Below are 116,990 nucleotides of genomic sequence, written 5' to 3' on the forward strand. Positions count from 1 at the left end.
GAAGCCCATGTATTTTGGGGAAAACTGACCCACCCCTGTTTCAAGAAGAAGGGCTTAGGCTCAAGCTTAAACTAATCAGCATAATCCCACCTCCTGGCCACAGTTATTGGTTCAAGGACAGGCATGTGACAATATATGGACCAATGAGAAGCAAGGAGAGGTTTGCTAAGAGTTTCAGGGAAAGAATTTCCTGAATTTAATGAGAAAGTATCTGGAAAGAAATGTCTCCCACCAGATGTGAGGGGAATGGATACAACTTCCTTTTTACAACTATGTAGCAAACCAGCCTTAGAACAAAGATGACAAAGCGGATGGCAAACACGGTCTTTGGTAACATTACTAAAGTAGTAGATCAACTATTTCTGAAGCCCAATACACCTCTAGACTTCGCAGTTTCATAAGCCATGAGCTATCTTGGTATACTTCATGGCAAGTAATAGAAAACAACTCAAATTAGCATAGACATTAAAAGGCTTCCTGTTACTTGCCTGTTTGCCATGGAGTCTACTAAGGTAACTGAAGGAATGGAAGGAACAGCTGTAGAAACAAGGACTTCAGGGACTGGAATTCAGATCTCTGCAGGCATCAGGACTTTCCCTCTGCATCTTGTACTTTAATTGTCTCATTCTTTTCTGCTGAAGACATGCCTGTTCCACTATGTGGCAAGTAAATGATCACCTGCCACCTCAGGGTATCAGAGAGAGTGCTGACAGGAAAGAGAGGCCTTTCAGACTGAGTAATCCGAGGAGTACAAAGAGATTACGTACAAAGATATGGGTAGAAATACCACAAAGGATAATGTAATGCCCCAGGGCTAGAAACTGCCTGGTGGAGATCTCTTACCTCTCCAAAGCCTGAAGGGATGAGGGGAGGTAGCAGTTACTGGAATCAGAGACCAAAAAGCTGTGTGAAGAGGGTCATCTGACAGCAGTTGTGCCAAAGGATAAGTCAGATTGCGTCCCAACCTAAATCTCCTCCTTCCTCTAGTTATCTGCTGGTGTTCTCCATTGGCCGAACAGACTGGAAACAGACAAGAGGGAAGCCTGTGGATGAACTCCATACAGGTCAACCCCCTGAGGCAGAGTGGGCTGTAGAAGGGTGGAGGATAGATTTAGAGGGGCATATGGAAGACATCCAGTACACTAACGACAGCAGCCTCTGCAGAATGAGAGCATTTCTTTTTCACGTCATCTGAACGTCAACATATAAGTAATCCCTTACTCCCAAGAAATACTCTATAAAGAGTATACTGGGGAGAGGTTTATTATAAAACATAAGTATCACCGTGAGTGGGCAGAGTATTTAGATCCTACTTGGTTTTCCACTGACCTGTTTAATTTATGACATTAAATACAAGGCTAGGGGTATCATAAAGCAACTCAGATCAATGTAACAGTGTTACGATGGCAATCACATTACTTAGTAGTAGTACTACTAGATTAGAGCATTATTTTTATTACTGTTAAAACCATGTATTACTATTACTAAATTATAGCTTAATGGTTAGAAGTAGGACCTTTACTCATAACAGCAAAACTGAAAACTGTAAGGTCGGATCTTAACAAACGGCACCATGAAACAGTGGAAAGCTTCAAGTGAGCTTTATTAGGGAGCGCTGCCGGGAGAGGTTCACTGGTCCGAGACAAAGGGGGCCAGAGAAGTCGCGCCCGGGCGAGGGTTGGGCAACATTTTATAGGGGAAGAAGGGAAAGGGGTGTGGTGAATCTGGGAGGGCGCAGGGTATTCCTTATTTGGTGGTCTTTTCGGGTATCCTGGGGGACCGTTAGTCCCGCCCCTCGAAAGGCAGGAAGGCTGGGCTAGTTTCAAAGTCCCCAGGTCGGTTCCTGGAACTGGGTGGTCTGAAATGTCTCCAGGGCAGTTTCTGGAACTGGGTGGTCTGAAATGCCTCCAGGGCAGTTTCTGGAACTGGGTGGTCTGGAATGTCGCCAGGGCAGTTTCTGGAACTGGGTGGTCCGGAGAATTTCGTTCTGATGCAACCTGTGAATCTGATTGTGTTCCCCTGCCTTGGGCCAGTTGGCCTTACAAAAACAACCCAAATTTTCTTGTTATGTTCTCACAGTGGAGTATTAATCAGGAATGAAAATAAAGTGACAACAAAACTTTAGTAACACAGAAAATCCTAGAAGATAACATAGATTATTAAAATCTTTTTATAAGAATAAAAAATAAGTAAAACAAACAATGTATGTGATGAAACACTCCTTCCCCTAAAGTAATGATAGAAACAAAATTCAAGAGGGTGGGTGTCTAAGGGGGAAGAAAGGGGATGGGATAGGAATGGAGAACACAGGAAGATGTAAGTTATTTGTTGTTACCTTAGGTGGTAGATTCACGGATTTATTTTATTATTTTATTATTATTTTATTAGTACAGATAAATAAATGAAAATAAATAAATGAATAATAGGGCTCTGCACTGGACCAGTGATGACATACTGGGGATCATGTTTAATCCAACACTCTCTTCACCAAGAATAATGTTCATAACAGCTTTATTTGTAATAAAGAAAACCTGAAAATAAACCAAACTTCCAACCCAAATAACACCAAGTAAAGTGGTGAGTGACAGGGACTTCCCTGGTGGTGCAGTGTTTGGGAGTCTGCCTGCCAATGCAGGGGACACAGGTTCGAGCCCTGGTCCGGGAGGATCCCACATGCCATGGAGCAACTAAGCCCGTGTGCCACAACTACTGAGCCTGTGCTCTAGGGCCCGCGAGCCACAACTACTGAGACCGTGTGCCACAACTACTGAAGCCCAAGTGCCTAGAGCCCATGCTCCTCAAAAAGAGAAGAAGCCACCATGATGAGAAGCCCACTTGCCACAATGAAGAGTAGCCCCCACTCACTGCAACTAGAGAAAGCCTGTGCGCAGCAACAAAGACCAAACGCAGCCAAAAAAAAAAAAAAGAACAAAAAGTGGTGAATGGTTAAATAAAATCTGGTACATCCACACACTGGAATACTACTCAGCAAAAAAAGGGGCAAAAACTAGTGGTAAACACAATAACCTGGATGGATATCAAGGGCATTGTGCTTAGTGATAAAAGTTAATTTCAAAAGGCTATTTACTGCATGACTCCATTTAATAACATTCTCGAAATGACAAAATTATAGACATGGAGAACAAAGTGGTTGCCAGAAGCATGACAAGGTGGGGATAGGAATATTAATGGGTAGCATTAGGGAGTTTCTTTGTAGTCATGAACAGTTCTGTATCTTGAATGTGGTGATGGTTACACAAATATACATATGGGATAAAATTGCACAGAACTACACACACACACAAATGGCATATTATAAAGATACAGTATTCCAAGCATGTTGGTACAGACACATGAATGGAAATAAAAGATCAATGGAATGGAAAAGAGAGATCAGTTATGGATCCAAAATATAGAAATATATGTTTTCTATAGATATTTCAAATCAGTGACAAAAAGATGGATTATTTAATAAAAATTGTCCTAAACAGATCAAAGATATATATAAGTAGGAAAAAAAAAGCAAAATAATTGAATTGCAAGGAGGAAGTATGAGATAATTTTTCTTTTCTTTTTTTTTTAATTAATAAATTTATTTTTGGCTGTGTTGGGTCTTCATTGCGGTGTGCGGGCTTCTCATTGCAGTAGCTTCTCTGGTTGTGGAGCACCAGCTTTAGGCACGTGGGCTTCAGTAGTTGTGGCACACGGGCTCAGTAGTTGTGGCTCGTGGGCTCTAGAGCACAAGCTCAGTAGTTGTGGCTCATGGGCTTAGTTGCTCCGTGGCATGTGGGATCTTCCTGGACCAGGGCTCGAACCTATGTCCCCTGCATTGGCAGGCGGATTCTTAACCTCTGCACCACCAGGGAAGTCCCAGTATGAGATAATTTTTCTTAAATAATCAAGGAGAAACTCCAAAAATATGAAGTAAAATATTTACATAGATGACTACATAAAAATTAAAAATAACACACAGTAAATAATACAATAAACAAAGTCAAAAGATAAATGATAAGCTGGAAAAAATGTTTGTAAGACATATGACAAACAGAAAATTGATTTTCTTGATATATAAAAAGAGCTCTTGCAATAAGAGACAACGAATATAAAAACAGGAAAAGACAAACAGAAGTTAACGACAATAAGCTAAAAAATGTCTGCAGTATATACATAATATGATGTGCAATCTCATTCATAATTTTAAAGATATAAAATAAAAGACTTTTAAAAAGTTTGATAATAAATTGTATTGGCCAAGGTTTAAGGAGAGAAAAGTGAACTGACATCTTGAAGGCCAGAAACCCTAAACCTTACAGGTAATTATCATTTCATTCATATGTTTATTCATTCAACAACTCACAATACTTAGCATCTACATGTGCCAGACATTTCTTGTACTGAATATGCAGCAGTGAATAAAATAGATAAAACCTGCTGCCCTCATGAAGCTCACATTCATTTTGGGAAGGAATGAACAGGCATGCTGGGAGCAAGTTTTGTGGAAAGAGAGGAGGCAAGATGGGAGAGACATGGGTAAACTTTACCTATTTTTACATCTCTATATATGACTCTCTTTTCTCTCAATTGTCTGGCAATATCCCACGTATCAACTTCAGGGTTCATCTCTAATGAATCCTACTGCCTTCCTGACTACTTCCCACCCACCCCACATTGTAAAAAAATATTTTTTAAAATTATAAAACAGTATATAATATACTGTTATTTTTTACATTTCCTGCAATGTGTACAATTGTGCCATGGACATATCAGATGTTGGGTAAATGAATAAATGAATTTTTGTCAGAGCCAGCATGTGAATAGGTAAGCAGTAGAGCTGTTATGAGAGAAAGCAGATGGCTTGCAGAGAGGGGGCAGGAGAACAGATGACCAGGTTGCTGCTCCTAGATGCAAAATACACCTCATATTAACTGTGTAATAAATGTGAATCATCAGTACTGTGTCAGCAAATATGACATCATTTTTAGTAGGTCATAGTGTAGATAAAAGAAGTAATTAAATACAGTAAAGGCAGTCTAACATGCACATGCATTTTTTTTTTCTTTTTTCACTATATTTCTTTTTTCTTTTTTTTTTTAATTGAAGTATAGTTGATTTACAATGTTGTGTTAGTTTCAGGTGTACGGCAAAGAGATTCAGTTATGCATATATCTATCTACCTATTCTTTTTCAGATTCTTTTCCATTATATGTTATTACAAGATATTGAATATAGTTCCCTGTGCTATACAGTAGGTCCTTGTGTTTTATCTATTTTATATACAGTAGTTTGTATCTGTTAATCCCAAACTCCTAATTTATCCCTCTGCCCCTTCCCCTTTGGTAACCATAAATTTGTCTTCTATGTCTGTGAGTCTATTTCTGTTTTGTAAATCAGTTCATTTGTATCATTTTTTATTTCTTATTTTTTCCTTTTTTAAGTTGAAGTATAGTTTGTACCATTTTTTCAGATTCCACATATAAGTGTTATCATATGATATGTGTCTTTTTCTATCTGACTTAGTTCACTTAGTGTGATAATCTCTAGGTCCACCCATGTTGCTGCAAATGGCATTATTTCATTCTTTTTTATGGCTGAGTAATATTCCATTTCATATATATATATATATATATATATATATATATATATATATATATATATATATATACACACCACATCTTCTTTATCCATTCATCTGTCAATGAACATTTAGGTTGCTTCCATGTCTTGGCTATTGTAAGTAGTCTGCTATGAACACTGAGGTGCATGTATCTTTTCAAATCAGAGTTTTCATCTTTTCCAGATATATGCCCAAGAGTGGGATTGCTGGACCATACAGTTTTTTAAGGAACATCCATACTGTTCTCCATAGTGGCTTTACCAATTTACATTCCCATCAACAGTGTAGGAGGGTTCCCTTTTCTCTACACCCTCTCCAGCATTTATTTGTATACTTCTTTATAATGACCATTCTGACCAGTGTGAGGTGATACCTCACTGAAGTTTCAATATGCATTTCTCCAATAATTAGTGATGCTAACATCTTTTCAGCACATGCATTTTTGTTTGTCTATTTGCAAACAAAAGTACTAATAGGTAAGGCTATAAACACAATGAAAATATATTTAATTAATAGCTAAATTAAACTAGTATTGGGTCAAAGAGTTACTTTTTAGGCTCTTCACCACCCTAACTTTAATTAACTAAAAGTCTTTTGAAGTAGAGCCTATTCAGTCTTTAGCATGTCATAAAACACAACATCCTTGCCTTAGCATGTCATAAAAGCCTTTTTTGTGTGTATACTTATAATTCAACATGCAGTAAAGAGAGATTGCAGAACATTCAGGAGTAAAAACTGAGAACAAGTGGAAAAAAAACATAATAAAAAGCCAGGATTGTAATGCTCAAATGACATGGTACTGGGAGCCTTAATGAATGCACTTTTCAAAGGTTAGACACCACCAAACTCCCTCTTCACCAACAGGAGGTCAGGGAAATAGAGGAAGTAACACAAAAGGCAGACTTTAGAATAAAGACGTGATATAATTCAAGTCAGTGATTCATTATGGAAGAATTCCTGAGGGTCAAATGACTCATCATCGGTTTTAAGCAGTAAAATATTCCAATTCTTATTTTGGGCAACAAGTGCTTGCTCTACCCCTACTTGGAATCAGTACTGTAACAAAAAGTAGTAAGTAAAAAAATATTTTTAAAATATAAAAAGTTTTAAAATAAAACACGAGGGAGGGATTCTGCATCTGTGTTGGGTAGAAACCAGAATCAATTCTGAAACTGTCCCCATTGCCACTGAAGCCCAAGAGGTGGCTGTGCCCACGGCCGAAATGGACAGAATGCACTGCCAAGAATGGCATCCTGTGTGAGGACCAGCCTTTACCAATGTGTACCAAATTAGGCCAGGTCCAACTTGGGAACAACAGCCCTCTTCTAAGTTAGTCTCATCTTGTCTGTTGCCGGTACCTATTCCCAGGGTCGCGGAAGGGGACAATGTTCCCCAACACACCTTGGCTGCTCCATGAGTTGGGGACTTGCTAGTTTCCACACTTTGGAGAGGATCTGTCAAGGCCTGCTGTTGCTGCTCTGTCATCAAGTCCCTTCCCCTGAGGGCACCTCAGCAAGATAGCATCAAGCTGGTTGTATTCTTCTACTCAAGATATCTTGATAACAGGGGGCGGAGTTGGGGGAAAGGATTTTTACTTAGCTATTAAATGGATATATTTTCTTTGTGTTAGTTGCCTGGTTGATGGACTGGGTGGATCAGGCATTCATACTCTCGGGTGGATTAAGGCACAAAATCTGTGGCAGGAGACAGCAGGGGACACTGTGGCTACACAAAACTTTTCTGCCCCACTGGCCTCTAGGTTTTCCATGTCTTACTCAAGTACTCTGCATTGTAATATTACTCAGCGTCATGCCTGTCTGCCCTATAATATAAAATGCTCAGCAGAGTGACATCCACATAGCCCCCAGCTCTTATTGTTCCCTGATCTAAATCCATGTTTCTACACCTATCCCAACTCTTCCTCCCACTCAGTCCAACAGTCAAAACAATCTTTCTTCCCCCTGAGCTCTCCAGTTGTCATGGTAACCAAAAGACAAGTGCAAAGAAAGAATCATGTAGCAAGGCTAGATGCAAAATTTGAGCTATTCCGAGGTGACTTGCTAAGACCACTTCATTTCTTTTCATCTTGAATGCATGTAATAAATAAACTACAGTCTGTGTGGTTAGTTTTAACTGTTTAACTTGATTAGTTAAAGAAAGGAGGTGGGGGGGACTGGTTCAACTTGTTTTAAAGAGGCATGTTGCCAACCTTTAAGGCAACTTGCTTTAATTGCTTCAGGTTTTTAAGGACCTCATGAAAAAAAACTTCAAATGGGACTCACCAATGAAATTAATGAAATTCCAGTCCAGACAAATAATATTCCATCTCTTGATGATAAAGACTGATTTAAGTAAAAGCAGGTAGTCCACAGCACTCCATCCTTGCTTACTTTGCTTTGATTAAGATCAAACATAGAAACAATTTCTCCAAGAATTCCATAACTACATATCATAGGGAGAAAGGACTGCTCTTGGGACAGAACTTATGCCAAATATTTGAAAAAGTATTTCATGAGGTCAATTATTATTTCCTCTAATGTAAAAGTCCATACACTAAAAAATAAGAATTGAGCACATGCTAATCTCTGCATTAACTTGTCTCTCTCTCTTGAGGTCCCTGTGGAAGATGTATGATGTTTTGATGCCCTCCCCGGGAAATTTTTTTTTTTTTTTTTGCGGTACACGGGCCTCTCACTGTCGTGGCCTCTCCCGTTGCGGAGCACAGGCTCCAGACGCGCAGGCTCAGCGGCCATGGCTCACGGGCCTAGCCGCTCCGCGGCATGTGGGATCCTCCCGGACCCGGGCACGAACCCGTGTCCCCTGCATCGGCAGGACGACTCTCAACCACTGCGCCACCAGGGAAGCCCTCCCTGGGAAATTTTGATGCTACTGTGCATTCAAGAGCTTAGGATAGTGTGGCCTCTGTCTCTTGCTCTCTCTTTTGGTGTCTCTGTTTCTGTCTCTCTCTCCTTGTTGTTACTTTTCCTGTCTTTAGCAGATATTGTTGGAGCCACTTCTTCCTTTTCTCATGCTGGTAGACCTCCACTTTTGAGTAGATTCCACCTTTCTGCCCAAGACTCTTCAGCTCCTGCACGCTCCAGGAGGGAATGATGGCTGATCTAAAACACTCATGTGGTCTCATTCTCCTTGCCAGGGATTGATTAGGCATGTATCTAATTTGGGCAATTAGATATGAGTAGAAAGCTGCCAAGGACCTCTGGAAAAGGTTTCTCAGGCTAATAAAAAGAGATACACAGTCCTTAACTGCTCTCAGACATTATTGGATCCAGATGTGATGACTGGAAATGAAGCAGTCCCTTACAACTATGAGGACAGGAGTGACATACTGAGGATGGCACAGTTCTGAGCCATTGAATGAATAAACCCTGCCGTGGTCCCAATGTAGAACTTCTAGTTATGGGAAACAGTACATTCCCCTAAGGTCATAACCAGTTGAGTTAAGGTTTCTTATTACTTGCAGCTGAAACATTCTAACAAAATTTCTCACAAGTTTCTCATGGATAGCTAAGAAATGAACACACACTATCAAATTCTATCCAATTTGTAATAACCATTAGTATTAGAAATAATTGGGAGGGAGACATAAGAGGGAGTAGATATGGGGATATATGTACATGTATAGCTGATTCACTTTGTTATAAAGCAGAAACTAACACACCATTGTAAAGCAATTATACTCCAATAAAGATGTTAAAAAAAATAATTAACACCAGAATAAAACTGACAATGGCTAAAATTACATACAGTAAAATTTGTTGTTTTCAGAGAATCAAATCTTCAAAGGATTTATCTATTCCCATTTTTAATTGTGGAAAAATTCAAGATAATTCAAAAGAATAGAAACTAGTATAATGAAGTCCCATGTACCTATCACTTAGCTTCAACAACTGTCAACTCAAGGTCAACTCTGTTTCATCTGTACTCCCACCTACTCTCTCCATTTCTAGAATATTTTGAAGCAAATCTGGAGACCTCATATTATTTCATCAGGAAATACCTCTAGGATTAGCAAGTATCTCCAAGATATAAGGACTTGTAAATATATAACTAAAATAGCATTATCATACCTAAAATGAATAATAACTCATTATTAACATTAAATACCTATCAATATTCAAATCTCCCAAGCTGCTTCATAATTTTGATGGTCAATTTGTTCAAATCAGATCAAACAAGGTGTGCAGATTAAATGTGATTCACATGTTTCTTAAGTCTGTTTTAATCTACAATTTTCCCTCTCTCTATTTTTCCTTATAATTTATTTGTTTCTCAAAAAATACATTTAAAATAGCTACTCCAGAAAAATTAGATTTTGTGGAAATAATGGCCACAAAAGAAAATTCAAAAAGGCAGAGGTTATGGAAACATTTGATATGGATGAAAACTGATCAATGAATCAAATCTTTGCTGTAAAATGTAAAGGAAGAAGAATTTATTTAAAAACAATTTTAGGAAAAATAAAAATGAGAGGAAAACTGGGAAGAAATAGTATAAAATATAAAATTTATCATGGCATTAAACTAGTGTGGTATAATTTACCCCATAAAATAGTTTCTTAATGAAAATTCATCAATATTGACCTAATTCTGATGAGATTCTTTACTCTTAAAATGTCCTCATGGTTGAAATAGTGGTGTTAAAATAGTATTAAAATAATGGAATCAGAATACTTAATACTTGTCTATGAGATATCCAAGTGGAAATATTTGATGCGGTTGGGAGGCCAGAAGAGAGACAAAGGCTGCTGTCATTGATTTGAGAAACATGATAAATTAATTCATGACTGAAGCCACAGGAACACACAAAAAAATCATCCAGGAAAAATGTGAAAATTAAGAAAAGGGCTTCAAAAAGAACCCCAAAGAATATGCATTTAAATAATGGGCTATTAAAAGCCAGCAATGAAGATAGCAAAGAATGCCATAAATTGTGGTGTTTCGAATGCTGTGGCAGCCTAGAGAATGCACCTCCATACTTCAAACTATAGGGAAGGTAACTGACCGGGGCTCCCATTACTGGACTCTGAAATCTGCTGCTGTGTTTGCCACAGAACCATGCTAGGCATTGATCTAGATGTTGTATAAATGATGCTGATATGCTCATTAACTTTCCAGGAAACATGTTATAGTTTCTAAAGAGGTTAAGATGTACCCAGATCTTGAGCCATACCTTCTTTCCTCTATTTGTCACTTGTGGCAGCACTGCTAAATACCTACTGAATCTCATTTTTCTTTTTCCTTACCATTAGAAATTTGATTTCCTAGGAGTGGCTGTATAACATACTTCTAGCCAATGAGATGTAAGGGAAAGTCTACTGAAAGGAGCTCATGGGAAAGCAATTGCTTTTCCTGTATTAAAAAAAGATGGGTGGGCAAACTTCTCTAACAAATACCTTTAGTCCTTCACTTTTCACTCTTCTTCTTATCTAGAATTCAGATACAATGATAAGGTGGTTTAGTGATCTTTTAAAAATAGTCTTTTTTTTTTTAAGAGCAATTTTAGGTTCACAGTAAAATTCAGTGGAAGGTACGGAGATTCCCCAAATACCCCTGCCTCCACACATGCATAGCCGGCCTCTCTTACTATCAACATCCCCCACCAGAGTAGTAATTTGTTACAACTGATGAACTTAATCGCCCAAAGTCCATAGTTTACATTACCTTTCACTCTTGGTGTTGTATGTTCTATGAGTTTGGACAAACGTATAATGACACGTATCCATGGTTACAGTATTTTATGCAAGAGTTTCACTGCACTATAAACCCTTGTGCTCTCATCCTTCTCTCCCCACTAACTCCTAGCAAACCACAGTCTCTTTACTGTCTCCATAGTTTTGCCTTTTCCAGAATGTCATACAGTTGGAATCATACTGGCTTTTCAGACTGGCTTCTTTTCACACTGGCTTCTCTTACTTAGTAATATGCACTTAAGTTTCCTCCATGTCTTTTCATGGCTTGATAGCTCATTTTTTAGCAGTGAATAATAGAGTTGACCCTTGGACAACACAGATTTGAATTGTGAGGGTACATTTATACATGGATTTTTTTCCAGAAAATACACACAGTACTATATGATACATGGTTAAATCTGGGATGTGGAACCACAGATACACAGGGCCAACTATGGGGCTCAAGCATCTGTGGATTTTAGTAACTGGGGCAAGTCCTGGAACCAATCCCCTGTGGATATCATGGGACAACTGTACTACATGGTCTGAATGTACCACAGTGTTTTTATCCATTCACCTACTGAAGGACATCTTGGTTGCTTCCAAGGTCTGGCAATTATGAATAAAGCTGCTATAAACATCCATGTGCAGGTTTTTGTGTGGGCATTAGTTTTCACCTCCTTTGGGTAAATACCAAGGAGCATGATTGCTGGATTTGATAGTAAGCATATGTTTAGTTTCATAAGAAACTGCCAAACTAGGGCCTTCCCTGGTGGTGCAGTGGTTACGAATCTGCCTGCCAATGCAAGGGACATGGGTTCGAGCCCTGGCTCCGGGAAGATCCCACGTGCCGCAGAGCAACTAAGCCCTTGCGCCACAACTACTGAGCCTGAGCTCTAGAGCCCGCAAGCCACAACTACTGAGCCCATGTGCCACAACTACTGAAGCCTGCACGCCTAGAGCCTGTGCTCCACAAGAGAAGCCACTGCAATGAGAAGCCCGCGCACCGCAACGAAGAGTAGCCCACGCTCACCGCAACTAGAGAAAGCCCGTACACAGCAACGAAGACCCAACACAGCCAAAAATTAATTAATTAATTAATTAAAAAATAGAAACTGCCAAACTATCTTCCAAAGCAGCTGTACTATTTTGCATTCCTACCAGCAATGAATGAGAGTTCCTGTTGCTCCACATCCTTGTCAGAATTTGGTATTGTCAGTGTTCTGAATTTTGGCCACTCTACTATGTATGTAGTGGTATCTCATTGTATTTTAATTTGCATTTTCACGATGACATATTATGTGGAGCACCTTTTCATATGCTTGTGTATCTTCTTTGGTGAGGTGTCTTTTAAGGTCTTTGGTCCATTTTTTAAAACAGATCGTTCATTTTCTTACTGTTGAGTTTTAAGAATGTGTTGTATATTTTGGATAACAGTCCTTTATCAGTATGTCTTTTGCAAATATTTTCTCCCAGTCTGTGTGTTGTCTTTTTATTCTCTTAACAGTGTCTTTCACAGAGTAGAAATTTTTAATTTTAATGAAGTCCAGCTTACCAATTCTTTCCTTCATGGATTGTGCCTTTGGTGTTGTATCTAAAAAGTTATCACCAAACTAAGGTCATTTGTGGTGGTAAGGTTTCGGGGGAGAGGAAGTGCCTGTAGTCCTAAGATTAGGTATCAGTCTTTTAATGTGCCTGTGCCTCTGGAGTCTGAACTTGACAAGTACTTCTTAGTCCACCCCCAACCCTTAGGTGGGACAGGATGGCTAGAGTAGGCTGGAGTTGGGTATTTCCCTTTCCCCAGGTCAGTTAGGCTCTGATAAAAGCCCAGCAGATTAGACTCTGGTTAAATAGTTTCTCCTGAGGGCAGACCTTGTTAAGAAGAGATGCTCTGGCATATTCAAAATGGCTACTTTCCCCCTTGCCCTGCCAGAAGCACAAGGGTTTTTCTCCAGTATTCACTGTGAGAACCTGGTCAAGCGCCTGGAGGTGAAACTGACAAAAGTGTAGGACCCCGCCCCCCCCCCCCCCATATAACTGGGTCCCCCTTGAAGTTTTTGACTCACAAACTTGTCCACAGTAAGCCTCTCTCAAGCAATTCATCAATTACAGTTTAGGTTTTCCGACCCTTGCACTGGCTCCTGAGGTTTCTGCTTGTGGGTTTCTGCTCCAGTAAGTTTGTGATTCTTTTTATAGGCCTGTGTCTTCGGGCAGCAGTTTGCACTGTGACTTCACTTCTCTGATGGATCCAAGAAGAGTTGTTGATCTTTTTTCAATTTGTTCAGCTTTTTACTTGTTATTAGGATACAGTGGTGATTTCCAAGCTCCTTACATGCCAGACCAGAAACTGGAAGTCAATAGTCATCTTTTGACCATGAAAATGTGGGCCACATGTTATGCATGACAGAGAAGGAGATAAAAGGAGGCTGGTCATTAACGATGTCTTTGACTTACTGCACTTGGATTTCCTTCCTAGGTGCTTCTTGTTATTTGGAAAATAAAAGTACACCTCTCTTTGGTTAAGCCACTGTAGTGTGGTTTTCATTACAGGTAGCTGAATACAATCATAACTGATACATTTTTTGGCCATTTCACTCCTCACTGATATTCCTAACTAAAGAGTGGGCAGAAAAATTAAATATCATATATGATATATAACTTGTTCCAACTTGTAACTCATATAGAATTTTTTAAAACAATGACTCCACAGAAAATAATATCTTTTAGTCTTCCCTTTACCAAACAATTGGGTTTTTTTCCCCTCTGTTGCTCTGAGTCCAGAATGTGTCATTTTCTTCTAATCCTAGAAATTTCTAGGATATTTCAGGCTGAGGACATCACATCATCATAAAATCATAGCTTCTCTTCCAGAGTCCAGAGCTGACTACAACTAATTCAATTTCCCTTTGTCTACAATATACCATACTGTCTGCATATCACAATATAAGGTAGATCTTGGATTTCATCAGGAAATGAAACAAAGTTAAGTATAGAAAATTGACTACTGGCTACCAGTTCTTTCACTGAATAAACAGAACACCAAAAAAATATATTTATAGGAAAACAAGTTACCATACATTTTATAATCATCTACATGCACTTTATAGCATCCACAGCACACTTTTTATAAAATAGAAAACAACATATTATTTCAAAATGAGCTATTGGGTATGCAGAAAATGAAATGAACACAAACTGGGGAAATAAAGGTTTAGAACTGAAATAAATATAAGATACTTCATAATTTTTGAAGCTTAGAATGACCCATTAAGTGGCTCTCGGTAAAGAATACTACAACATCACTAAAAGTGGAAGGTTATTTTTGACCTTTCAAAATGTTAACATTCTTCTTTCAAGAGGAAAAAAAAATTTCTTTCCTGTTGGTCTTTGGATATGCTGCAATGTGAAGCTGGCAAATACTTGCTTATAAAAGAGGAAGTCATTCATGTCACAGGAGTACAGGGACTTTGACTTATTCACCACACTCTCTCTCCAATGCCTGGAAGAGTACATGGCACAATAGAGGTGCACGATATAACACTGCTGAATAAATAAATCAAAATTAGGATATTTCAGAAAGAACTGAGAAAGGTGACTGATAGATGGTAAAGAACTTGTTTAAAAAAAGGAAGAGAAAATGAATCAATTTGAAGGCTTTTTTGTTGTTGTTCTGTTTAGGTTCTCCTTTCCCCTTCTTCCAGTAACAGAACCCTGCCCTTCCTTCGAGGAGCTGTTCCTCCTTCATTATCCATTTTATGTGATTCTTCTGGAGTGATCAATCATATTACCCTATGGCCATAGGGGTGGTGGGCGCAGAACACAATCTGGGCCAATTATTTCCAGAAACTTATATCTACTGAAGCAGAGAAATAAATCCTCTCTTTCCTTTTGGGGTTGCTAGCTGGGATGACATTTGCCAGAAGCTGTGTGTAGCCATACTGTCTTCTTCTGAAGCGTTAAGTAGGAGAGCCTGGGGTACGGGTCAGGGGGCAGAGGGTAAAGCTGAAAAATGGAGACAGAGTCTTCGTGTCAGGATCCAGGGGTGCTTGAAACTAGCTCCACTCCTGCCTTTCTCAGGTACATAAGCTGATAAGTTCCATTTTTTTTCATTGTGGTAAAATATAAATAACATAAAATTTACTATTTTAACCATATTTAGGTATACAGTTCAGTGGCATTATGTACTTTCACACTGTTGTGCAAAAATTGTTTTCTACTTGAACTATATTAAGGTTGTTTTTGTCCTCTGTAATCAAAAGACATGGTTTTTCCCCCTCTTTTTATTATTCTATTTTAAGAGTTCTCTATATAGTCTCGATATCAGTTCTTTATCAGATACATATTTTGAGAACATTTTCTCCCAGTCTGTAGCTTACCTAATTATTTTCTTAAGGCTGTCTTTGGATAAGCAGATGTTTTCATTTTGATGACAACTAATTTATCAATTTTATCTTTTTCTGATTAATGCTTTCTCTATCCTAAGAAACCTTTTCCTATTCCCAAGTTGCAAAGATATTCTACTTTGTTTTCTTCTAGAAGCTTTATAGCTTTAGTTTTTTGTTTAGGTTTATAATCTATCTAAAATTAATTTGGTGTGAGATAGAGGTCGAGGTTGACTTTTTTTTTTTTCCAGATGGATATTTAGTTGTTTCAACATAATATTTTGAAGAAACTTTTTTTTCTCATTTGCTTGTTTTAGTGCTTTTGTTGAAAATCAAGTGACTCAGAGTCTGTTTCTGGTCTCTTGAGTCAGTTACATTGATGTATTTGTCCCTCAGAATGCTGGTACCACACACTCTTTTGGTTGCTATAGCTTTATAGTAAGTCTTGAAAGCAGAAAGTGTAAGTTCTCCAAATTATTCCTTCTCCAAAAGAGTTTAAACTAACTCTTCAACTTATTAGATATTATTTTTCTATTGTTAGATAATAATTTCCACCTAATAAACATTATTAGATATTATTATTAGGTATATAGCTGCAGACCCTGGAATTCAAAAAGAATATGTCTTCTTTGTTGTGCTTGTTACTTACTTCAGAGATATTTATTCCATGTCAGTATGATAAAAGAGGCTTGATATTTGTCATTTTGAGCTTTCAACATCCAAATATTCTTCTTACTTTGTTAATTTTGCCTAAAATGTCATATCCCCTTTCCCTAACTCCTATTTATTCTTCAGTTCCAAGCTATGCTATAAAATGAAACCATTTACACTTGCTTAAAAAATAAAATATTTAGGAATATATTTAAGACTTATAAGACCTCTACACTGAAAACTATATAACATTGCTGAGAGAAATTAAAGAAACCCTTAAAAATAAAGAGATACACCATTTTCATGGATTGGAAAATTCAATATTGTTAAAATGTCAGTTATCCCCAAACTGATGTAGAGATTTAACACAATTCCAATCACAGTCTCAGTAGGCTTTTTTTTTTTTCTTGGTAGAAATTCACAAGCTTATTCTAAAATTTACATGGAAATGCAAGGGAAAATTCAATGAACATTGAAAAATAAGGACAAAGTTGGAGAATTTAGGCTACCTGATTTCAAGACTTACTATGCATAGCTATTCCTTCCCCTAGGATACCTTCCATGGCCCTTCCAGTCTGGGTTAAGTGCCTCTCTTCTGCACTCCCTCAGTATTCTGAACTACAGTCATCAAAGCACTTACCACAGTGCATTTCAATGATGTGTTATTTGTCTGTGCTCCCCACCTTAGATTTCATAAGGGCATGGACGAAGATCTATCTGGTTTACCACTGAATCTGCACCACCTAGAAGGGTGCCCGCTCACTACAGACATGCAAGTATTTGCTGCATTAAGTTGAACTTCAATAATTTTTGTAAAAAATGTTAATATTTTAAAAGAAAATTCATAAAGGTCATCTTTTGCCTGAGAACTATTTACACAGGTGGCCAGGACTTGTTTACCTGACTTGGTTTTAAAAGATATTAATATCACCATGACAAAATTAAATAGATTAAGATCATGCAATTCAATTCATAAAAAATTCAATCAACCCTTTGGAAATCAAATGTCCTAAACATTTATAGTATATTGCCCAGTAATTGTACTCCCAAGAAGTTAGATGTATGGAATAATGCAGAAGGCAAAAACAGCTTTATGCACAAAAATGTTCATTGTTATTGTTATTTATTAAAGAAAAATGGAGATAAGCTAAGAGTCATACAAAATGAGATTCATTTAAAAAATAACATGGTATGGGCTTCCCTGGTGGCTCAGTGGTTGAGAGTCCGCCTGCCGATGCAGGGGACACAGGTTCGTGCCCCGGTCCGGGAAGATCCCACATGCCGTGGAGCGGCTGGGCCCGTGAGCCATGGCCGCTGAGTCTACGCGTCTGGAGCCTGTGCTCCGCAACGGGAGAGGCCACAACAGTGAGAGGCTCACATACCGCAAAAAAAATAAAGAAAGAAATAAAGAAATAAAAAATAACATGGTAGATCAACTTGATGTAATATTTTACAGCCAAAAGATGATTATCAAAATAATATAGTATTTCTTAAAATTGCAGACTAGGGTTTTTTTTAAAATTAATCTTCCTGCTATAACTAAATAACAAAGCTCAGTTAATAGTTTTTCACCTTCTTTTAAATCACGGAAGAAACGTGACAAGCCAACAAGAAATTACTAGGCCAAAAGTGAAGGGAAAAGGTCATCCCAGAGAGGTAACTGGAAATGTGGTTTTTTCCCTGAAAGCATTTGTCAATCCTTAAAATTCTGTACCTTAAATTAAAAACTCTTTCGGGCAAGAAAGGCAGAAAGTAAAGCCCAGGGTCTGCAAAAGATTGAGAGTCTCATAGAAGGAACTTCTCACAGTATGTTGGAACTTTACACCCAGAGTGAGGATAAACTAGGAGAGAAATATCTTATACAGAATTACACTTTATGTAGGGTCATAAGAGCACCAGAGAATTATAAGCCTTAAAGTAGCTGAACTCCAAGGAACTTAGCAGAAGCAAGTGCAAATCCTTTCTAGATAAAAGTACTTTCCTTGCAAGTCTAAATTTATTCTCACAAATAATTGATCGAATATAATGTCCAACACAAACACAAGGCTCACAAAGAAACTAGAGTCTATGAGCAAGAACTAGCAAAAACAATAGACAAGAGAAACAGATCCACAAAGATTTCAGATATTGAAAAACTATGCTGATTATAGATAAGGAAAAAAACAAGTTTGAAGATCTCTATAGAGAATAGAAACCATAAAAAGTGCTATAATAAAGTTGCAAAAGAATCTAAAAGAATTCTAGAAATAAAAAATACAGTAACTGAAATTAAAACCCCAAAGCTGTTGGTGAACACATCCAGGTGCTAGGATGGTGATGGTGGCACACCCTGGGAGGGAATGGAAGCTCCACGCCACCCCCTCTCCCCATACTTAGGCCTATGTATCTCTTCCATTTGGCTGTTCCTGAGCTGGAGGAGGAGAAGGCCATGTGAAGACAGGTGCAGAGGTTGGAGTAATGCAGCCATAAGCTAAGGAACACTTAGCGCCACCAGAAGCTGAAAGTGGCAAGGAAGCATTCTCCCCTAGAGCCTTCAGAGACAGCATCGCCTTACTGACACTTCAGTTTGGACTTCTGGCTTTCAAACTCTAATAAATTTCTGTTGTTTCAAGTCAAACACACACACACACACACACACACACACACACCACACACACACACACACACACACACATCCCAAAGGTCAAATCCCTGCTCTGAAAAGATCGCTCTTGGCCTTGGCTACACATTTGAAACACTGGGAGAGCTTAAAACAAAAAACAAGCAAGCAAAAAACCACTAATTGGGCTTCCCTGGTGGCGCAGTGGTTGAGGGTCCGCCTGCCGATGCGGGGTGACGCGGGTTCGTGCCCCGGTCCGGGAGGATCCCGCATGCCGCGGAGCGGATGGGCCTGTGAGCCATAGCCGCTGGGCCTGCACGTCTGGAGCCTGTGCTCCGCAATGGGAGGGACCACAGCAGTGAGAGGCCCGCATACCGAAAAAAAAACAAAAACAAAACAAAACAAAAAAACCCCACTAATTACAATGCTCCAACCCAGATCAGTTGAATTAGAATCTTAGGGAGTAAGACACAGGAGTCGGTTCCTTAAAATGCTATGCATCCAGGGTTTGGATCCATTACTCTGGATCAGCAATGGGCAAACGGTGGCTCAGAGGCCAAATCCGGTCTGCCACATGTTTTTGTAAATAAAGTTTTATTGGAATACATGCATATACACAAAACCCAAGGCCCATCCAGTTTAGAAGATTGCATTCTGATGAAAAGAAAATTAGGAAATTAGAAAAAGAAAAATAATAAAGATTAGAGTGGAAATTAATGAAATAATGAATAGAAGAGCAATAGAGAAAATCAACGAAACTAGAAGTTAGTTCTTTGAAAACAGCAACAAAATTGACAAACCTTTAGTTAGACGGACGGGGCGGGGGGGGTTGTGGGGGGGTGGCGGGGAAACAGACTTTAAGTACTAGAATCAGAAATAAAAGAAGGGACATTATCACTGACCTTACAGAAAATAAATAAACAGGATTATAAAGGAGTACTATAAACAATTTTATGCCTACAAATTAGATAACCTTGGTAAAATGGACAAATTCCTACAATGACACAAACTACTGAAATAGACTCAAGAAGAAATAGATAAATGAATAGACCTATAACAAGTGGAGAGATTGAGTCAATAATTAGAAAAGTACCCACAAACTCCAGACCCAGATGGCTTCACCACTGAATTCTACTAAAAGTTTAAAGAATTAATGCCAATTCTTCACAAACTCTTCCAAAAATTAGAAGAGGACAGAACACTTCTCATTTCATTTTACTACGCCAGTATTACTCTGATACCAAAACCAGAAAAACACATCACGAGAAAACTATAGACCAATATCTATTATGAATATGGTCAAATTAATCCTCAACAAATACTAGCAAACCAAATGCAGCAACATATAAAAACAATGATATACCGTGACCAAGCAAGATGCAAGTTTGGTCCAACTTCCCAAAATCAATTAATGTAATACTTCATATCAATATAATAAAAAACCAAAACTTACATGAACATCTCAATAGATACAGAAGAGTGACAAAATTCAACACTCTTTCATGATAAAAAACACTCAACAAACTAGAAACAGAAGGGAACTTCGCCAATATGATAAAGAATATCCACACAATAAAACTCCAGAGTTAACATTATACTTACTGATGAGAGACTGAATGTTTTCCCCCTAAGGTCAGGAAGGAGACAAGGATGTCTGCTCTTGCCACTTCTATTCAGCCTTGTACTGGAGGTTCTAGGCAGGGCAAATAGGCAAGAAAAAGAAATAAAAGTCATTCAGATTGGAAAGGAAGAAGTAAAATTATCTATTCACAGATGACATGCTAGTGTATATGGAAAATCCTAGGAAATTCACTAAAAAATGATTAGAACTAATAAAAAGTTCAGCAAGTTTTCAAGATACAATAAGTATACAAAAACCAATTGTATTTCTATACATTTGCATGAACTACTGAAAAATGAAATTAAGAAAACAATTCCATTTACAATTGCATCCAAAAGAATAAAGTATTTAGGAATAAATTTAATGAAAAAAGTGCAAAAATTATACTCTGAAAGCCACAAAACACTGTTGAAAGATATTAGAGAAGATCTATAATTGGAAAAATACCACATGTTCATGGATCAGAAGACTTAACCTTGTTAAGACAAGGATATTCCCCAGTCTGATCTACAGATTCAACGCAATCCCAATCCCAATTCCAGCTGGCTTCTTTGTAGAAATTGACAAAATCCTTGTAAAATTTATATAGAATTGTAAGGGACCTAGAATAGCCAAAATAGTCTTGAGAAAGAAGAACAAAGTGGGAGTCATACTTCCTGATTTCAAATCTTTTTTCTTTTTTAATATTGGAGCATAGTTGATTTACAATGTTGTGTTAGTTTCAGGTGTACAGCAAATTGATTCAGCTATACATATACATGTATCTATTCTTTTTCAGATTCTTTTCCCATGTAAGTTATTACAGAATATTGAGCAGAGTTCCCTGTGCTATACAGTAGGTCCTTGTTGATTATCTATTTTATATATAGTAGTGTGTATGTGTTAATCCCAACCTCCTAATTTATCCCTCCTGATTTCAAATCTTGATACAAAGTAACAGTAATCTAGGGACTTCCCTGGTGGTCCAGTGATTAAGACTCCGAGCTTCCAATGCAGGGGGTGCGGGTTCAATCCCTGGTCGGGGAACTAAGATCCCACATGCCACATTGTGTGGCCAAAAAAAAAAAAGTAATAGTAATCTAGACAATGTGGTACTAGCATAAGGATAGACATATAGATCAATGGACTAGAATTGAGAGTCCAGAAATAAACCCATATGTCTATAGCCAACTAATTTTCAACAAGAATGCCAAAACCATCCAATAAGGAAAGAATAGAACAAATGGTCCTGGGACAATTGAATAGCCATATGCAGAAGAATGAGGTTAGATCCCTTCCTAACATCATATATGAAAATTAACTCAAAAGGTATCAAGGACCTAAATGTAAGAGCTAGAACTATAAAAACTCTTAGAAGAAAATAAAGGGAAAATCTCTACAACCTAAGATTTGGCAGAGGATTCTTAGATATGACACCAAAATTATCAGCAACAACAACAAAAATAAACCAGACTTCCTCAAAACAAAAAACGTTTGTTCTTCAAAGGACACTGAAAAGAATATGGGGAATTCCCTGGCAGTTCAGTGGTTAGGACTCAGCACTCTCACTGCCGAAGGCCCAGGCTCAATCCCTGTCAGGGAACTAAGATCCCACAACCCACGTGGCCAAAAAAAACCCCCAGAGAAATAGAGATACTTAAAAAAAAAAAAAAAAAAGAATATGAAAAGACAACGCACAGAATGAAGGGGTATATTTGTAAATCATATATCTGAATTGTTTCAGGGCTTATGTCCAGAAATATAAAGAAATCTTACAACTCAATAACTTAAAAACATTTTTTTAAATGGGCAAAGGATCTGAATAGACATTTCTCCCAAGAAGATATACAAATGACCAATAAGTACATGAAAAGATTCTCAACATTATTAGTCTTTAGGGAAATGCAAATCAAAACCACAATGAGATACCACTTCACACTCACTAAAATGGCTAGAATCAAACAGTGAGATAATAACAAGTGTTGGAAAATCTGTGGAGAAATTGGAACCTGGATACACTGCTGGTGTGAATGTAAATGGTGCAGCTGCTGTGGAAAATAGTCTGGCTGTTTCTCAAATGATTAAACATATAAGTTACCACATGATCCAGGAAATCCACTCTTAGGTATATATGTAAGGGAAACGAAAACATATTCTACACAAAACTGTACGTGAATGTTTATAGCAGCATTATTCATAATAGCCAAAGGCAGAAACAACCCAAATGTCCACCAATGGACAAACAGATCAACAAAATGTTGTAAACCTACATATTGGAATATTATTCAATTATAGAAAGGAATGAAAGACTGATACATCTACAACATGAATGAACTTTGAAAACACTATGATAAGTGAAAGAAGTTAGTCACAAAAGACCCCATATTATTTGATTCTATTTATATGAAATGTTCAGAACAGGGAAATCTATAGAGATAGAAGGTAGATTAGTGATTGCTTAGGCCTGGGAGTGGGAGATAGGGCGACAGGGGTCTGATAGCTAAAGGGCGTAAGATTTCTTTTTGAGGTGATGAAAATGTTCTAAAATTGACTGTGGTGATGTTTGTACATATCTGTGAACATAACAAAAAAACAGTAAATTGTATACATTAAACGGGTAAATTGTTTGGTATGTGAATTATATCTCAATAAAGCTGTTTTTACCTTGCTTCACCCTAATCCCAGGTGTGCTCTGCATCTTTTCCCTCTTACACAAAGAAAACCACTTTTTATTTGTTGCTGTTGTATCCCCTGTCTCAGCAGAGGGTTTTTGTTGTTGTTTTTTTTAAATTCATTAATTTACTTATTTGGCCATACCAGGTCTTAGTTGCTGCACACGGGATCTTTGTTGCCACGTGCAGGATCTTTAGTTGTGGCATGCGGGCTCTAGTTCCCTGACCAGGGAACGAACCCAGGCCCCCTGCACTGGGAACGTGGAGTCTCAACCACGGGACCACCAGGGAAGTCCCTCAGTGGATATTTTAAGTAAGGGAGCTAAAAGTAGAAAGTTGCTTGCAAGATACTCATTTCCTTTCCTGACCTTTTTTTTTTTTTAATACAGCATTCATTAGAGTTTATGACAAGCATCTTTAGGAACAACAAGAAGAGAAAATACGTCTCTTTTCAGAGTGATCATAAGCAAAATGATAGAATGACAGATTTACTCAAATTTTAAAGTTTTAAAATAGGAAGGTGACGAGACCTGAGCTCTGCTTGGTGCAGCATTTCAAGGAACTGGCAGAATTTTAGAGGAGATGGCCATGTGCCTAGACAGAGGCTTTGGAGTTCATAGCCTCAGCCAACTTTCCTGGCCATACCTGAATGGTATGCAAGGAGAAAGCTGTCAGAGTTCCAGAGACCACTATGACCCTGGACAATACAGATGTTAGCAGAAACCTTGATGAACTAGAGCTATCTGCTCTCTTTCCCTAGTATCGTTTAAAGCCTGGGCTGGAGATGAGAATCCCTGATATTGATGAAAATTTAATTTCTTGCTACCTTAACAGAATGAGAAGTTTGAGTATCTTAATTCAATTTTTTTTTTTTTTTTTTGCGGTATGCGGGCCTCTCACTGTTGTGGCCTTTCCCGTTGCGGAGCACAGGCTCCGGACGTGCAGGCTCAGCGGCCACGGCTCACGGGCCCAGCCGCTCTGCGGCATGTGGGATCCTCCCGGACGAGGGCACAAACCCGCGTCCCCTGCATCGGCAGGTGGACTCTCAACCACTGCACCACCAGGGAAGCCCCTTAATTCAATTTTTAAAGACAATAAATAAAAGGTATATATTAGGATCAAGAGAGCTATTCTCTTTCATAACCGCAGTTAGGGTTGCCAGATTTAGCAAATAAAAATGCAGGACACCCTGGGCAAATTCCAACAGAAATGAAAGCTTCTGAGCTTCCCTGACTAGGAAAACTATTATACTCCCTCTTCTGGACATACTTAGATACCATTCTTGTATTTGATGAGTTCTGGGTCCTCTTGGTTACCCTTCAATTCCTAAGCAACAAGCTGGAGATGCTGGGCAGTTTCTGGTAACCAGTTTATGTCCGTCATGATCTTGCTGATAAAATTGAAGGCTGGTTGACTCTGGTATTGAATTAGAACTTGTATTTCTCCCATCTTTTATACTTGCCCTATATAGTTATATCTCTTGAAAGTTCTGTTGACTTAGTAGTGTTTCTCAGAATAGAAATAGAATTGTCTTATAAAAACCACTGCTTAATCAAATTTAATATGTATATAAATCATCACTGGATCTTGTTAAAATTCAGATTCTGATTCAGTAGATTGGGATGGGGCCTGAAATTTTATATTTCTAAATAAGCTCCCAGAGGATTAACAGACTGGTCCTCCTATCACACTTCGAGTAGCCACCTATGTCACAATCAATAGATATCTGTTAAATATGTACGTACCTAGGCCCTATCCCCATCCCAATGCACTGATTCAGAATTTCTGGGGCAGTGTCCAGGAATATATATATATTTTTTTTTTTTTTTTTTTTTGCGGTATGTGGGCCTCTCACTGTTGTGGCCTCTCCCGTTGCGGAGCACAGGCTCCGGACGCGCAGGCTCAGCAGCCATGGCTCACGGGCCTAGCCACTCCGCGGCATGTGGGATCTTCCCAGACTGGGGCACGAACCTGTGTCCCCTGCATCGGCAGGCGGACTCTCAACCACTGCGCCACCAGGGAAGCCCCCAGGGATATATATTTTAAACATACTCCTAGGGAGACCAATGGTCTATGGGTTTAAAATGCCCTCTACCTTTTTCTCTAGTTATTAATTTTTTATCCTTCAAAGCTCATTGCTGGTCCCTTCTGTCACTTGTTGCTCTTATCGACTATCTCACACTCTAAATCCTTAACAGTTGTCTGCAACAAGCACTTACTGTTTATCATGGGCTATCTTTTCTTGCATACATCCTGTCTGCCCAGACAGATTTTATTTCTTGAAATGAACAATTGCATACTTTCTTGTAGCCTCAGCCCCTGGCATAACACTTAGCATAGAGTACATGTTTAATTAACGTTCATCGCAGACAATAATGCTGATGATAGTGAATGATGAATTTCTCTCCAGGACTCATGGCTATTTCCCAGGACTTGTGTGATTAAAACAACCCGCTGACTCCATAAAGGAAACACCCAACTGATTAGCAAAAACTGTAATTCCCAACCACAGCACGTTATTTTTCAGGGATTGGTGCTACAATCCCTTTGTACCCTGGTAGCTGGGATTTTATTATGGTAAGTGGCATTTTTAAAGGAAAGAAAGTAATACTTTGAATTTATTATGTCTTTTATCTGTGAACCTCAAAGCATTTTAAAGCCATTCATTAAGTTACTGTAGCCAAGGTGTAAATATTATTACACTCTCCTTGCAAAAATGCTGACCAGAGAAAGAGTTACAAGATACTCGATCAAAATCATGGAGCCATTGTAAGGCTACACCAAGAAACTCAGGAGCAGCTGTGTCTGACAGGTAAGCACTTCTCAGCATCTCCCACACCTAAAGTCGTGTGACTTGAAAGGTGAGCATTCTTGTAGAAGAGAGGAGGCCAAAATAAGGAGAAATTTAAGACTATTTCAATAATCTTTCTTCTTCCTCTGTATTCCTACTGCCATTGATTTTTGCACTCTCTTATTCATTCTTACTTATGTTATGGTTAAATGCTGACACATCTTCTCTCTTTCACAACTTGATTTTTGTTTTTCCCCAGTCAGCTTGTTCTTCCTGCCTCCCAGTCCACTGTAGCAGCAGAGCAAAAAGAACTGCCATCTGAGATCTGAAATGAGGTTGGAACCCTTGTTCCATCACGAATTCCGCCTCTTTGAAAAAGTCGGTTCACTCAGAGGCAGTTTCCTCTTTGTGTGTAAAATGGGGATGGATCACGTCCATTTACTCTGTCACACGACGGTTGCAACGACAAAACGCGATTCGTAAACTGTAAAGCACTTAATGGGTATCAGCTGTCCCCTTACTGTACCAGTCCTTGTTTAATTTAATTGAAGCCCAGAGCCACAAACCGCAGCGAACCTAACACGGACAGGGCGTGTCTGTAGGGAACAGCCTAGAGGTAGATCTTTTTTCCTTTGAGAAAACGCAGGGCGCGGAGCTGCCGGGAGTTGTAGTCTTTGCGGCGGCCTCCACATACCTCGAGGAAAGAAAAGAACTACAACTCCCGTGACGCCGTGCGGGGACAGCCCCGCGCACCCTCCCGCCGGCGGGCGCCCCAAGACCAAACGGGAGGGGGCCTACGCGCGCGACGGAGATTCACAAAGCGAGCCCTGAGGCGGAGCGCGTTGTGGTGGCCGTAGCGGCTAATCCAGAAAATGAGACGCGTGGGAGTGTGTGGGGGTTGTAACAAGGATAAAACACGTGGAAAAAGGCAAATTAAAAAATAAAAAGGGCTGTGCCCCGATTCCTCACCACCCCGCGGGTCCTAACTTGCGCATTCCCGGCTCGCGCCTCGGGTCTCGGAAGCTTAAGTCAGCGGGGTTGGGAAGGGGCGGGGCCAGCGGCGCGGGGGGCGGGGCCTAGAGTGGCGAGTGCTGCGGCCGCGGCGGGGCCACGACCCAGACATCTAGGACTGTTGTTGTTCTCTCGCGGTGGGATCGCCTCAGTCTGGTCGCCCAGAGAGACCAGGAGCTGGTCTAGTTGGGAGCGGGGCGGCCGCGTCCCCCCTCTCTCCTGCTTCCCCAAAGCTGCGGCAGGAGCTGGCACAAACATCCTGCAGTTGGTCTCCGATGCCCTTCAGTGAGGAGGGGGCGTCGGGATCCTGGTGAGCGCACGTCAAGCCCCTCCAGCTACGTGTCTTTGCCGGCACCCCAGGCCCGCACACCCAAGTCTGGCTGCCATGGCTGAAAACGCAGAGGGGGACCTGAACTCCAACCTACTCCACGCCCCCTATCACACCGGGGACCCTCAGCTAGACACGGCCATCGGGCAGTGGCTCCGTTGGGATAAGGTGGGTATCTGGTCAGCCCGGCATCCGCCCCCTATCACTCCGGGGACCCTCAGCTACACACGGCCATTGGGAGTGGCTCCCTTGGGATAAGGTGGGTACCTGGTCAGCCCGGCATCCGCCCCCTACCCAGTGTACGCCCTTTCCCGTCCCCACCCGGTGCCCGGCAGGCTGTGGGGGAGATGGCTCAGGCCATGCGGCAGCGGCTAGCGGAGCCGGGCGTTGCCACCCACCTATGCCTGGGCTGCCTCCCTGGGACCGTCTGAGCTGGGAAAGAATGCCTGTAGTCCCTTCCTTTTGCAGTGCGCGAAAGTGCAACCTCCCTTCCTCCCATCTCCCCCCCTTCAAGTGTATGTCATCCCTCTTAATCCAAAAAATAATAATAAATAATAATTATCATCGTAAGCTATACCCTTAATACAAATGTTTCCTTTCCTCTTTCTTCTCTCTTGACTTCCTTCTCTGCAAATCTGAAAGTGGTTTTTTGCTCTGTTCTTGGACGCTATCTAACCGCTATCCTCTTTAGTTCTGGTCTGGTGTGTTTCCACCTTGCGTCGCTAGGTAGTCGCTGGTCTTTAATCGCTCCCTTGTATTCTCTAATATCACCTTTTGCTCTTGAGAAAGATAAGCGTTCTCTTTCTTTTTCTGGCCTGGAGTTATTTTATGGAAGTATCCTATTCCAAAAATCATGTTTTCCAGATTTCATGTGATGCTCCTGATACAGAATTGTTTTTGCTTTACCCATTCCTCCTCTATTCCGCCCCCACCCCCTCCAAATTGTTGCGATGATTTCATCTTGTGCAGGCATATAGGATGGATATGTGAGAGCTAAAATTAAAATGCAGTTATTTCACTTGTAAGAGGCCCTTGGCTCCAACAGAGGAAGATAATCCAGGCTTTTGCTTTGTCGAATGCATTAAATGAATTTGTTGAAATAGAGAAGTCAACATATTTTAAATGGAATTAATAATACTGAATTAAAGTATTAGTGTGGTAATATGTGAAATCATGTTATTCAATTTCCTAAAGGATTATTAGCGTTCTTAAAAAGTTTTATTTTCACTTTGTTCAGTCATTCATGCATTGAGCAAAAAATATCCATTGAGCACTGGGTAGTGCTTCAGGGCCTTTTAGGTCCAGCGTATGCTGGTGGTGAGGAAGCTAGAAAGGGTTCCTGCCCTCGAAAAGCCTTCAGTCAGCAGATGAGGAAGACCAACAAATAAGCAATTATGAGTTATTTAGTATTACTTGATCATATGTATCTTGGACATTCTAATTCCTCCTCTGGAGTCTAGACAAGTGCGGCTCAAACTTTGCAGTGCTTACAGATCACCTGGAGATCTTAAAATGCAGGTTGTGATTTAGGACACCTGGGGTGGGGCCTGAGCTTCTGCCTCATAATGAGCTCCCAAGTGATACCAATGCTGCTGGGCTGTGGACCACACTTTGAGTAGCAAGGCTCTAGAGTGTTCTGACTGAGATACTAGAGAGCTAACACCCTTTTTGTAGGATTTGACCATATATATAAAAAATATGTATGTATATACATATATATTTTTTTCAATCAAGTGTGAAAAATCTGTGGTATCCCATTAATTATCATAAGGATGTGCAAAATGCAAATAACTTTAAATCCATTAGGTTACCTGGTGAGCTTATGCCACCCAACCCAAAAGCTATGTGACAGCAGGAGCTGAATAGCAAATTATTAGGTAGTGGAAAAACAATGATTAAAACCTAAAGCTGGTCTCCTTACATCCATAATTATTTTTATTCACATTTGGAAGTGAAACCACATTTTTCCCCTGCCTTTTTCATGCTCTCTCTCTTTTTCCTTTTGAGCTATTGATGTATTTTTGTATTTCATCTACTTATTAACAGTGTGGAAACTCAGTAAGAAAAGCTGAACTTTTTATTAATTGCCTGCTGTGAATATAGTTCCTTGTTGTGAAAGGATACAAAAGAAGTGAAGATTCAGAGATTGCTCTTCTACTTTTGGTTCATTAGGGAGGAGGAAGCCTAATAGAAATAAAAGAGCTAAGGCTTAGCATACTGTGAAATGATATATACTACAAACTGCCTGTATAAATATCTTCAGCAGGGATATCTAACTAAATTACAAGTGAAAGTTATCCTTATATGTTTAATATAGTTAATTGCTGTTGTTTAAAGCCATCTGCTGTCAGTAAATGGATGTGGTTGCACTTGTGTCTCCCTAAAGTGATTTATGAACTTCAAAGACACTTGTAGAATTCCAACAGAATTTAATTTACTAGTAACTATTATGTATGTCATAGCCTTTGGCCCTTCAACAATAGGAGTTTGTTTTTCATTGCCATGGGTGAAATCTTTTGTTCTCTTTAGGTGCCAGTTTTTTTTGTTTTTTTGTTTTTTTTGCGGTACGTGGGCCTCTCACTGTTGTGGCCTCTCCCGTTACGGAGCACAGGCTGCGGACGCGCAGGCTCAGTGGCCATGGCTTACGGGCCCAGCCACTCCGTGGCATGTGGGATCTTCCCGGACCGGGGCACGAACCTGTGTCCCCTGCATCGGCAGGCAGACTCTCAACCACTGCGCCACCAGGGAAGCCCTAGGTGCTAGTTTTGACTACACTTTTCCTAATGGGTCTGTTGATTTGATTTTTTAAAAAATATTACCTGAATGAATTAATATTTGTTAATTGTCCATGCTATACCTAGATATTGTTGGGGTATACTAACATGTAAAAAGACTATGAAATACATATACATGTAAAAAGATAACGCAAGGGTGGTATTGGTGGCAATTAAATGGTGTATAGGCAGTCAGTTTTTATAGTAGTTTAAAAGTAAGTGACCTGTGGACTGGGTAGTCAAGGAAGACAATAAGAAGATGGGATGCATCTAAAAAGAATGAGGAGAGCCTTCACTGTAAGTGGAAGAGAAATTAATTTATATTTAAAGTGCCCTCTACATACAAGGCACTGGCTGAAAATCTGTGGGAGACACAAAGATGAACTAGATATGGATTGTATCTTCAAAGAAAATAGAAGGGAAAATAAAACAAAAGCTCACATATATAATACAGGGAGCAAGTAACAAGTGCCTTTAACAGATAAATAGATTTAAATAAGTTTAATAATTATTTAATAAAAATAATATTTACTTAATTGATCCCTCCCTTAATGAGAAAAATACTTTTAATTAGTAAGCAAAGGTGTATCTACTGTAGATAGATAGTGTAGGTAAGTTAGGCTATGATGTCCCAGGGCACTGAAATGTAGAGTGCAGAAATGTAAAATAATAGATCAGACCAACAGCATTTATTGCATTACACGTGGATGGCATATGTGGTCTTCCAGCACAGAGAAACTGAGTTTAATACCTATTTTTTTTATAGTGAAAAAAAGAACCTACCAAATGCCCTGATTCTTGATGACTCTGGTGAGGCACATAGTACTAAGACATAAGTTGATCTAAAGGCAATTTGCTACTTGCCTAGGTCACCAGTATTGCTCGTTTTAGCCTTGGTGTGTGGTGTTCTTTGAAATCTCTTCATGAAAAAGGTGTTATCTGTGCTGAACCTTCAGGATTAATTAAAATTTAGACTTGTCAACATTGAGAGGAGGAATATTCCAAGTAGAGATGAAAACATTAATGTGTATACTTAGAATATTTGTTTCTGCTGTAGCTTAGGGTACATAGAGAGAAATTGTTGGAAAGGCATGTAGACCAGGTCATAGAAACGCATTAGTATGTCGTTAGTGGCCTTGAATAAATAAAGGTGTATGTAAGTGTTAAAAAGAAATTAGTGCAACAAGACAGGGTGTTTATTGGGGAGGTCCCATGTACCCCTTCCTGTTTCTATGGAGTGGCATTCTGTTGTGCCGTTTAGTATAGTCCAGGATCTGACCCTTTGTTCCTATACCTTCAGACTAATTTGTTAGTCTGTCTTGTCTCAGGATGGACTCACCCGGCTCAAGGTTACAGAAGCTGATGTCTGAATTCAGAATGCTGTTTTATTAATTTATGGTACAGTTGTAATATAAATAGATTTGTCTCAGTCAAGCCATTTTCTAGATGCACCATAAGGGAAGTCAAAGAATCAGAATATTTTTAGTGATTGTGAAATCAAATCACAGGGAGTCAGATATATGGCATAAATGTTTAACAGCATTAGCCTGTAATAAGTAAATGCATCAATCTCTGTGATGGGACTGTCCTACCACTGGAATCCAACAAGTCTGTGGATCAAGGTGTTCCTCCTCCAGGCAATGCGCAGATGACTCTTCTACAGTGCTCTCCCCTTCTATCTTTTAGAGCTGACTAAGGCCCCCAGTTCCTTCCTACTTCTTTCTTTCACAGCTTTCATACATTCTATCAAATTACAGACAAGTCTTGCTGGCCTAGACGCCAGGTTCTCTTTAACATGACAACTCTCTCCTGTTTTTGATATGCTGTAAATTTTAACTTTTCGAAAACAGTCGTATCAAAGATATTAAGCACTGGCCAAATTTGGGTGTGTGAATGTATGGGTGGGGAGTGGGACGGGACCCAGGGCAGAGCTGCTCAGCCAGATGTAGCAGCAACAGCTACATACATATTGAAAACAATATGGAGGCAGGAATTGGCTTGGCGTTTTGAGAAATAATGAGTAGAGTACTATGGTCTCAGAATGTAGGTCTATGTTGAGAAAGAGTAGAAGGTAAAGATAAGTTAGTTAGGTTAGGGTTATGAAATGCCTGAAAATAGAAATAAAAGACTTCATTCTAAAGTCAGTGATTTTCAAACATCTAGCAGTGAAAGTTTTTCAAGCAAAATATAGCCCAAATTGTTTTAAAAGTGGTGAATGAATTTCCTTTTAAATCATCATCATGTGATGGAAAACACACCCATGAAGCACCTCTACAAAGGTTGTCTAGTCCAGTTTCATTGTGCAGAGACCCAAAGAAGTTGTGGAAATTATCAGTTGTGGTGGGTAGAGCCTGGACCAGAACTTGGATCTGCCACCTAGTTCAATCCAATTTTTACAATACTGGTCTATATTACATTTTTTGTTCACATTTTTCTAATACTTTACATAATTTGGCATTTAATCAATGAAGAACACTTATCACCTTATTAATTTTGGAAAATATTAGTGCTTATTACTGAATTTATTTGTGTAGTGTTTCAAACCTTGATGATCTGAATCATTTGATATTCACAGCAACCGTGTATGGTAGGCAGGCTAGGTAGTAGTTATCCCTATTTTTATAAGTAAAGAAATTTAGTTTCAGACAAGGAAAACGACTTGCTCAAGGACATATGGCTTTTAAGTGGTACACTTGGTACTAAACCTAGGATATCTGACCTTTACTCTAGTTTTCTTATCACTGTACTAGACTCTAACCTGAATATTTAGTAAATGTTAGTGACATAATAAACCAAGTTTCAAGGACCTCATTAAAACCATTTTACTGACTTTTGCGAAAGCTGTGGTAGGCTGTAATATTCTGCAGAATAAATTGCCATGAAATATTTTTTAAAAGCTGAATTTGCTGCTCAACAGTTGCTTAGGTTTCCTTGGCAACAACATTCTCCCTCTGTCCAAGAGATTTAGTACATATAAATAAGGGTTTGGAGATACACACACACACACACACACACACACACACATTTTTTTTCTTTCCAAATTTCTTACATTTGCTCTTCAGTTTCTACCATTTTATTTTTTAATTTATTTTTATTTAAAAGAAATGCGTGTTTATGATTTTTAAAAATTAGTACAAAGGTATTATAATAGAAAGTGGCGTTCCTAATTGCCTCTTCTCATCCTCAGTTTCCTCCTTAAAAACCATTTTTAACTGTTTGTCTTTAGTTATTCTCATGACTACCATCAAAAGACTAAATTAATATGCTAGTACCACTATTCCTTGATTTGTTTTGGATATTATCTGTCAAATACATACTATGAAAAATGAGAGCTCACTCACACTGTTCTCCACCCTACCTAAACTTTATTTTTTTAAGATTTTTTTCTTTGATGTGGACCATTTTTAAAGTCTGTATTGAATTTGTTACAATATTGCTTCTGTTTTATGTTTTGGTTTTTTGGTCACAAGGCATGTGGGATCTTAGCTACCTGACCAGGGATCAAACCCGCACCCCCTGCACTAGAAGGCGAAGTCTTAACCACTGGACTGCCAGGGAAGTCCCCACCCTGCCTAAATTTCATTATGCCATTAGTTTTAGTTATTCTTTTGAAAGCTTAAATAATGTAATCAGTGCTAACAAAGTCTCCAGAACAGTAAGCTTAGCTCACAAATACAGAGCTCCCAATTGGCCATTTTATTTGAGAAGAGATTGGTAGAAAACATACCTATGTATACAAAACTAGAGAAAACCCATACCAGCTTCCCAGAAAAATCTGTGGATATCAATGACTAACCAAGGATCAAGTTATGTAAAGAAAACAAGCAGCATGAAAAATAAAAACAAAGCAATGGACCCAGAAAGGAACTGAGGTAAATAAGGGAACATAAGAACTTAAAATCTTAAAATTAAGTTTAAAAGGATAATTATTCCATCAAACAAGGAAAGATGCTATGAAAAAGGAAGAGGAAAGAAGAATGAGCTCTTGGGAGTTAAGGAAAAAAAAAACTGTATCCCTCCACCCCCTGCCGAATGCAATAGAAAATATAAAAGCATAAGTTGAAGAAACCTATAGCAAAAGGAAATAGGAAATATGAGGGAAGCTGACATGAAGGAACTACCCCAGGAGTCCAGTGTAAAGAAATCCCAGGTGACAACCGTGTACTAGTTTGACATTGGGCTTCAAAGAAATGTGTCGTGAAAAAGAATGCAATGTCTATGCCATAAGCAATAAAAAGCTGGAAGATGTTAATGATAATGTTGAAGATGGCATGTTATTTCTGGCAACAGCAACATCAAAAAAAGAAAAGCAGTTATCCACAGATGGAAGAAAGGGAGGAAGGGGAGGAGGGAGGGAGGGGAGGAAGGAAGGAAAACAGACCTGGATAAGCAAGTTATGGTTCAAAACTGAAGAAAACTAAAACAGGGCATGATTTTGAACAATTAGTTGATGGATCTTAAGGAAAAAAAAATCCATTTGATCTCAGTACCTTCAGAAGACACAAGGTGGGCCTGGTGAGAAGGAAATTTTATCCAAGCCCACTACTAGGGTCTGTAGTGAACAATATTTAGACAATCTTAACCTGGTACTTATTATTTTCAATGTTGAGGATCAATCTGAGACAAAACAGAAAATTTTAATTTTTTATTGAGGTAAAAAACATAAAATTTACCATCTTAACCCTTATTTTTTTTTTTTTGCGGTATGTGGGCCCCTCACTGTTGTGGCCTCTCCTGTTGAGGAGCACAGGCTTCCGGACGCGCCGGCTCAGTGGCCATGGTTCACGGGCCCAGCTGCTCCACGGCATGTGGGATCTTCCCGGACTGGGGCACAAACCTGTGTCCCCTGCATTGGCAGGCGGACTCTCAACCACTGCGCCACCAGGGAAGCCCTCATATTCACATTTTTATGAAACAGATCTCCAGAACTTTTTTATCTTGCAAATCCATTAAAGAAGTCCCCTTACCTCCCCTCTTTCCAGCCCCAGTACGAGATGTTAAAAACAGGGGAAACAGGTTGGGTGGGAGGATTTATGGGAACTACCTGTATTATCTGTTCAATTTTCTGTAAACCTAAAACTGTTCTAAAAATTAAAGTCTGTGAATTTGAAAAGTACTTATACTTGAAAGGGAAAGGATTCTTATTTGAAAGCACTTTCTTTTTTCCCACCTGAAAATTTCAAAATAGGTAGACTGGCTACTTCTGCTTTTTATTTGGGGGTCTTCTTTGCCCTGTTTTTTCTTTCATAAACGTTTTTTGTTTAGTTCCTTTAAGTTTTCTACAAGGCCATTAGAAGTCTATTTGGATATATCTTTAATCTGGAATTATTTTTTCCCCATCTCTTCCTTTCCTCCTCTTTGAAAAAGCTAATGAAAAGGAATTTATCTTTATTTGGTTCTTCCGAATTGTACTTATAAGATACATTAAGTTAACCATAGAATGTAAATGTTATATTCCACTAGCTTGGATTTTCATGGTCCCTCCTCGGATAATCTAAATTTGATTTCTTTTATCTATCTTTGTGGAAAGACAGTATGTTTTGCTTATTTGGTTGTTTTTACCTATTTCATATGTTTAGAAACACTTTTCCCCCAAATAAAAGGTTGGTTAGTAATTTAGTGTAGATTTTACTAAAGGAGTATTTTTTTCATAAGTCACTTACTCTCTACATTATTGCTAATTAGTACTGAGGCTGCTGCCCTCTGGTGTTGGGAGTTAATGGAGAAAATGATTAATGCTGGTGGAAAGAATAAACAGACAGGTAGTGTATCCAATCCTGCATGGGATCTTTTACACCAAATAATTTAATGAGCGCTATACCTTACCAACAAAACTATGAAAATGGTCTTACTGAATGCCCAAAAGAATATGAAAATTATAATGTAAATGAAAAATACTATGCTTCTCAGATACAAAGTCATCTTAGCTTTCGGTTCACCAGACTTAACCTCGTTAGAAAATCTCTTCAGTGTAAGTGGTAGTTTTGTTTTGTGGTTTCTGCTTCAGAATTTTCTCATGTCATTTTCCCTCTGAAATATTTTATTATTCATGTAGGTAAAAACTATAAAAAAACCTAAATGCCCACCAATAGGGGAAAGGATAAATAAATAAACTAGAACACTGCGACATTTGAAAAGAATACACATATCTACATGTATTGAGAGGACCTCCAAGATTTATTGAATGAAATGAGCAAGTTCTAGAGCATCGTGTACAATTTGATACCATATATGTAAAATAAAAAGATAAAGCAAAACTACATTTCTGTAAGTATGTAGATGTAGGTAAAGGTCTGCAAAGATACATCACATACAGTATTGGCTCCCCTAAAAGAGGGGTCTGGGAATGATAATAGTCAAAGATCTCTGTAGCTTTATTTGTGTTATTAGTATTTTTTAAAACAGGAAAGTATATTGATGTACTTATAATTAATAATTAAAAGTAAAAATTCAAACATGAACAAAGAACAATTAAGTGGTCAACTGTCTGGTACTGGTTTCTAAGAGCAATAGGAGTTCAAAGTCAGGAAGACTTTATGTAAGAAGTAGAATTTGAGCTGGGCCTTCAAGGTTAAGTAGGATAGGAATAGATGGTGGATACGGGGGCAGAAAATTTAGAGTGGGAGAAATAGAGTAATAAAATAGAATGAAACTGATCACGGAAATGAAACTGAACAGGGGACATGCAAGAACAATGAAGAGATTTTTTTTTTAATTGAGGTATAGTTGATTATAGTATTATATTAGTTTCAGGTGTGAAACAGTGATTCAAAATTTTTATAGATTATACTCCATTTAAAGTTATTATAAAACAGGGCTTCCCTGGTGGCGCAGTGGTTGAGAGTCCGCCTGCCAATGCAGGGGACACGGGTTCGTGCCCCGGTCCGGGAAGATCCCACATGCTGCGGAGTGGCTAGGCCCATGAGCCATGGCCGCTGAGCCTGTGCGTCCAGAGCCTGTGCTCCGCAACGGGAGAGGCCACAACAGTGAGAGGCCCACGTACCGCAAAAAAAAAAAAAAAAAAAGTTATTATAAAACATTGGCTATATTCCATGTGCTGTACAATATATCCTTGAAGCTTATTTATTTTACACATAGTAGTTTGTACCTCTTAATCCTCTGCTTCTATTTTGTCTCTCCTCCCTTTCCTCTCCCCATAGTTTTTTCTCTATATCTGTGAGTCTGTTTCTGTTTTGTTATATTCATTAGTTTGTTTTATTTTTTTGTATTCCACATATAAGTGATTACATACAGTATTTGTCTTTCTCTGTCTGACTTACTTCACTAAGCACAATACCCTCCAGGTCCATCCATGTTGTTGCAAATGGCAAAATTTCATTATTTGGGGGACTTTCCTGGTGCAGGAAAGTTAAGAATCCGCCTGCCAATGCAGGGAACATGGGTTCAAGCCCTGGTCTGGGACGATCCCACATGCTGCGGAGCAGCTAAGCCCATGTACCACAACTACTGAGCCTGTACTCTAGAGCCCACGAGCCACAACTACTGAGCCCACCTGCCACAACTACTGAAGCCTGCGCACCTAGAGCCCGTGCTCTGCAACTAGAGAAAGCCTGCGCTCAGCAACAAAGACCTAACACAGCCATAAATAAATAAATAAATTTATTTTAAAAATTTCATCATTGTGTGTGTGTATTGCATCTTCTTTATCCATCCGTTGATGGACACTTGGGTTGCTTCCATAGCTTGGCTATTGTAAATAATTCTGCTATGAACATTGGGATGCATGTATCTTTTCAAATTAGTGTTTTTGTTTTTTTCAGACATGTACCCAGGAGTGGAATTGCGGGATCATATAGTAGCTCTTTTTTTTTTTTTTTTTTTTTTTGAGGAACCTCCCTAATGTTTTCCCTAAGTGGCCGTACCAATTTACATTCCCACTAGCAGTGTAGGAAGGTTCCCTTTTCTCCATACCCTATCCAGCTTTTATTGTTTGTGGACTTTTAAATGATGGCCATTCTGACTGATGTGAGATGATACCTGATTGTAGTTTGGGTTTGCATTTCTCTAATAATTAGCAATGTTGAGTATCTCTTCATGTGCCTGTTGGTCATCTGTATGTTTTCTTTTTTTTTTTTAATTCATAATTTTTGTCTGCATTGGGTCTTCATTGCTGTGCGCGGGCTTTCTCTAGTTGGGGTGAGCAAGGGCTACTCTTCGTTGTGGTGCGCGGGCTTCTCATTGCGGTGGCTTCTCTCATTGTGGAGCACGGGCTCTAGGTGTGCCGCCTTCAGTAGTTGTGGCACGCAGGCTCAGTAGTTGTGGCACGCAGGCTCAGTAGTTGTGGCTTGCGGCTGTAGAGCGCAGGTTCAGTAGTTGCGGCGCCCAGGCTTAGTGGCTCCACAGCATGTGGATCTTCCCTGAATAGGACTCGAACCCATGTTCCCTGCATTGGCAGGCAGATTCTTAACCACTGCACCACCAGGGAAGTCCCTGTATGTTTTCTTTGGAAAAATAACTATTCAGGTTTTCTGCCTATTTTTTTAATGGGTTTTGTTTTTTTTATATTGAGTTGTATGAGCTGATTATATATTTGGAATATTAACCCCTTAATGGTCATATCATTTGCAAATATTTTCTCTCATTCAGTAGGTTGTTTTTTCATTTTGTTGATGGCTTCCTTTGCTGTGCAAAAGCTTTTAAGTTTAATTAGGTCCCATTTGTTTATTTTTGCTTTTGTTTCCTTTGCCATAAGAGACAGATCCAAAAAAATATTGCTACGATTATGTCAAAGAGTGTTTTGTGTTTTCTTCTAGGAGTTTTATGGTTTCCAGTCTTACATTTAGGTCTGTAGTCCATTTTAGCTTATTTTTGTATATGGTGTAAGAAAATGTTCTAATTTCATTCTTTTACATGTAGCTTTCCAGTTTTCCCAGCACACTGATTGAATAGACTGTCCTTTCCCCATTGTATATTCTTGCCTTCTTTTTCATAGATTAACTGACCATATATGAAGAGATTTTTTAAAAACTCAGGTAGAGCACATGTGTTAGACTCTTGTGGCGATTAAGAATAGGTGAAGGAAAACTAGTATTTATTGAATGCCAATATGCCAAACATGGTACTAGATGCTTTCATATAAAAAGTCTTTTTAAATCCTTCCAAAGATTATATGAGGTAGTAATTACCTTTTTTTTTTAACCTACACACAAACTCAGAGAAATGGAGAGAGTATTTGAATCTAAAAAGGTTTTAAACTCCTCTGCCCTTTGAGATCTGATCCCACCCTTCCTAACCTTTACATTTGATATAATCAGAATTGGACTTTATTGTTGGTTCTTGGTTGATTAATCTGGCTGCAGTATGTAATCAGGATGAGATAGTTTAGAGTAGCAGAGGGTAGCTTGGAGACTCTTCTAGAAATATAGATATAAAAGTTTTATATTAGGATGCTCATAGAATCTTATAAGAAACTTAAGGAAGAAATAATGAGACTTATTAATAAATTGATTTCTGTCTTTTTTAAAAACACAGAGAATGGTAAACAGTTCCCATTTTGTTAAATCACAGCATTTTGCTAACTTTGAATCAGCTCTCCGTTTTAAAGAAATAAATTATAAAATCAGTTTAAATTTCTGTGTCTACTTCCCTGATCCCATTCTCCTCTTTTCCTCCTTTCCGCAAAGTAACTAAGGCATATTTAGGACTACTAGGGTTTTGTCTAAATTTCCTGTTTCTTTAAAAAATAGTTTTGTTTTTCTTTTCTCTTTTTTAAAATTATTTATTTGCTTATTTATTTATTTTGGCTGTGCAGGGTCTTAGTTGCAGCATGCAGGCTCTTAGTTTGCAGCATGCAGACTTCTTAGTTGCAGCATGTGGACTCTTAGTTGAGGCATGCAGACTCTTAGTTGTGGCATGCAGACTCTTATTTGCAGCATGCATGTGGGATCTAGTTCCCCAACAAGGGATCAAACCCGGGCCCCCTGCACTGGGAGCTCGGAGTCTTACCCACTGGACCACCAGGGAAGTCCCTGTTTTTCAATTAAATAAAGATAACCCTGGAGGTTAAACAGCTTTAAAAAAAAATCCTTAGTCAAAACTATTTCAATGCCTGAAAACACTCAAATCAAAATTGAAGTATTACATTTCTTATAATATATGCTTAGTATATAACTTTTGAAAATATGGATACTATTAACTTATCCCTAAATAGTACACTGTAAGATTTTGAGAAGCTATAGTTCTTTAAAAAGAAAAGTCAGCAATAACATATGTCAAGTACAGCCTAAGATGGTCTCTAAATAGAAATGTCACATTTTACAAAGATAGTAATCAATTGTATTTGTGGTTTCTGTAAAATTAGATTCATACTTACATAAAATAAATGACTTAAACATCCTCTCCTCCAAATATCAAGGAACTTTTACATAATTATGAAGGAAAACTTAACAGTAAAAGAGTTGACATTATATCACAACTCACACTGACATGAATTTATTTTTTGTAATTTGCATATCCTTTTTTAAAACTCTGTTTTATAAAGCCACTGAGAATTCAAGCATTTTTCAAGTATTGTATTCTTTTTCTTTTTTTGAGGGGGAGTGGGGGGCGTGCTGCGTGGCATGTGGGATCCTAGTTCCCCCACCAGGGATCAAACCTGTGCCCCCTGCAGTGGAAGCACAGAGTCCTAACCACAGGACCACCAGGGAAGTCCCCCAAGTATTGTATTTTTAACATTAAATTACATTTTCCATATGTTTCATAAAGGGAAAGGAAAAAACCATCCAATATTGTTTGTCATTAATTCATGCTTTATAAGGTAAAACACTATGCATCTGTACTTACCCATTTTCCTCTGCTCCAACATCAGTTTTAGAGCTTTTCTATATACTTTTTACAAAATCAGGCTTATTGAAGTATAATTTATATTTACGTAATTGACAGTAAATTTCATCCATTTAAGTGTTCAATTTAAAGAGTTTTGACAAGTGTAAATAGTTGCATAACCAACACCACAATCAAGATATAGAGCATTTCTATCCTGCAGAAAGTTGCCTCATGTCCTTTTGTAGTGAATCCCATCACTCCAGCCCCTGGCAACCACTGATCTAATTTAAGTCCAGTAGTTGTTTTTAATTGGAATGTAATTCACATAACATAAAATTATAAAATTCACCACTTTAAAAGTATCTAATTCAAGGGGTTCTAGTATATTCAAAAAGTTATGCAATCATGGGCTTCCCTGGTGGCGCAGTGGTTGAGAGTCCGCCTGCCGATGCAGGGGACACGGGTTCATGCCCCGGGCCAGGAGGATCCCACATGCCACGGAGCGGCTGGGCCCGTGAGCCATGGCCACTGAGCCTGCGCGTCCGGAGCCTGTGCTCCGCAATGGGAGAGGCCACAACAGTGAGAGGCCCGCGTACCGCAAAAAAAAAAAAAAAAAGTTATGCAATCACCACTAATTTCAGAACATTTTAATCACCTTAAAAAGAAACTCTATACCCGTAATTAATAGTCACTCCTTTCTCCTCCTAACTCCTGACAACCACTAATCTGCTTTCTGTCTCCATGGATTTGCCAGTTCTGCACCTATTATATAAATGGAACCACACAATATATGGCCTTTTATGTCCCTGTTCTTTCAACTTGGCATGTTTTCAGTTTTCATCTGTGTTGTAGCATAAATCAGTAATTATAGCTCATTAGCCATTTGTGCATCTTCTTTAGCAAAATGTCTGCTTAAATCCTTTGTCCAATTTTTTTGGGGGTGGTCTTTTTATCGTTGAGTCATCATATTTCTCCACTGTTCCAATAGTTTGCCTTACAGAAATCATACAGTATATAGACTTTTTGGGTTTAGCTTCCTTCACTTAACAATGCTTGTGAGATTTATTCATTTTGTTGTCCATATTGGTAGTTTATTCTTTTTATTGCTGAGTAGGATTCCATTGTATGGATGTACAACAATTTGTTTATTCACTCACCAATTGAGAAACATCAGGTTTCAACTATTCTGAATAAATCTGCCATTAAAATTCATGTACAGGTCATAGTGTGAACATGTTTCATTTCTCTTGGGTAGATACCTAGGAATGGAATTACTATTCAGAATTTACTGAGAAATTTTAAAATAATTATTGGGTATTGAATTTGCGTCAAATGCTTTTTCTGCATCTACTGAGAAGATCATGTTTTGTTTTTTTTTAATTAAAACTTTATTTTTTAAGCAATTTTAGGTTCACAGCACAATTGAAGTGAAAGTACAGAGGTTTCTCATACTCCCCCTGCCCTTACTCATGCACAGCCTCCCTCATTATCAGCATCCACCACCAGTGTGGTACACTTGTTAGAACTGATAAATCTACATTGACACATATTAATCACCCAAAGTCCATCATTTATATTATGTTGTTGGGCTGCACCCCGCAGACCTGCAAGCCTTATACTTGCCCAGCCTCAAGACCGAAGAAAGAGCCCAGAGTCAGCAACAGAGACATCAGTGATTTAATGGACATGGGGAACTTACATGGCTGAAGCAAGGTCCTGGAGCAACACCTCGCCATGTGTGGGAGATGGCAGGCAGGACATGGCAGTAGTCTTTACTGTTGTGGAAGGGAGGGGGCAATTTACCAGTTATAGAGGGAATTGATGTCAGGTTGGCTCATCAGTTACCAGGGAAACCAGCAGAGTAGCATGCCCCTCACTGCCCCTTTGTTAAGCTATCATAGCCGAGATGTTCTAATCTGAAGATTAGAACAATCACTAGCTGGGGCTGGGGGCAAGTATGTCTCTATGATTAGGAGGGAAGGTTAGTCATGTGAGTACGGTGTAGGTGAAGCAGGCACTGGTCGAATAGGGGATGTTCAGAGAGCAAGAGAACAGCCATCTTGGGTGGCCTGGTCATACATATGTTTTAATCTTGGTGGTGTACATTCTGTGGGTTTGGACAAATGTGTAATGACATGTATCTACCATTATATTGTCATACAGAATAATTTCACTGCCTTAAAATTCCTCTATGTTCCACCTATTCATCCCTTCCTCAACCCTCAACCCCTGGAAACCACTGATCTTTTTACTATCTCTGTACTTTTGCCTTTTACAGAATGTCATATAGCTGGGCTCATACAGTATGTAGCCTTTTCATTTTGGCTTCTTTCACTTAGTAATATGCATTTAAGTTTCCTCGTCTTTTCATGGCTTGAGATCTCATTTCTTTTTATCACTAAATAATAGTCCATTGTCTGGGTGTACCATAGCATTAAACAATTTTTTTACTTTGAGGTATAATGAATTACATTGATTTTTAGATGTTGATTCAACTGACATTCCTCAGAAAAATAACCACTTGTTATTCTTTTTATATATTTTGGTAAGAATCGTTTTATATATCTGTTAGATTTTTATATTAGGATTATGCTGGCCTTGTAAAATTACTTGAAGTGTTCCCTGCTCTATTTTCTGAAAGTGTTTTTGTATGATGGTATTTATTTCTTTAAATGTTTGATAGAATTTGCCACCCAAACCATCTGGGCCTGAAGTTTTCTTCATGGAAAGCTTTTTGAGAACAAGTACAATCTCTGTAACAGATAAAGAGTTTTGGGGATTTTGTTTCATTAGTTTCAATTTTGGAAAATTAACTTTTCTTAGTGTATTGAGAGTTAATATTATACCACTCCTTGTAAATTCTTGCAACAATGTTGGCCCATGTTTTATCATCAATACCACCTCCATCCTTTATCATTTGTATCACTTTTTATAAAAGTGTTTTAATTTTTGCTTTAATCAGTCCTATGCATTTTAAACATAAAGAAGGAAAAATAGTCTTTTTATATTTATTCAGCTGTCTACCATATCCAGTGCTCTTCTTTCTTTCCTAAAAATTCAAGTTTCCAAGTGGTATCACTTCCCTTCAACTTGAAGAATTTCCTTTAGCATTTACTGTAATACAGATTCACTGGCAATGAATTCTCTTAGTTTTCTTTATACATATGTTAGATTTCTTGGTATTGTCTTTTAGATCTCAGAGGCTCTGTTAAATTTATTTTTAACCTTTTTCTCTCTGTATTTCAAAATAGATCATGTCTATTGATCTGTCTTCTAGTTCATGGACCCTTTTCTCTTTCATCTCCATTCTGCTATTAAGACCATTTAGTGAATTTCTAATCTCAGATATTGTATTTTTCAGTTCAAAAATTTCCATCTGGTTCTTTTGTATAGTTTCTGTTTCTTTTCTGAGATGTCTCATCTTTTCCTCCATTGCAAGAACATTTTTCTTTAAGTCACTGATAATAGCTGTGTTAAAATCCTTGTCTGCTAATTCTAACCTCTGGGTATCTTAGAGTTGATCACCACTAATTATCTTTGCTCTTGAGAATGGGTCACATTTCTCTAGTTCTTCATTTGTCTAGTAATTATGGATTGTATCATGGACATTATGAGTGTTATATTATGGAGAGCCTGGAATCCATTATTCCTCAAGAGAGTGTTTATTTTGTTTATTTTAGCATGTAATTAACTTGGTTCAACTCAAACTGCAAACTGTTTCCTGGAAGGCTGCTCAAATCTCAATTCTTTTATCCTTAGCTGATGTCTGTCCCACACATGTAGTACAGGAGTCAGCTAGAGTTTTTTTTTTTTTGGCTGTACGCGGGCCTCTCACTGTTGTGGCCTCTCCCATTGCGGAGCACAGGTTCCGGACGCACAGGCTCAGCGGCCATGGCTCACGGGCCCAGCCGCTCCGCGGCATGTGGGATCTTCCCAGACCAGGGCATGAACCCGTGTCCCCTGCATCGGCAGGCGGACCCTCAACCACTGCGCCACCAGGGAAGCCCGTCAGCTAGAGTTTTGGACAGAGTTTATGCACAGAATGTGGGGTTCTTCCTCTCTCTCTCCTTTCTGGACATATACTCCAGTGGCTGTGGTTACCCTGAATTTTGTGCTCTGGTTCTTCAGGCCACAAGGACCGTGGGATTTCCGTTGGTGTTTCAGCCACTGTTCAGGGCTCTGACTACTGTCTGCTCTCAAAAGCCATAAAAACAGGAAACATCCCATGCTGGTTCCTTCTCCCAAGTGTTAACTCCCTTTTAGAATCAAATCAGCATTTGTTCACTCTCCAGGACCTTAAGGTCTTTGTGGATTTTGGTTTTCTTTCTTTTTTTTCAAATTTGGTCTAGAAGTTATAGTTATTACCTGTGGGAAGGTCAGATATGGTTGGAGTTTACTTGGCTATACAGGGAACAGGTGGTACATGATTTTTTTTTGCGCCATTTAAAATTATTTCTTTTTCTGTTTGCTGGTACAGAGAAATGCAATTGACTTTTGTATATTGACCTCGTATCCAAAAACTCTACTATATTCTAACATTAATTGTAAAAATTATTTACTCTTTTAGATTTTTTTAATGTGTTCAGTCATTTCATCTGCAAATTATGTGAGTTTTGTTTCTTTTTTTTCAATTCTTGTACTTTTTGTCTCTTTTTCTTTTGGCTAGGACTGTAGGATTTTCTCCCCCCCCCCCCCCCGCCCCGCCCGCCTTCCTCCTCCTCATAGCTAGCCATTATCAGATTCAGGAAGTTCCTTTCTATTCCTCATGTGCTAAAAGTTGAAAGTTTAAACACTTTTACTTATATGTATTTTAGGTTGAGTTCCCTAGAAGCAAAGATAGGAATTTCTGTGCAAATAAATGATTTATAAAAGGAATGCTCTCAGGAGAAACCTGTAAAGGAGTGAGGGAATCAAGTTAGGGAAAGGAAAGAACTAAGCAATGATATAGTTTCAGGTGAAGTTTAATCTCAGCTCAATTCTATGCTCTCTGGAGTATTAATTGCATAACAGAGTTATACTCCTGCAGCAGACAGTCATTGGCTATTGGCTGTAGGAGAAAGGTGTGTATAACCCTCAGGTCCTCTGCATAAGATACCTTTGATCATCCCAAGGCAGTTCTCCAGAGAAGGTTGCATGTGTGAACTCATAGCAATAGTACCTATAACAGCTAGAGAGGGACACAACCATCCAGTTAAAACGATCTCTGGAGGATCTTAACAGGATCATAGCACATGCATCCTGAGTTTGTATATATTCCTTGTTTGCTGAGGTTTTATCATATGTAATAAATGTTTAACTTTATCAGTTACTTTATCTGTTCAGATTGTCATTTGATTTTTTTTTTAAACCTGTCAATGTTGTGGATAACCTTGACTGATTTTCAAATATTACACCAACATTATATTCTGGTGTAAATTCACCTTTGTCATGATTTATTATCCTTTTTATATATTGCTGGATTTGATTTGATAAATTTTATTTAGGATTTTTGCACCTGTGTTCATTAGTGAGGTCGGACTATGATTTTTCTTTCTTATGATATCTTTGGTTGTTATATCAAGGTTAAGCTAAACAGAGGAAAAGAGTTGATGGGTGTCCCCTCTTTTTATCTTCCCTGGAAGAGTTCTTTTAAGATTTGAATGATTTATTTCTTAAATATACTTTTCAACTTGTCATTAAAGTCAGCTGGGGCTGGAACTGTCTTTGCAGGAACATTTTATTATTTAATCTCTTTCATGTTTATAATTCTAATCAGGTTTTTTTTTCCCTTGAGTAAAATTGTCCATTTAGTCTAAATTTTCAAATTTATTGGTACAAAATTGTTCTTAATATCCTTTTATCATTTTAATATCTGTGGTATCTCTAGCACTGACCTGTTTTTCTTTCATGATGTTATTTGTTTGTGCCTTCTCTTTTTTCTTTCAGAACAAATTTTTTGCTTTGTATATACTCTTTTGTTTATTTATTTAAAATTACTTTTTAAATTTTTAAATATTTTCTTGGCTGCGCTGCACGGCATGTGGGATCTTAGTTCCCTGACCAGGGATCAAACTCGCACCCCTTGCATTGGAAGTGCAGAGTCTTAACCACTGGACTGCCAGGGAAGTCCCTGTATATATTCTCTTTCGATGCTTATTTTCTTTTTTTTTTGCGGTACGCGGGCCTCTAACTGTTGTGGCCTCTCCCATTGCGGAGCACAGGCTCCGGACGCGCAGGCTCAGTGGCCATGGCTCACGGGCCCAGCCGCTCCGCGGCATGTGGGATCCTCCCGGACCGGGGCACGAACCCGTGTCCCCTGCATCGGCAGGCAGACTTTCTACCACTGCGCCACCAGGGAAGCCCCTGATGTTTATTTTCTAGTTCATTAATTTATGCTCTTCTAGTTTAGGGGGTTTTGTTCATTGTCAATTTTATTATTCACTTCATTCTTTTTTCTTTTATTAGTGGTAAGAACACTTAATATGAGATCTACCCTCTTTACATATTTTTAAGTACACAATACAGTATTGTTAACTATAGACACAGTGTTGTACAGTGGATCTCTAGAATTTATTCATTTTGCATAACTGAAACTTTATACCCTTCGAACGGCAACAACCTATGTTCTCCTCCCCCCAGCCCCTGGCAACCATCATTCTACTCTGTTTCTATGAGTTTAACTAATTTAGATACCTCATATAAGTGGAACTATGCAGTATTTGTCCTTCTGTGACTGGCTTATTTCACTCAGCATAATGTCCTCTTGGTCCTTCCATTGTTCATATCATTCTTTTTTTTTTCTTTTTTAATTAATTTATTTTTTTTTACTGCGTTGGGTCTTCATTACTGTGCGCAGGCTTTCTCTAGTTGAGGCCAGTGGGGGCTACTCTTCATTGCGGTGTACAAGCTTCTCATTGCGGTGGCTTCTGCGGAGCATGAGCTCTAGGTACGTGGGCTTCAGTATTTGCAGCACATGGGCTCAGTAGTTGTGGCTCACGGGCTCTAGAGCGCAGGCTTAATAGTTGTGGTGCATGGGCTTAGTTGCTCCGTGGCATGTGGAATCTTCCTGGACCAGGGCTCGAACCACCCATGTCCCCTGCATTGGCAGGTGGATTCTTAACCACTGTGCCACCAGGGAAGTCCTCATTTCATTCTTAAAATGCATGTTTATATCATTAATGTTAAGCCTTTTCTGTTATGTACACTTTTCTCCCTCAAACTACTACTTAGTTGTACCCATACATTTTTCATATGTAGTATTTTCATTACCATTTGATTCAAAATATTCCTAATTGCTGTTTTCTTTTTTGACCATTGTGTTATTTAGATGTTAATCAATACCTTTATCTAACTCTCAGATAACACAAGGATTTTAGAACACTAACTATATTTATTTTTATTAGTCTATATTTTAAAAGCCCTACCATATGTTCTTTTTATAGTCAATATTTATGTAAAGTAATCTATATATCCTTTTTTCTTCATTTCTCAACTCAAACCTTCCATTTGGGATCATTTTACTTCCGTCTGACATTGAGCTCTTAGTTTTTATCTGAAAATGTCTTTATTTTACAATGTTTCTTCCAAGATATTTTTGCTGGGTGAAATTAACATTGGCAGTTTTTTCTTTCAGTGCATTAAAGATATAATCCCATTGCCTACCAGTTTACATTGTTACTGTTGAAAAGTCAACCTAGAATGACTATCATTTCTTTGAAGGTAATTTTTTTCTACCTACTTTTATAATTTTCTTTTTGTCTTGATTTCAGAAGATTAGCTATGATGTTTCTAGGTGTTAATCTCTAGAAAACATAGACAAAGAGAAAATTGTGAAAGTAGGTAGAAGAGGAGAACGATTTTGCTGTGTTCTCTATCTCTCTCCTCCTTCAGGGAATCTTCTTAAATGTGTTAAACCTTCACCCTGTATCTTCTTTGTCTCTCAGACTCTTATCTTCCCATGCTTTACTCTTGGGTAAATACCTTGGGTTTTGGGTATGTATCTTGCCCTGTTCATTTCTTCCCTTTGGCTCTTCCTGAGTTGTGTCCTTTATAATGAACTGGGAAGTAAAGTGTTTTCCCGAGTTCTGCGAGCTATTCTAGCAAATTATTGAACCTGAGGAGGGGATCATGGGAACCCCTGATTTATAGCCAATCTGTAAGAAGTAAGGGTGGCCTGGGACTTGGGACTAATGTCTGAAGTGGGGGCAGTCTTGTGGAAAATCATATATCTAGGTCTTTTTCTTTCATCAGTATTTTATATATAAATAATTTTAATATATTAATATAAATTAAGCTATAATATGGCATCTTTTTTTTTTACATTTTTCTCTTTCCCACTTAGTCTTTTTTTTCTAATTAATTAATTTATTTATTTTTGGCTGTGTTGGGTCTTCATTGCTGTACGCAGGCTTTCTCTAGTTGCCCACAGGCTTCAGTAGTTGTGGCATGCAGGCTCAGTAGTTGTGGCTCGCGGGCTCTAGAGCGCAGGCTCAGTAATTGTGGTGCATGGGCTTAGTTGCTCCATGGCATGTAGGATCTTCCTGGGCTCAAACCCGTGTCCCCTGCATTGGCAGGTGGGTTCTTAACCACTGAGCCACCAGGAATGTCCCTCCCACTTAGTCTTTGTCTGTAAGTGTATCTAGTTTTTCTTTGCCTGTTAGCACAGTGTGCTTAAATTTTTGTTTCTTTTTCTATTTACCACAACATTTCCATGCTCATAGCATGCAATTCTATCCTATGTAATTTTATATAGTTAAACAAATAGGCCATACATACACAAATTCAAAAGGTACTTGACTAAATACCCTCTCAATTGTTTTCCCATATCCATCTAAGCGTTCCTACCCAGAGACACTACTATTAGCTTTTTGTACATATTTTCACAGATATTTAACCTGTCCCTTAATATAAATACTAGTATAATATCCTCTCAGTGTCCTGCCCTTTGCTTTTTTCCCCCACTTTAAATATTTTTGTCTGTGTATATATAGAACTGCTCCATTCTTTATAAGAGCTAGATAGTATTTCATTAAATTGATATCCAAACTAATTAACCAGTGTCTTACTAATGGGCATTTATGGTTTGGTTTTGTTATTTGCTATTGCAGTCAGGGTAATGCTTGTAGCACACACATATTTAGACGTGTGTTTCTCAGTATCTCTGTGACATCAATTCCTAGAAACAGAATATTGAGTCAGGTTATGTGCCTTTAAATTTTGATAGATATTACCAAATTGCCCTCCGGAGAGGGTGTACCAATTTATTCTTCTACCAGAAATATATAAAAGTGCCTGCTTTCCCAAATTCTTGCACCACAGTGTAGTATCACTACACCACAGTGTAGTATCAAATATTTTTCTTTGCCAATGTGAAAAATGAAAGCTATATTTTTATTTTAATTTTTCTTAAAAATGAGGCTGAGTATATTTTCATATATTTAAAAGACATCTCTCTGTGTTTCCTTTTTTATGAACTGTCTTCATATCTTTTGTCTATTTTTCTATTGAGTCATTGATCTTTTCTCTTTTTTATTTATTTTAAAGAAATAAACCTTTGGTTAACTTACATATTACAGATGGTTTTATCTTATTTTATTTTTTATTCTTATTGAAGTAGTGTTGATTTACAGTGTTGTGTTAACTTTCTGGTGTACAGCATGGTGGTTCAGTTATACACATATATGTATTATTTCTTAGATTCTTTTCTATTATAGGTTATTATAAGATATTGAATATAGTTCCCTATGCTATACAGTTAGGACCTTGTTGTTTATCTATTTTATATATAGTAGTGTGTATCTGTTAATCCCAAACCCCTAATTTATCCCTCCCCCGCTTCCCCTTTGGCAACCATAAGTTTGTTCTCTATGCCTGTGCATCAATTTCTGTCTTGTAAATAAGTTCATTCGTATCATTTGTTTTAGATTCCATATAAAAGTGACATCAATGACATTTGTCTTTGTCTGACTTCACTTAGTATGATAATCTCTAGGTCCATCCATGTTGCTGTAAATGGCATTATTTCATTCTATTTATGGTTCAGTAATATTCCATTGTGTGTATATATGTATACACCACATCTTTATCCATTCATCTGTTGATGGACTTTGGTGGCTTCCATGTCTTGGCTACTGTAAATAGTGCTTCTGTGAACGTTGGAGTGTGTGTATATTTTCAACTTAGAGTTTTCGTCTTTTCCAGAAAAGTGGGATTTTATATGCCTGAGAGTGGGATTGCTGGATTGTATGGTAACTATTTCTAGTGTTTTAAGGAACCTCCATACTGTTCTCCATAGTGGCTGCACCAATTTACATTCCCACCAACAGTGTAGGAGGGTTCCTCTTTCTCCACACCCTCTCCAGCGTTTATTATTCGGGGGCTTTTGGATGATGGCCATTCTGACCAGTGTGAAGTGATACTTCATCGTGTCAGTAGTTTTGATTTGCATTTCTCTAATATTAGCGATGTTGAGCATCTTTTCATATGCCTGTTGGCCACCTGTAGGTCTTCTTTGGAGAAATGTCTGTTTAGGTCCTCTGTCCATTTTTTTAATTGCATTGTTAGTTGTTTTGATTACAAATGTTTTTTTTTTTCAGTTTGTCTTTTGGATTTATTTATGTAATTTTTATCATGCAGAACATAATTATAATTTTATTGACAGATAATACTTGGTAGATATGTCATACTTAACATTTTCTGTTTGTTGAACATCTTAAAGTGTTTCTGATTTTTTTCCAGTTTTATTGAGAAATAATTGACATACATCACTGTATAAGTTTAAGGTATACAGGACTTCCCTGGGGTCCAGTGGTTAAGACTCCATGCTTCCACTGCAGGGGGCACAGGTTTGATCCTTGGTTGGGGAACTAAGACCCCATATGCTGCATGTTGCAGCCAGAAAAAAAAAAGTTTAAGGTATATGGCATGATGGTTTGATTTACATATATTGTGAAATGATTACCACAGTAGGTTTAGTAAACATCCATCATCTCATATAGATACAATAAGGTGTTTCTGATTTTTTAATAGCTATTTTCAAGAATGCTGAGAGCATTATTTTGCATACAGCTTTTTTTTTCTTTTGGATTATTTCTGTAGCATATGTAAAGATGACATATATATGAGATAGAGATATTTAATTTCTGAGAAATGCAGTCAGACCATAATTGTAGCATGAGTTTGGAAGCATATGAAAATTGGGCCTTATTAAAAAATAAATAAAACCCGTCTTATTGTTTCCTTCATTGATAGTTTTCATGCTGATGGGAAAGTTTCTCCTGATTGTTAGTATTTTCACCACTCCAAAATACGTATTAAACATCAGGCCATGAATCTTTTTCTGGTACAAATTAAATTAAGTATAGAATTACAGAATCTCAGTTGACAGGGACCTAGATGTCATCTTGTTTAAGCTCCTACTCAGAATTAAAATGTCTAAAGTATCCCTAATAGATAACTTCAGTGTCAGAATATCCCTGATATAGTAGACTCTTGTCTTGCTTGGGAGTTAGATTTTAAGGTCAATAAATAACAAAAATTTCATAAAGTAAAAAATTATACTTGGGAAATCTTAAATTGCCTATGAACTACAGAATATGTGACTTCAAGTATCTATCTTGGTACAGTTACATTACTGTATAATAATGTATATAGTAATTCACCATATATAATGGAGCACATGCACAAAATGTAATCTTTAGCAGTGCTTTGGGAGGTAGGGCTAAGTACATATAGTTGAATATGTGTAAGTTAAATGTATATAAAACTATACTATGTAGAACAGTATTGTATAGTAGAAGGACTTCTGGTTCTAGTAATGACAGATGAGGTAGTTTGGACAACTTTCCTCTAACAGCTAGAAAAGATAGACAAAGTATAGATTTATAGGTGTTAATGACTCAGCAGGTTAGTCAGGAATTTCCTGTTCAAGATCTGGAAGAAGACAGAAATTCAGAGAGGTTGAGTTTAGCATTTAGGGCCACCTTTGACCTGTACTCATTTTCTGATCCAGGATGGGCAGCCAAGAGGTTTAGCAGTCTTTTTGTTAGCCTTGCTAGGATAGAGGGACAAATATTGGAATTGAGGGCCTACCATAGGTGGGAACCCTGAAAATACTTCCACTTGAATACTGGTGAATACTGTAAATACTTCCCTGTGAATACTGGTGAACTTGAACTAAACATCCTGCACACAGACTGCATCCGGCCCTGAGTCATTTGGAGCCTGAAAAGTGAATTAAGGGAAACCCAGATTACTAGTGTCTTCAGGTGCTTGGAAGAAGCAAAAAAAAAAATCTTCCCTAGAAGAAAGTACCTTCATCCCAGGTTTCAAATTATTCCTACTAATAATGTTTCAAATATAATATTCAATACAGAGTTAAAGATAACCAGACATGCAAGGAAACAAGTCAACATGAACAAGAACCTGAAGAACCAACAGATAATAGAAACTCCTGAAGGGGCTCTTTATACTGCAGTTATCAAATGCAGCCTTTAGTATTATTTTTTTAAATATTTATTTATTTATTTGGCTGCGCCAGGTCTTAGTTGCAGCACACGAGATCTTCGCTGCCACATGTGAGACCTTTGTTGCAGCATGCAGGATCTTAAGTTGCAGCATGCAGGCTCTTAGTTGTGGCATGCAGGATCTAGTTCCCTGACCAGGACTCGAACCCAGGTTCCCTGCACTGGGAGAATGGAGTTTTAACCACTGGACCACCAGGGAAGTCCCAAATGCAGACTTTAAAATAACTATGCTTGTCAACTTCCCAATTAAAAATTGGGCAGAGAAATGAAAATGATACAAAAAAGACATAGTAGATTTTAATAGAAATTATGGATCTGAAAAAGTGCAATAACTAAAATCAAGAATTCAGTGAATGAATTTATAACATTTCAAACAGAGTTGAAGAGAGAATTAGTAAACTAGAAGATAGGTCATGGAAAATTGAAGGATGGAATGACAAAAGGATGAAGAGGAAAATAAAGAAGACGGCATAAGACATAAGATGATACAGTGAAAAAGTTCCAACATACATTTAATTGAAATCTCTTAAGGAGAGGAAAGAAAATGAACTAGAAACAACATTTGAAGAGACAACAGCTGTGAAATTTCCTAAGCTGGTGAATGACATCAATCCACAGGTAAAAGAGTTTGGGGTTAATTTGTACTTTCTAAACTTTTCTCCCTGATTATATCATCCTTCCATATAAGGAAATAAAGGAATAAAAAGTTTAATGACCACTAATAAAGAACAGTGTGTTTCCTTTTAGTTTTATTTTTCTGTGCATTTGTATGTATCCATTTTATAAATTTGAAATCATATTGCACATATGGTGTATATACTTTCCCCCTTAATATATCAAGAATTTTTTCCCATATCATAGAACTCTAAAGTTATTTTTAATATACTATTCTAATGCACTATTACATCATACTTTTTATTTAACTGGTTTTCTATTGGATATGTAGTTTGCTTATATATATTTTTTACTATTACAGACATAATACAATAACAAATTTTATATACTTATGACTAAATTTTAACATGCATCTATGATTATTTCCTTGGGATAAGTTTCTAAAAATAGAATTGCTGGATCAAAGGCTATTAATATTTAAGTTATTTATAACATTGGCAAATTGTCATCTGAGATATTGTATCAGTTTATACTCCCTCTATGATAGATTGTATTTTTCAAAGATGGCTGCACCCATATATATTATATATATGCATATATATTATATCGTTATATATCATTTTTTGGTATCATATGCATTTATCTTTTTTGTATCATATATACATATCCCATCTCACATGCTATAACTTTGGCACACCTCAGCTGAAAGGTAGGATCTATATCTCCTCCCCTGACACCTGGGTAGATCTTTGTAACTGTCTCTAGAAATGCAGTATAGTGGAAGTGAAGCTTCCTGACTTCCAAGGCTAGGTCATAAAAGGTAATGTGGCTTCCACCTGGCTTGCTTGCTCTTGAGATACTTGCCCTTGGAACCATGTCACAGGTAGTGTCCACTATAAGTATTCCTGTTGAAAGCCCCAGCTAGCCCCATCCTGGCTGTGCCCTTTCTGAATTCATGACCCACAGAAACTGAGAGATAAATGATTATTGATTTAAGCCACTAAGTTTGGAGTGGTTTGTTGCCCCTGCCATGGTAATTTATATACCCTCCATTTCCAGCATTGGGCTTATAATTTTGAAAACTCTTAATAAAGTTTCTAAGTGAAAATGGTAATTTTTATTTCCTTGGTTACAAGGAAGAGACTATTGGGTAGGGAAGTTAATAGTTGGCATGCTGACTATAGATATCATTTCAAATTTAATAAATAAGTCTAATGCTGAACTCACTATCACTCTACCCTCAACTTGTTCCTCACCCTCTACTCTCCAATTTCTACTCATTTTTCACTTCAGATATTACTTCCTCCAGTTAGGTTTCCCTGACTCTGCTCTCTATCTTTCAACCCATTATGGGTTAGAGACTTATCTTGTGTGCTCCTATAGAACCCTATTACTCCTATTTTAATATTTTTTATATTCAATGTGGTAATTACCCTTTTACTTATCTTTATGCCTCAGTAGATCTTGAGCTTTGTGAGAGCAAAGACAGTGTCTTCTTCTTCCCTATAGTGTTTCCTGTACCTATCACATAGTGTGTGCTTAATAAGTAGATATTTTTGATTAATTCAACAAATATTTGTTGAGTGCCTACTGGGTACCAGATTCTGTTCTCAGTACTGAAAATATGGTAATAATTAAAACAAAGTAATATTTTTGAGTGATCACGTGAAGTATATATTTGTGATTTAATTTAGCCTCAAAGAAAAACATGAAATTATTTTTCCAAAGGCCTTTATCTTAAAAAATATATCCACTTAATTAGAAAATTCATTTCAATTGGGGGTTCTTATGTTTGATTGCATGATAACTTAAACCTGTTCTGATATTTTCTTTCCCTAATATTTATGTTTCCTGAAAGAACATGGCTATTTTGTCACCATTAATGACTCATAGTCAACACATCTTCTGTGTACAAAGTACAGGTTATGTACTGTGGGGAATACAAAGTTGTTTAAAGTATGGTCACTACTATCAACTGAAGGTACCCCCACCCCCATTATGTAATTGATTACCCTTTTTAAGGAAATGCCCACTATCATCTGTTAACTTTTTTCCTAATACTTATTTTTGAGTGACATTTCACTTAGAGTTATAGGAAAAATACAGAATAGCAAAAATGTATAGTTATTTCCCTCAAAATATTTGCCAAATAAGGACTTTGATGAATGCTGCTTTAATGTATGAATGGCAAGAAGAATGCTTGGATAGGTAGGAGAAGGAGGAATGATAGGGGATGGAATTCAGTGTTTTGAAGAAGTATTATATTGGGCGTCAAGAAGGCTCAACCTTATTTCCCATTGGGACACAAACATCACTTACTGTATTAGGGTACAGTCTAAGCTGTTATACCAAGGGCTATAAAATGTAATGGCTTAAAGCAGAGAGAAGATAATTTCTCTCATAACACTCAGAGGTCAGTGGCAGTCCAGGGTTGGTATGGGGTACCTGTGCCATCCTCAAAATGTGACTTCCACTATTGATCCAAGATCAATGGGAAGAGGAATAAGCCCATGGGAAGAGGAATAAGACTCAGGAGAGTGTACACTTAATCCTTTTCAGGGAAAGACCTGAAAGTGGAACATGTCATTCCCATTTTCATTCCATTGGCCAGAACTTAGTCACATGGTCACATCTAACTATAAGGTAGACTGAAGTATAGCCCTTAGCTGGGCTGCCATGTATGTACCCAACTGTATGATTAAAGGAGAGAGAAATATTGGGAGACATCTAGCAGTTGGGTGCTATTACCAATCTGGGGTCCTCAGATTCCTGACTTATTGTCAAACTTTTAAAACACCTTAGGAAACTTATATATGTGTCTGTTTATAATCCAATTAAAATTCTAAGTTTTTTGCTTTTGATTGGAATTAGGAATGTGTATGGTAGTACTCAAGATATACTCAGTTCTTAGCAATTGGCAGTTTCCTTGATTGAAAAAAATTTAATCAATTGATGTATTTTATTGGACAAAAAAACGTTCCAAGTATGAACTTTATTGGAGAAAAAGTTAAATAGAGAGAGAAGGAGTTTGAACTGTTGACTAGATTGCAAAGTGAGTCTAACAATCAAAATGTTAGGGTTGAAGAGATCTTTTCTTTCTTCTTCTTTTTTAAAAAAAATGCACATAGAAAAGCTATATACTAGAATGAGATCTTTTCAGATTAAATTCCAACCCCTAAATTGTACTGATGAGCCTCAGAGAGAAGTGACCTGTCCAAGGGCTCATAGTTTACTTGATAGAATAGACTGGGTAAAGAACTCAAGTCTTCTACGTCTTAGTCTATTAAAGAAACTAACAACATTATGGAAAGAGTAAGCCCAACCAGGATACTGCATAAGCCCTGAATATAAAAACATAGAAAGTGAAGTGATTTCTTTCAATCTACCATTAAAAAAAAAGTTTTGAGGAGTATGCGAGTATTCCTCTCTGAATACTAATTTTATTAAACAGGTCAGGTTAACTGTGGTAACAAATCCTCCAAAATTTGTTGGAGTATTTGTGAGGTAGGAGGTAGAGGGGAATTTTGCTCTGTGAATCATTTGTTCCATCTTGATGCTACATACGCCTGGAAGTCCTTGGAGCCCTCTCTCTTTCATGGGTAGATGGGGAAAGAGAGGATTGCGGGGGTAAGGGAGTGTTTAATGGGCTAGGCCTGGAATGCCACACATCTCTTCTACTCAGATCCATTGACCAGAACTCTGGCGCATGATCTCATCTACCTCTAAGGGAGGCTGGAAAAAATATTCTAGCTGTGTGCCCAAGAAGAAGAGTTGAACATAGTAGACTCAGGAGACTGTGCTTTGTTAGAAAAAAATCTATAAGTTAAAAAAAAGACTTTATGTAATCTTAAGTTTTAAAATAAAATGATTAATCTTTTTATGTTTCACACTAATATTGGCATAATCAATATTATACTTAAATGATAACAGTGTATTTTATTTTTTTCAATTTTTGAATTTTATTTTATTTTTTATACAGCAGGTTCTTATTAGTTATCCATTTTATACACATCAGTGTATACATGTCAATCCCAATCTCCCAATTCACCACCCCACCCCACCCCTTACCCCACCGCTTTCTCCCCTTGGTGTCCATATGTTTGTTCTCTACATCTGTGTCTCAATTTCTGCCCTACAAATTGCTTCATCTGTACCATTTTTCTAGGTTTCACATATATGTGTTAATATACGATATTTGTTTTTCTCTTTCTGACTTACTTCACTCTGTATGACAGTCTCTAGATTCATCGACGTCTCTACAAATGACCCAATTTCGTTCCTTTTTATGGCTGAGTAATATTCCATTGTATATATGTACCACATCTTCTTTATCCATTCGTCTGTCGATGGGCATTTACGTTGATTCCATGACCTGGCTATTGTAAATAGTGCTGCAATGAACACTGGGGTGCATGTGTATTTTTGAATTATGGTTTTCTCTGGGTATATGCCGAGCAGTGGGATTGCTGGGTCATATGGTAATTCTGTTTTTAGTTTTCTAAGGAACCTCCATACTATTCTCCATAGTGGCTGTATCAATTTACATTCCTACCAACAGTGCAAGAGGGTTCCCTTTTCTCCACACCCTCTCCAGCATTTGTTGTTTGTAGATTTTCTGATGATGCCCATTCTAACTGGTGTGAGATGATACCTCATTGTAGTTTTGATTTGCATTTCTCTAATAATTAGTGATGTTGAGCAGCTTTTCATGTGCTTCCTGGCCACCTGTATGTCTTCTTTGGAGAAATGTCTGTTTAGGTCTTCTTCCCATTTTTGGATTGGGTTGTTTGTTTTTTTAATATTGAGCTGCATGAGCTGTTTATATATTTTGGACATTAATCCTTTGTCCGCTGATTCATTTGCAAATATTTTCTCCCACTCTGAGGGTTGTCTTTTCGTCTTGTTTGTAGTTTCCTTTGCTTTGCAAAAGCTTTGAAGTTTCATTAGGTCCCATTTGTTTATTTTTGTTTTTATTTCCATTACTCTAGGCGGTGGATCAAAAAAGATCTTGCTGTGATTTATGTCAAAGAGTGTTCTTCCTATGTTTTCCTGTAACAGTTTTATAGTGTCCGGTGTTACATTAATCCTTTTTTTTTTTTTTTTTTTGCGGTATGCGGGCCTCTCACTGTTGTGGCCTCTCCTGCTGCGGAGCACAGGCCTCCGGACTTGCAGGCTCAGCGGCCATGGCTCAGGGACCCAGCCGCTCTGCGGCATATGGGATCTTCCCAGACCGGGGCACGAACCTGCGTCCTCTGCATCGGCAGGCAGACTCTCAACCACTGCGCCAACAGGGAAGCCCTCTAATCCATTTTGAGTTTATTTTTGTTTATGGTGTTAGGGAGTGTTGTAATTTCATTCTTTTACATGTAGCTGTCCAGTTTTCCCAGCACCACTTATTGAAGAGACTGTCTTTTCTCCATTGTATATCCTTGCCTCCTTTGTCATAGATTAATTGACCATAGCTGTGTGGGTTTATCTCTGGGCTTTCTATCTTTTTCCATTGATCTGTATTTCTGTTTTTGTTTCAGTACCATACTGTCTTGATGACTGTAGCTTTGTAGTATAGGTTGAAGTAAGGGAGTCTGATTCCTCCAGCTCTGCTTTTTTCCCTCAAGACTGCTTTGGCTATTTGGGGTCTTTTGTGTCGCCGTACAAATTTTAAGATTTTTTGTTCTAGTTCCGTAAAAAATGCTTTTGGTAATTTGATAGGGATTGCACTGAATCTGTAGATTACTTTGGGTAGTATAGTTATTTTCACAGTATTGATTCTTCCAATCCAAGAACATGGTATATCTCTCCATCTGTTTGTATCATCTTTAATTTCTTTCATCAGTGTCTTAGAGTTTTCTGCATACAGGTCTTTTGTCTCCCTAGGTAGGTTTACTCCTAAGTATTTTATTCTTTTTGTTGCAATGGTAAATGGGAGTGTTTCCTTAATTTCTCTTTCAGATTTTTCATCACTAGTGTATAGGAATGCAAGAGATTTCTGTGCATTCATTTTGTATCCTGCAACTTTACCAAATTCATTGATTAGCTGTAGTAGTTTTCTGCTAGCATCTTTAGGGTTCTCTGTGTATAGTATCATGTCATCTGTAAACAGTGACAGTTTTACTTCTTCTTTTCCAATTTGTATTCCTTTTATTTCTTTTTCTTCTCTGATTGCCATGGCTAGGACTTCCAAAACTATGTTGAATAATAGTGGTGAGAGTAGACATCCTTGTCTTGTTCCTGATCTTAGAGGAAATGCTTTCAGTTTTTCACCATTGAGAATGATGTTTGCTGTGGGTTTGTCATATATGGCCTTTATTATGTTGAGGTAGGTTCCCTCTATGCCCACTTTCTGGAGAGTTTTTATCCTAAATGGGTGTTGAATTTTGTCAAAAGCTTTTTCTGCATCTATTGAGATGGTCATATGGTTTTTATTCTTCAACTTGGTAATATGGTGTATCACATTGATTGATTTGCTTATATTGAAGAATCCTTGCATCCCTGGGATAAATCCCACTTGATCATGGTGTATGATCCTTTTAATGTGTTGCTGGATTCTGTTTGCTAGTATTTTGTTGAGGATTTTTGCATCTATATTCATCACAGATATTGGTCTGTAATTTTCTATTTTTGTAGTCTTTTTGTCTGGTTTTGGTATCAGGGTGATTGTGGCCTCATAGAACGAGTTTGGGAGTGTTCCTTCCTCTGCAATTTTTTGGAAGAGTTTGAGAAGGATGGGTGTTAGCTCTTCTCTAAATGTTTGATAGAATTCACCTATGAAGCCATCTTGTCCTGGACTTTTGCTTGTCGGAAGATTTTAAATCACAGTTTCAATTTCATTATTTGTGAATGGTCTGTTCATATTTTCTATTTCTTCCTGGTTCAGTCTTGGAAAATTATACCTTTCTAAGAATTTACCATTTCTTCCAGGTTGTCCATTTTATTGGCATAGGGTTGCTTGTAGTAATCTCTTAGGATGCTTTGTATTTCTGCGGTGTCTGTGGTTACTTCTCCTTTTTCATTTCTAATTTTATTGATTTGAGTCCTCTCCCTCTTTTTCTTGATGAGTCTGGCTAATGGTTTATCAATTTTGTTTATCTTCTCAAAGAACCAGCTTTTAGTTGTATTGATCTTTGCTATTGTTTTCTTTGTTTCTATTTCATTTATTTCTGCTCTGCTCTTTATGATTTCTTTCCTTGTGCTAACTTTGGGTTTTGTTTGTTCTTCTTTCTCTAGTTCCTTTAGGTGTAAGCTTAGATTGTTTAGTTGAGATTTTTCTTATTTCTTGAGGTAGGCTTGTATTGCTGTAAACTTCCCTCTTAGAACTGCTTTTGCTGCATCCCATAGGTTTTGGATCGTCGTGTTTTCATTGTCATTTGTCTCTAGGTATTTTTTGATTTCCTCTTTGACTTCTTCAGTGATCTCTTGGTTATTTAGTAACATATTATTTGGCCTCCATGTGTTTGTGTTTTTTACGTTTTGTTCCCTGTAAGTGATTTCTAATCTCATAGCGTTGTGGTCAGAAAAGACACTTGATATGATTTCAGTTTTCTTAAGTTTACTGAGGCTTGATTTGGGACCCAAGATGTGATCTATCCTGGAGAATGTTCCGTGCGCACTTGAGAAGAAAGTGTAATCTGCTGTTGTTGGATGGAATGTCCTATAAATATCAATTAAATCTATCTGGCCTATAGTGTCATTTAAAGTTTGTGTTTCCTTATTAATTTTCTGTTTGGATGATCTGTCCATTGGTGTAAGTGAGGTGTTAAAGTCCCCCACTATTATTGTATTACTGTCGATTTCCTCTTTTATAGCTGTTAGCAGTTGCCTTATGTATTGAGGTGCTCCTATGTTGGGTGCATATGTATTTATAATTGTTATATCTTCTTGGATTGATCCCTTGATCATTATATAGTGTCCTCCCGTGTCTCTTGTAACATTCTTTATTTTAAAGTCTATTTTATCTGATATGAGTATTGCTACTCCAGCTTTCCTTTGATTTCCATTTGCATGGAATATCTTTTTCTATCCCCTCACTTTCAGTCTGTATGTGTCCCTAGGTCTGAAGTGGGTCTCTTGTAGACAGCATATAGATGGGTCTTGTTTTTGTATCCATTCAGTGAGCCTCTGTCTTTTGGTTGGAGCATTTAATCCATTCACATTTAAGGTAATTATCAATACGTATGTTCCTATGACCATTTTCTTAATTGTTTTGGGTTTGTTTTTGTAGGTCCTTTTCTTCTCTTGTGTTTCCCACTTAGAGAAGTTCCTTTAGCATTTGTTGTAAAGCTCGTTTGGTGATGCTGAATTCTCTTAGCTTTTGCTTGTCTGTAAAGCTTTTGATTTCTCCATCGAATCTGAATGAGATCCTTGCTGGGTAGAGTAATCTTGGTTGTAGGTTCTTCCCTTTCATCACTTTATGTCATGCCACTCCCTTCTGGCTTGTAGAGTTTCTGCTGAGAAATCAGCTGTTAACCTTATGGGAGTTCCCTTGTATGTTATTTGTCATTTTTCCCTTGCTGCTTTCAATAATTTTTCTTTGTCTTTAGTTTTTTCCAATTTGATTACTTTATGTCTCAGCGTGTTTCTCCTTGGGTTTATCCTGTATGGGACTCTCTGTGCTTCCTGGACTTGGGTGGCTATTTCCTTTCCCATGTTAGGGAAGTTTTCGACTATAGTCTCTTCAAATATTTTCTCGGGTCCTTTCTCTCTCTCTTCTCCTTCTGGGACCCCTATAATGCGAATGTTGTTGTGTTTAATGTTGTCCCAGAGGTCTCTTAGGCTGTCTTCATTTCTTTTCATTCTTTTTCTTTATTCTGTTCCACAGCAGTGAATTCCACCATTCTGTCTTCCAGGTCACTTATCCATTCTTCTGCCTCAGTTATTCTGCTATTGATTCCTTCTAGTATAGTTTTTTTGTTTGTTTGTTTGTTTGTTTTTTTGTGGTACGAGGGCCTCTCACTGTTGTGGCCTCTCCCATCGCGGAGCACAGGCTCCGGATGCGCAGGCTCAGCGACCATGGCTCACAGGCCCAGCCGCTCCGCGGCATGTGGCACCCTCCCGGACCGGGGCCCGAACCCATGTCCCCTGCATCGGCAGGCAGACTCCCAACCACTGCGCCACCAGGGAAGCCCCCTTCTAGTATAGTTTTCATTTCAGTTATTGTATTGTTCATCTCTGTTTGTTTGTTCTTTAATTCTTCTAGGTCTTTGTTAAACATTTCTTGCATCTTCTTGATCTTTGCCTCCCTTGTTTTTCCGAGGTCCTGGATTATCTTCACTATCATTATTCTGAATTCTTCTTCTGGAAGATTGCCTATCGCCACTTCATTTAGTTGTTTGTCTGGGGTTTTATCTTGTTCCTTCATCTGGTACATAGCCCTCTGCCTTTTTATCTTGTCTGTCTTTCTGTGAATGTGGTTTTTGTTCTACAGGCTGCAGGATTGTAGTTCTTCTTGCTTCTGCTCTCTGCCCTCAATGTATTTTATTTTAAAGCTTATTTTCTACTTTTGGAGTAGTTAGCATCTTTATTTCCTGAATATGATTTTTATATTCACTCAGTGATTATTATTCAACTTTTATTAAACCAATTATTATTAAGTAAATCTCACTTTATATGACAAGTATAGTCATTCAAGTGTTTTATCTAAGCCAATTTAGCTTATGCTAATTTCTACAATTTTTTTAAAGATGGAGAAATTAAATTTAGAATTACACTAAAATCCTTTTAAAGGGAAAAAAATTATTGGTTTTAAGAGAGTGTATTTTGGACTCAGGAAGCATCTGGTTTGGAAAACATGTTCTGCTTCAGGACTCTAGACTTGGCTCTCCAAGCTGGCTGACCCTCAGAAGTAAATGTCAGTTGCATTCACCCTTCAGATTTTCAGATTGCAGTTTCCTATTTTAACTTCTGTCTAGAAATAAACTTAAATTTTTTTTTCTGTAGTTAATATAAAACTGATATTTATTGTTTAGACACCCATCTCTGTCAGAAGCATTTAAAAGTGTTACAGATTTATAATTTTAGATATATTTGAGTTACTAAAAAATCAATTTTATATGTTGTCTCCTCTTTCGATGTTTAACAATATTAAGATTTGGAATTGTTAATATATGTTATGTTCTTTTAGATCTGTTCTAATCTTCTAAACAATGAGATTCATATTTTAGATTGCTTTTAAGCTGTTAGGTTTAGTAGTAGAATATTAATAGAGATTCAACTGTATAAGAATTATAAAAATACTAGGTTTATAAAAGTAGTAGAAAAGAAGATTTACAGGTGAATTCCTCATTGGCAAACTTGATTTGTTTTATTTAATGACAATTACGTACTTTTTTATATACTTTTATACACATTTATATTTGTTATGCATAAATAATACAGAAGCCCCCTAATTATTAACAGAATAGGTTCAGAAAAGCTTGGGTGAGTCCAAAATGAGCCTTCATAAGTAAACGCTAATACTTTCATTTCATGGCAGGCAGAGTTGGCGTGATTTGGGGCTGATGTGAGCTTTCTTCACAGTTATGAAAGTCTTTAAGAAGTTAAGTTTGTTAGAAGAGGCACTTCTATATATTTAAAGTGTTGCCTTTTTTGTAAATCAGTTCTTTCATGTTTTCTTTGAATTTGGGCCTTATGGACCTACAATATGGAAAAAAAAAAAAAACCTCCACACAGTATTATGTAAGAAGACACTTTCTTGTCTTCAGTTCAGCCGTATAAAGTTGCAGCAATCCATATGATTAGAACCAAAGGAAAATTTTTGGTATACAGGTAAAATTTGAAAATAATGCATGGCTTTAATTCTGTATTCTTTAGCTTACTGATTCATACTAAACAACCAGCTTCATTTCCGATGAAGTATAGAACATGCTAGTAGTCACTAAAATCTCTTTGGATTTTCTTCAGGGTTACTTTTTTAGGGTACTAAAATTATTAGGATTCTAAAATATGCTAGTTAAGAGCAAATTTAGTTCAGATTGGATACATTTACTTTCTAAATAATTAATTTTCATTTTATATAGTAGGTCAATAAGTACATTTCTAAGAAGTATGTAAATCACCTTTCCTACTGACTTACTTTTTAATTTTAGAGGTGCTTTTTTTTTTTAACAGTTGAACAATTTTCTTTTTTTGCTGATAGGGCTTCTCCTATTCTCAAGTAATGACTGAATTGTAAATAAGAGCGCACACTTAGAAAGAAAACAATAATTGTATTTGAGAAAGCGCCAATATATGTTTTATAGATTCAGATCTTCTTAATAGCTTTCTGTGCGTAGGAAAAAGAGAGTAGTTTGTGAGGTAAAAAGTACTCATGTAGATACACAAGTAGTAGTTTTTCTCAGCCCCCATGGATATCTATATAATTTTTACCATAAAATAAGTAATACGTACATAAAATAGCCCATCAGAACCAAGACTGTACAATAAAAATACTCCTTTCTACCTCAGCATTTTCCCCTGATTTTCCCATCATAGATAATCACTATTTGTAGTGTCTTATATTTGCATGGAGTATTTCTAGAATTATACATAAGTATACATATACATCTTTTTATACAAATTTAAACACCTTATATACTCTTCTGCTTTTCCTTCCTTTTCATTTAATATATCTTAGTTCCTTGTGGAAATAGTATTTTTTTAAATAAATTTATTTAGTTAGTTAGTTTTGGCTGTGTTGGGTCTTTGTTGCTGCGTGCAGGCTTTTTCTAGTTGCGGCGAGCAAGGGCTGCTCTTCATTGCAGTGCACGGGCTTCTCATTGTGGTAGCTTCTCTTATTGCAGAGCACGGGCTCTAGGTGCACATACTTCAGTAGTTGTGGCACGTGGGCTCCGTAGTTATGGCTCGTGGGCTCTAGAGCTCAGGCTCAGTAGCTGTGGCGCATGGGTTTAGTTGCTCTGCGGCATGTGGGATCTTCCCAGACCAGGGCTTGAACCTGTGTCCCCTGCGTTGGCAGGCAGATTCTTAACCACTGCACCACTGGGGAAGCCCGGAAATAGTATTTTTAAAATAATTTTGTAATTCTTGAGAATCTTCATATATTATAGTTTATAAAAATCATGGTTATTTGAAGATTTTAACAGCAAAATACAAATGTAATTTCATCATTCAAATGGAAAATATATGATAATCATGGCTACATAGATAGACTTTTAATTACATTTTTAAATGTTTGGAACATCAACATCTAATTTAATGTCTAGCTATGAAATAGTAGAGAAATCTGACTTTAAAGTAGATTTCAAATGACTGTCACCTAGTCACTTAGCTCTTTTTACCATAAAGATTTGCTTATTTCTAATGCATCATGATTCTTTACCCATTTTTATTTTTCTCCAATTTACAGGCTTTTTCAGAACCAGGAATTAGGTTAGAACTGGTTGTGATGTATAACAGAAAATAGAATTTTTAGGCCCTACTCTAATAGCTGTGTAATAAATATTAGGAAGTATACTCAGTAACCTAATAGCGTTTATGTCTGGTGGATCATTTTTATATTTATATAGCTCTAATAAAAAGGAATCTTTTTTACTTTGTAGCTGGAGTTAAATTATTATTAGAAGCATTATTAACCTGCCCTACATAATTATTTTGTTTATAGTGAGATGGTATAGGCTTTAGAGCCAGACCAACCTGGATTCAAATCCTGTCTAGACCTCCAATATTAGCTCAGTGTTATAAGACTCCTTCTCTAAATCTTAATCTCTTATCTCTTAATCTCAATATGATGGTAATAATACTACTACCAGTAAGATACTGCAGTGAATATTCTTGTATGAATGAATCTTGTTCATGTGAAGGTATTACTGTGGACAGAGAAATCTATGGGCCAAAAGGCATATGCAGTTTAAATATTCATAATTGCTGAAAAATCACTCTGAAAAGACTCCCAATTTCATTGTAACTAACTGTATGACACTGCCTTGTACCCTCTATAGTACTGAAGTTTTTCAGTCTTTTCAGTTTTTGTCTTTCTTATAACCTATTTTTAAATGTTAACTCTCTTCAAGTCTTTGACCTCTGTATCAAATCTGGCGATATCTTAGACATTGGAATAATATATAGTAGCCCAGATAATCTTATTGTTTAGATTTTTCTCTTAATAGCTATTCATATTTTAATGTAGGCTCTATATTTGTTAGTTTGTGCCATTTATGAAATAGACTCCTTGAGTCAAGGTGCTCTCTCTCTCTCTCTCTCTCTCTCTCTCTCTATGTGTGTGTGTGTGTGTGTGTGTGTGTGTGTGTGTGTATGTGTGTGTGTGTGTGTATACACATTTCTTTTAACATCCATCTAGTTTAAGCAGATTACAATTTCAGTTGATCAAAATTTCCATGGCTTCTCATTAGTTTGTGGCATGTCCTCTGGTTACTTTAGTTTCCACTATCCCCAGAATACCTTTTTGTTTAAATTATATATTAATATGATTTTATTTCTTTACAAGTACAAATATACTCTAATATTTAGCATCTTTCAAGTGCCTTGGTTTATCATTCTGAATATTCATTGTCATTATATGGACTGTAGATGTAGACAATCTATGCAGTTAGTATGGACTAAATCCATATTACATATGGTATGGAAGAGAGAAGTTATGCTTTACCTTATTTTCTTATTATTTGACTCTTTCTCCTAAAAAAGAAAATACTGGAAAATTCCATTTAAGTTTTATTCTCATTGTAATTGCATTTCTATTCAAAACTTGTTACTCATTTGTGAAGCACTGTTTTCAGTTATAGGCACCCTGAGCTTTATGAAAATAAGTTGAAGTATGTGCTAATGAAATACGAACCCTAAAATAAAGATGTTGGCGTGTCTTGCTTCACAAGCCAAATTTGGACTGAATTTTCATTCTCACTCTTAACCAAGTCCACATTTAACACTTAAGACCTTTTCATGGTCAACTATTGCTGTAGATAAATTGAACGGTTTTCTGTGACTTTAAAGAGCAGTAAGGCTTAATTGGCCATTTTGAATTACAGATGTTTAGGAAGTATTTAGTAGGCATGTTTTTTTTTTTTTTTTTTTTTTTTGCGGTATGCGGGCCTCTCCCTGCTGTGGCCTCTCCCGTTGCGGAGCACAGGCTCCGGACGCGCAGGGTCAGCGGCCATGGCTCACGGGCCCAGCCGCTCTGCGGCACGTGGGATCTTCCCGGACCGGGGCACGAACCCGTGTCTCCTGCATCGGCAGGCGGACTCTCAACCACTGCGCCACCAGGGAAGCCCAGTAGGCATGTTTTGATGACATTTATCTAATAGCTTCCGTATTTCTTTTAAAACTTAACATAGACTTTAATTGATATCATTTTTGACTAAGAGGTTTATTTTGGATCCATAGCTCTTGTCAATTTGTTAAAAAAAAATCTTGAATATATTATTTTAAAAATATGACAATTAGAGATATGTAAATCACACTCAATAGGGTCTGGCCTCTTCGGGGACTCAATAAATGGCAGGTGTTTTTTTATTATACATACTAATATTAATAAGTAGCACTGTGGAATTTGTAGTCATCAACGTAGAACCTTGTTATGTATGAATAATACTTATTGCTTCCTCAGAAGGGCTTCATATTAGGACTCCACTTGTGATCCTGATTAAGTTTTAATACATCTTTTTTATAGAATCCCAAGACAAAAGAGCAAATTGAAAATCTGTTAAGGAATGGGATGAACAAGGAGCTGCGAGATAGACTTTGTTGCCGAATGACTTTCGGGACTGCAGGACTTCGTTCTGCTATGGGGGCAGGATTTTGCTATATTAATGATCTTACAGTAATACAATCAACACAGGTAAGTATTATAAATTATAATATGTGTACTTTTATCACTCTTTTTTGCTTTATAAATTAGTTTCTTTTCTTAAAAAAGAAAAGAACAAAAACAAAAAAGCTTTATATCCAGCAAGATACTCTCTTGTAAATAAAAAATGTAGAATAAATTCTGACCTTTGGTCTTGCACAAGACTGATCTTAGAGGTCATTTATGTATCTTTAGAGTCACAGACTGACTTTCTTATTGAGTTATTTTGGTTGCCATTGTCAACTTCTTGACAATGTTACTTTGCATTTGAAACCAGGAAATGGATATTGACATTTCCATTTAATACAAAGAAACAAATTTAGATAGAAAGAAGGTGATTGCTCATTTTGGCCTGTGGCCATTGGTAAAGATTAACCAGAGTATTTGGAAAATTTAGTTGAAAATATTTCCTTTTAACATGGTTTTCCATATATTTGGAGAGTTAAGACAGTGTTGATATGATACAATTTGTTTTATTTCTCCCCATTTTTATGCAACTTATTCTAGAAACATTACTTTTCTTTCCAGTGAATCATCCTTAGTGTTTCAAGGAGCTCCACTTTTGAGGCCAAAATGCATTTAGCATATACTAAAAATAGTTCTGAACTAGAGAATTGCTCAGTAGATATAATTCTAATTGATACTGCCAAACAGTAAATCACCTTTACCCTTATTCTGAGGGAATTCTCTAAATCCAGGGGCTAATGCAGGGGATCAGGAACAAAGGATGACAAGATGACTGAATAGGTAGGATACTTGCCTCCTCCTGCCCCCACCCCCTTTTCTTTGTCCAGAAACGCTTCAGTTCGATCTTTTTTGTATGTTGGGTTTCCTTATAAGCTTTCATTTTAACTGAAGATTCCTTGACTTCAGAAAAAGGAGTGGAGGAGGTGTTTGAAAATCAATTTCTACAGAAGTGCAAATTTTTACAGGAGTTGAGATTCCATTATTTGAAGTGGAAAAGCCAGATGGAATCTAGTTCTTAAACCCTAGTTTTTTTCAGAACCTATGTATGGATACGAGAAGATGGATTTTTACACCAGAGAATGAGATTCTGTGAGGTTTTAGGATAGTATCATCATTAGAAATAAATAAGTTGGTGAAACTAGTCAATTTGGGCTATATTGCATGCATGCTTGGGCGCACACACACGCGTAGGGAGTAGGTTAGGAAGAATAATTATACTTGAAAGAACCATGAAAGAAGGGTCCAGAAGTCACTGGGGTCTCCTCTGGTGCTGCCACATAGTTACTTAGCAGTCCCTGCCACATAGTAGGCCTTCAATAAATCAGTATAACATAGTTTTGGTTGAATGAATGGCTTTGGGTAAGTCATTAAATGGAGCTTCAATCTTATTTTGTTTCCTCTTTTTTGGAAGAAATGTTGAAAGACAGAGACAAAAATAGAACTGGTATCTTCATTTCTTTCTTTTGGGGGTTGTTGTGAGGATTAAATGTGGCAACATCCAAGAAAGTAGTTTTAAAAGGACTGTAGCAATATGAAGTGTTATTTTTACGGACGGAAGTGTTTATTAGAGTTAGCAAATCATTCATAAAATAGTTAAATGGTGTTTTGGCTTATTATTGTGATATTTTCAATATTAAGTACTTCATTTCATTTTTTTTGTCACCCTTGACTGCAAATTTTCCTCGTTTATGAGATTTTCTTTCTGTGAGATTTTAAAACTAAAGAATGGGATCAGCCACCTTAAGAAATGTTCTAATGAAGGTTTATGTTGCTGCTTTTAAATATTTGTGTCATAAATTAGATCAAATCTTCTGGTTAGCTTCAATCTTATGATTTAGCAAGGCCTAACATGGTCAAAATTTTGTTCTCTAGAGCCTTAAGGCAAGAAACAATTTCTTTTGGCTCTTCTAACAAGTTCTTTTTTTTTTTTTAGCATTCTGACTCTCATGTTCCATCTTTTTTTTCCCTAATGTTTTATCTATCGTATTGGATTTAAGTTACTTAATTGATATTTCTGTGGTATTAAACGTGTCTGAAACTCCAGGAAGTAGGTGTTTATCATCTCACATTCGAGGACTGAACATTGTTCTTCTCACATTGGTAACCATGGGCAAAAGGAGGAAGCCAGTTCCCTGAGAGCCAATAAGCTGCACACCACACATAAAAAGAATAGCCCTTAAGTCGTAGAAAATGCAGGCATTAGTCAGGAACTAATTTTCTGTGTTTATCTGCTTCAGGGGATGTACAAATACCTTGAGAGATGTTTCTCGAACTTCAAGCAAAGAGGTTTTGTCGTGGGGTACGACACCCGGGGTCAAGTAACCAGCAGCTGCAGCAGCCAGAGGTACAGTGTTAATTGTTTCAGAGATTAAGCTGGATTGGAATAAAACCTTGAAAAACATGTTATGCCCAGTTGTAGGATTTCTGAAACAGGAATCTGTCCAAAAAAAATATGATCACATGCTAATGTTTATTTTAGAGGTGAAATAGAAGCATTTCAAAGATAACCTTTGGTTTTTACAGAAAGGAGTAAATTTCTAAATGTTTGGAGTTAGTGTTTAGAATGACATAGACTATGTGATGATTTTAATATTTTGGCAGAGGCACTGGGTAGGAGGATTATGTAACTTGCATTCTCTCATTATAGTCCTATTTGATTAGTTTTAGGATATTTTCACACATAGATAATCATGATATAGTGATACTTTTTCTTCACGGGGTAAATAGGCATATTGTGTTTATCAAAGTCTCTGGTTTCACTTTCTTCCATGTTTTTTGCCTTTTGCGTGTTTTATTTCTTATTAAAAGAGCCATCAGAAGATGAATGAGAAAAAAGGAAGAAATTTAAATGTCAATTCTGTTCCTTGTTACTCCTTTTCAAAAAAATCTCATTTAACATTTTAAAGTTGGAGCATGAATCTTAAATAACTAGTGATTATAAGAATCGGTTGTATTATGCTACTGTATATTCAGAATAATTGTAATGCATTTATTTTATGGGAGGTGGTTTTCAAAAAGTATGTAAATCTAAGGACCAAGTGAAATCTCTTTTTTTTAGGCTTGCTAAACTCACTGCTGCAGTCTTACTGGCCAAAGATGTTCCTGTGTACCTTTTTTCAAGATATGTTCCTACGCCTTTTGTAGTAAGTGTGTTGTATCACTGATTGTACAGAAAAGATTGAAAAGATTGCTCTTGAAAAGATTTCTTAAATCAAGCAGGATTTAAATCTTTGTCATGCATATAGCTCTGTATTAAATGATACGAAGGACCTAAAGAAAACCAATTTTGCGCTGAATTTATTTTCATTCAACAAGCATGTGTCGAACCACCTAAGAATTTGATCTATAACAAGATGACAAATCCACAGTCATGGCGGGATATTTTAATACTCTTCTTTCAGAAACTGATTTATCAGGCCTGAAAAAATCATTACAGATAGATTTAAACACACAATTAGCGTGCTTAATCGTGTGTGTGTGTGTGTGTGTCTGTGTGTAAGCCCTGTATTCAGTGATGGTAGGATACTCATTCTTACCAAGTAGGGTCACAAAGGAAATCTCACAAATACAAGATAATTGCTTATTAAGCCATAGCCCTGGACCCCAATGCAATAAGATTTAAAATAAAGAAACCCACAAATCCCCATATGTTTGGAATTTTAAAAACACATTCGTAAGTAATTTATGGATTAAGGAAGATATAATGAAGATTAGAAACTATAGCCATCCTTGCTTTGCATGGTAGTGCAGGACTGTAAAGATAACTGTGTAAGCTAAAACCATGCAAAGCAATGTTAGTTATCAATGGGGGAAATTATGATTGTGCTGTGACCTTTAAAATTTTTTTGTCAAAACCTTAAATATACCTTTTCTCTTGATTAAAAATGTACAGAGAAAAGAAAAAAGTAATAAACTAATATTTATTTGCTACTCTGTAATTTAAAACATTAGAAGTGGTAAAACACTTTAGTGTTTTATTTCTTTGTAATACAATGTATCAGGACTGTGACCAGTGCTTGCTTCTTGTCATATGACTTAACAATATGAGTAAGCATCTTCTCTATGCCTTGCTGAATTATCACACTTCTTTCTAAGTCTGGATCAGCTTCCCACGTTTTATCTTTTGTACTTTCTTTCTTTCTTTTTTTGGCTGTGCTGTGCGGCTTGTGGTATCTTAGCTCCCCAACCAGGGATTGAACCCAGGTCCTCGGTAGTGAAAGCGTGGAGTCCTAACCACTGGACCGTCAGGGAATTCCCTATCGTTTGTACTTTCAGTATCATAAAATGTCTCTGAGAATTCCTTTTTTGACCAGTATCACTCCCTCTGGGACAGCTTCATCCCTTTCATCACAACCACATCCTTCATTTATATCCATACATTCACCTTCACTAAGCTCACCTGGTTGCACATCTAGAGTCTTTTGAATGACAGCAGTGTCAACGTTCCCGGTTATTTCTTCTATAACTCCATTTATGGTCGATTCAAATGTCACTTCCACTGTTATCACTTTTGTTTCTTTGCTGCACTTTCATCTTTGTTGGCCAGTTCCTTCTTTCAGTTGTCCATTTTTGCAAAATTGTCACATGGGTATATCACTGGGAGATGAGGCAACACAGCTACATGCTTTGCTGTCTGTGAGAGAGCTGACAGATGCACAGTGACCAATCACTGACAGACTTGATGACATGATTGGTTATTAATCATGATGGATCTCTTATATACATAGTTATTTCAGACTGAAGAGCTAGCAGCCAGGTTTGTACTTGATGCAGTTACTCACAGTATAGCATGGTAACTAAAATTTGAGCATGTTGTTGGGAGACTGGTATTATTTAACTAAAATATGGTATCAGAAATTCATGTATACTGGAACTTTGCAAAGCAAGGACTGTCTGTATTGAAAACTGAGCAACAATGAAAACAATAAATAGCAAAAACTATAGGATATAGCTAAAGCCCTACTTAAGGGGAAATTTATAGTCTTAATGAATATATTAGGAAAAAAATTTTTAGAATAACGAGCTAAGACTTTAACTTACTATGTTAGAACCAAAACAGAATAAATCCAAATAAAATAAAAGTAATAAAGATATGAGGAAAAATCAATTAAATAGGAAATAAAGAAAAGATTGTATCAACAAAAGCAAGAGTTGGCTCTCTGAAGAGACATTAATAAAATAGACAAAGCCTTTTGGCAAGGGTGCTGAAGAAGAAAAAGACAAAGTAAATGAGTGAATAATAAATACATAGCTATTAAGAAAATCACAATATTCTGAATAACAGTGCAAATAAATGTGAAACTTAGGAGAATTGGCCAATTTTCTAGAATAACTAATACATCAAAACTGATAAGAAATAGAAAACCTGAATAGACCTATAACCACTAAAGAAATTGAACTGATTTTTATTTATCTTCTCAAAATAAAAATGCCAGGTTCACATGATTTTGTGGACAAGTTTTACCAAATGTTTGACCATTAGATAATGTCTCTATAAACTGTTACTAGTGATTTATTGGAAATATACAGAGTGGCTCAAAGAATTGAAGGACTTTCTAAACAATTAGCTCTAACGAATGACAGAAACCAGGGAGGGCCCAGAAATGTAGAACATTTATGTAGGAGTCTGCCACTGGGTTACCATTTCCAGCTGTAACTATGTGTTGGCCTTCCTGTCTTATTGCAGGTAGATTTGCTCTAGCTGCTAGGGAAGTTATTTTTAGCACCCTTTATCACCATGTCTTTGAGTCAAAAGGCAGTCTTCCTTGACTACCTATAGCAGAGACATCTTAGAGAAAGACTCTGACCAGGCTTGGGTTGTGAGCCAGTCTCTGAGTTAAATCATCAAGGGAATAGGTTACTCTAGTCAGATCAGGATCACGTGTCCACCTGCCCATGGCCAGGAGGAGAGAAGTTAGATGTGATGGTAGAAGGAATATGGGGAACATCTTAGGCAAATAAATGATAACTGCAAAGAAAAAGGGAAATTCAACCTGGGAATTAACTTTGGGAGAGATGGTAAATTGACCTTTATATGCTATAGAGGCCACAGAGTATATGTAAAGATCTTCCAATTGGAAGGCAAGAGACCTAAGTTCTTCTCTTATATATTCTCCCTTATGATTATATAATGTTGGATAAACAGTATACAGTGTGTAAAATATGATACATTAGATGATTTCTTAAATTTACTTCCAGGTCTAATATTTTATGATTATATTCCCCTCTCATATCTCCAGAGTCTTGTGGAGTATCTGGCATATAATAGGTGTTTGTTAAATATTTGTTAAATGAACAAAGTAATTATAGGACTAAGTTAAATGAGACTAGAGGGGGAACAAAACCATTCAGTCTAACAGTTAGGTGGTTATTGATGACCTAATATTTAGGTGGCTTTAGTTATATCCCACCCAAGGAACCTGGAGTTGATTATTGAGGTTTTAGGCTATTTATATCTTAATGTCTTTTCCAGTTATTTAATCAAAGTTATTCTTATGTCAAATGTATGAGTAGCTAAGAAACAAATATTTATTGTTATTGTTTTTTTAGCCATATGCAGTCCAGGAGCTCAAAGCAGTTGCAGGTGTGATGATTACTGCATCTCACAACCGCAAAGAAGACAATGGATACAAGGTAAACCTTGGACTCCTTATCTTTGGTCATTTCATAGTTCTTATTTTATTTAAATAATATGTGCTGAGTATATTTTCTACAGTGAGGAGCAGGGCTAGACATTGGGAACAGAAAGATAAAAACATTGAGGCTACCCCTCAGAGAAAGTGTATCCCTAATGGCCCTTATTATGTTTCAATATGTACTATTACAAAAGTCTCTTCAATGGTCTTTTTACTTCTGATATCTTACTGCCTTTGATTTCCCCAACCCATCCCAAATCCACCCTCTCTACCATTTCAGAAATAAAGGCATTTTGTACCAAGAACATAAAGAATAAATGGGAGTTTGATGGAAGAGAGCCTGAGGAATAGTATCTTGACCTCATTCTCCTCTCCCTCCAACCTTCTGCTGGGACTCCCTATTGGCCACAGGATCTATTTGATGTGTCAGGCTTCATGGCAGAAAGCAGGGTGGGGAAGGGTGAAGAGTGGCTCTGGAGGGGCAAACAGAAGATATGGCACAGTATTGAACCAGTGTTTGGGGCTCCTAGCTGACGAGTCCATGATCTTATATTCTTTTTTCATCTTGTGTAGGGAGACTCCAGGCACACTAAGCTCTGTTTTACTGGGGAAAAGAATATTTAATCCTAATCTAAGATTTTGGCCCTGGCCAGCTAAATGGGTAGTGTTAACATTTATAGAGGCAGGGAAGAATCATAATTAATTAGTTTTGGACATAATTAAGTCTGAGGGATTTGTGGGTCAAACAGGCAGCAATGACCTGTAGGCAGTTGAATAAGTAGATCTGTTGCTCAGGGGAGAAATCTGCGCTGAAGTTACAGATTTGGGGATCACCGTACATATTGTATTAGAGCATATAAGAATATTTGGAAATTCTTTATTTGGATGAGCAGCCCAGAGACAGTGTAGGTTAGAAAAAGAGGTCAAGAATGGAACCCTAGGGAATATCAACTTCAAGTGAAGGGAGAAAGAAGAGGAGCTGGAGATAGGACAAAGACCGGAAGAGGCTGGTATGATAAAAGCGAAAGAGGTAAGGGAGTTGCAAGGAGGGAGAGGTCAACTGTCAAAGAGAGCAAAGAACCCAGATCTCTCCTCTGAGCATAAGACTCCTGAATCCAGCTGCCAACTTAATATCTGTTGGGATGCCTAATGGACATCTCAAAATTAGTGTCTCTGAAACAGTGGTCTTGATTCCCCCCAGACCTGCCACATATACACCCAAATGTGTTCCTCCCCCAGTCTTACCCATCTCTGTAAATTCACACTACCACCCACCTAAACAAAAACCAAAATTCATTCTTGATTACTCCTGACTTTAATTTACTAACAGGTTCTACAAATTGTACATATACATCCAAATGTATATGTATGTATAATTTGAGATACATATGTATCTACATATACATCCACATATATGTAGAATATGTTTACTTCTGCCAGTACCTTCTACCTTCACTGTTCTAAACCACTGTTGTCTTTGCCTGAACTACAGCATCTTAGCTGGTCTCTTCCCTGCTTCCATTTTTCTCCCCTGCAGTCCATTCTTCACCAAGCAGCCAGATGATCTTTTAAAATATAAACAGGCCATGTTAACTTTCCTGCTAAACCCAAACTGCTTACCCTGGGGCTTACAGGACTGTCTCCTGCCTGCCATTCCTCCAGCTCCTTCAGTATACCAAGCCCTTTTCCCACTCTGAGCCTTTTGTTTGTTCCTCTGCTTGGATTTCTCTTCCCCAAATCTTGCAGATTTGCTTATTTTCATCCTTCAAGGCTCCTGCCCAGATGTTGTTTCCGTGCAAAGACCTTCCCTGGCCACCTTATCTGAAATGGCTTCCCTCAGTGACCTTCTCTTCATCTTATTTCCTTCACAAAACTTATCACTATCTGTAATTACCTGCTTTCTTTACCATGAATTATCTTGTTTGTTTATTGACTTGTTTGTTTGACTGTCCCCACCCCATTCCCCAATATAAGCTCATGGGTGGAGGGACTTTGTTTTGATATTTACTGCTATTGAACATACTTGTCACATAGTAGACCCTCAAAGATTTGTTTTCTTAAAGTATTCAATATAAGCACAAGGTAAAAAGTATGAAAGTTAAACCAGTGTAAAAAATTAAACAATAAGGAGTATTTCTCCCACCCTCTTCCCCTAGTATCCCTTTTCAGAAGCAAATACTGTTTCTGGTTTTGGTTTCCTTCCAGAGAGTCTATGCACGTGTAATCATGACCAATCACGTATTGGTCACTCCTTTTTTTTTTCCCCATAAATGGCAGGGCACTATATATAGTGTTCTGCACCTTGGTTTTTTCACACAACAGTGTGAAACAGCCTTAGAGATCATTTTCTACATCAGTCCATCTATAGATAGATAGGTTTGCCTCATTCATCTTTAAAAACCTATATAGATGAGTCGTAATTTATTTAACCAGTCCTCTGTTGATGAATATTTCATTTGTTTCTGATCTGCTGCCTACAAGCAGTGCTACAGTGAATATTATTCTACATACATCTTTGTTCATATGTACAAGTAGACTTACAGAGTCAATATGGAATAGCAGTTAAGAGAATTATGGGGTGGGGCTTCCCTGGTGGCGCAGTGGTTGAGAGTCCACCTGCCGATGCAGGGGACACGGGTTCATGCCCCGGTCTGGGAAGATCCCACATGCCGCCGAGCGGCTAGGCCCGTGAGCCATGGCCGCTGAGCCTGCGCGTCTGGAGCTCCGCAACGGGAGAGGCCACAACAGTGAGAGGCCCGCGTAACAGCAAAAAAAAAAAAAAAAAAAAAAAGAAAGAATTATGGGAGTGGGTTTGAAACCTATCTCTGCCCTCTGCCACTCAGAAGCTTTGTAACCTAAGGCAAGTTACTTAATTTCTCTGTGCTTTAGTTTCTCCATCTACAAACTGAGAATAATAATAGAACTAGCATCATAGGGTGAGAGTAAGGATTAAGAGAGATAGTGCATGAAAAATGCTTAGTATTGTGTCTGGCTCCAGTAAATAATAAATGTTACCTATTGTTTTTATTCTTATCTATAGCTGCACTGTCCAAGCTGATAGCCACCAGCTACCTATGGCTATTGGACACTTAAAATATGACTAGTCTGAATTGAGATGTGCTGTAAGTGTAAAATACACACCAGATTTCGGACAGTTAATACAATAAAAGAATGTAATGTAAATATGACTTGCGTTGTGGCTCACATTATATTTCTGTGGCCCTGCTGAGCTATAAAATAAATTTCTAGATGTGAAACTTCTGAGTCAAAGGGACTATGAAATAAAATTTGTCATTCTCTATTCAAGGTAGTGGTTCTAGTTGATACTCTCACCACCAATATGAAGGTCTTTATCCCCCACGGTACATTATTGTATTATCAAACTTTTCCATCTTTGCCAATCAGATATGTGGAAATGTTATGTTTAATCTGTACCTGTCTTATGAGTAAGGTTGAGCTTCTTTTCATGCATTTATATGATACTTGTGTTCCCTTTCCTGAAAAGTCTGTTTAAGGTTTTGCCCATTTTTTTCTTGGGTAGTTGCTCTTTTCCTTGTTGATTTGTAGGAACTCCAAAGTAGCTCTTGGTCATCTGTTTTTCAGATATTTTTCCCCCATATTATCATTTGCCTTTTGACTTTATTTATGATATTTTTCCATGCATGGTATTATGGTATTTTTTTTCCATCTGGAAAAATTATTTTGACATTTTTATTGGTATCATATTTCACTTGTACATTAATTTAGGGAGATTCAGTATTTTTGTCATATTATTGAGTCTCTTTATTCAAGAACAGAATGTATCTTTCTATTCTTCCAAGACTTCTTTTAGACCCTTCAGTAATTTTTATTTATTTATTTATTTATTTATTTTTGGCTGTGTTGGGTCTTCGTTTCTGTGCGAGGGCTTCCTCTAGTTGTGGCAAGCGGGGGCCACTCTTCATCGCAGTGCGCTGGCCTCTCACTATCGCGGCCTCTCTTGTTGCGGAGCACAGGCTCCAGATGCGCAGGCTCAGTAGTTGTGGCTCATGGGCCTAGTCGCTCCGCGGCATGTGGGATCTTCCCAGACCAGGGCTCAAACCTGTGTCCCCTGCATTAGTAGGCAGATTCTCAACCACTGCGCCACCAGGGAAGCCCCTTCAGTAACATTTTAAAGATTTTTTATCTTTTACATTTCTTTTTAAGTTTATTCCTGGGTATATTTTGTGGCATGGATTTTTCTGTTACTAAATCAGGTAGGGATACTTTCTGCTGCAGGTTCAGAAAACCCACAAAAGTGGCTTAAGCTGATAGGAATTTATTTTTCTCACATAACAAAAAATCCAGAAGTATGTGGCTGCTGGCATGGTTCTGTAGCTCAGCGTTGTCGGGTCTGGCACCTCTGCAGTTTTTTTGGCCTTTTCTTCAAGCATGGCCATTATATGTGTTGCTGTTCCTCTAGGCATCACATTCACATACAAGGCAGGGAGAAAGGCCAAGATGTTTTTTTCTCATGTTATATAAATTTTCATAAAGAGCTTTCAGGGCCTATGGACAGAATCTTGTTGGTTGTTTGGAATGTGGGAGCATCCCTTAAGAGCAATTTTTGGTTTTGTTTTTTACATTTCTGCAGGAAACACAGGAGTTTCACTGACTGGGAGCAATTTCTGTGTCAATTTAGATCTCAGATTTGAAATTTTTTCATCACCCAGAACTTAGGAAGAAACAGACATGCTTCCTCATCATCTTTCAATAATAGTGGGCAGAACTTTTTCTATTCTACATTTCCACTAAGAGGGGCATCTCAGTTCCAATTCCCTACCTTCCACATGGGCATTAAAACTCAGGAGCCGATATAAAAAAAAAAAAAAACAAAAAACAACTCAGGAGCCAGATAAACGAACAGTTCCCAAACCCCAGGTGGCCACAGCGTCAGCCCGCAGCTTTATCACTCTGGTTTTCCATTCTTTCCTTTTTTCCCACTGCCTGGAGTTTTCCCTTTCCTTCTTATGAACCAAGCTGTACATTTTAGATAATACTTTTTCTACTTTATCTAGCATTTTGAGGTGTTTACAGAGTGAGAATTTTTAGGTCATGCAGTCTACCATATTGCTTGGTACAGAGTTTTGTACATAGCATATATTCAAAAGTATTCTTCTTTCCTTCATTCAGGATGCAGTAGAAGGGATTCATGTCAAATACATGGGAGAAGTTGGTATAGATATTCTCTAAGCAGAGTCCCTTCTAACCTTGAGAGCCTGTGAATTATAGAAATACATTTTCTTGCTTTTTTGTTAACTGTTCCTACTTTCTTGTTGATCAGGCTACTTGACAAACTGACAACTTAATGAAATGTATTTTCATTAAATACTGAAAATACATATACTGAAATGTGTATGGAATAATTAGTATGTTAACTGTCTTTCCTGGAATAGACTTTATTTAGTGTGACATAAATTCTACTTTAATTTATAGCTGAAAAATAATTTCTTCTTTATCATATAATAGGACCATTTTTTAATGCTAAAATTTCATAGTATCAAGTTTCATGGATACTCCATGGTTTCTTAGATCTTCTTTAGTATATATTTAGCTATAGATCTAGGATTATGATTGTACATTATGGTATATGCATATTTTAGCATTGTCATAATGATGCCCCAATTATATTTTACTTGTATTGTTATTATTAGTATACTTATAAATGACAAAATAATACCAGATCATTTTATTGAAAAGTCCCTGTGGAATCATTACTATCAATATCCTTAGGTATTTATTAAGTTAATCCAGTGTTGACATTTTCTACTTGATTAATTTGGTATGCTTCTTTTTTTTTTAAATAAATTTATTTTTGGCTGCATTGGGTCTTTGTTGCCGCGCGCGGGCTTCTCACTGCGGTGGCCTCATTTGTTGCGGAACATGGGCTCTAGGTGTGCAGGCTTCAGTGGTTGTGGCACGCGGGCTCAGTAGTTGTGGCTCGCGGGCTCTAGAGCACAGGCTCAGTAGTTGTTGTGCATAGGCTTAGTTGCTCCGCGGCACGTGGGATCTTCCTGGACCAGGGCTTGAACCCATGTCCCCTGCATTGGCAGGCGGATTCTTAACCACTGCACCACCAGGGAAGTCCAGGTATGCTTCTTTTTAAAGTCAAATATCTCTACTGTAGCTAAGAAAACATATGGCCAACATTTCAAGTAATTATAGCTGTGTTTACCTATCATCTAGGTTTATTGGGAAAATGGTGCTCAGATCACATCTCCTCATGATAAAGAAATTCTGAAATGTATAGAAGAATGTGTGGAACCCTGGAATGGTTCCTGGAATGATAATTTAGTGGATACCAGCCCACTGAAGAGAGATCCTCTGCAGGACATTTGTAGGAGATACATGGAAGATCTGAAAAAGATCTGTTTTTACAGGTATCCAAGTGGGAATATAGGATAATATTACCTTAGCATAAGATTAACAAATAAGAGAAAGCAATGGGGATAAAAATGTGTTGACTATTACTTATATTAAAATTATCGCTAAATACTACTATTCATAATAGTTAAAAAGTAGAAATAACACAAACATTCAAATACTCATTAACTGATGAATGGATAAATAAAATGTAGTGTATCCATACCATGAAATATTATTCAGCAGTGAAAAGAAATGAAGTACCGTTGCATACTACAACATGGATAAACTTTAAAAATAGGCTAAGTGAAGTAAGCCAGTCACAAAGGACCACATGTTGTATGGTTACATTGATATGAAATGTCCAGTGTAGGCAAATCTATAGAGATAGAAAGAGAAAGTGCATTTAGCGCTACCTATGGCTGGGAAAAGTGGGAGGATTAGGGTGTGGTGGCTATGGGGTATGGAGTTTTTTGGTGGGTAATGAGAATGTTCTAAAATTGATTACGGTAATGGTTGAACAACTCTGTGAATATAGTGAAAGCCATTCAATTGTATACTATAGATGGATGAATTTATAGTATATTAATTACCTCTCAATAAAGCTGTTAAAAATTATAGCTGAATAGATGTATTCATTCTATATAAGGTAAGGAAATTTCCTCTAAAATTTGATTTTTCCTTACTTATTTCTATATTTCTGTAACTATTCCATAAATAGCTAACACTATTTTTAGAAAATATCATGGCTTGTTGAGTATATTTTCCTTATTCTAGCAAAATAAATTTTAGCTTTTTCTCTAGATTATTTTAATTATACCACAAGTAGTGAGTTTTATGATACGGACTGAATGATATTTTCCTTTACAGGGAATTAAACTCAAAAACCACCTTGAAATTTGTACATACATCTTTTCATGGAGTTGGACATGACTATGTGCAGTTGGCTTTTCAAGTATTTGGTTTTAAGCCTCCAATTCCAGTACCAGAACAAAAAGATCCTGATCCAGACTTTTCTACTGTTAAATGCCCAAATCCTGAAGAAGGGGAATCTGTGCTGGTATATTTTTTCTATATTTAAATTATTATTAGTGTATTAAACTTTATCATATAGCCAGAACTCTTTGACAATTCAAAGATTACTTACAAAAGCAAAAACCACTTTAGTTTACATCTTTTAAATTATATTAGAGCCATATATTCTGTTTTGTTTGAAATCTCTATGGTGGATATCCCTACTTCTAGGCTTATTTTAAATTTAGCCAAACTAGATTAGCAGATGCAGACTATTATATATAGAATGGATAAACAACAAGGTCCTATTGTATAGCACAGGGGACCATATTCAATATCCTGTGATAAACCATAATGGAAAAGAATATGAAAACAAATGTATATATATGTATAACTGAATCACTTTGCTGTACAGCAGAAATCAATGCAGCATTGTAAATCAACTATACTTCAGTAAAATAAAGTAAAAAAAACAAGTTAGCCAAACTATGTTCCTTTTAGAATTCATATCACTAACATAGTGCCCACATTTAGGAATATTACATTGAATTTAACATCTTCAATGCAATCCAGCTTTTTGGGTCACCATTTCAGGAACTTTCTTTGAGACTGGCAGAGAAAGAAAATGCCCGGATAGTGCTAGCCACAGATCCTGATGCAGACCGACTGGCAGTGGCAGAACTTCAGGAGAAGTAAGTAGAACCTCTTATTTGATTAAAAGCTTAAACTTTGAAAAATAGTTTTTGATTTTAAGTCTTATAGGCTCATTGGAAATAATAAAAAAAAAAATAAGAAAACAAATCTCCCGTAAGCCTACTATCCAGAGATAACCACCTAGGTTGATATTTTGACATTTCCTCCCTATGTTTTCTCTATTCAAATATTTAAGATATATTTGTTTTTTATAAAATTGTAATCATACTATATATAGTTTTGTATTTGATTATTTCCACTTAATATTGTACTGTGAGCATTTTTCTCTGTCCTTAGATATTGTTTAAAATATTCATTTTTAAACTGGCATAGTATCCCAACAGATTGCTTTATTAGTGTAATCATTTCCTAATCATGGTGCTTTTGGTTGCTGTGTATTTTTGCCATTATAATGTGGTGACAAATGTCTTTCCATAAAAAGGACATCATATTATAACATATTTCTCATTAAGTAAGAAAATAAACGTAACAGCATAATAATTTTTCAAAGTACTTTGCTGCCATTCCTACCCTAAGCTCTCCCTGGTCAGTTAGAGACGTAGTAGTAAATGTTTTCTCAAAAATCCCATACAGTAGTTTTTGGGTTTTCCTGTGTGAATGATGGTAATTTGTAGGTCCTGGGGTCAAGGAGTTTTAATGAGAAGTTATAAAGGTCTTGACTTGAATTTTCATTCTCTCTACAGTGGTGATTGGAAAGTTTTCACAGGGAATGAGTTGGCAGCTTTGTTTGGGTGGTGGATGTTTGATTGCTGGAAGAAAAATAAATCAAGAAATGCTGATGTGAAGAACATTTATATGTTAGCCACCACAGTCTCTTCCAAAATTTTGAAGGCAATTGCACTAAAAGAAGGATTTCACTTTGAAGTAAGAATAGATAATATCTCTGTGCTCCTTTTCTAAACCTATCTCTATAAATTAAAGCCATCTTCCCACCAAAACTGACTTTTATTGATTTCATTTCTAATCCCCGCTTTTTTTCTAATTCTGTTAACACTTTCTTAATCTTTTTGATTGTTTAGTAACCTTGAGCCAAATTCATCCTGTATGTGAGTTTCTGAAACTAAGATAGGACGTTCTTTAAAAATTGCTTTAATGTTTACTATTCCATACAACAGTATCTGGCTTTCATACTAAGAAAATCTGGCTCCGAGTGACCTCATCAATCACATACACTCCACTCCAAAAAATTGTAGGTGTCATTGACTGCATGTTTAGGCTCTTCAAGTTCAGTCTTAAGAAACTTTAAATAGTCTCCTAGATTGCAAATTAAGACCCAGTGATTCTACATCCAAAAAACAAATAATGACTCTCTCTCAGCACAGATCATTAACCTTTGTGAGCCTCGGGCAGTTAAACTGACCACTTTTATAGCTACTGGGACTGATCCCAATTAAGTTACTTTTCCTCTGCCAACTTTGCCAAATATCAGTGAAAAAGTCACCTCTCGGCACTTTTCTTGAGCTACAATCAAGCTACAGGTCTTAACACTAATTGGCTAACTAAAAGAAAATTGAACCTTCCTTAATGAAATAGAACTTCCAGTCTCTGGCTTTCTAAAGTACAAATAGCAAAACAGAAGAAATTGAAAATTTATTCAAACCTAAAATTCTGAATTACTCTAATGTTAACCTTTTCCTTGTAGGAAGAAAAATGTATAATGAACACAAAAGAGAAAAAAGAACATGATTCTGAAGACCTATTTATAAATGTGCCTCCTTGTTTTTGTTGGGGATGGGGTGCTGCAGAGATTTTTGGCTTTTTTTTTTCCCAGTGAGGAGGTAGAGAGGTGAATGAGAAATCTTAAATTAGTAATGGAGAGCTCCAGAGTCACTGTGTATTACATGCTCTTTCTATTGACTCTAAAAGAGTTCATGTCTTTAAAATGAACAGTAGCTCATCAGATGAAAAGTCCTCAAATCTAATTTCCAAAGAAGGACTTAGTCACTTTTTGATGGTTTTATTTGGGCCATGCTGTTATGGTAAAAGTACACTTGGTTCAAGTATATGTTGTGATAATGTTAAAAGTGTATCATTAAAAAGCTTTAATGCCTTTGATTACTCAGATGGACTAAATTACAACCTTCATAGGCACTCTTATATTAGTGATTATAATACAGCTTAAAGGACAATTTCTAAGAAGCCGTGTAATTGAATCCTGGCTCGATCTCTTATATGCAGTGTAATCTTGGGCAAATTTACTGAACCTCTGAGCCTCTGTTTCAGCAACAGAGTTTTTGTGAGCATTAAAAAAGATAATAATGTAAAGCACCTGTTACAGTGCTTGATAAATAGCAGATGATCATAATATATGTGTGTATTTATGTTACTTTGTGACTATGTGCATCACCACTTATTGGATTATATTTGGTGGATTACATCACCTATTTCTGTGCTTGATAAAATGGTAGGTCATCAGTCACAACAGTGTGTGTATCCATGCCCTTTATGACTATATGTTTACCACTATATAAATCTTTGTGGTGAAGACCATAACAGAAGATCACTATGGAAGTGTTATGTGCATTTAGTGACAGGCTTTTCTCTAATATGTATTTTTATGAGAGAGTCACTTAACTAGAATAGCCTCCTCTGCATTTCAGGAAACGTTACCAGGTTTTAAATGGATTGGAAGTAGGATAAAAGACCTCCTGGAAAATGGGAAAGAAGTCCTTTTTGCATTTGAAGAGTCTATTGGTATGTAATAAATATTAAAATATTTGAAATTTGAATGAGAGCATTTTTAAAAATATAGTTAATTCTGTACAGAGGAGTTTTTGTCATCTGGTTTTGCATTTTGAGTTAAAAAGAAACCACCGTGAACTCCGAAATGTGTAGATACATTTCTCATCAGGAAAAAAAAAAAAAAAAAAGACCTTAAAGGTCCCCTAAATACCTTCAGTATAGGTGGGTTTCATTTATTACTAGGCTTTTAAATTCATTCGTCCTTCTGAAGAAATGTAAAACTATTGAAATTATATATAGGCTTATGTTTTCCTTCTTTTTAAAGATGTTTTTAATTCTTAGGTTTTCTGTGTGGAACTTCAGTTTTGGATAAGGATGGGGTGAGTGCAGCCGTTGTTGTTGCTGAGATGGCATCTTACCTGGAAACCAAGAATATAACATTGAAACAACAACTGATTAAGGTTTATGAAAAGTAAGTTCTACTATTAGGAATTTGGCATTCTAATTTTTTTATTTTTTTGCTGCTACTTTTAACCTTCTAAATTTATTTTTGAGGAATAGTCATTCCTTTTTAAAAAGTACTAAAATTGTCTGCATTAAGGACTGCCACTTTCTACATAACACTGTAATAGGCTTATCTTTAATACATACTTTTCGAAAGAGTGAGTTGAAATCTGATTTTAACACTTTAAATCTCTGTGCAGATATGGTTATCATATTTCAAAAACTTCGTATTTCTTGTGTTATGATCCAACTACCATCAAAAGTATATTTGAAAGGCTTCGCAATTTTGATTCTCCAAAAGAATACCCAAAGTTTTGTGGGACATTTGCTATATTGCATATACGAGATGTTACCACTGGATATGATAGCAGCCAGCCTAATAAGAAATCAGTAAGTACCTATTTTTTTAATATTTTCAACAATTTATAATAATTCATACTACAGTAAAATAGTTGAAGGTCAAGCCTATGAGTTTCTTGAAACTAGGGTCCATTGTTTTTCTCCAGAGCAGTTGTAAGTTCACCAACTGGCTCTGACTCCCATCCTGTCCTCATCACTCCCCCAAGTGTATGCTACCCTTGTGGTTGGGGAGCGGGAAGGAGAATGAGAGAGACAGAAAGAGAAAGGGAGGGAGGGGAAAGGTGTGATGATGCTAAATAATGTTGAAAATAAAGTCTAAAAGCCCATAATTTTATCATATGATATCACTTACATGTGGAATCTAAAAAAAGTATGCAAATGAGCATATTACAAAACAGAAGCAGACTCACAGACATAGAAAACAAACTTTTGGTTATGAAAGGGGAAGTGGGGGAGGGATTAATTAGGAGTTTGGAATTAAAATATATACACTACTATATATAAAATAGATCACCAAAAAGGACCTACTGTATAGCACAGGGAACTATACTCAATATCTTGTAATAACGTATAATGGAAAAGAATCTAATAAAAAAAATTTTAATTAAAATTTAAAAAAATTTTAATGTTTTACCTAATCATCTTAGCACCTAAAAATAAATAAATAAATAAATGCTTATAATTTCAAAGCTATTCATCTTTCTAGTTTTAACTTCCTTTTTCAACTTTATTCCCTATACCTCCAGCCAGATGGAATAATTTATAGTTTCTTACATATATACATTAAAAATTTTTTTTCTATTTTTGCTCAGGCTTTTTCCTCAGTCTACCTTTTCTTCCTACTGCTGCATATCCACACTTTAGCCATTTTAAGACTTCATGCAGATGTCACCTCCTCCACATACCCTCCAGGTTCCATAATCCGATATCATCCTCCTGAGGTTTCATTATATATTGTGCCTTCCTCTTGTCATTTATCACTTTCTATCTTATGTTATCATTGTCTTTTTCATGGCAGATCCATTTCTAATATAGCTTTATGCCTGTCAAAGCTCCTGCCTACATAGTGGGTGCTCAACTAATATTTAAAAGCCCTATAGATTGCTGATTATATTTATTTTGTTATTGTTATGATTACAATTATTAGCCTAAATTTTTTTTTTACATCTTTATTGGAGTATAATTGCTTTACAATGGTATGTTAGTTTCAGCTTCACAACAAAATGAATCAGTTATATATATACATATGTTCCCATATCTCTTCCCGCTTGCGTCTCCCTCCCTCCCACCCTCCCTATCCCACCCCTCCAGGCGGTCACAAAGCACCGAGCTGATCTCCCTGTGCTATGCGGCTGCTTCCCACTAGCTATCTACCTTACGTTTGGTAGTATATATATGTCCATGCCTCTCTCTCGCTTTGTCACCGTTTACCCTTCCCCCTCTCCATAGCCTCAAGTCCATTCTCTAGTAAGTCTGTGTCTTTATTCCTGTTTCACCCCTAGGTTTTTCATGGCATTTTTTTTTCTTAAATTCCATATATATGTGTTAGCATACGTTATTTGTCTCTCTCTTTCTGACTTACTTCACTCTGTATGACAGACTCTAGGTCTATCCACCTCATTACAAATAGCTCAATTTCGTTTCTTTTTATGGCTGAGTAATATTCCATTGTATATATGTGCCACATCTTCTTTATCCATTCATCCGATGATGGACACAGGTTGTTTCCATCTCTGGGCTATTGTAAATAGAGCTGCAATGAACATTTTGGTACATGACTCTTTATGAATTATGGTTTTCTCAGGGTATATGCCCAGTAGTGGGATTGCTGGGTCATATGGTAGTTCTATTTTTAGTTTTTTAAGGAACCTCCATACTGTTCTCCACAGTGGCTGTATCAATTTACATTCCCACCAACAGTGTAAGAGGGTTCCCTTTTCTCCACACCCTCTCCAGCATTTATTGTTTCTAGATTTTTTGATGATGGCCATTCTGACTGGTGTGAGATGATATCTCATTGTAGTTTTGATTTGCATTTCTCTAATGATTAGTGATGTTGAGCATTCTTTCATGTGTTTGTTGGCAATCTGTATATCTTCTTTGGAGAAATGTCTGTTTAGGTCTTCTGCCCATTTTTGGATTGAGTTGTTTGTTTTTTTGTTATTAAGCTGCATGAGCTGCTTATAAATTTTGGAGATTAATCCTTTGTCAGTTGCTTCATTTGCAAATATTTTCTCCCATTCTGAGGGTTGTCTTTTGGTCTTCTTTATGGTTTCCTTTGCTGCACAAAAGCTTTTAAGTTTCATTAGGTCCCATTTGTTTACTTTTGTTTTTATTTCCATTTCTCTAGGAGGTGGGTCAAAAAGGACCTTGCTGTGATTTATGTCATAGAGTGTCCTGTCTATATTTTCCTCTAAGAGTTTGATAGTTTCTGCCCTTACATTTAGGTCTTTAATCCATTTTGAGCTTATTTTTGTGTATGGTGTTAGGGAGTGATCTAATCTCATACTTTTACATGTAGCTGTCCAGTTTTCCCAGCACCACTTATTGAAGAGGCTGTCCTTTCTCCACTGTACATTCCTACCTCCTTTGTCAAAGATAAGGTGACCATATGTGCGTGGGTTTATCTCTGGGCTTTCTATCCTGTTCCATTGATCTATCTTTCTGTTTTTGTGCCAGTACCATACTGTCTTGATTACTGTAGCTTTGTAGTATAGTCTGAAGTCAGGAAGCCTGATTCCTCCAGCTCCGTTTTTCATTCTCAAGATTGCTTTGGCTATTCGGGGTCTTTTGTGTTTCCATACAAATTGTGAAATTTTTTGTTCTAGTTCTGTGAAAAATGCCAGTGATAGTTTGATAGGGATTGCATTGAATCTGTAGATTGCTTTGGGTAGTAGAGTCATTTTCACAATGTTGATTCTTCCAATCCAAGAACATGGTATATCTCTCCATCTATTTGTATCATCTTTAATTTCTTTCATCAGTGTCTTATAATTTTTGTTATTGTTATGATTACAATTATTAGCCTAAATTTCTATTTATAATTTCTGACGTTGTCTCAAGCTTCTAGGCACATAATATATTTTGGGAAATCTGCAAGCCTTTTATGTAGAATACTACCCATATTCCCTTTGTGTATTTTCATCCAGTCAACAAAAATTGTTTCTCAGTTGTCATTCTGTGTGCACATATGTGTGTATCTATTTTTCTGTCTTCGTAAACTAATTGAAAAGAACCAAATTTTTTGCTTCTTTTTATTTCTCTAATGTTGCTGTGGTTAGAATAGTTCTTGGTGTGTTGCTTTTTTCCTCTTGAATCCCTTTAAAGTTTATATTTGTTATTCAAAGTGCTTTCCTATCTATTCTCCACTGACGCTTACAACAGTTTTGTAAGACTCATAGTGTGGATATTTGTTAATCCCCTAAGGTCACACACAGTGACTGTCAAAGACTTCCTGAGTTCTTTCTTCTCCAACTTCAGATTGGCATTAACTGTGTGTTCAACAGGCATTTATTAAAACCCTTCTTTGCTACAGGCACTGGCACACTGGCAATACAGTAATGACAAAGACACTGTTTCTACACTCAGGAGTCTAGTGGGGAAATGGTCAAGTAAACAGTGGTTACTTTACAAAATGATAAGGGCTACTGGGGGTACATAAGGGTGCCATGGAAGAGCATAGGAAAGACCCTTACTCAGATTTGAGGGGCTTACAGAAGGCTTTGCAGAGGACTTCTGTGAGCTGAGTCCTAGAGTCTGGGTAGGAGTTATCCAGATGTGGGAGGAACAGAGGATGTTTCAGGCAAAGGGAGCAGCAAGTGCTATGTCTGAAGGTGAGAAGGCATGTTTTCTTTCAAAGAACCACAAGGAATTCTCTACAGCTGTAGTGTGGAGTGCAAAGAAGAATGGCCTGTGCAGTGAGTGGGTTAGAGAGGGGCAGACTTCCAGGCAGGGAGATCAGTTAGTACGCTGTTTCAGTAATCCAGATGAGAGATGATGGGAGCCTGAATGGTAGTAGTAGTGATGCAGAGCCAGACAAAATTGAGTTAAATAAAGGATAGAATCGACAGGACTTGCTAGTTGATGGCCTGTGAGTGGAAAAGAGGGAAGGAAGGTCTCTGTCTTAAGCAACTAGTAGTACCACTGACTGAGAGAGGGATCTCACGGAGAGGACCAGGCTCGCTAGAGGGAAGGCACCACTGTCAACCCTTCTGCCCTAGTACAACCGCCATGGGTCCCTTGAGATACCTTCACAAACTGATTTGTGATCCAGGAAGAGTACCAGTGTTAATCCATATATTTAATGTCAGTAAAGCTTCACTTCTTTTTTTTTTTTTTTTTTTTTTTGCGGTACACGGGCCTCTCACTGTTGTGGCCTCTCCCGTTATGGAGCACAGGCTCCGGACGCACAGGCTCAGCGGCCATGGCTCACTGGCCCAGCCGCTCCACGGCATGTGGGATCTTCCCTGACCGGGGCACAAATCCGTGTCCCCTGCATCGGCAGGTGGACTCGCAACCACTGCGCCACCAGGGAAACCCCAATAAAGCTTCATTTCATGTATTAACTTTTAGGTTAAAAAAAATAGATATATATTTTGCACCCCAGTGGGTTATTTTGCCTGTCCTCCAGGATATGTGCACTCTGCTTTGGAGACTACTGATAAACTATCTGTGAAAGTGCTTTGAAATTCTAAAGCACTTTGCAAACGTAGAGGCAGTTTGGACTTTCGTACAAATAGACCTGGCTTAAACTTCTTGCTCTGCCACTTAGCTGATTACCTTGAACAGGTCGTTTATTCTCTTTGAGCCTTGTCTGTAAATTGGCAGTAATATTTACTTTGCAGGATTATTGTTGAAGCCTGGAGATCATGTGTGTAAGGTATATAATCCAGTGCCTGTACAATTATAAATGTTTAGTAAATGGTACAGCTGTGAATTATTATGCATGTAATCTTTTGTATTTTACAGTTCTTTTAAAAATATTTTTAAATTTTTAATTGCAGCTAAAAAAACACATAAAATTTACCATCTTAACCGTTTTTTAAATTTTTTAATTTTTGGCTGTGTTGGGTCTTCGTTTCTGTGCGTGGGCTTTCTCTAGTTGCGGCGAGCGGGGGCCACTCTTCATCGCGGTGCACGGGCCTCTCACTGTCGCGGCCTCTCTTGTTGCGGAGCACAAGTTCCAGACGTGCAGGCTCAGTAGTTGTGGCTCACGGGCCTAGTTGCTCCGTGGCATGTGGGATCTTCCCAGACCAGGGCTCAAACCCGTGTCCCCTGCATTGGCAGGCAGATTCTCAACCACTGCGCCACCAGGGAAGCCCCATCTTAACCATTTTTAAGAGTACAGTTCAGTAGTGTTAACCGTATTCACATTGTTGTGCAACCGCTCTCCAGATCTTTTTCATCTTGCTAAACTGAAACTCTATACCCATTAAACAAGTCTCCATTTCCCCCTCCTGCTAGCCCTTGGCAACCACGCTCCTACTTTGTCTTTCTATGAATTTTGCTACTTTACACACCTCATATAAGTGGAATGTACTTTACAACTCTTGAAAACAAGAAAGGTACCAAGTGTAATTGAGCTGTTGTTGCATTTGTGCATAGGTGCTGCCTGTGAGTAAAAACAGCCAAATGATTACGTTTTCTTTTCAAAATGGCTGTGTTGCTACTCTTCGGACAAGTGGGACAGAACCAAAGATAAAGTATTATGCAGAGATGTGTGCGTCACCTGACCAGAGGTGAGAATTGACTTTTTAAATATTATATATATATAAAAGCTTTATTGAGGTGTAATTTACATTCAGCCATTTAAAGTATACAACAGTGTTTCTTAATATATTCAGAGTTGTGGAAACATCACTATAATCAAGCTTAGAACATTTTCATCACCTCAGAAAGAAACCCCATACCCGTTCGCAGTCACTCTCCACTCCCCTCCTTCCCAGCCCTAGGCAACCACCGATCTACTATTTGTCATTACAGGTTTGCTTCTTCTGGACATTTCATATAAATGGAATCATGCAATATGTGGTCCTTAGTGACTGGCATCTTTACTTAGCATAATGTTTTCAAGGTTCATCCATGTTAGCATGAATCAGTACTTTATTCCTTTTTTTAAAAATTTGTTATCATGGCTCAATGATATTCCACTGTATGGATATACCATACTTTTTTATCCGCTGATCAGAGGATGGACATTTGGGCTATTTCCACATTTTGGCTATTATGAATAATGGTGCTCTAAATGTTTGTGTTCAAGTTTTTATGTGGACGTATATTTTCATTTCACTTAGGTATATATCATATATATATATATAAGGAGTAGAATTGCTGGGTCATATGGTAGTTCTATGTTTAGCTTTTTGAGAAACTGCCAGACTGTTTTCCAAAGAGGCTGCATTATTTGGGAACTGAATTTTAATTTTTTAGTGAATTTATATTCTTGGGAAGGCTCTCTGAGCTTTAACTCTTTTTTTTTTTTGCGGTATGTGACCCTCTCACTGTTGTGGCCTCTCCCGTTGCGGAGCGCAGGCTCCGGACGTGCAGGCTCAGCGGCCACGGCTCACAGGCCCAGCCGCTTCGTGGCATGTGGGATCTTCCCAGACCGGGGCACGAACCCACGTCCCCTGAATCGGCAGGTGGACTCTCAACCGCTGCACCACCAGGGAAGCCCTGAGCTTTAACTCTTGATGAACATAAAGAATTGATCAACAAGTAGTTTGTTTATTGCCAAATTCTTATTTTCTACATGTAACATGATTTGACTTAATCTGGCCAATTAATATCCTTTTAGGAGTGTAACTTGTGACTAAATTAACTTGACTTTAATAATATATTCAGAGGGTATTTAAACTTTTTAAACTTTCATAAGTAGTATCTCCTATAAGGTTGTCATTGATCAATATGTATTTGGGAAGGAGATTTTTTTTGGAATTGCCTTCAGAGCCCAAGTTACATTATTTACTGTTTCCCTAATCTTTGTGTTTAGGAGCAGATTTTATTTCCTTTGCGGGAAAAAAATGACCTCCTGAAGTCATTCAGAGCAGAGTGTGAAGCAAAACATATTGAATAATGCTATCTTTGGTTAAGAATGAAGGTTGATTATTAAAGTAAAAAAAAATTGATTTGTTGTGTAGCTTGTAAAATAACTGTGAAGGCAGTTTTAAAGAGGCATTCCTAGAAATGTTCTGGGCAGTGGCACCTCTTCAGGTGATAACTTTGAAGGGAATACTTGCTATTTTATAAACATCTCATTTTTTTAGTCACATCTCAGGAAGCCATTTTATCTTAATACCTGATATTGGTGTTCTAAGCCATTAAGTTATCTGATTCAGGAGAAATCTTTAGATATAATATAACTCATCCATGTTTCATGTACCAAGGAACTCCTTTTAATGCAGTTCAATTTCAGTTTGTGATAATGGTGTTTTCTGTGTGTGTGATTCCCCTCTTCCCACCTTTGGTCTCGATTTGTTTTGTTTTGTTTTAACTGAGGGAATTTCTCTTTCGTTTACCAGTTGTTTTAAGGCTATGAAAATAAAGAACTTCAAAACTCTTAACCTTTTTCCTCAGTGACACTGCCTTACTAGAAGAGGAATTGAAGAAACTCATTGAAGCTTTGATTGAGAATTTTCTTGAGCCCAGGAAAAATGGACTGACCTGGCGTTCTGTGTAGTGTTCACCAGTACGTCATTGCTTTGCACTGGCCCATGGAACAGAACAACCAAGAACTTCATGCATTGAACTCGAGTTAGCATTCTCTCTCTGTTTCATCTGGCCAAGTTATCTTTTTACTTTTACTTTCTTTCTTTTTGGTTGGCTGACTAAACAAACTGTATACATTTGAAATGAAATGGTCTGGAGAGAAATGATTCAAATTTTTTCATAATCTTGAACAAAAGTCATTACATTAAAAGTATTATGGTAACACGTCGTTCTTCCTTCAACAGAAACAAAACAATACAAATGAGTTTTCTTAGTAAAGTGTGATTAAGCTTAGTTCCATATTCTTGTAATTGTGTATAGCACGTTTTTTTTTTAAGGCAGATAAATGCTATATAATTGTAGAATTAGTTAAGGAAATTAATCCATAGAATTGGCAAGAAAATGGCACTGTTCCCAGTATACTGTGGAAAAGTGTCATTGTTACATCACAGGTATTAACTTACAAATTAGAGTATTTGAAATGAGGTATTTAGCATTTCTAGCTTAGAACAGATGTTACAATATGTGGTTTCAGCACCTTTGTTTCAGGTGCTCTTGGTGCAGTGTAAATTTATTGTATGTATTTAAAATTCTGACATTTACCGAACATAAAACAGTAGTGGCAACATTCCTAGTGGCTTGGTTCTTGTCAAATTTCTCAGTGCCTTCTCAGGGCATGGTTTGAATTGAAATAGTGTTCTTGCATTGAATATAATTTAGTCAGTTAATTTGCAGACAGTTAAAGAAAATCCTCCAAACTATATAGGTGCTTCCCCTCTATATCAAATAGGTTTCTTGATTTAAAAGTGTTATGAACGTAGGTAAAAATCTCAATAAAAGCAGGCTCAGTGTAACTGTAGTTAAGGATCTTCATGTTAGAATTGTGTCAGTTATCACCACCTCTAAGTAAAGAAAAATATCCAAACTAAGAAAGGAGCTGTGAATTTATTTAAAAGCCTAACCTTTAAATTACATTTTTACAAGTATATTTATTTCTTTATCACATGAAGTGATGCTCATTTTACTAAGAAATAAAACATCCAGATTTTAGATCTTATGAAACACTAAAACTACATGATTTAAAACTAAAGTCCAGGACTTCCCTGGTGGCGCAGTGGCTAAGAATCCACCTGCCAATGCAGGGGACACGGGTTTGAGCCCTGGTCCGGGAAGATCCCACATGCCGCAGAGCAACTAAGCCCGTGTGCCACAACTACTGAGCCTGTGCTCTAGAGCACACGAGGCACAACTAATGAAGCCCGTGTGCCTAGAGCCCACGCACCACAACGAAGAGTAGCCCCCGCTCACCACAACTACAGAAAGCCTGTGCGCAGCAACAAAGACCCAACACAGCCATAAATAAATAAATAAATAAATAAATAAAACTAAAGTCCAATTTATCCTAACATCTTGCTGACTTCTGTAGAATTTCTGATCGCAAGAATACTATTTATCTTTTTTAGTGTGGAAAAAAAAACTTTTTGGAAGGTCATTTTTAGTTGATTCTGCATCTTCTATAAGAGTTAATAGAGAAGTGTTGTTTAATCTTCTTAAAGTGTATCCTATCCTATATAGCTCACAGAGTACTTAGTACATGTGGTATAGTTAAGAGGTAACAATAATGAGGCCTTGGATGTACGTAATTATACTAAACAAATTGCCTATGGGCGATAACTAGTATGAGAGAATTTATTTCCTAAATAATAATAATAATATAAAATTTGAACTGACTAGAATATTTATTAAATCATGGTTTGGTTTATTGCAGCTAACATTTGGTTGAATCCAGATAATCCAGATGTGAGTTTCAAATTATTGTATTGGCACTATTGTTAATTTGTTCCTTCCTTACTTTCTTGTAGCTGAGTCTTGTGTGACTGTAGATAATAGAGCTAAATGTAGAGTACTATTTCTGAATGAGTTTGTTTTCAAAGGCTTTGCACTAAAGACGAAATGTGTAGAATTTTTTGCTTTATTTGCTTTTGGGAATGTAGACTGTAATTTAGGAAATGGCCTGTAATCTACAAAGTGGTATGAACAATGCTACATATATATATATATATATATATATATATATATATATATATATGAAAAATATGTATATTGGGTTTTAGTATCTGTGTTTCAGTGACTGAAGAACAAAGTTGAGCTAAAATGATACAATAGCTCATTCATAATCACTAAAGTCGTTTCATACTGTCATTCTATTATAAATAGAACAGTTTTGAGTGCTTTAATATAATGCAACACTTGAGTCATCTTAATCAAGGTGAAAAGTCATTAAGGCTTGGATTCTTATCTCAAAAATTTAAAAATCCGAAGTTAAAATTAACAAAATTTTACAAATGTTCCTGAAGTGTATAGATTGAGGGAATTATTTGATTCTAGCCACGCTCTCGAGTCTGTCTCAGCATGATATTTAACAAGAACTTGACATAGTGGGTGTACACTTGCCTAACAGAATAAATTCAGTAGCCCCAGCCAACCAAGGGAAACAGAAGTACTGGCCGGTAGGTCTCAGCCTTAGGATCTACATTGTTTATCTTTTTGTTTATGAATAATATCATGGAAATGAATGCATTCTCATTGAGTGTGTAAATCAAAACTGGTATTTTCTAGAGCTTTGGGGAAAAGGAAAGAATTAATGGGGCAAGATCAAAGCACTGGAAATAAACAGAAATAACAATAGAAAGGTCAGTAAGGTGGCAAAGGAAATGCTTCGTGTGAAGGGCAAACTTATCACCCGAAAAGTGGGGAGTGAACTGGCTGTGGGCAAGTTGTTTACTTGTGTTTACTTGTTATTATGATGAGCAGATAGTGATGCTTTTGTTTTCCTTTATTAGTGACCACTAAAAAGAGACCAGGGAGGCCTTTGAGGAGGTGAGAAAAAGTACCTCTCTTACTGATTCAGTTCCTGCTAGGATGTTGTATTTTAGGATCATATGGGAACTGGGGAGGGGAGGATATAGCAGAAATAAAAAGGAATGAAATATAGACTGGGAAATAAGATCCATGAGAAAAAGTTCAAAGGATTAAGATCATTTAACTATGGAGGGGAGAGAGCTGTTGAGATAGTTTAATAACTCTTGAGTTATTAATTGAATCGTTTATTGAAGAACTCAAAGTAGGAAGTTTGATAATATGACAGACTGTTCTCCATCTCCATCAAGGACAGAATAATAGGGAATAAGGATTTTTTTTTAATAAAATTAAACATTTTAAAATTAAAGGGGTATACTAAATGGCTTTTTAAGTTTCCTTCCAATACTGTTTTTTTTTTTAAATCTCAGGTTGGAACAAAGATGATGTCATAAAGAGCACTGAAAATAACATTTCAGTTTCACTCCATACCTAGAAGAATTTAGCTCACAAGATAGTTTTTGTGTATGTTGAATAGTAGATGCATGAGTGCAGTCTTTATTCATTGTATAAAGACCTGCTTAATTTAAACTGCAAATTAAGTGAGACGTGAACACAATTTTGTTCATCTTGAAGAATGTATAGCATTATAGGATAGTTGAGAGGTTTGTTTTAAATATAAATTATTGTTATTTGGATGTTGTAACTTCAGCAGACAGAAGGTTCTAAGAGGTTGGATGCTTTGGAATATCTTTATATAGGGAATAGACCTCCAATTTCTTAAGCAAGTTGCTTCTGGAATTGATGCAACAAAGATATTAGCTGGAGTTTAATGGAGAAATGTTCTACGAACTGCTGCTATTGGTATTTCTCTTAGATGTTTTCCACTGATGTTTGTGATGCTTGAAAAATCCAAATTCTGCTTGGATAAATTTGTTTTATGCTTTTTTCTCTCTACCTCCCTCTTTCCCTAGGTGCCCTCCCACATTTTGTTACTGTGAAAAGCTGTTGTCCTATTACCTCACTGATAAGTGATCTTAACTGTATTCATTCAGAATGCTTTAAACTTATTCCTAAGCTGTTTTTGTTTATGGACTTTGGGTTATTTTGTTACTATTGTGAAAATATTTAAGACATTGTAAGAAGTAATTTTAAATCTATTGCATAACCTTTTTTGGTTTTCTGGATACTACTATATATTAATTTATTATGGCCTTTTACAATTCACTTGTTTTCTGAAATTGCTCTAGAAACTGAGGAAGAAAGAGTCATACTAACCTAAATGAATGGTCAATTGATCTAGCATTCTATTTCAGGTTTCCTTGTACTTTGGGCATCCAAAGCACAAGATCCGAGATAATCTTTTTTCACATTTGTCCCTCAAAGCATCTTACCCTAAGCCATAAGAAGACTAAGTGGAAAGAAGAGAGTCTCTCATTGTCTGACTCTTTACACAGCCTGATTTTACTCCCAGTTTGAAACAAAGTTAGTGTTTACCATCGGTTACTTTAAATATTCACCATACTGTTATATTCATTAAGACATCTGTTTGTTAATTCACGATTGTGTACTTAAAAAAGAGAACATAGAAGAATGAGTAAAGTGACCAAGATAAGGGCAAAGAGACATATCTAAAGTTTGCTTCTCAAATTTTTCCACCAGCATAATCCTCAAGCAGAGGAGCATGAATGTGTAGGGGAAGGGGCCTGAGAGCAAAATCAGAAGCAGCCTGCCACTCATGAAATTTCGTGTTCTCTCTTAAAAATGTAAGTGAATTTTGCATTCTCCATAATAAAACTGTTTTAGTATAAAAATGATTCCTTCAGTCTTCATGGAAACTGGTGCTGCCAGAAAGAGGCACCGTGTTTATCACATGGGCTCTCAGTTTTCTCCCCCCCGCCCCCCCCCCCCCGCCCTCAGTTGCTGCATATCCCTGGGGGTACCGCACTGACTCTAGTGTGAGAAATATAAACATAACACATACCAAGGATATTCCCTTTAGAAGCTGACTTTTGAAAGTATTAATGCCAAATTGAAGTGACCTGAAACAGTTATGTTACCACTGAACCTTGTAATATAGTCAGAGGTGTTGGCCAGTTTGTTCTGTTTAATTCTTTGGCATTCCTTGACTAAGAAGGGGCACCTGACTATCAGCTTCCTGAGAGCAAGCATCATGGTTTATTATTTTTTCATCTCCACACCACCTAGTATAGTACCTGTTGTAGAGTACTTAATGGGTGACAATAGGAATTATGGGATTTTATTTTAAAGAAACAAATAGTTTAGGAAACAATCGAAAACATTCATTTTCTGATTCAGCTTTTAAAACAATTCTCAGTACTGAAGTTTGTTAAGCACGCACACCCTTAAATACCCTGTTTCTTCGGAGAGAGAAGAGCATATTCCTATTTCGAAATTGTATGTAAGGCCTAGTGTTTTACACTCAAAGCAAGATGTTGGCCAAGAAGGCTAAGAAAGTGTCTGTGTAGACTTAATATCACTAGTATTAGTGCCATTATGAGCCTGCTAGGGCTGCTTTCCAAGTGAGTCACAACTAATTTGATACTGTTTGGTGTATTTTTGTTCAGTGTTATGATTCATCATATATCTTACAAGAACCACTCAAACAAGAGTTGCATCTGTATATGATGAGGCCTTGTGTTATAGGCTAAAACAAACTTTGTATACATCATTGAATATGCCAGATAAAATATATGCAGTTAAGAATTATTTATTTTTTTGTGTAGCAGTAGTTCAAAATTGTGCCCTTGTTTTAATAGTTTCTGTCAACATCTTCTCGTTTTTCCTTGCAAAAACACCAGGGTGTATCATAAGTACTGCCTATGAGAATTTGCATTTAAGTATTTGTGTGTGTGGTTTTCGTGTGGTTTTAGCCAAATGAAGTGTTATCAGTAATAAACAGGTCTCTTCATAGGCATGAGTTTCTGTGTAATTTTTATTATCTTAGATACTGTGTAGTTTATAAAGTTGGCTATCCAAACTGAACACATTCTTGATATATATACATGGCATACCCTAGAAGCAACTTTGACCCTAAATGAATATTACAGCTCATTACTCAGTAAATATTTCTTGATTGGTTCATCAGCAGTCCCAGAAGAAAGGACTACCATTAAAGTTCTTTCCACCTTATTTTTCTCCATCTCTCCTTCAGTTGACCTAATTTTTCTGCCCATGTTAGCATCAGCTAACATAATAAAAAGTTAAAAGTTTGGAAATCTCTCAAAGAAGTAACTATATAGCTGTGATAAAGTGGTGGTCATGGGATTAGTTTCCAGGGTTGTTAGGACCCTGTAGTCCTGGTCTCCACTGCCTGCCTTCCTCTGATCAGGCTTAAAGGTAAGATGAGTGAGAGTAACATTCTACAAGGTCATTTTATCACCTTCTGCATGGAATGTTCTGGGAACCATGCTAATCCCATCCCTCCCACTTCTTCCATTTTATTGTTGTTCATAGCACATAAACAGTATAACAAATAAATTTAAGTAGTAGTATTACCTGACTCCATAGTCTCCATGAGTGTAGCTTTTTCACTACTTTACCACTGCCTAGAACAGTGCATGGCACCGTAGTAGGTTCTCAGTAAATGTTTATTGAATGCATGAACCCATCTCATGTTTCTGCCTGCAGCAGAAAAGCACTAAATTCTGCACTGATTCTGCATACGCACAGAGTTGCACATGATGAGAAATATGCAGCAGTGATACCACCAGCTTTAGAGATTTATAAACCCATTAATCAACATCTCATTCAGGCAACACCTACTTCTTGCTGCCTCTGGGTCATCTTTACCCATGTCCTCCTGAGATCTCGAGCTCAGCATTTTCTTCCTGCTTTCCTGGCCCCATATCTTCCTGGTTTGAAATCTCCAAGTCATCTTTGATTTCTCCTGCCACTGGATATGTGCTATTTGACAAGTTCTTTAAATTTAACAGTCTCTGAAGGTAAGGGCAAGGCCATTGATCTGAGACCCACCTAAAACAGGGACCAAGAAGCTAATCCCACCTAAAATAATAATAGAACTGTTATCCCCAAGGGAGAAGAGTTCATGTGTATATAAATGGAGATGTCTTGGAGGAGGGATTATAATAAAGATGTTTATTCCCCATTCTACCTCCCTGTCTTCCCCAAACTAGCACTTCCTCATTCCTATAGTGATGTGACCATTCTCCTGTTTATTTCCCTCTCTTTACCTCTGGTTCTAATCATTAAATGGTTCAATATTGCATGTAATTTGCTTAAATTAATTCTTTGACCTTTATCCCTCTGCTTCATCATTCATTTTATAAATATTTATTGACCTGGAAATATGTAGGAACCAAGAGCACTGCAGAAGGCTAAGAAATAGGAAAAAGGACACAGCAACCAGGTTACTGCTGGAACAGCCTGTTCGGGACACTGTTCCCACCGCCCTCACACCACCAGATCACCTTTATCTTTTCCTGAAGTCTTTGGATTCAAAGTACCTGGAGAGAAGGCCCAGCGGGCTGGACTTTTGTCACATGCCTGCCTCCTAGCTGAAACTAGAGCCTGATAAGGGAAAGATTTGACCCCCCGCACCTTCCTTCTGAATGGTAGCAGGAGACAGGGCACTGCAGTTACCCTTCCATCAAGACAGTGAGAGGAAGTTAATTGACCAATTGGAAATTGTGGTGCAGACAAAAGGTGACAAACATCCGCTACAGTGCCAGAGGGAGTGCTGGAGAAGAAGCAAAAGCTCGGCAAAGGAAGAGGGGGGACATCTTAAGCGCAGAAGACAGCACGGGTGTGCAGAGAACCATGAGTAGTTCGGTCTTGCGACACTGGGAGTAGGGATGAGAGTGGAGAGGTGGGAGAGGGCCCTGTGTGCTGTGCTGCTGCGGAGCTTGGACTTCAATCAGCAGGTAATGAGTCACAGGAAGGTTTAAGCAGAAAGTCTCCAAGAGAGGATGGTGGGGATGGGGGAGGTATGAGAGAATCCACCACTGGAAAGAATCTTAAAGGTCATCTTATCCAATCTCATCATTTTCTGCAATATGGCTACCAAATGAGGATATATATTTGAACCTCTCCAGTGACAACTTGGCAAGACAAGTTGTTCCCTTTGAAAGAAAGGCCAGTAGAGAGTTCTTTATTGTGTTCAGCTGAAATCTGCCTCCTGAAGCTTCTACTCTTTGGCTGCACTTGGAAACTCAATGTTATACAAAAATCCATTTCCTTGTCACTCAAAGACTTTTCCCCTCAGTCTAAATATGCATAATTCAGCAACCGTTCCTTGTGTTACCTGTTTTTTTTTTTAAACATCTTTATTGGAGTGTAATTGCTTTACAATGGTGTGTTAGTTTCTGCTTTATAACAAAGTGAATCATTTATACATATACATACATCCCCATATCTCTTCCCTCTTGCGTCTCCCTCCCTCCCACCCTCCCTATCCCACCCCTCTAGGTGGTCACAAACCACCAAGCTGATCTCCCTGTGCTATGCAGCTGATTCCCACTAGCTATCTATTTTACGTTTGGTAGTGTATATATGTCCATGCCACTCTCTCACTTTGTGCCAGCTTACCCTTCCCCCTCCCCATATCCTCAAGTCCATTCTCTAGTAGGTCTGTGTCTTTATTCCTGTCTTACCCCTAGGTTCTTCATGACATTTTTTTTCCTTAAATTCCATATATATGTGTTAGCATACGGTGTTTGTTTTTCTTTTTTTTTTTTTTTTTTCTCTTTCTGACTTATTTCACTCTGTATGACAGACTCTAGGTCCATCTACCTCACTGCAAATAACTCAATTTCATTTCCTTTTATGGCTGAGTAATATTCCATTGTATATATGTGCCACATCTTCTTTATCCATTCATCTGTTGATGGACACTTAGGTTGCTTCCATGTCCTGGCTATTGTAAATAGAGCTGCAATGAACATTGTGGTACATGTCTCTTTTTGAATTATGGTTTTCTCAGGGTATATGCCCAGTAGTGGCATTGCTAGGTCATATGGTAGTTTTATTTTTAGTTTTTTAAGGAACCTCCATACTGTTCTCCATAGTGGCTGTATCAATTAACATTCCCACCAATAGTGCAAGAGGGTTCCCTTTTCTCTACACCCTCTCCAGCATTTATTGTTTGTAGATTTTTTGATGATAGCTATTCTGACCGGTGTGTGACCTATTTTTTAGATCCTACTCACCTTCCTGATCACCCCATGGACAATTTTCAAAGAGCTGGGTCCAAAATTAATATAATACCAGGAGAGGTGGGGTGGAAACCAACCTGAGGCTAAATCAGGAAAGCTGGATTGGGGCAGGGGTGGAAGAGATTTATTCTCAGGTGAGCAGGGAGCAAGGGCAGAAAAAACTAAAACGGTAACTGGATCAGAGTTTTTTCCAATTGTTTGCCATTCCCACATATGCATGCTTCCCCTGGTGGATAGGGATCCGTGTCCCGTGAAACAAACTCAGAACCTCTGCCCTGGAAGGAACCCAAATTCAATGCAAGCATCTCTCTTTACAGTGAGGAAAGCCTGAGGGTCAGGTTGGAGATCCACTTTGAGTCCACAGAGTGGATTTCTGCAGAACCCAACTCATCTTCTTCCCAATCTGCTGCTTTCTCCCCCATGACCTGGTTAAAATTCATTCAGTGAAATTGAACTATTTGTAATGAGGTGGATAGACCTCTGCTCATACAGAGTGAAGTAAGTCAGAAAGAGAAAGACAAATACCGTATGCTAACACATATATATGGAATTTAAGGGAAAAAAATGTCATGGAGAACCTAGGGGTAAGACAGGAATAAAGACACAGACCTACTAGAGAATGGACTTGAGGATATGGGGAGGGGGAAGGGTAAGCTGTGACAAAGAGAGGCATGGACATATATACACTACCACACGTAAGGTAGATAGCAGCCGCATAGCGCAGGGAGATCAGCTCGGTGCTTTGTGACCGCCTGGAGGGGTGGGATAGGGAGGGTGGGAGGTAGGGAGACGCAAGAGGGAGGAGATATGGGAACATATGTATATGTATAACTGATTCACTTCGTTATAAAGCAGAAACTAACACACCATTGTAAAGCAATTATACTCCAATAAAGATGTAAAAAAAAAAAAATCATTCAGTGAATCTTAGTCTTCAGCCATAAGGAGTCCTCCCTCCTTGTAATCAGGAGTAAACTAAGGTCCAGAGAAGAGAAGTGATCCCCTGAGTCACAAAGCAGTTCAGGGGCAAACCTGGGACTAATACTCAGGTCTCCTGACTGGTAGTCCCTTTCTCCTTCTGTACAAATATTTAGTAACCTACCAGGAGCAGGACAGTGAATAAAAAGTTGGTAAGGTGTAACCCACATCTTTAAGAAGAAAAAAACAATTAGGATGCAATAGAAGTGCAGTAGGAGAGGTAAACATAGAAGGGTGCAGGAATAGAGGGGCATCTGTGCTGGATCCAGGAAGGGCTCTAAAGAATCGCTGGGACTAGAGTGGAGCCTTGAAGGAAGAGCAGGAGCTTGTCAGGTAGAGAAAAGAGAACAGACCTTGCAGACACAGGAGACAGCAAAAAGAACGCAGGAAGAAGCATCCTGCGGAGGCTAGATAATAGGTTTCTGATCTCAGCCAACGGCATTTCCGATTTTACGCACTTTTTTTGGGTGAAATGCCCGAAGTTCCAACTATCACTCTGAAGCTGACGACTACAGGTCTATGTTTTTAGGCCAGACCTTCCTTCCAAGCTTCAGAGCCACACAACAGTTTTCAAGTCATCTCTACCTGGATGTCCCACAGCACTTCCAACTTAAGTTGTCCAGGCCTAAGCTTTTTTTCTCACACCTGACTACCCACCCCCCACCCCACCCCCGGTGCCAGTAAGCTCGCTCCTTCTCCTCTATGGACTGTCTCAATGCGTCGTTGTTCATTATTTCTTCTCCCTCCCCACCCCTCCCCCACACTGAAATAAGCACCTGGAGCTGCCAATCTTACTTCCTAATGCATGAAAACCCCTTACTGTAACAGGATGGAGCTGAGGATTTTTTTTTCAATTGAAACTGAATAAAATATGGAGTCATATGATTACTAGGGTAATGGAGCCAGCCTGAAGTTCTGGAAGTTTGGTTGTACCATCCAGATCCATCTAGCCTTTCTAAGCCAGCCTAAGACATGGCTTAGAAACAATTCCTGGTTCTAAGGCTGTTTGGGACTTAGGAATGGCAGCAAGGATTCTGGAACTTGCCTGGTTAGTTGACATGCATTCAGTCAGCTTATGTGGGGAGATTGGCTCAGTAGGAAACTGGGAACCCTGGGACCCCATTCTCTACTTTCCAGTTTCCAGAGTTGGGGCTGTCTTGTCGTTTACCCACTGAGCCTCGCCTTCACTTCCAATAACTCTAGCCCAGCCAGGATTTGAGATCCAGCTGTAGTTGTCAACTGAATTCGGTTATTGTGGAGTCCCCCTTTTTCTTCTTTAGAAAAAGTCCCCCTTTTTCTTCTTTACCTTGTAGTAGTTTTTTTTTTCTTCTTTACCTTGTAGTAGTTCTTCTTTACCTTGTAGTAGTTTTTTTTTTCTTCTTTAGAAAAAGTCCCCCTTTTTCTTCTTTACCTTGTAGTAGTTAAGAACACACGTTCTAATTTCAGAGCGCCCAGTTTCAAAAAACCCCTATCAGTTACTAGCTATGAGACCTTGAGCAATATGAAAGCCAGCCTCCAAGAGGGCCCCCAATAATCCCTGCCTGGCAGAAGTCATGGCATCCTACTTCCAAGATTAGGTTATAAGAGCCTCTTTATCTTACATCTCGGTACTCTTTCTTGGATCGTTTGCTCTGGGTGAAGCCAGCTGCCATGTCATGAGCAGCCCTATGGAGAGGCACATGTGTGAGCTTGGAAGCCCTGACCATTCCTGTGGAATAGGAGTATGGGTGCTGCTTAACTGGTGGCTCTGGCTCCGTGTCTCAGTGAGATTGCAATCAAGATGTCAGCTGTGGTTGCAGTCATGCGAGGTTTAGGATCAGCTGGGGCTGGAGGATCAGCTTCCCAGATAGCTCACTCACATGGCAGGAAGCCTCAGTGCCTCACCACATGGGCCTCTCCATAGGGTTGCTTGAGGGTCCTCACCACAAAGCAGCTGGCTTCCTCCAGAGTGAGTGATCCAAAGAGAGAGCAAGGCACAAGCCACAGTGTCTTTGATGACTTAGCCTCGGAAGTGACACACTGTCATTTCTGCAAAATTCTGTGGTCATACAGATCAATCCTGATACAGTTTGTGAGGGACTACGCAGGAGGTGGGGATCACGAGGGCCGTCTTGGAGACTGGCTGTCACAGACAGAAAGATGAAATGACCAATTTTGAACATGCTATGTTTGAGACACCTGAGAGACATCCAAGTGTAGATGACAAATAGGCAATTGGAAATATGAGTCTGGAGCTCAGAAGAGAGGTCTAAGCTAGAGATCTAAATTTAGAAATTATCAACATATTTAAAGCCACGGACATGAATATGATCACCTAATGACAGTATGGAGAGGAGAGCCTTTGCCTTTTGGAACTTCCACATTTACTCTTTTTATATTAAATTTAAAGTTATAATTTAATCTAATTTTGCATGATAAAGTCTTTAAAATAAATAAGATTAGAAAGATAACAGCAAACACCCATTTACCCACCACCTAGAACAATAAATGTCAATACTCTTTCTCATTTGTCTCATATATTTTCCTTTCCTATAAAACCCCTACCCAATCCAATTCCCTGCCTTGACTCCTATATTGGTTAGATGTCTTTCAATTGGTTAGTTTTGCTGAATAATAAACTACACCCCCAAAGGACTTGGTAGTTTAAACCAGTATTTATATAGCTCACAATTCTGCAAATCAAGAATCTGTGCTGAGCTCAGCTGAGTTGTTCTTTTGGTCTTGGCTAGGTTCATTTCATGGGTTGAAGTCAGCTACCAAGTTGTCTGGGAGCTGGATGGCCTCTGCGGGGATGGCTCCTCTCTGCTCCATGTGGTCTCTTGTCTTCCAGCAGGCTAGGTCAGGTCTGTTCACGTGCACGGCAGGACAGGATTTCAAGAAAAAGAACTGAAACATGATTTGAGGCATCTTGAGCCTTAAGCATGCCTCTGCTTCATTCCATTGGCCAAAAATGTCACACGGCCACTTCAGATTTAAGGGATGGAGAAATAGTCTCCATCTTTCGATGAGAGGAACTGCAGTGTCACAACTCAAAGGGTATGGATTCAGGGAGGACTGAAGGATTGTGACTGTTTTTATAATCTACCACAGTATATATACTCTCTAATTATTCACATTCCTCCCACAGGCAAAATGTGCTTACCTCCATTCCAGAACCCCCAAAAGTCTCTTGCAATTATGTCATCAGGCTCAAAGTCTAGGATCTTATCATCTATATCAGGTTTGTAAATGACTTGATAAATGTTGTTCTTTCTGACCTTGATATCTATGAATTTAAAAGATAAGTTATTTGCCTCCCATACACATAGTATGCAATGAGGCAGACAGGATAACATCAATAGACATGACATTTCCATTCAAGAAGGAGAAGCATGAAAGGTACATAGACATCCTTAAACAGAGCAATCTTGGACTCCAGGTAGATGAAGGTTGTCAGGTCCCCTATCCTGGGAGAGGGAATATTCCTTGCTCAGGCCTAAATTCTACTCCCTGGGAGTAGTCCCCTAGTCTATTGATCCCTGCTTCTTTGCTCTGCTCTGTGAACTATCCTTTGTCTATCAGCTTCCTTGGCTACTTCTGACAAAGTGGCTCATATTGGCAGCTGAGTGGCAATTTGAATTATTTCAGTCCCTTTCAGTCCTGGCTGGTGGCACTTTCACATGTGTGACTCATTTAAAAATTTTGTGGGTTTTCTATGTATCTGATTATAGTCTACCCCATACTCCAAATGACGCATACACAATCGTTTTGTTTGTTTGTTTGTTTTTTTCACAATCGTTTTTGAGACATCGCTCTCAATTTTATCAGTGCTATTTTGGAATTAGATATCTGTGGATATTGCTCTTAAGATTCCAAGAAGTCTTTTTGTCTAGGAGTCTACTAGACATCACTTTAATTCTCTCAAAGTTCTTTATAATGTGTGTTACAGCCACACCTTTGATGTGATTCACATCTCCAGGCTATAGTTCCTTGTAAAAATTCTTTGCTGGCTAGAGAGCCTCAAGATGAAGAAAGTTTTATTTTTTAACATAGTAAGTCCTGCCCCTCTCTATTCTCTCTAAATTCATGTTTCAAGCAGGCCAGTCTTTTCTTTAGCTCATACCTCTCTTCCTGTTATAAAGGTATCATACCCAGCTGGAAGAACCCAACTGACACTTTCAACATTCTGCTTAGAAATCTCCTTAGTCAAACCAAAAATTTTTGAGTATCTTTCCTCCACATTCCAAGTTACCATAGGCAACAGTTTTGCCAATTGTTTTGCCACTGTAAGACACAGATTACCATTTTTCCAGCTTCCGGTCACAATTTCCTCACCATTTTCCGAGACTTCACTGTTTGCTTGCCATTTTTCCAGTCTCCACCCATCCCTGATCCCAAAGCCAATGCCGTGAATTTGGGGGTTTTTGTTAAAGGTAGCATTTCAGACACCAATTTCTGTAACAACTTTTACTGCAAAACAAACTACACACAACTTAGTGGCTTAAAACAGCAAGTATTTATATATATCACAGTTCTGCAGTTTGGCAATTTGGACTGAGGTCAGTAGGCTGGGTCTTCTGGTCTTAGCTGGGTTCACGTATAGGTGGAGGCCAGCTGCCAAGTCGCCTGGGTGCTGGCTAGTTCAGGATGGCCTCGGCTGGGTCGGCCGAGCTCTGCCTCACGTAGCTCCCATGTTCCCGCAGGCGAGCCCAGGCTTGCTCACATGGGTGCCCGTGCAGGGTTCGCAAAGAGTGGGCCAAAGCATGCAAGTGTCCTTGTGCTCAAAACTGGCACACTGTCCCTTTTGTTGCATTTTATTGGCTAAAGAACGGAATAAGGCCTTCCCAGATTCAAGGGGAGGGGAAATTGACTCCACTTTTTTTGTGTGTGTGTGGCTGTTTTGGGTCTTTGCTGCTGCGTGCGGGTTTTCTCTAGTTGCGGGGAGCAGGGCCTACTCTTCGTTGTGGTGCGGGGGCTTCTCATTGTGGTTGCTTCTCTTGTTGCGGAGCACGGGCTCTGGCATGTGGGCTTCAGTAGTTGTGGCACGTGGGATCAGTAGTTGTGGCTCACAGGCTCTAGAGCACAAGCTCAATAGTTGTGGTGCACCGGCTTAGTTGCTCTGCGGCGTATGGGATCGTCCCGGACCGGGCTATATACATTGTTGCTAAGTAAACAGCGTTTGACAAGAATTGTGGATTTGAGTTAGCTTCTAAGTTCCACCAGGGGGTGCGATAGGAATGCCTCAGGTTTCTAAAAAAAAGCAAGTAGAGTCTTTCCAAGGAAATATGATTTTCAAAGGTGGTGGTTGCTGTTTTATGTTTTAATAAACTACCTATTCTTTCCATTTGAAAGAGCTGTAACTGAGCCATCTGTGAGTTTGAGGACTGAAGTAACACGTGTTGGTGTCCATTTTATACCTGTAGTGGTTCCTCAACTTGGAATCACAAGAGCTTTCAAAAACATGATTTAATTTATCTCCCACACCAACTGTTGGAAGCCAGGATAGGGGTTGTTATTATTAATTCCATCTTAAAAGATGATAACTCTAACAGTCAAGAGGTGAAGTAATTTTCCCAAGGAATCACAGCTGGTAAATACCTAAGAATCTGTCTTCCAAATTCAAATGTATTCATTCACTAGAAATAGTATATATTGAGTTCACAGCTCTGTAAAAGATGATAGAGATACAAAGGCATGCCTTCCAAATTTAATGTCTTAGAAGAAAAGACTGTCAAAGCTGGAGGGAACTTTGGAAATCACCAAATTAAATTAAATGTGCATAAGCATCTCCTCAAGAGCCTGTTAAAAATGCAGATTCCTGGACTTTGCCTCCTTGTCCCCTACATTTTGATTCAGTGAGTCTGGTAGGGCTATGGACACTGAATTTTTCATAAGCACATCCACTCTTCCCCCTATAATTCTGATGCAGGTGTACTGTGGACCACAGTTTTAGAAACATCAATCCATTTGTTTAATCCTTTCATAATACAGAGGAGAATAAAACTGAGAAGTGAGAAGTGAGTATCCCAGAAACTCTTCTTGGGTATTGGAAGGAGGCTGAGCCAGGAGCTGGTGATGAGCAACACCAAGTAATGATGCAGTGGAAAGAGTACTCAGCCGAGAGCTGGTTTCAATTTCAGGCTTTACCATCTTGCTGTTGAATCACTAACTTCAATGAGCTATAGTTTTCCCAACCATAAAATGCAAAACAATACATACCTTATAGGCTTATTGTGAGAATAAAGGAGATAAATATTAGAAAAGACTTGGCAGAGGACTGGCACATAGAGGACCCTCAATAAAGAGATTGATGAGTGGGATTATTTTGAACGTTCCTTTTGCTCTATTTATTCTCTTTTTTTTTTTTTTTTTTTTATAAATTTATTTATTTTTGGCTGTGTTGGGTCTTCGTTTCTGTGCGTGGGTTTTCTCTAGTTGTGGCGAGCAGGGGCCACTCTTCATCGCGGTGCGTGGGCCTCTCACTATCGCGGCCTCTCTTGTTGCGGAGCACAGGCTCCAGACGCGCAGGCTCAGTAGTTGTGGCTCACGGGCTTATTTGCTCCACGGCATGTGGGATCTTCCCAGACCAGGGCTCAAACCCGTGTCCCCTGCACTGGCAGGCAGATTCTCAACCACTGCACCACCAGGGAAGCCCTATTTATTCTCTTTAAATGAGTACCTACTATTGCCTGACACTCTGCTAAGCTCAGTCCAGCCTATATGAAACTTATGATCTGGTAGAGCAGATTGACATGAATTATAGAAATAAGGAATTATAATTGTAATAAATCCTACCAAGGGAAAATATAGGGAGTGTTTTGAATATTATGGGGATTTGAACCTAATCTGCAGACAAATAAAAGATCCTTGAGGAAATGACTCAAAGGGTGAGTAGGGCTGAGTCAGAAATTACTCATGAATCAGGAAAGAGCTTGGCAGGAGCAAGAAATGAAAAGGCCAAAGGCCAGTGTGGCTGGTGTGGAGTGAGCAGGGAAGAGGGGCATGACATGAAGCTGCTGCTGTTGATTATTTATGGAAAAGCCTTTCTCTCCTCTGCCTTGATATTTATTTGAAAATCGTGATCTTTTCCTTGACCCTTTTATTTCTACATCAATTTTCTATTTTTGCACTAAAAAACCTAATAGTAACATTTCTTCAAAGCTAACATGCATTTTTTAGTTTTTAACATTCAGAAATAGAAATTGTCTAATAACACAGGTCAAAAAATAAACAAACAAGAAAACCTTGCTGAGTACCAAACAGGAACATAAGTTGAGCCTCACAAACTTAGCTTTCTTGGAAAATATCTATTCTATTGTCACACAATTATTTGTACTTGTAGCATAATTTAGTTAAAATTTAGTTTGGTTTCGGCTGAACTTGGAACTCTGTTGTTAGAGTGACTTCAAAAATTCCTCTCTGATGCAGAATTAAAACACAATATAAAAGTGTAGGAAATTCTGGTTGTGGGATGATGTCTTGCCCCCTGAATGCATCTATAAAACCTAGACAGAATCCATGGAACAGGCAATTGAGGACTCTGCAAAGTAAATGATAGCAGTTAGATTGAGGGGAAAGGCCAGAATTTGAAGCACCACTGAACTGGCAGTGAGTTTCCTCTTTTTGATCCTCAGCAGCCTTAAACCTGTAAGTGGGCTCCGGGTTGAGTACTGAGAAAACAGCAGGGGAAGCCCTCTAACTCTGGCTCAAGAAGAGGGAAAGAGGACTCTCACATTGAGGTTTGGGGGTGGGGGGTAACATCCAACCTTTTTTGTCTTTTGTTCTCTGTCCTTCTGCACCCCTCCCTCCAGGCAATCCCGCAGTGGTGGCCACAATGGCAGTGGTGGCAGTGAGTGCCTATGGCCACCTAAAACTTCAATTTATCTTACATATTACATCTACGTACACTGAAACCGTATCAAATAATGCTGTAATTTTTGCTTTCAACAATCCCAGTAGTAGGGAAAACCCCCATTGATTTTTTTTTCTACCTCTATCCTCCTGCCACTTGGCCCAAGATACATGCAATCATGAAAAGGACACAGCAGAGAGGAGTAACTGAACCCCCAGGTTTTTGGCCAAAGGACTGAAAAGTGGGTTCAGAAGACTGGAAAGTATCAGAGAAATCACAGAGAGGGAGGAGTTCAGGAGAGCAACCCCATAATTTTTGACCTCACCCCTGAACTGTGCAGGTATGGATCTGATGCTAAATAGCATACCATACACCTGAGTACTGAGGTATACAATAGACCACTGTCCAGATCTAGGACTGGCCATTGGGTGGCATACAACTGGGACAGATCTGAATAGCATTGCAAAAGCTTTGAAAACTGAATTGACATTGGAACCACAACCACAGAGGCAGGTCAGTACTTCTGACTCAAACTGGATGAGCTGTATGCTAAAACGAAAAATATTACTATTATCCATAAGATTTAAACAAGATCTAGACATTTAAAACATAACATTCAAAAAGTCCAGTATTTAATCCTACTCAGCATACAAAGAATCAGGAAAATCTCAATTAGTATGAGAAAAGGCAATCAACAAATGTCAAGGAAAAGATGATGCAAATGTTGAAATTGTTGAAGATTGTTATAAAATGCTCCAAGAAGTAAGGGTGAATACTCTTGAAGTGAATGGAAAGGTAGAAAGTATCAAGAAAGAAGAGATATAAAGAGAAATCTAATGAAAGTATAATAACCAAACTAAAAAACTCACTGATGAACTCAATAGCAGAATAGACATGACAGAGGAAAGAGTCAGTGAACTTGAAGATAAATTCATTAAAATTATCTAATCTGAACAACAGAGAGAAAAAAAGATTAAAAAAAAAATGCCCACAGCCAACATCATTCTCAGGGGTGAACAACTGAAACTATTTCCTCTAAGATCAGGAATGAGACAAGGTTGTCCACTCTCACCACTGTTATTCAACATAGTTTTTGAATTTTTAGCCACAGCAATCAGAGAAGAAAAAGAAATAAAAGGAATCCAGATCAGAAAAGAAGAAGTAAAGTTGTCACTGTTTGCAGATGACATGATGCTATACATAGGGAATCCTAAAGATGCTACCAGAAAACTACTAGAGCTAATCAACAAATCTGGTAAAGTAACAGGATACAAAACTAATGCACAGAAATCTCTTGCATTCCTATACACTAATGATGAAAATTCTGAAAGAGAAATTAAGGAAACACTCCCGTTTACCAGTGCAACAAAAAGAATAAAATACCTAGGAATAAACCTACCTAAGGAGACAAAAGACCTCTATGCAGAAAACTCTAAGACACTGATGAAAGAAATTAAAGATGATACAAACAGATGGAGAGATATACCATGTTCTTGGATTGGAAGAATCAACATTGTGAAAATGACTATACTACCCAAAGAAATCTACAGATTCAGTGCAATCCCTATCAAACTACCAATGGCATTTTCCACAGAACTAGAACAAAAAATTTCACAATTTGTATGGAGACACAAAAGACCCTGAATAGACAAAGCAATCTTGAGAAAGAAAAACAGAGCTGGAGGAATCAGGCTCCCAGACTATACTACAAAGCTACAGTCATCAAGACAGTATGGTACTGGCACAAAAACAGAAATATAGATCAATGGAACAGGATAGAAAGCCCAGAGATAAACCCATGCACATATGGTCACCTCATCTTTGATAAAGGAGGCAAGAATATACAATGGAGAAAAGACAGCCTCTTCAATAAGTGGTGCTGGGAAAACTGGACACCTACATATAAAAGAATGAAATTAGAACACTCCCTAACACCATACACAAAAATAAACTCAAAATGGATTAAATGTAAGGCCAGACACTATAAAACTCTTAGAGGAAAACATAGGCAGAACTCTATGACATAAATCACAGCAAGATCCTTTTTGACCCACCTCCTAGAGAAATGGAAATAAAAACAAAAATAAACACATGGGACCTAATGAAACTTCAAAGCTTTTGCATAGCAAAGGAAACCATAAACAAGACCAAAAGACAGCCCTCAGAATGAGAGAAAATATTTGCAAATGAAGCAACTGACAAATTAATCTCCAAAATTTACATGCAGCTCAATATCAAAAAATCAAACAACCCAATCCAAAAATGGGCAGAAGACCTAAATAGACATTTCTCCAAAGAAGATATACAGATTGCCAACAAACACATGAAAGGATGCCCAACATCACTAATCATTAGAGAAATGCAAATCAAAAATACAATGAGGTATCACCTCACACCAGTCAGAATGGCCATCATCAAAAAATCTACAAACAATAAATGCTGGATAGGGTGTGGAGAAAAGGGAACCATCTTGCACTGTTGGTGGGAATGTAAATTGATACAGCCACTATGAAGAACAGGTTGGAGGTTCCTTAAAAAACTAAAAATAGAACTACCATACGACCCAGCAATCCCACTGCTCGGCATATACCCTGAGAAAACCATAATTCAAAAAGAGTCATGTACCACAATGTTCATTGCAGCTCTATTTACAATAGCCAGGACATGGAAGCAACCTAAGTGTCCATCAACAGATGAGTGGTTAAAGAAGATGTGGCACATATATACAATGGAATATTACTCAGCCATAAAAAGAAATGAAATTGAACTATTTGTAATGAGGTGGATGGACCTAGAGTCTATCATATAGAGTGAAGTTAAGTCAGAAAGAGAAAAACAAATACTGTATGCTAACACATATATATGGGATCTCAAAAAAAAAAATGGTTCTGAAGAACCTACGGGCAGAACAGGAATAAAGACGTAGATGTAGAGAATGGACTTGAGGACACAGGGAAGGGGAAGGGGAAGCTGGGACAAAGTGAGAGAGTGGCATGGACATATATACACTACCCAATGTAAAATAGATAGCTAGTGGGAAGCAGCTGCATAGCACAGGGAGATCAGCTCCGTGCTTTGTGACCACCTAGAGGGGTGGGATAGGGAGGATGGGAGTGAGACACAAGAGGGAGGAGATATGGGGATATATATATATATATGTATAGCTGATTCACTTTGTTTATAAAGCAGAAACTAACACACCATTGTAAAGCAATTATACTCCAATAAAGATGTTTAAAAAATTCAAAAATAAAATAAAATAACAACAAAAAAAGTGAACAGAGCCTTAATGATCTGTGAGCCAGTACCTAATTTATCTCATCAGAATTCCAGAAGATTTTCAAAAAGAAATATTTGAAGAAATAATATATGAATATTTCCCAGATTTGAAAAGACATAAACCAAGTTCAGTGAAGCACAAATAGCAAGGTGAACCCAGCAACACATGAACAAGATTTAACCCAGAATCCAAGGTTGGTTTAACAAAGAAAAATCAATCATTATGGGACTTCCCTGGCAGTGCAGTGGCTAAGACTCCACACTCCCAATGCAGGGGGCCTGGGTTCGATCCCTGATCCAGGAACTAGATCCCACATGCGTGCCGCAACTAAGAGTTCACTTGCCACAACTAAGGAGCCTGGCTGCCGCAACTAAGGAGCCCGCCTGACGCAACTAAGACCCAATGCAACCAAATAAATAAGTAAATAAATATTAAATATCAATCATTATAACACATAATATTAAGACAAAAAAGGATAAAAACCACATGATCATCTCAATAGACACAGAAAATTTACTTGACAGATAAAAACACTTAAAAAATTAGGAACAGAAGAGATCTTCCTCAACCTAGTTAAAGCATTGACAAACGCACAGCTAACATCATACTTAATGGTGAAAGACTGAAAGCTTTCCACCCAGGATCTGGAACAAGACAATGATATCCTCTCTTGTCACTTCAATATTACACTGGAAGTTCTAGCAAAGTAAATTAGGGAAAAAAAAAAAAGAAAGAAAAAACATCCAGATTCAAATGGAGGAAGTAAACTCTCTCCATTTTCCAATGTTTTAATCTTCTATATATAACATTATAAGGAATAAACAAAAAACACGATTAGACATAATAAGCAATTTCAGTAAGGTTACAGGACACAAGATCAATGTACAAAAATCAACTGAATTTCTATATACTAACAATGAACAATCTAAAAATGAAATTAAGAAAATTCCATTTATTATAGTATCAAAAGTGAAACCATTTATATGAATTGCCCGTAATAGGTAAATCCATATAGATGGAAAATAGATTGGTGGTTGTCACATGGGAGGGGGATGGAGAGTGGCAGCTAATGGGCATAGGGT

General features: G+C 37.7%; 1 protein-coding gene across 1 annotated transcript; it reads left to right on the top strand.

The window, feature by feature from the left end:
- Nucleotides 1-27,394: 27,394 nt before the first annotated feature.
- Nucleotides 27,395-94,919, top strand: PGM2L1 (phosphoglucomutase 2 like 1; the record flags this gene model as incomplete). The annotated part of the gene is made up of 14 exons (XM_082845125.1): nucleotides 27,395-27,505; nucleotides 68,629-68,796; nucleotides 71,010-71,116; nucleotides 71,831-71,915; nucleotides 75,322-75,405; nucleotides 81,612-81,805; nucleotides 82,659-82,848; nucleotides 83,397-83,494; nucleotides 84,200-84,380; nucleotides 86,117-86,210; nucleotides 86,541-86,670; nucleotides 86,903-87,092; nucleotides 92,667-92,800; nucleotides 94,635-94,919. The coding sequence occupies 14 exons, from the start codon at nucleotides 27,395-27,397 to the stop codon at nucleotides 94,735-94,737; spliced, it is 1,869 nt and encodes a 622-aa protein (XP_082701251.1). The 3' UTR covers nucleotides 94,738-94,919.
- Nucleotides 94,920-116,990: the final 22,071 nt, after the last annotated feature.

Source organism: Leucopleurus acutus, assembly GCF_964270905.1.
Source record: "Leucopleurus acutus genome assembly, chromosome: 8".
NCBI classification, from domain to species: domain Eukaryota; kingdom Metazoa; phylum Chordata; class Mammalia; order Artiodactyla; family Delphinidae; genus Leucopleurus; species Leucopleurus acutus.